Source organism: Brachyhypopomus gauderio, chromosome 6, assembly GCF_052324685.1.
Source record: "Brachyhypopomus gauderio isolate BG-103 chromosome 6, BGAUD_0.2, whole genome shotgun sequence".
NCBI lineage: Eukaryota > Metazoa > Chordata > Actinopteri > Gymnotiformes > Hypopomidae > Brachyhypopomus > Brachyhypopomus gauderio.
The window spans coordinates 17,693,432-17,798,431 of NC_135216.1; the positions used below are offsets into that span (position 1 = coordinate 17,693,432).

At 46.0% G+C, this 105,000-nt stretch overlaps 1 protein-coding gene across 1 annotated transcript; it reads right to left on the minus strand.

Moving 5' to 3' along the window:
• Nucleotides 1–8,415: 8,415 nt before the first annotated feature.
• On the minus strand, nt 8,416–73,944 carry hs3st4 (heparan sulfate (glucosamine) 3-O-sulfotransferase 4). The gene is made up of 2 exons (XM_077009261.1): nt 72,751–73,944; nt 8,416–12,205 (listed from the first exon to the last, which is right to left on the minus strand). Exons 1-2 carry the CDS (start codon nt 73,368–73,370, stop codon nt 11,551–11,553), a joined length of 1,275 nt encoding a protein of 424 aa, XP_076865376.1. The 5' UTR covers nt 73,371–73,944; the 3' UTR covers nt 8,416–11,550.
• Between the last annotated feature and the right edge of the window lie 31,056 nt (nt 73,945–105,000).

The following is a 105,000-nucleotide window of genomic DNA, read 5'->3' on the forward strand; positions in this document are numbered from 1 at the left end:
TGTTTGTTGCATTTCCATATCTTAGACTTTCTGATAACATTCCATCAAGGCGGAAAACTTTGAAAGATAATCCCACAGAGACTCATTATAATAACAGGAGCCGCCTGTAGCAACCTTAAACAAATGAGACAAAAGTCCAGCCCCCACCCCCTCAACTCATCTGGGTAATACTGCACTGCCTCTGAGGCCAGCGGTTATATCAGCCCATACCACCAACAACACATTTCTACTGCTTTATTGGCAACCATGGAGTTACGTCTCTGCGTGTTCAATCAATTAATAAAGAAATGAACGAATGATAGTACTTCACTAATACTTAATACATACTTGTGTTAAACTCTGCAGCTGTGTCAGAAAGGTCTGAGTTTAGTAGAGACACCTGAAAAGCGCAAACCCCCTCAAAAATATCCCACTTAACTCATTCTAGGGAGTTCCCAAGAAAAACATATGCAATTGCACAAACATTCTTCATAAGAAAGGTAATTTCGGAAGCAACATACTGTTCTTTGCTTTGTCTTGACTCTTTGGTCTTAGCTTATTTAAAATGGATCAGAACACGGCTCAAGCCTCTGAATAGGAAGGATGAGTAGTATTCTCAGTGTGGACACCCCCAGTCAGTGTCGCTCCTTGGGTTGTTTCTGTAATAAAATATTAAACATTCTCCCCATGAGCACAACAGCACATATAAATCAGATCTGGCCTATCTTCGCCTTGCATCACTAATGCTGAGGCAGAGAAAGGCGTGAGACTCAGCCAAGAGCCGAGCGCTGGAGACCTCTACCACGGCTCCTGGAGCTGGTGCAGCCCTGGGCCTCCTGCCTATTTAATCAGGGTGGGATCAGTCTTTGGCACCAGAGGTGGAATACATTTGCATGAAGAAGCGTCCCTGTGTAACCGGCTCCTCTTGCAAATGCGCTGGCTCTCCAGAGCTGGAGCGGGAGTCTTCCTTCGCATCGCTGTCACTTCAGAGCCCTTCGGAGGAGCCGCGGGGGGCGCGGAGGGAGTCGCGGCAGGGAGACGGCACAGGGGACCTGGGAACTGTGGGACAGAAAGGAAAAGTCCCCAATTTACATAGTGATAAACACTTGACTTTTATCAGTCTCTACTCACGACGAGCTCCTTAATCACTCTAACGGCGATTAGTTCCCGTCGTTAAAGTTGAAACGCAAACATGCTTCTGGAGGCAGCGTCACAGGCAGCAAACTCAGAAGCAGGAACTCAGAGCACACGAACGCGCTGCTGAGAGAGACAGAGGACAGCACGACGGCGCACTTCCCACATGATGAAATGCTTCTCCCTCGGCCTGCGAGCGGGGACAAAAGCAACGATGTGCTGTAGAGGACTCAGTGTGCAGTGTTAACACGGGGATCCATTTCCACTACAATCCTCTGAACAATAAAGAAACAGATGAACTAAAAGGTGCATTAGTAAATACAGCCAATGAACAGCTGCTCATTGATTCAACACAACGGTAAACAAAAGATCAGGAAAATCAACTGGTTAAATATTAAAGTTTTGCTCTTGGCAAATTAAAGTGTTAGGTAACTACACAAAGCATTTTTTAGTTCCAGTCTTCACTGCACTTACAAAAACAGGCCAGGATGCTATTGAATAATTGAGACCTTCCAAATTAATTTAAAATGCATTAACAATGCTTAGCAAGTATTTATTGTATTCTTTCAAGTACAAAACCTGAGCAAAGGTTTTGTACTCTAAGCAAATCGACACGGAGGCAGATTCTGGCTGTAATATTCAGGTGATTTGTGGCTTAAAAATGATACTGCGTCATGTCACGTGTGGGCGCGTGGCAGCTGAACGAGGTGGTGAATGAAAGGCAGTGAAGAGAACCCGCAGGCGAGAGGCCGCGTTCACGTGTGACGCAGGACATTGTGTCAGCACATTCACACGCTTGTGTGAGCCAAAGGCCAAGAAAGAAAGAAAGAAAAATAAAGAAGAGGAATATGGAAAAGGAAAAAACATAAAGAAAGAAATGAAAGCAAAAGAAAGATGCACTGAAGCGGAGCGCTAGGAAGACGAGTGTGCAGGTGGCCCGTGTGTCTGTGTGTACATCAGGAACATGACACTAGTTCATTCCACCCCAGCCAAGGGCACCGTGCTCACAGAGGGCTCAAGATCTGGCCTGCTGAATGATAACTTCCAATGCACTGTGTCTTTGCCAAAATCTATAGTTAAAAGACAGTTGTCTTTGTTCATAGTCAAGTGGAAAATTGTGGAAATAATTACTTTGAAGGTCGCTGGAAGCCAGTCTTAATGCAAATGTGAAGCGATAAAGATGTAGAGAAAAATGTATTGCATTAGTAATACCGCTGAGGAAACATATTCCCCAAGTACTATAAAATAAGGCTCTTTACATTTTTTCTTTTGTTCTTAAAATTAGCTGCAAATGAACAGTAGAGTGAAACAAGGGTCTTACTTTTTAAATTATATTTTGAATTCAAATAATCTGTGCCCACTGATTGTTTATGCTGCCTGGGAAATTGATTAGACAAATCTGTATGTTTCATTGTATTCTTGCTGATAAAGACTTGACCCTTGGCTGAGTTGTTGCTAGGAGACTTCCTGAAAGAATCAGAGCTCTGACACTTTCTCAGGATTTCTCACATTTTCCAAAGGATCGTTTAGTATTTTGGTATTCAGCTCTCCCGAAGCCCACCTTTCACAAACATAACAAATCTTTACTGGCAAAAGGTTAACATTCACTCAGTGGAAAATGACTCAACAGGGTATTAATGAGACCATTACCAGCAATGATTGATACAGAAATGAGTCTCCTTTAGAACAAGGACTATTGGGTTGGTATTGATTGGTGGGACTGTGCATCCTTTAGACGTGACTTTGTCTTGCCGCCTTATGGGCATTCAAATTATTGAAGCCCTTCACAAACATACGAACGGTGTCATAATTGACATGCAATGAAGAAATGAAGCACTAATTCATCTTCTCCTCTGCAGGGTTAATACGGTTCACTTAGGCGCATGAAACTTGACTAAGACATTTTGGCAGCTCTGTTTCACATTGAAGAAAGAAACTTTTTTTTTCCACCTGTATATTTTTTGGGGGTATACTGACTTTATATTTGAACCTTGTAGGTGGGAATAGTGTAGGTGCCAGGTTGCACTTTGCGTATCAGTGGGCAGGGTACAGAATGTCCTAAGGGACCATGGATGTAATGCAATGCATGAGAAGTGTCTCTAAAGTTGTTGTGTCATGGCTGATCTATTAGCGAGCTTGCAAGCCTCATGACAATGTTTCACCAAGGTTAAACTGCTGTTAATGGAACACTGTTGAAAACTCTGTTCAAAGTGGTTCGTCAAATACATATATACATTATTCATCCAAGTTCAATAAATAATGCCATTGAAGATAAAATAAAAAATCACTTCAGCAAGTAACCAAAACCTACTGCAGTGATCTTTTACCAGAATTTTTAAATCTAATAATAATTTGTATTTTAATAAGTTTGGTACAGTAAATTATACTGATCATTATTTGGCATCACCATTTCCTCCCCTAAATCCCTATGTTGTTGAGCACAGGATATGCAGCAATGGCGTGTGTCCATGAACACTTCCTGGCCCACTTCCCTTCCTAGCTTTCCCTGGAGTTCTTATGTTTCACACCACACACTCACTCCACACACAACTTTGAGCAGCAGTATGTCGGAGCTCTTCACTAACGATTCTCTGGGGGTTTGGGTGCCATTGAGAAAACCTTTGCACTACAATACCGCTTGAATGAATCATAAAGGGTTTTATCCCATTAATATCAAGGCAGTTTGCAATAAAAACTGTCACAGACAAATTTATGCTTTTCCTCGTTACAGGGAACATGAGGTTATACATGCCCAGCAGGTCTAAATCACAGGGAGCTTAGTAAGGTTCACGTGGTACAACAGCTAAACCCTTTTATTTCCCACCATGTACTAAAGAGGCAACGTCATTGCAGAGACGTAACGTTTGTACACTTCATTGACAAAACTAGATAGGTACAGGAATGCTATGCAAAGCTAATACAGTGAATATATAATCTGTATATATATATTATTATAATATTCTAACAATATATATAATCTGAATATACTCTATTTATATATACATATATTTATATATATATGTATAAATATACAGTGTGTGGACTGAAGGACCTCTGTCTGAAATATTCTGTTTCTGTGGACTTGTGCACTAAAATATCTCTCTATTTTTTGTATGTAATATCACTGTATTAACTTTGTATCCTGTCTGTTTCTCCATTTGACCACATTTCTATTTTAAAATGTTACTTTAAATTATTGTATTTCTTTTTATTTTATCTTTTGAGAGTGAACTATGTGAATAACAATCTAATGAATTTGTGTTCTCAACATAAGCTTATGTGTTAACTTGCGGTGTATCCAACATAGTGCTGTGAGTCTTTTGCTTGGTGTATGTTTTCCTTGTTTGCTAGCCACTTTTAGGGCTGTGTTGCAGGGCTGTGTTGTACTGGCAGGGCTGTGTTGCAGGGCTGTGTTGTACTGGCAGGGCTGTGTTACAGGGCAGTGTTACAGGGCTGTGTTGCAAGGCTGTGTTGCAGGGCTGTGTTACAGGGCTGTGTTGCAGGGCTTTGTTACAGGGCTGTGTTGTAGGGCTGGGTTGTACTGGCAGGGCTGTGTTACAGGGCTGTGTTACAAGGGCTGTGTTGCAGGGCTTTGTTACAGGGCTGTGTTGTAGGGCTGTGTTGGCCTGGCTGTGTTGGCCCGGCTGTGTTGGCAGGCCTGTGTTAAAGGGATGTGTTGGCAGGGCTGTGTTGGCAGGCCTGTGTTGCAAGGCTGTGTTCTCAGATGACAAAAAATCAGAGTAAAAAACAAAATACTTTTGATAAATATTTACAAAGTGCAGCTGAGAAAAGACAACTGTGTTCGCGCCTTATTATGTTCATGTGTGTGTGTGTGTGTGTGTGTGTGTGTGTGTGTGTGTGTGTGTGTGTGTGTGTGTGTGTGTGTGTGTGTGTGTGTGTGTGTGCATGCAACCCTAGTGGGCTTGTGGGTACACACAACCTTCAGAGTTATATTCAGACTACATGGCCCCAGTGATGGCTTATTGCAGGGTTTTAAGAGATCAGGCCCTTTCCTGCCATGGTCCAAAATTGTTATTTTCCATTCAGGGGAGTGAATCAGGAATTGATGCACTGTAGGCAAATGTAGACAAGCCTAAATGTTTCACTGTAATGTTTCACTCATATAGCTATTACACTAGAGAAGTTTATGAGTAAAAACAGTGTGATCGTGTCATTAAAAGCCTGCTGTGTTTGTGTGAAGCGCTGGGTTGTGTTTAATAAACTACCGGTATGTACTGACTCACCTGTTCTAGGTGAGCAGACCTTCTGGTTCTTCTCCTGTAGTTTCACCCGATTTAGCCTCTTCACCTCCAAATACTTCTCCTCCAGTGTGATCCACTTCTCCTTCAGTGTGATCCACTTCTCCGCCAGTGTGATCTACCTCTACTCCAGTGTGATCCACTTCTCCGCCAGTGTGATCTACCTCTACTCCAGTGTGATCCACTTCTCCGCCAGTGTGATCCACTTCTCCGCCAGTGTGATCTACCTCTACTCCAGTGTGATCCACTTCTCCTCCAGTGTGATCCACTTCTCCGCCAGTGTGATCCACTTCTCCTCCAGTGTGATCTACCTCTCCTCCAGTGTGATCCACTTCTCCGCCAGTGTGATCCACTTCTCCGCCAGTGTGATTCACTTCTCTGCACTAGCACAGTGGCACCATAGCACACTAGCACAGTAGCACCCTAGCGCACTAGCACAGTGGCACCCTTGCGCACTAGCACAGTGGCACCCTAGCGCACTGGCACCCTGGCGCACTAGCACAGCAGCACCCTAGCACAGTGGCACCCTAGCACAGTGTCACCCTAGCACGCTAGCAGAGTGGCACCCTGGCACACTAGCACAGCAGCACCCTAGTGCACTAGCACAGTGGCACCATAGCACTCTAGCACCCTAGCACACTGCCACGCTAGCACATTGGCACAAGTTAATGTGTTAAGTGCTTTGCCATGACTCTCTTAAATTCATGATTTGGCCTATGTCAAGAGCAAACACACCAACACAAACACTGAAAGACTTGGATGTGCAGAGCAGTCAAGAATAACCAAAACAATGGACAACCTGTGATTCCTGAGTGAGCTGCACCTGAAGCTGATGTAGTCCACTTGTTTGCATTCTCCGTGTCGCTTCTGTCCACGTAATCTGTCTAGGGAGTGTATCATAGTGACAACGTTTTATCGGACAATGTCATAAACGCCACTTAGGGGAAACAGTCTGGACTGATTGCCTGTTTTTTTTTCCTTCCACCTAAGTACAAAGTGACAAACATTGATTTCCACGGCTCAGGAGAGCGATGTGGGGTAGATACCACCTTTCCGATAAGAGAGAGAAGCTCGCTTTAGCAGTCTTGGAGAGATCCGTACGGTTCCGAACCACACGCTACGAGAGCGCCCACAGGGACAGGCAAGCAGAGGACAGCTTTGCATGTCTTTCATGTAATAGATCTCTTGTAGGCTGCATCATGCCATTACTCCGCTCAAAGCAGGCAGTGCATGTCTGAACAGCACCGCGGGCCTACAGAAGAGGGGGGCGGGGCCTTGATCTTGCTGCTGAAAGACTGAAAGGAAACAGAAAAAGAAGTTATTTATCATTTTACAGACACAAAGGGAAACATGAAGCCTTGTTTATCGGTAGGTTATGTGTAATTTACAAATCCGAGCATTGAAATCACGTTTATTGTAGTTGTTTATGAGAACACACCACTTACCATTGTGTGAATTTTGAGTCATGTTGAAGACAGCGCAGGCTGCCTGTCTTTGATGTATTTATCCGAGCGTAGACTCATTCAGAGCGGACTGAGTGATGCGCTACTGTGTTTCACAGAGCCTTTCACCCTCTGAATAGCTGCAGTTCCCCCTCCACACACCACAGTATCAGGAACGAATTTCAATGTAAACCCTGTGGTTTAACTTAAAAATAACCATGTCAAAGGTGGCTAGGATTTATATTATCTTTTAATCCTTTAATTTTCATAAAAGACACCAAAAGAAACTTCTCGAATGAAAGATTGAAATAATAAATTATTATTTTAATTTTCTCCCCCTCCCAGCAGTTTGAGATGTTGTTTTTATTTTTTTCCCTTCTCAGCAATGGAATCCACTCATTTGGTTCTCTGAGAAGGTGTGTTTTCCAGTACAGTGCAAAGCACAACAGCTCTCACAGACGAGGCTCAAACCTCAACAACAGTCTTCCCAGATGTGATCCTCAAACCTCAAATACAACAGTCCTCACAGGCATGATCTTCAAATCTCAATAACACAGCAGTCCTCACAGGCATGATCCTTAAACCTCAAACATAACAGTCCTCACAGACGTGATCCTCAAACCTCAATAACACAGCAGTCCTCACAGGCATCATCTTCAAACCTCAAACACAACAGTCCACACAGACGTGATCCTCAAACCTCAATAACACAGTAGTCCTCACAGACATGATCCTCAAACCTCAAACACAGCAGTCACCACAGATGTGATCCTCAAACCTCAAACATGACAGTTCTCACAGGCGTGATCTTCAAACCTCAATAACACAGCAGTCCTCACAGACATGATCCTCAAACCTCAAATACAAAAGTCCTCACAGGCATGATCTTCAAACCTCAATAACACAGCAGTCCTCACAGGCATGACCCTCAATCCTCAAACATAACAGTCCTCACAGACGTGATCCTGAAACCTCAATAACACAGCAGTCCTCACAGGCATCATCCTCAAACCTCAAACACAACAGTCCACACAGACGTGATCCTCAAACCTCAATAACACAGTAGTCCTCACAGACATGATCCTCAAACCTCAAACACAGCAGTCCTCACAGATGTGATCCTCAAACCTCAAACATGACAGTTCTCACAGGCGTGATCTTCAAACTTCAATAACACAGCAGTCCTCACAGACATGATCCTCAAACCTCAAATACAACAGTCCTCACAGGCATGATCTTCAAACCTCAATAACACAGCAGTCCTCACAGGCATGACCCTCAATCCTCAAACATAACAGTCCTCACAGACGTGATCCTCAAACCTCAATAACACAGCAGTCCTCACAGGCATCATCCTCAAACCTCAAACACAACAGTCCACACAGACGTGATCCTCAAACCTCAATAACACAGTAGTCCTCACAGACATGATCCTCAAACCTCAAACACAGCAGTTCTCACAGGCGTGATCTTCAAACCTCAATAACACAGCAGTCCTCACAGATGTGATCCTCAAACCTCAAACACAGCAGTTCTCACAGGCGTGATCTTCAAACCTCAATAACACAACAGCTCAAACCTCTACTGCTCTCGTTCTCTTTTCAATTTTATTGTCTCTATTTAAAAAGACTCATATATACATCAAACAATATATACACTACAGAAAAAGGTTTTCAGTAAATGTGTATATCAAAGCGCAAATACCACATATATAAAACCATAACCAAGTGTTGCATCTTCTCTCGTGTCATTTTTTTTCCTCACAGTGTTTTCGATTTTAGGTTTACTAGGATCTTGTTAAAAGCGCAATCAGCAAGGCAAATAACAAGCAGCATTTTGTGGAGACCCCGTTTAACGCTCCGATTAGTTTGTGCAGTTTCTTGCCAGAGCCTTACTGTAGCGACATCTCCTACTACCTCCTCCACACTCCCTCTGTCAGAGACACAAATGCAGGGCTGATGCAGAGAATAGAGAAACAGGAGATCATAGTGCACTGGCAGTGTGTTAGCAACGGGATCACCGTACATCTGAGGCTCGGAGCAGAGGCGGGGTGCCAGGGAGACAGCTGCTCCCAGACCGTCGTGCAGCGGAGGCCTGGAAAGGGCACAGTGCCGCTTGCTCTGACTGAACCAATTGCTCTGTGCAACTGTCTTGCAACCCTAGAACTCCCCCAGGCAATGAGAACGCCAGGCCGGCCTACAGTGTAGTCGGTGCTGTGCTGCTTACCCACGGACCTACAGGACTTGGGGGATGAGTCAGTAGATCAGCGCATGGCAAACGAAGCTGTGCTGTAAGACTGTGTTTATTGATTCATTGAATGTATTGATTGTCGAGGTTGTTGAAGAGCACACAGACAGGCGTGAGAGAGCAGAGGCAAAAAACTGGGGCCAAAAAGAGAAATGAATGTTACTCCCAGCTGATGGGAAGGTTAAAACAATGTCAGGAGTTTATGAAAAGCAGGAAATGACACCCTGTTATCACAATCACGACCATGTTGGCCAATGAGAATCACTCGAGCTCCTGAATAAAAAAAAAAAATCCTCCTCACAATTCAAGGAAATATTCAGTAAAAAGATGCATGCGTCTGAATTGAATTTCTCATTATCTAGTGCTTTGCTGAGAAAGCTATAGTAATTGTCATTAATAATGAACTGAATATGTGCAATAAATAATGGATAAAAGTCAATTATGAACAGTAACCCAATAAAACAGGAAATAAAGCTGCTGGGGTCTGAGCTTCCTTGTTTTGTTAAAACCGGACGGCTCACTTTAGGTGATTTAGGAAACAATCAGATTTCCCGGAACACACAAATAAAAAAGTGGTAAAAAGATCATGTTCAGTCCCAGGATAGCTGATGCTTTTATAAAATGTAGCCCTGTGTGAACCTGTGCTTGACAACATTCGGCTGAACGCGTTTTTTCTTTAAATGTCATCTTATGGCTTGCATTGACAAAGCTTGGCCAGAGTTATCAATTTATGACCAAATTAAATATACTTAATTTGTAATATACAGAAGATGCTCAAAACACTAAATACCAGTGTTAGACCACCTGAAGTTATCCTGATGTCCCCTTCATTACATTAATATTATATAAATCTTATAAATGTTTGATCAAATTGATCTGCCAGCATAGCTTCAACAAGTGGATGGACTCCAACACGGGCTAAAATGGGAAAGCTAAAATGCTCAATTTTCTTAGTCATATAGTCTTTGAACTAATTAGATATTAAGACAGCTTTCTCGCATTTCACTCAAGTCCTATAAAAAAATCCATACTGAGGAAACACAATATGTGCCTCACAATACGTGAGATAACCCAACATGTGCTTTCTGTGAACAGAATAATTGTCAGAATGAGTGTCAGCACCTGAGTGCATTTGCAACCAGGGTCCCACGCCAGCTCAGCCCTGATATCTCCCCTCCAACACCGTGTGTGCTGGGGCTCCTGTCTGAACCTGCACTAAACTCACTGGCAAGTGATAAACAAGTGAAAATCTTCTTTTTGACATTGACAGTGTTCCAGAGGCCCTTTTTCTTTAATAACCAATTTATCTGGGGTGTCAGAAGACTGTAGCACAGCAGATGTTCAGCAACACCCTACTGCTTGGTCCTTCTGCATTGTTGCTACACTCATTATCATGTTGTTCTATGACTACGGCAGCCGCCGATTTCAGCAGGGCGGGGTGGTTTGAAGCCACTTCTGCAGCATATGTACATCACTTTGGAGATTTTCTAATGAATCTCATCCACAATAATGTAGCTTGGAAAGGAGACGCCAAGATCACATCAGCTTTGGCTACGCTGTTGAAAAGAGGAATTAGCCAATTAGTTGATAGGGAAGCATGAGCTATGACAGTGATGGGTTTGATAATGACACCAGGGGTTCCGGACAGAACCACCCAGTGCTGTGCACACTTTGACATTAGAGGAGATTACATTTGGTGCCAAGTCATTAAGGTAAGCTGTCAGTGGTTACTGCCAAACATATTAATCAACTGAAAGAAAAATAAACATGTGAACATCCCTGGTACATGGTAAAATGGCACTTTTGCTGGTTCCAGAGTTGATGTTGGATATTCCACGTAGGAGGAGAGCCCAGTCAGTGGAAACAGAACCAGAATGAAGTAGATGTCTTCACAGTGACACAGAGGCACCACTGTGTCACATCACGAGGCCGCTAGTTTGGTAACTCATTTTAATCGTATTGATCTTTGACCTCTTTTGACCAGCTGATCTCAATGGCCACCACTGCCCAGACACTAAATCTGATTAGCAGGAGTGACACTACTGCACCATCTGTTGGTATGCAGCAGATAGGGATTAAACAGAAAGAGTAAATTATGAATAAAAATAAATATCCAAAAAAAGCCTTATGGTTGAAAGGGTAAGGACACTTAAATCATTGCATGCATCATCATAGTAGACATGATTTATATAGCAACTTTATGTTCCAAATCAAAATGAATAAAATCATCTCATTTTCACAAATATAAATATATTTATGTACTGTATAATATATACAATAATTTGCCACCATGAACACCATTGGCTTTTGGGGAGGTTTGGGGGTGGGGTCAGAGAGCAGATCAGTAAAACTGTTGCTATGAATACAGACACTTTTGCATGGACAGCCACGTGTGATTGGCTGTGCTGTGGGTCCATGAGGAAGCTGCATGGCTTCTCTGTCAGAGAAGGTGCACAGCCCATGTGTGGACCGCCCGTCCATCGTCACCGTCAGTCCCTAGAAGCAGGGGACTCCCCTCCCTCCTCCAACTCCCACTGGAAGTTCTGCCCTGTCATTTGGTAGAACATGTTGTTGAAGGGTCTGTAGAACCGGTGCAGTCTGCGGATTACGTCCGGGTCTATTTTGGGGTGAGTTCTGCCCTTGGACTTGCCGAGGCACCGCGGTGTGCTGCTGTCTTCCGGTTTCTTCAGGCAGGGGAAGCCCTTGGTCTTGTTAAAGTAGAAGTGTTTGTCCGTGACGATGCGCTTGAGGCCCAGGAAGTCCTGCACCTTGGCCATCTCTCCGGCCGGGTCGGCGATGAGCCGCTCGCCGCTCACGAAGTGGATCTGCGAGAGCGGGAAGTACTGGAGCCAGCTCTCCAGGTGGAGCGCGTAGATTCCGATGCGCAGGGCGCTCCACGAGGCGTCGATCAGGCCCAGCGTCCGGTTCTTGAAGGCGAGGACCTCGAAAGCGGGGATCTCGGGCTTCTTGGAGAGAGTCTGCGTGTAGTCGGAGATGGCACGCGTCACGGGGTTGCGCACCACTATGATGAGTTTGATGTCCTTCGCCATAGAGTGGATGCGCTTCGGGGCGGCGTTGGTGACGAAGTAGCTAGGGGTTTTTTCCATGGTGATCTGGCCGTCCAGCGTCGAAGGCATCAGGTCCCTGCGAGTACAAGCCCAAAAACAGAGAGTTAGCGTGCGCCACGTGAGACGCCGCACCTGCACTACCATGATCCCAGCACGGCATAAGCAACTACCCAAAGACAGATTACATGCAAAACGAATTAGCATTTATTAAGTGGATTACAAGTGAAATAATTGTTTTTATCACTGGGCATTATGGTCGCAAAAAGGAATATACAGCTAATTACACCCGCAGAGTAACGCGGAAGATAAAAGCAGGAGATGAAACACCACGTGATCGAGCATGCTCAATGCTTAATTGACACCATCTGTGTTACTCCAGGAGCTGTTCTGAAACTTTAATAACGAGTTCACTGCATATCATTAATAGTCTGGTGCTCGGGGGGGTTGTTTCGGCATGTGTCTGTTCTAAGAGACCCCCCCCCCGTCCCCGTGCGGATGCGTGAGGGTGTTCTCCAACGTGAGCTCCGCTTGTCACTGGCTTCCCTGTCATCCTGCCTTTAGGGTGAACGGGTCCTTGCTGTGGGCCAACGAGCGATTAATTGCAACACCCTCTCTGATCACTTGTAGCTGGGGAGAAGCGTCCCGGCTTTCAGAGGCTCAGCGGTAGGGGTGGTGGGGGGTGGGGCACGGTGGGAGGGGCAACAGGGGGCACGTCGGTTATGTTCAACATTGACTCATGGTTCAGTGGTGTGGAGGCAGAAGTGGTTCATAAGTTAAAGGCCTGTGTAGAACACTGATTACTCACTCAATCTGTCTTGTGGTAAACAAGCTACATTACAGAAGGGTAAAAATTCTGTGTTTAATTTTAAAAAGTGTCTTACTCACTAAAAGTAACCAGTATTATATTATAATAGTATTCTATCCTTTACAATGTCAAACTTCAGCATGTTAACGGTATACCAGTGCAGGGTGATTTAAGTGTAAAACACACCGAATATTTCAGACGTCTCCAACATCGGCGTTCCCATTCTGGCACTCCTGCGCTCCAAGTCAAAACAGGTGCATGATCATTGATGAAGCCACATGCATATCACAGTTTCTCCATTAATGCTATGGGTGGACTAGCCTGGCTAGATGAAACACAGCATGTTCTGGGTCTGCAAAGTTCAGACACATCTTCAAACTTCAACGACTCAATAAAATCGCCAAGAATACACCATTATTTTAGCTCTGGCTACGCGTTTTCTATCTATTTTTGCGTGAAATTAGATTCAGACGCTTCTCAAAACATGCAGAGAACACTGCGGAGGGCAAGAAGACAACACTGTATGGTTTAGTGAACAATCTGGAAGAATTGCGTGTGCCCCAAACAAGGCTCCATGCATGCAGAATGACCTGATATTAGTAAATGGATGAAACAGCTACATTGGGAAATCAATATATTTATGATATAGAAAATAATTTTTCATTTGACATCTGTCAGTACCACACCAAAGTGGTAGTAACACAAACAAATCAATCACTGGGATGTTGGACACATTCTAAATGCTCTCCTCTCCTGGCCACACACACACACACACACACACACACACACACACACACACACACACACACAAACCCCAATCCACAGACCTCTCAGCACATACGGACACTTGCTCACAAGTGGCTTTGTAATTTCAGTTCTGTACCAGCGTTGCACTCCTGATGGGTAATTTCCCAGTGGATTACTCTTGGCTCTACGTGGTATAGAGCTGGGCCTACTTGGGCTGTAATGGGATATAAACCATATCTGTAGCTAGCATAGGGACTGGGAGTCGTAGCAGGCTACGTTCTCCTCCATCAGTGCTGCACCATTCCTCATTGTGGTAATGAACAGTTAAAGGTGTTTCACTCTCCTTTCAAGGGCTGTTTAAATTCAGTTGGCTGTTTAAATTCAGCAGTAAAGATCGGAAGATATCCACGGCTCCACTTGTACCTCGGACTGTGCAAGAAAGAACGTTTTAAGTAATAAAAGATAGAAATGAAAACTGAAATAATAAAGCCCCAACAAAGTGTCTTGGGACAACCTATGGACACTGCGCTGATGCCCACCGTCACCAGAAGCGTTCGGCCTCTCCAGACGGCATCTCCAGACAGACGGTTGGTGCGTGAGACGGTTCTCCTCGTGTACACACACAGCCTTTTGTTTCCGTCGTGCTGCAGTGACGCCGTGCCACTCATTACACGTGTAATTACTAAAATATGGAGATTACGGAGGCGATACCTTCGTTTGTGATTGAGGTTGAGCTCATTTTCACAGACAGAGTCAGTCATGGGTGGCGTACGTTTAAAATGTCAGAGGGACGGAGGAAGGCAGAACAGGAAACACAACCACGCGTCGCCCAATCAACGAGCTCGTTTTCTCCAGCTTCCTTGAGCTTTGCACTCAAGACAGAGAAAGAAGGCAGTGACCCCGCAGAGCAGGAGCGTGCACCTACGGGTCCTTCAGGTGGGCAGGTAAATAACGCACACGCGTCTGCAAAAGCTCTTCACCATCTGCTGTTTACATACTCACACGAACCACGTAACAGCCCATGGCCTTTCATTCCCTAGACCTGCCCGAGCTTGCATAACGCCTGCATACATAACTTAAGCACAATAACCCACTCCATTCCTCTTTAGTAAAAGTATTTTTTTGAAGGTACATTGTCAAATGAGACAAGCAAGAACATCTGTGCCCTAAGAAGTTTTATTATTGACCCAGAAAATCTTTAAAATGTCCACACACTCAAGATTGTGAACCCCCGGTCAGCAATAGTTTTTTAGAAATCAGCAAAACTATTTTTTACGTTCATATTGCTTTGAAGTAATTTAATTGCCACTCACAAAACTATGACCAAGATGTGAAAGGACAAGGTAAAATCTACACTCTAGTTTATTAATTTTTTTCAAATGAATCTACTCCCTGGATACTTTGCCAAGAGAGACTTTTTTAATCAGGGAAAACCTAAGTGCATCTTCAGATCCAGTGAACCTAAAGGTAACTACAGGCAGTCATTTGTCAGATAGGTGCAGCAGTTAAATAGCTGAACCGACGCTAATGCTGAGGACAAGGCGCTGGGAGGCTTCTTTATGAAGCAGCACATGCTGCCATTTTAAAAGCTTCATCAAGGAAACACGGTTCCATGTCACAAGTGCTGGTCTTATTCCTGCTGCTGTATTACAGCGAGGATAATCTCACACAGTGTCCCCTAATTCAAGCTCAGTGGGATTGAGCAGGGAATGTTTTACCATCAACTAACATATTCTTAATCCAAGTGCATGTGATTACTGAGGATTACGGTTTACAGCTATTAAGCTTTGTGACTTAAGAGTCGAAAATGTTGACGTGGCTTGGTCGCACTTTCACAACGTTATCTACTTTAGTATTTAGATATGACAGAATTCACTTAGACAGTTTATCTCCCCCAACACTGTCAACTAAATCAGAGGAAAAGACTCTTCTTCAATGGCAGAATGCAGCAGATTCTCATATCAACTGTCTTGATGCGTGGCAGCTGTGTGAAGGGAGGCAAGCAAACCCGTTCTCAGTCTGGCTACAAGAACACCCCTCCCCCCCCCCCCCCCCCCGTAACACTGCGAAAATTGTTTTTCTTTTCAGCTGTTCGCAAGCCATGAACAATGTGAGGAGACTTGGAATAGCACAACACCTGTAGCAGCCTGTCATGCAGTCTCTATCTCCAACCAAATCCCCTCTGAGTCCTGCTGGCCTGACTGACGCCTGCCAACACAGCCGTCTGGAGAGAGCACGAGGTGCGGGCGCCCGGCCCCCTGCGGGAAGGGCCCGATCCGCTACGCCGCAGCCAAACTGTCTGCTTCAACAGAAGAGTTAGGGAGGAGAGCCGAGAGCTGGTCCAGATCAGACCCTCCATTCCTCTCCTCTCCTCTCCTCCACCACCTCCACCACCTCCACCACCACCACCACCACCACTACACTTCAGATTCACAGAAATGTTTATCTCCCTCTTGGATGTGGAACATGATGAAACAAAACGGGCGAAGAAAAGGAGGGGGGGGGGAGCATTTATGGATCTCTGGAAGAATCACTATAACCCTGGTAACTGCTGCGTGAAACCACCCTGTATATCACCTAGTAAATTAGCTTGTTTTCGCTTCCAGTGTGTTAAAATTATGAAAGAAGAGGTTATTGGCGCCGAGACACACCTGTTTATGAATGCAGGAATCCTGAAGGGGCTATGCGTAAAGTGGGAGGGGTTACCTCCTGTTTAATCACTCACTGGACTCCAGCAATCCGACACTCATTTGAATATTTCTACAGCTTCATCCCAACATTCCACCCATATGTTGTTTACGTCCCCCTGGACGGGCAGCTGAGTGGACTTCAGGAGGACTTCAGGCTGCACACATACTATTTGCTCACAACAGCTCTTGACAACCCATGATTACAAAAACAAGTAGCCGCACGGCGTGGAGCAGCGCAGAGCAACGCGGTTGAGTGTGGAGGCAGAGTTATCCCTGCACCTCTCCACCTGTTCACTCTCACTGGAGACACTTTATTGGCATTAAAAATAAAGCAGTGGCCGTAATTGCCAGTCATACCTGTAGACCTGAAGCTGCAGCCACATTTTACATCCCGAGATTCGCACGCATCTGCTTCCCTTAAGCAGAACCGATTAATTCGACAGATCAGATGTGATAGATTTTATAGCTCCAGAGGAAAAAAAAAACACAGGGGTGAGCAATCATCCAGCTGAGGAGATTTGACTGGTAGTGGCGGCCGATTCAGCGCTATCTGCTTCCTCACCACAGGCCTGGGTGTAAGTGACAGCAAACGAGGGCAGCCATTAGCGCATGGGAGAGTGCGGAGGTGCAGACACTACATCCTGCTGGAGCACAGAGCACAGGCACCGCCGCCCCATCAACAAGCTCCAGGAGGTTGGCATCAAGCGAGATGCCTATCAGGCTAACCTTAACCTTGCCTTTCAGGCTAGCCTCGCCTATCAGGCTAACCTTAACCTTGCCTATCAGGCTAGCCTCGCCTAGCAGGCTAACCTTGCCTATCAGGCTAATCTTAACCTTGCCTATCAGCTAGCCTCACCTATCAGGCTAGCCTCACCTATCAGGCTAACCTTGCCAATCAGGCTAACTTCGCCTGCCGACACCCTGAGCTTGTAACGATAAATGACAGCAACTGTGCTACAATGTTGCACAGGCTCAGCAGCTCTTTGTTTTGAAACAGAGGTTTTTAAGATTTTTTAAAAGTGTGCACAGCTGAAAACCAGATTAAAACCAAACCTATGGGGATTTTGATAAAATGAGAAGGTATTTTTCTTCACATTAATGATTACTACTCAAGTACTCCATTCAATCATGCGCATGAGGTATTTTTCTAAAGACCTCCATTACCAAGGAAATCTACCATATGCCTAGTATCACTTCCTGGGTTGCAGCTGGTTGATTGGAGGAGAGCAGAGGTGTTAGACCAGCAGGTCCTGACATTCGCTTGAGTCAGCATCCTGGGACCCAATTTGTCCACAGCACGAATAACAGCCCAGCACAACAGGAGGGGCGGGGTCAACCGCGGCACCGCTCACTCATTGGCTGTCAGCTTGCTACCAGATAACAGCACCACATGGCAAGCCTGATCACCACCATCAATAAGCACTTTGCTGTGACTGTCACAGGAAGCAACAGCGATACCACCATCATTGTGCTTTGTGTCTTTCAGTTGAGATTTCAGCTTTTTTGGATATAAAGCTGAGACATCGGGGGAGGGTATCAGATGTGTAGAAGGTCCCGTTCTCCACCAGCGAGACGAGCACTGGCCTGTAGCGTCTCTGGAGTTTTTACACATCCCTGTGGCACTTCATCCTTCACACTCATCGTGGTGATCCACTTTTAAGGTCAGCGTGGAGCTTGAACATTTTTACTTAAGTGCAGGTTTAGCAAGCGATTGATTTTTACTCCACTGTTTATAGAGTCGGCCGCGGGAGTAGACGTCACTTATGAAGAGACTCCACAGCTATGAGGGAGAAGTGGTTGTTGGCCTGTGTTTCTCCTCCCTTTCTGTTCCCTGATTACTTCCTCACACAGAGGTTCTGTGAACTCCCAAAGCACCACCACCTCACACTACGCAGTGTCAACAGCTTGGCTCTATCATAGACAGGTATGAAAAGAACGTACCTAAAATAGGTGAAGCTCTTCTGCAGTTGTACTGACTCTGCTGTGCATTTTGGTTTTTCGTGTACAAATTTGCTGAAAAATATTCTAAAGTAGTACTTTTACAGAAGAGTGAACATTTATAAACAGGGCTGCACAAATAGTTGAACTACTCAAATAAAAAAAGGCGAAATTTACAATTAGGGATGGAATTATATTTTGAAATGTTTTGATCTCTCTGGATTTTGCAGTTTTATGGTTTTTTTTACTTGATATTATTAGACTATAGAAACTCCATATTATTAGACTATAGAAACTCCATACGGATTGATAAATTAGCACAAATGTTAATGTAATTACATAAGAATAATTGACTGAATTTGGAAACAGTAAACACTTGACATCTGCATTTTAACAGCTACGGTGTTCAACATTACACAGACCCAGATCTACCGGCTTCATGTCACTAATGCTTTAAGAGATGGGATTCTAGCCCTAACCCAGCCACGGGAGCAGGCCAGAGAAAGGCCTTAATCCACGGATTAACTTGAGAAAAAGACATTACTGTGGAGAACGGCACTGAAGACGAAAAATAAATGCTTACCAACTCATCCGTCAAACAAAGCTCGCGTGTTCCCCGCCACCCCTCGCCGGTGTGCTGTCCTCAGATACGTTTTAAGGGCAAAAACTATTAAAGCACGGGAAATGGAGTGAGGCGTCGGCGCTTGGGGCTAATGTGCATACACTGTTGTCGTTCGTCTTTTAAATGTCAGAGCCTCTTTTATAATCTGGTGTGCGCTACATCTTTAAGAGAGCGTCGGCGGCGTACAGGGTGACCCCGTGCGCGCAGTAAGGCGCGGACACGCTGTTTTGTATGCAGTACCAGTGTCTTGCTCTCCTCGCTACTGTCAAAATGATGCGTTTCAAATGGAAGAGGATATCTCCACAAGCCAGCCAGCATCAGGGCTGGAGCGTGGCAGAATGAAACGCGTTTAGTATACAAACTCTCTAGACCATATTAACGCCTATATGCCCGTTCATCAAAACAAACGGTGAATTTTAATTCCTAAAATTTCTATTCTTTATGGTGTTAGTAATTACAGCGTCTCTTCACTGAGTAATCCTTGATTTAATACAACTATTATGTAGGGTCGCTAAAAGCTTGACTACGGCAACGTTAGACACTGTGGAGCGCTGACCCCACTGTGCTGTTTGCTTCGGAACATCTGGCGTGATAAAACGACACTGCTGAGAATGTTCTAATCACGTACAGAGGAGTCTAAACTGCTCCATTAAGGACTAAGCCGACCTGTTACTGGTACCGCTGCTATTCCACACTGCGCATTTGTGCGCGCAGATAATGCAACATTAAAAAGCGCAACACAAAAAGCATTAAACACAGACGCGGCGTGTCCGCATATAATACACCGTAAGGATTTATGTTTTGTGTTTTTCACGAAGAACGCATCGAAAACGTTCACCGTAAGCGTCTAAAAAGAAGCGCGAGCCGTGCGCGAGGCGGTTGTTTGCAGCTCTACAGAACCAGAACCCGTCTATAGGGATCGGGCTGTAGGAGGCGCGCGGCGTGGAGTGCGATTGGTTCCACTGTGCGCTGCCAAATTGCGCAGTTCAAAAGCGCCAGACTGGTAGTTAAAAAAATCCGTCACACGTTCAAATGCCGGATGTTTGTCAATCGGATATTCCCCACAGCAAAGCTGCTATCATAAAAGAATGTTCACTACGTTCTGATAAAAAAAGTGCTGGCGTTTAAGGTGTGTTTCAGTTTATCAGCGACTTCTTTTGAACTAGCGTCTGTGAAAGTCATCCAACTTGTATTTGAAATAAACTCCTCCCCTGAAGGGCAGTGTTATTGTGGTGAGGACCATCCAGCTTTTAATTACAAACTTCAGCAGTTACGCAAACGTAGGATACGCTCATGCTCATTTTAAGCCACTCATTTGTCATAAAATCTCCAGCAACATATGGAGAATAACTACTGTTTACTTCCGCTGGCCACTTTGTAAACGTGCATCATTAATCTCTGTCTCCTGTGAGCCTCGTATGCATAATCCGCATAAGCACGACAACTCGGATGATGGAGTGTCTAAGAACGGACTGCGCCAAATGATGACATTAGTGCCGTGGTAACACTAAAGCCACGCCATCAGATCAGGGCACCACATCACCAAGAGCCCAGGCTGATGAAGAGCTAACCCTGATGGTAGAACAGGAGACCAGTGAGGTTAACAGCGCTGTCAAAACAAGAGGCCTGAAGAGAAATGGCCTTAACTAGCTCTCTCAAATGACCAGACAAGCCCTCTCCTCGTCCTCCGAGGTCCGTGTCTCACTAATAGTGCTCTGCCTCCCATTCACGGAGCGCTTTCATGCATTTTTCATGATCGCAAACATCAAAGAGCACAAGATGTGCAGTCCAATTTCACTACACAGACAAAGGCTGTTTATCAGACCCAGGACCCTGAATCAAATGGTCAACAGAATCAAAACAAGTGAGTTGCAGTAGGCAGTTGAGCTGTTGATTGTAGGAGGTTTGTTAAGGTTTTAACCACTCAAAATAGCTGAAGTTAAGCACTCCATCAAATATTTTGAGATGGGTCTCTGCATGGTTTTCTCCTCTTGGAATTAGTCACATTTTGAAAGGTGACTGCTGATCCCAAATTACACTAATCCACATACAATCTCTTTATGTCACTCATATTCCAACGTGAAATTCCCCCAGACTCGATCCGCTGGTGCGGTGGAGAACAGGTGTAGTGGCAACTCTGGACTTGGCTTCATGTTTGGCGTTTGCTTCTGACCACCAGTCCAAATCAGGAGCACCAGATGCCATGGAAGAGCCACCAGCTATGTTTGGGATAAACTCGTCCACAATAATGAAAAGTCCAATATGAAACAACACTTTAAATGACTGGGAGGTCCGGCACCGATCCTGCATGATGTGCCCAGTTTCGTACTGTAAGGGACACGCCGCAGTGCGCAGGTTAGTGCCGAATGCCAGTTTGAAGTGGCCACATGAGAAGCACATGCATTCAATGACCGTGCTGTTGTTTGCATGCTCCAACCTGCTGTGTACTTTCTAGTCAAACTTTATTATATCTGTATTATATCTGCATTATATCTGTCCAAGCAGCATGTGGTGTCAGCTCAATAACAGGAGATAGAAGACGGAGAGTGAGACAGACAGAGAAAGGGAGAGAGAGAGCCAGAAGGAGTGAGACAGAGAGATACAGATGGAAAGATAGGAAGAAGAAGAGAGACAGAAAGGGGGAGAGAGAGACAGAGGGAATGAGAGATACAGATGGAGAGATAGAAAGAACAAGAGAGAGACAGAGAAAGGGAGTGAGAGACAGATAGGAAGAGAAAAAAAATCATTCTTTATCTTTAGAGAGTGCGACACAGAACATGCCGACTGTGAAATGACTGTCCCAAGTCATTGAACAGTTCACTGGATCACAGTGCTGGTGATGGATCTAGATATATTGTGTAATCCTAGGATGGATCTCAATGCAGCCCTCAGATGGTCTAGGGCCAATGAACAGCTTGTTTAAGCACTTCCAATAAATCACTGTACACATCTTTAATCTCCCAGGCAGAGGTAGTCCGCCATTGTGTGCGATTCCACCATAAACACACACCACAAAGTGCAAGATAATGATTTATACATACACAGATTAACTTGTGTAATGTACACTGCCAAAGGGCAAGTTCAAAAGAAAGCATGCCAGCATTTATGAGTGAAATAGAGCCCAAATATTAAATCATCTTCCATGGTGAATTTCCTGTATCGGTTTTAGCAGTAATGTTAAATATTGCACTATTCTTGAAGTATCTCTTTAATCAAGACAACTTTTCTGAATGAACTCAAATTGCACCTCGACATCCGGCAGGAGCTCAAGCTGCCGTGGCGAGTTATAACTACACAACGGCAACGCTGGGCCTGTGATGAAAAATGACCAGTAGCTCAGGGTTAAAGCACTACTCAGTATAAATGGTAGTTTCTAACTAGAGCTCAAATAACCTATTCCTATCATTGTTGAATGGGGAAAATTACACCCAATGGCAAAGCTACAAACACTAGCCATGTCTGATTTTTAAAGCACCGTATTTTAATGTACTATTCACAAAGCTAGATTAATATTCAATGTATTTATTCAGACACAAAATAGTAATTTCCACAGTAAAAAAATAAAAGCCTACATTTCCAGGTGTCACAGGTATTATTTGCAGGTAGTTTTATTTTGCCACCATCCAATACCTTCACATGTAAGAATGTTGGGTTTTTTTTCCACATGCAATTTGAACACAGGAGGGAGCAGCTGTGGCCGGCTGCATTTGGCTATGGGATGTGGAGTGAGGCTGGAACCACAGCGCCGAAAGGGAGCAACATCACACAGCACCGCCTAACCAGAAATAAGATACTTCTCCAGGCACTGATGGAAGAGCCTGTCCTTCCATCCCCAGCTGCACAGCTAACCTTGAAAAAGCTTAATTTAGGCAGCCTGACAGAAGGGGATGAAAAATTGTACTTTCAAGCAAGTTTGCCATTATCACCTAACACTACATGTAAACAGGGGCCAGGGCCCTGGAGAAAGTTTCACAGCAGCAGGATTTACCTCTGTAAGCTTTGTCCTGTTTGTAAGTGAAGTCCTGAATTTGTCTATGTAATGAGCCAATTCATGTGGGTTCGTTTGCCAATTAAGATTGCCATTAATTAAATTAATAAAACTATGTGTTTAATGAGATTTGGTTATTATTTGAACACCATTTATCATAAGTTCTACAAAAATCAATGAGTGCTTTCTGTGCAATAACAGTGATAGGGACAATTTTTCAAAATTATAGATTTACATAAAGAATACTTCCATTCAATTCTTTTAAGAAAGTACTTTTGAGTTTATTGTCTGTTTGACGTGCCTTTGGTTACCGTGCCATTGGTTAGCGTGCTTTTCTCTTGCTAATTCTGCATGAAGGAATGTGAAAAACACAAGAGCCCTTGTGCCGACTGACAAACAATTTTTTTCCCCCTGCACATACACAAGTCCTGATTAACCCATGGCGGAAGTACTTAAATGTCAAAGTGTTTACAGAAAAGCTTTCATGATTATTCTATCCTTCATTGTGCTGATGCTTAAACTATGTTGTGTTGCATTATTTTTTTATAAAAAGTGTTTTATACATAATTATCAGACAATTATAAATGAGCTTAACCTGTAGCCTCGCCACTACCCCTCTGCAGTGTGTGAGGACTGACAGACGTACACCCATTTAGTTGTCCTTGTCTGGTTTCATTTCAAGGCTGGTGTTTCATTCAGTGTGATGAAGCCAATGTTGCTGAACCAGCAACAGATAACACCAGAGTTTGCATACTTACCATATTCGACTCACCAATAGACAGAAACTGATGCAGAGAAAACAGGCAGATTGCAGAGTAGCAGACATCATCGTTTAGCTCATCGAACCTCACAACCCACATCACGGTCAGGTCACTTAACCATGACTCAATTTACCCACACCTTCTGCTTAGTAGATGTATATATCACATGGTCTGATTTCTACCTCTTAGCTAGATCATTTAACCTTTGTGGAGGGTGGAGGTGCCATAGCAAAAAAAAAAAAAAAAAGATGTACCTCAAGTTTCAGTGCTTGGTCCATTCCTGTCTTCAATATGCACTCTTGGCCTAATCATCTTGCTGTATAAACTGTCTTACTCCTGCTTTGTTCATACACTGTCATCTCACTCAATTGGCTCCCTGTTGCTGCTTGCATCACACTCAAGTCACTGGCTTTAAGAGCATACAGTGGTGTAGCTTCTACCTGCAGGTCCTGCCTGCTAACTGTCTGGAGAAACATTCACCGTGAAGCAGGAAGTCTGTGGGTGGGACCAGAACCCATGTCTGCTTTAAGGATGAAAGTTCCCCTGTTCAAACACAAGGAATGATGAGCCAATGAGGAGTTCAGGCTGCAGTTCTGGGCAGACAGATAAAAGCAGAGAAACGGAAGACGTTTGCGTGATTATTCAAGCTTTTCATTATTTGAAACCCATTTTATGACTGTCCGAGTACTTCCTGAGTCATGACTTCAATATATTAATTTAAGTTAGGGGTTGAGAGATGTGTGTGTGTGTGTACATGGACTAAGAAGACAGACAGAAAACACTCCAATAGGTCATACACTTATAGGGCAGACAAGCTCCAGTGAAGCCCAAGTTTGTACTGACATGTGGTCATGATGGTCAAGACAAAAGCTTCTAGCAGACTTAACAATGAGTTAACAGCATCTGAATGACTGGGGTATTTGCGGTAGAGGACATGAGGGCCTTAACATGCAGCTAATCCTTTAGACATCAATTTGTGTGTCCCAGTGGCCTGTCCTGTTGTGGCATCTTGTAGTCTTACGGCGGGCAACTGAAGATTAAAAAGCAATAAGCACGATGGGGAAGTTACAGGTGTCAGTAACAACGACCCAGGTATACACTGCATATTGTACCTTTATGGTAGTGTGTGTCACACCTTGACTGAGGGTGACCAAGGCACCTGGTAGCTAAGCCATGTTCTAAAAACACTTCCTGTCTTTCACTTAGATCTCAGGGAGCAGAGATGATTTACCTGAACTTTTACAGCAGTTTATCTGACTCCTAGCAGATGTTTGAATATACTGACCTGTTCCTCTTCGTCATGTCACTTTGAATAAAAGCCAAATGAATACACGTATACATAAAATGTAAATTCTGGGTGCCTTAATAAGCAGGCACACATGAAAGGTGATGATTATCTCATAGGTATGTAGCTATAAAACTCAGGGCTGGTTTCCAGAACACCAATTCAGTGTAGCCATAGTCTAAAATATACTTTCAGCCTCTCAACACGCAAAGGGAACAAAGTTAGCCGAAAAACATAGTTATTATTTTTGATTGTCATCATTAGTTATGATATTCCACAGAGCAGCTCGAGAGGTTTCAGCTGCAGTCATAAAGGACTTTTTTGTTGAATTCTCCCTCCCAGCATACCTGAGCCAGCTGAAGAATGTTATGAGCAGATATTTTTGTCTTATCTGACAGAAACATCATATCTCTAACCGCATTTAAGACAGAAGCTGTATATAAAGGAAGTGCAATATTTCTTTAGCATAGTCATAGTTGATAGTCTCTGCATGTTAGCATCACGTGTTTTCAATTATCATGTATTTACATGTAATTATTTTTAAAATTATTTATTTGTATGTAATGTGTGAAGAAAAAGAGAAACCCTGGTTGATCTTACTGGACTTTGTTTTCCTCGACAGATTTTCACATTTAATAAACCATTTCACAAAATCATAGGAATATATAAACATTAAATGTTTTATATAAGAAAACTAAATTAATATAAGAATAAAAATATAAAGGTGAATACATGCATATATTCCATATCATCACAGACCCTCCTTCTGACAGACCTTCCTCACAGACCAGTTTTAACTCGTCTCTCCCACGACGTCACCATAACACTAAACATAACATTCAAGCAACTTCAGTGTCATTGAGGTGTTGTTTTTTTTTTCGTTTTATGTGCAAGATTTCTAAAGTGGCAGAATGAGATTCATCTGAATGGCAGAACCAGCGAATGTGAATTAATGTCGCACTCCAGGAGGGTATGATTGATTTTTGTTTGTTTTTCGTCTGGGTTACACGTTTCTAACTGCATAAGCTGTTGCATGCCTTATTCAACCTTTCATTTGTTTTGTGAAACAGGACTTCATTTTCCACCACCTTTTTTAACACCTGTTCTCTGACTCTGCTGTCTTGACAGGTGCTGCTCCATGGCTGCTGGTTTGAGATAAACCCTTTTTGGGGACATTAAAATGATGAGATTAAAGTGGGGTTAATGGTGTCTCTCCTTTGCACACTACCTGAAAGGTGGAACAGCCCGTGTCATCACATTAACGGAGGAAAACATCTCATCGTCAGTTTCAATGCTGACACACCACTCACCCCAGCTGTAGAATGCTTATGGGAGTTTGCACTAATCCTCAGACCTGCTTATCAGAAGGGAACATTTATGACCCCGTTTGTCATGATACCTGAACAGATACGTCTATCAGTCCCAGGGCCGAGTCATTCCCTTCCCATGATGCTCTCCTTTGAATGTGAGAATCCTGGGTAAGTTGTCATAGTGCATATTGAGGTGAAAGTTCAGGGGGGGGTCCTCCACGTCCGAAATTTGAGCTCATAATGTCCTCCTGATTTATAAAGTTCTTCCTTCTTCTCTAATGAGCCAAGACTAATTTAACCAATTTCTTCCTTCAGGCTTCAGACACTGCGTTGAGAAATTAGCCCAGTGATTAGAGATCCATTGTGCAAAACACCATTTTTTATTTTATTTTTTAAGAAAATTCATCTGTCTCATTCTGTCATTTCATCAGCATTCAGTTAAACCTGATCAAATATTTTCATATGCCTGACTATGTTGAATTATTTTAGTTATTTTAATTATTTAGTGTCCCATACTGTTGCTACTTCAAAGCTATTAAGCAAAGCTTTTTTTAATGGGGGGGGGGGGGGGGGGGGGGGGGGGGGGGGGGAGGCTTAACACACTGTAGACCAGACATTTCTGTCCTATATCCCAAAATGGAGGGGTATTTTTGTAAGGTCAGCACTAAGCAGGCAGGTACAGCTTTGATTGATTGATCTGACACTGATTGGACATACAGCAAATGCATCTGACTGATCTACAGCCAGTGCGTCCCGAGATGAATCAGGACACTCGGGACTGAAGAACTCCTCAGCCTCCTGGTCTGGAGGAGAGCCATCAGCATCACTCCGTCATCCACACAGATGACAACCTGTTCTGGAAGACATGCACTAACCTGTTCTTGAACCTAGGACCATCTGGCACAAGTGGTACTCTGTGGAGGCAAGCTCTGCGAGATGAATGCCCTCCATTGATTGCCAAGTTTCACAATGCCCCCTTTTGCTATTACAGATAACTGTTTCTAAGAAAAGAGAGGAATTATAAGTTAGCCAGAAGAGAGGGTTCTTCTGTGTTATTCATAGTTTCCTTTCTGAGCATGCTTGAATGGACAAAACATCATTACATTTAACCGCCAATTAATGTGAAATGAAAGAAACAGAATCACAATGCTTGGGCAAACACTCAGTGGTATATTTAACACTGCTGGCTTTTTCTTAAACCCATGGATTGGTGTGAGATGTTCACGGGGACATTGGGGAGATCCTGAATTCTGAATTGAGGAATCCTGAAAGCCTCTAATGGACTTCTTAGTCTCAGCATAGCATGTTGACTCCTGACTGGTAAGAAGCTAGTTACCACTTTGATGACAAGCCTCGGTCTCCGCACTGCACACTCATATTGTGGTCAGTAGTCTACAAAGGAGGATTCACATGTAAAAATCCTTACCTTACTCCTTTCTTTATTTTAAGTCAGAGGGAAAAGTTTATTTGCTAAGATGAAAATAAAAGTATTTAAGCATTTGTATTTAACTAATTGGCTAAGGGGCAGAATGAAACGAATATTTTTTTCATTAAAAAATGAATTAAAAATGCTTTATTAAAAGTTTTTATATCTTCAAAAGATGGCCTTCCACATGGAAATCCAAAAACATTGAATTTTTCTCCTGTCTGTTTGGCGAACTTTGCTGGATTTTAACTGCTATATTAAACCTCTGGCTTCACAAATAACTACAAAGCCTAGTTCAACCTATTAGTCATTATCTGCTGAATATGACTACAGTCTACAGAGTGGATATGCCTGAATATTCCTCTGACATTTGTAAAAAGTCAATTGGCTGAGCATATAAATAGCAAAGAAATAAGGAGGAGAAGAAGCCATTCACTGGCAGACCTGTCTCCATTAAGAAGCCAATCACAGGCAGACCTGTCTCCATTAAGAAGCCAATCACAGGCAGACCTGTCTCCATTAAGAAGCCAATCACGGGCAGACCTGTCTCCATTAAGAACATTCTTGCACCCAGACTTCACCAGTGAAAGATCAAACGCTGATGTATTTGCCAATTTCATTACAGATCCCAACGTGAACACTGCAATCATACACTTAAGTGCAGCTGTCTATTAGAGACCCTGCCTGCTGGCATACTACACATTTTTATTTGTACTTTTTACCTTTTTTTGTTTTACTGTGAGTAGTCGAATTCTGATACTGGGTAGATTTGCTAGCAAGTTGCAGCTACTGAAGTTAAAATGACAAATTCAATAAATAATAATAATAATAATAATAATACATTTTTGGAATGCTCTTTACATTTGAACAAATCCCAAAGTGCTACAGAGTAAATGTGAATCGTATTCATTCATATGATTTATATACATATGGATCTGTACATTTAGTGCAAATGTGGTTGACAAACAGAACTGAGGTCATTAGCTACAGTGTAAGGTTGCAGTCTTTTTTATTTCATTCAACCCACAATTATAATAACTCCTATTAATTACTCACAGGACCTATTAAAGCTTGTTTGTTTGTGTAATTATGATGATGTATGTGTATGTATTATGTGAGACACTAGTCCATGTTCACAAATATATCATATTTGGATTTCTAGATAGTAATTACAAAGGAAACCATTTTAATAATGACCATAGATTGGTGCTTTAACCTCAGTCAGCTGGTAATAATGACTGATCAAATGACTGATCTAAATCTATTATAGGAAGGGTTCTTCCATCGTAATGTAAACAGAAAACTCAGAGAAAATGACTTTTACAAAATAGTATGTCAAAAACAACTGATTGACAATTGTTCCTGCATGCTAAATGCCTGCAATGATCTCTTCCTTACAACTGATCTGATGAAAAATGTCTCACTTCATATCTGTGCTCAAAAGACCCAGAGATGGCTGTTATCTTTGCAGATCAGAGTGAGATATTCAGTCTTTTAATCCAGCAGAAAGACTGCAATAATCTGTTATTGTTGGTTTGTTTGGTTATAGAATGAGGTGGACCATATGAGCATGTGGTGCTGCTGAATGCTGGATGTCGTGTTGAGTTTTGCACACTACAGTAACTGAGAAGGACAGCACTAGTGTGTTTGTTATTTCCTACTGGCGCAGAACTAATATGTTGTGATTCTACCCCCTAAAAGGTTAATTATTTTTGAGCAAATAATGACGATACCTTCCACGATCCCTTCCATGAGTCAACCGAGCCTCCAGTTCCTCCTACGAAACAGTTGGTTTAAGCAAACTCAAAATAGACCAGCAACCGTGGCCAGCACTGCCATAGCCTTCCGGAAAGAGACGAGCACACATGCACCACACGATACATCGACTGTAAGCAAATGTCTGTATGAAGCGCTCGACGCAGAAGGACACCGCCACTTCAAACGCTCGGCCTGCAGCGGACACCGTCATGGTAGAGCAGCTGGAGCTTAGGGAGAGCGAGGACAGTCGGGTGGGGAGGAAGGAGGAGGGGAGGGGGGGGAGGGGGGGCTCTCACAATGTCATTCATTATTAACAAAGATATGACAAGAGTCCCAGCGCGACAGCCCCAGAGCTGCACACAAATCCACAACGTGCAGCTGGCGTTAGGCCTATAGCGCCAGCACCCACACACGCTTGCAAAACCATTCTGTTGTCTCACTTACACACACACACACACACACACACACACACACACACACACACACACCATCTTGCCACAGCCCACAATTATTCATGGCGCTTTAAGTGCTCCCAGCCTGATACTGGGGTCCCGTTTATTAGGTGAATCTAGCTGTAGAAAGAGAGTGAGAGAGCAGGATGGGGGAAATGTTGAAGGAAGTGCACCCTCCACCCTCACCCCCAGCCCTCCACCCTCACACCCTCCACCCTCACCCCACCACAGCCCACCCTCTTCCTCCCCACCCAGCACTGGGGTCCTGAGTGATTTAAAATTGCTACTTCAGACGCCAAACAGAGGCAGATGGACTGAAATGCTACTTTTAAACATCTAGTCTCTGGTCCTTTCAAAGCCTCGAGGTTTTCTTAAACATGCCACTTAGAGAAGAGTGCACCAGTGACTCGGGGTTGAACCGCAAGCCCTGTGAGTTTGTCATCCATCCTGTTCTTTTACATCACATGCTCCCTCTCAATTACCCCATCAACACACAACCCCCAACTACGCACCACCTCCGTCTACGCACCACCTCCGTCTACGCACCACCTCCGTCTACACACTTTCAGCAATTAATGCCTCTTGTAAAAGTTGACATCAATACCCACATCACTAGCCACTTTATGAGAAGCAATGAGAATGACCTTCCCTCTCTGATGTTTGCAATAACTTAATTATGTTGATATTTTTCTAGGTTCACAGTTGCAGACTGCAGGGCCTCTGTCAGCCGGCCTGTGCCCTGTACAGGAGCAGTCCCGGTGTCACCTCCCCTCCACGGCTGGGCCAGCAGAACCACTGACGTGGTAGTGATGTGCTGGAGGGTGTCGTAAGGGCACGGCTGGATGGCTGTTCAGAGCACGGCAGTGTTGCTCAAGTTTTTACACGTGTCAGTGTCACTACTGCATTGAGAGAGAGATCTGACACCCAACAACATCCAGCCAGGAGGTACCAAACCAACCGGGATGGCCATCACACATGTGACATAACATAAATGTGAATAAAATGTAAAAGAGCTAATAAACACCCTTATTAAGCATACTAAGACAATATATATGAAAGAATATGAAGTATGTGAAATTAATCACATTCTAGGCAGTTAACACAAATGCAACATTGTAAAGGTTCTAAAAGAAAGTACATTTTTGTGATCAAATATACTTCCAATTATTTAAAAAATATTTATTTACCTTCATTCTTAGGAAATGACAATATTTGACTCTCTGTTGTCCAAAGGTAGAAGACAGGATGAGATTGCTAGAAGTTAGCAGATTAACGCTGAGAATAAGGCTGGGGTGAAAGTTTTTCATAACTTGTATTTGATCACATATAATCAGATTTCGCATAAATTCTGGTAGCTTTAGTACAGAGATGTTTAGCACTGCAGCTACTCAATGAGCTCAAACACGTTTCACTGGAGTCATCATTTAAGCCCTCAGACAACTTTCATTCTTCTAATCCATTAAAAAGAATTTTGAAAAACAGTATTAAAATGTAGATTTTCATGCACAATGTCGGCACAAACATTGGATGTCAAAGATTATATATATATATTTTGCAGTAAACTCATCAAGGACACTCACTGGTCATGTGAGGTCATTCCTAGGTGTCTGTATATGTGAGCTCAGTCACAAAAAGCCAGTGCCTGTCAGACTGTCACATTTACTGATAATGACAGATAGGTATGGTTTCAGGCCTGTCACACACACACACCACACACACACACACACACACACACACACACACACACACACACACACACACACACACACACACACACACACACACACACTCACAAACACATTCGATCTGCCACGGTGTCTTAAAATCTAGGGTGGTGTGTGTGTGTGTGAAGGGGGGTTCAGCCAGGCATCCATTACAGCAGTCAAACGCTGACACTCCCCAGCTCACATGGGGATTAGTTATGTCTGAAAGCCCAGCGACTTCCTCATGGCTGTGTCAATTGGGCCAGACTTCTGCATAACTGTCAGAGCAGACGCTGCCGACTGAGCTGACAATTTAACAGTTGCAATAAATGAAATTCAATGAACTTTGACATGAATGTGCACACACATCTATACCTGTGCTATATGCTAGAAACACATAAACTATGGCTATGTTCAAGAAACACATACCTTAGCTATGTGCTAGATATACAGACACTCCTGTGCTATGTGCTAGATTCAGATACACCTTTGCTATGTGCTAGACACCCACACACACCCCACACACACACACACCTTGCTTGTGCATGTGCACATACCCGCACCTTTTGAGATAACAAGAGAGACGATCCAAGCAAAAATGACGAAACCTGGGCGTCCGACACCTGCTGCTAACACTGGTAGAGGAATCATTATCCGTTCTGCACTGCTCCACGCTGTTCATGCGAATCCAAATTTCACCCTGTGTAATCTTCACATGTCAGCCAGTGACATCATTGCTCGAGGCAGAACAGGAGTGCGGCAGGTCCCGCACCCTTGCTTCCACAGCTGGGGCTTCCCACCACATCTGGATAAACGCCTTGACACATCCCGCACAATGTCTGGACTGATTACAGGGAGGCCTGCCCAGCTGGGCCACGAGGCAGCGGGGCTCACCCGGGGCCTGGTGTCCCGAGTCATTCCAACACGGCGCACACACCTGTAGCTAAACAGAAGCGTTTATTAAAACAGCTTCACTCACAGGGGGATTTAAGAGAAAAGGAGCAGATAGCAGCAACATCTGACACGGTTTCTCTCAAACCATCCAGATCCTTTTTTAAAGACGCCGTTATCGTTAAACCCAAAACCTTTGATAGCTTACTATCAGTGCAATTACAGTTTCAAGCCACTGAGGCTTTTTCTCATGGAGTGTTTTGATACAGCCGTATAACATCTAGCCTACAGCATGGGATAAATGATAAAAGAATGTAGAAATAAATGTTAAGAATGTACGTCTTCACCTTTGTCATTGTGAGAGATGGAAATGTTTCTCATCCATTATGGATAAATAATACATTTATGGTAATATAAAATGTCATTTGATTTTTGATCATTTTTCCCCCTTATGAGGTATCACAAACACCACAGAAGGAACACTTGCTCTGGGAGGAAAGGGAGGAAACTTGCTCCGCTTTTAGCATCTGATGCTCACTAGCAGCTCTCTCTGTGTGACGTGCTACAGGAAATGACCATCATTACACTCAAACACAAGCACTTCAAAAGGTTGCACAGCACATGGGGATGGGGGGGGGGGGGTGTCGGCGTTGGGGTCTTGCCACATATGTAGAAGCGTTTGATGGCTCTCTCAATATGGTGGACTTGAAAAATTCACATATAAAATTATTTTTTTAAAACCACACAAAAACCATCAATGCCAGCAAAGACAGCAAAATGTCATTTGGGGAAATGTAGATCTGAAACACAAAAAAGAGCCCCAGACCAATTAAAGATGAATATGCCCAGGACTGACATGAAAGGCATGGGGTTATCAGAGCTGATGGGCAGCAGGACGTCGTCCTGACCGGAGAGACGCCATGAGGCCGCAGGACAGACCCGAGACCTGGAACATGACATCATTTGCTTGCAATCAATGTGAGTGACCTTTGCTGTCTGAAAGATTGCTGGGTTTTTATTTTGCTTCTTCGGCGGACCACTTGATAGAATTACAGCGGGCTCCAGGCACGGGCGGCACGGGCGGGGCCGTGAACCGCCGACCTTCCGGGAGAGGGTGCCAGTCCTGATCAGCCACGCTTGCCACCCTGCCTTCCTGCTCCACGACAAGTGCCCTTTCTGAGCCTCGGGAAAATAAAGCAACAGCACAGGTGACCTTTCGTGAGCTCCACGACGTCAGCCCGGGAAACGCTGACCTGCAGACGCAGGAAGGTCTGATTTCTTTGGCTCTGGTTTCGTAACAGGCCCGTGCGTGGCGGCCGTGGAGCAGCTCAGGATCGCGCTTGTGTCCCAGGAAAGAAGCACAGGCAGGGGGAGAGAGAGGAACCCGCTAACTCGCAAAAGAATCCCACAAATTTCCCCATGAAAAATGCACTAAAAGCTGCCAGGGAAGCTGGACGGGCAACGGTAGCACTGCAACGGCACTCTGGAGAACAAAAGCCCAGGCAAACAAACAGTGTGATCAAATATGGATGATTGTCTTGTCTCCCAAAACACTGTGTTTTGTCCGAGTAAATGCTTTCCTTTTTACTGTAGTCCAGGGAGACCATGGTTTAAAGGCAAACAAATAGGGCCGTCTACCAGCATCATCTCCTACAATCCACAGAGAACCAAAAAATTATGTGGCAATAATAACATTTTGGCACACCACTATTTTTTTTTACCACACTCTGCGGTTAATATTTCATGCACTACACATTTAATTAGTCTATTTATTAAATGTTACAGGAATATAACGTGCCCTGAGGATTAAGATAACGGTGGATGTGTTCTAAACCATAAAACATTATGAAATCCAAATAAAAATCCTAAATCCAACATTGCGAACGCACACGTGCTTAGGTCACGCACAAACACACACCACCACTGCCAATCAGAGGGCCCCCTTTCAAAGACACTCACGTTGGGCCTTTTATATTTAAAACGCTGCATTATAAGGGTCAGAATTCAATTTTCCCGCTTTGAGTAAAGGAACGCATGAGCGGTTAATCAATTACAGTGACCTCACGGTTTAACTGGCTCAGCGCGACGCTTGAGCAGACTGGCCACTGCGTCCCACACTAACAGGAGGGGCCACGCACATCCATCAATATCAGCAGCCAAGCAGATCTCATGTTTATGCAGAAACGCCATCCTCACCCCCCCCCCCCCACCCCCCCTCTTTCACCCGCAGTAAGATTGAACTGAAGCAATTATGCTGACCACTGGCGCGGGCATCGGCACGCAAACAAGATGGCCCCACGTCACACCCAGATGCTTAGCCTGGAAAGACTGGAGCGTTGGGGTGTAATCGTGAATGGGATTGACCAGCATTCCCTGCTAAGAGTGGAGAAGCAACACTTCAGCAGAGAGAGGCGGCCATGCCATCAAGCCAAAGGAGAGAATCTAAAAAAATCAACATCATCGCAGTGCAGTACATCCACTACCAACCTGATCAATACAAGAAGTTTGGAGTTTATAAAGTGACAGGAATCACCTGCCACGCCTCTCATCTCCAGAGGAGCCGTAACCCCTCCGCAGGAAGCGGGCCGAGCCACGTTACTTCTTTGCGCCTCTCGTCTGTCGCCTGCGTGTCAGAACCACACCTCCGAAGCCGCATCTTGGGATCATCACGGTGCCGTGGACGTCCTCACACAGCACGAGCCTGACAAAGACTGACCCTGAACCCGGGGGACGTGTGCAAAGCAACAATGCGTGCGGGAGACTATTTCTTTATTTCATCTCTCATTTGGAGCCGAGGAGACAGACCTAAGTGGGAGACATGTTTGCAGCAAACTTTCATCTGCTCCAAACGGTTTCCATGGCAACTGCGAGGGAGGCTTACATCAGAGAACTCTGTGTATTGGTGGGGGGAGGGGGGGGGGGAACAGGGAAAAAAATGCAGCTAGCTAGTATATTGGAGGAAGTCAATAAAGAGGACTCGCATGTAATCAATGAATCCATGGGAAAACACACTGAAGCTTTTCAAGAAATCAATGCTTACGTGTCGTTGAAAGGACCAAATGTTGTCAAACACACCAAGTCACAATCTGTAGCTCTAATTTTGAAGGCAGTGCCCAATACAAGTGATTACACTTATTGTTCTCCAATATCACCACGGCGATTTATAGGTTACAGCAAAGCTCTTCGTTACAATCCTTTGATCCAGTCAGAATTGAGGGCAACACACGCATGCACCTGGCCGAATCAGACCGAAAACACACGGCCCCACATGGCCCAAAAGCCTGTCCAATAGAAGTGTTAAATAGATCTGTTAAATGGAACTGTCAAATGAAGTCAAACAGAACGAAGGACAGATTAGACTCGGACCCAAATACAAACACAACGTAAAGCTCTCTGGCAGACCTGCTAATACACCTGTAAACACCACGGGAGCGTGCCACTTTGATTATTTGATTACTGCAGTTTACATTCGAAACCTGCCTTTAGGATACAGACTTTTGATTACAGGTAATGACAGAACATTCTTTTTTAGCTGATTCTGAAAATGCATCACTGCACAGAAGATTTCACATACAGCTTTGAATGACGGAACATATCACCATATCTTTATATTCTTATTATTGAATGCAAGGTTTATACAATCAACATCACAAAAAAAATGGAAAAACTTCATGACTTCTGAAAAGAAGTGAGCTGGGTTTGAATTCTCCCCTCACTTCTGAGGAAATCACTGCATATGTCAAGACCACCTGCATGGTCCAGGGAACACTGGATCCATATTTTCTAAACAAATGAGAAAGATCTTCCGGATTTTGATAAATATGTAGGGTTTTGTTTTGAGAAATATCAAACCAAACACCAAAACTTCATTCCAACAGTGAAGCACGGTGGTAGGAACATGCCAGGAACATACTGCCCCTTCCCTCGGGAGCTTCTGATCACAGTGGGACCAATGAATTCAGCTGCAGCAGGACACCGTGCCAGTGTCACAAGGTCTGTAATCTAAAATTCAAATAAGGTGTGGTCATGGACCATGGCCTTAATCCAAAACACAGGAGAAAATCAATAGAGAAGTGTGTGATATTTTGGGCCAGTCAAGGAAGAATTCACACACAAGTCTGATGCAGCAATAGAAGCTCATTCAAGCAAGGCATCCAAAAAATACCCACAAATTGAAACAGGCCATAAACAGACGCGAAAACAGACCTATTGGTGCAGAATACCCAGATCATCCGAATGGGTTCACGAACCTCTTCTCCTCACTGCTGCTGTGCCTGTGGTTTAGGACAGCCAGGCTTGGGAAGCAGTGCTTTTTACTCGCAAAAAAACAACAACAGTGTCTGCTGGACAAAAGCGTGCTGCTGATTTTAAAGCGACGGGAGCGGTGAGGTGCCCAACAGTTTGCTTTCTTCCCCAATGCCGTTCCTGCGCTCTGCGTATCAGTGCAGCTTCGTGTGGGACCGTTTACTCACTAATTGTAACAGTCTCATGAACAGAGCATCTGGCCGCTTGGGCTAAACGCGAGGCAGCGAATGCAAATACGCGTACTTATCGGCTCTGCCTCGCTCTGTTTCGTTATCAGGGCTCCGCAAAGCAAATGACGAACGTGTCAAAAAGGCGAACGGCTCACAGAAACCGCAGAAGCGCTTCTCCCAACACTCGTTCTCCTGTTTTCACACATGGCTGACGGCAGGCTGAGGCGGCCAGGGTGGGGTAAGGCCGCCGCGTCCGCTGGCTCTCTTCTTATTGGTCACGAACAGACACAGCCGCGGGGGAGTGGAGCGTCTGCACGAGCTTTGTAAATAAATAGAGTCGGAGCATAATTAAGCACAGCGTGTAATGCTGGTTTGTTTAGCTCATTCTGCAGAGCCAGCACTGGCTGGGAAGCACTACAGCAGATAAGCAAGCAGCCCACCGTGCTGACCTTCCATACAGGACAGATTTCTGACACAGAGATTTCCCAGGGTGGAGACAGGGCTGATTTTAATGTTGCCATTTCTTGTTGACATTGCCGCCGTCGACGATGGTCTATGCGAGTTTGTTTATTTTTCTCCTGGAACTCTGAAATGTCTTGGTAAACATCACAAAGAAATGTAATGTAATAAAGACATATGACATTTCTCTTCAGGAGTCACACAGGAATCTGTGATGTCGATGTGTGTCTTCTCTGCAGTTTTCTTTTTTGTCGTTTCTGTCTTTGCTCTCTAGAGGACTTTGGTTTTAATTGACTTCTTTGATTATGGGAAATGGATTGTAAATAATAGCGAGCTGAATAATAGGTTAAAGATGGAACTGCGAGGCTTGTTGCTGCTTCGTTGTTTGTTCCAGTGTTTTTTCCTCTTTCTCTGCCAGATTCCTGAGGGTTACATCCTGGATATGTGTTTATCTGGCACCTAGATGGCACCCTGTCGAACATCTCATCTTCGTCTAAGTTCAAAAACTTTTTGTTATTTTACTGAACTGCACGGAGCAGCTTTTGTTTGCGTCTTGTCTATGTCTCCGTGTTCATGTAGGTACGCTTGTGGGACTGCGGTACAGCTCGTTTTTATTCTGATGCATTCACTCTGAAGCATATGGGTAGAAAAGAGTCCCCAATCTCCACCAGATAGTGTCTCAGCTCAAAAACGTCCCCCCCCAAAATGTCTCGTCAGTGAAGACAGAGAGTGCAAAAGGACACGCAGGCAGGTCAGCAGACTCACACCAACGCTTGTCCAGCCTTCTGTGATGGATGGTCTCCTCAGTCTGAGGCTGAAGTTAAATCTACCCACGGGCGAGTAAACAGTAAAACATCAGTCAGGGCGGTGGCAACATCTGGAGCAGGCGGAGCTCCGAAGCACAAGGCACGCCCGTTAACCCCTCGTGTCCCCTCCGCCTTCGAGCCTTTGGGGTGAAACCATGGGCTCTCCTCTCCACAGTGATGGTGCGGCTGTGTGTTTGTCCAGCTGCGCCAGGCTGCTACCCTGAGCAGCAGACGGCTCCTCCATGCCTGCAGCTTAGATCAGCGTGAGGCAGCAGGTGATGTGTGGGTACAAACACCCAACACAGCCACGGGCGACAGCTCATGGGCATACACGCCGAGCGGTGCGTGAGGGAGCTTCAGCCCAGGCAGGGAGCACTTCATCCGAGTGAAAAAAAAGAAAGAAAATAACAAAAACAAACAAAACAAAAAAAAAAAAAACAGGCGCAATAATTGTTATTAAAAAGGACGACAGGAAAAACACACCGACTAATTGAGCGTGATGAGTATCCTCAGAGCAAATGAGGTATGACTAAATGTCTCCTTGGAAAAGTGCTGTACACGCCGCCGCTAGCAGCAGGAAGAAGCAGCAAACTAAACCCAGAAGCATGACATTGTGTGGCGGGTCCTGAGGACCACACCGGCATGCTCCTGCGTGCCAGCCACACAAACACACCAATCAGGGAAGGAAGAAACGAGGGGGTGGGTTTGGGTTTGGGTGTGGGGGGGTTGGCAGAGAAAATCCATGATGCTTTAACATGCTGTGACTAAAATGGGAATCCTAAATGAGGAGTGTGTTTCATACGCATATCCACCTCATCACAGCGAATTAAGGCAGCTGGTTGACTTCAAACAACCATTGCCAAACTGTGTGCAAATCAATCCCAATGTAACTGTGCATAATGGAAATAAATTTACCACTAATTTAGAGCAGCTCGCCCCTCGCCCGTGTCACTGGAAAGGTATGAGGCGCGAGGCTGAGCTGAGAATTGTGATGCAGAGAGTGGTGTGGTGCGTTTGCGCCATGAGACACTCTCCTCCGCCACAACAAAAAGCTAAAATAGACACGTGCGATCAAAGGCACATCTGGATGTGGCGACAGCAGAAAGGGTTCTGGAGACAGGAGAAAGGGATCTGCATCGGTCCGGTTTGCAAAATAAGGAAAATAACAGGGGTGATTTGGGTTCTGGTGAGAGACATGGCACTGATTCTAATGTAATACGGAGGTGCTCGACCTCGCCTGGGGTCACTGACCGGCCTGCCACATTTACCTTGATTGTCAAGATTCCATCAATGTTTCAACGTGTTTGGCTTGTAGACCAGAGACAGAAAGAGAGAGAGGGACAGAAATCACAGAAGAACAGAGACAGAGGAGGACTCAGAGAGAGAGAGCGCAGGACTCAGAGAGAGAGAGCGCAGGACTCAGAGAGAGAGTGAGAGAGCAGGACTCAGAGAGAAAGAGAGAGCAGGACTCAGACAGAAAGAGAGAGCAGGACTCAGAGAGAGAGAGAGAGAGAGAGAGCAGGACTCAGAGAGAGAGAGTAGGACTCAGAGAGAGAGCAGGGCTCGGAGAGAGAGAGCAGGACTCAGAGAGAGAGAGGAGGACTCAGAGAGAGAGAGCAGGACTCAGAGAGAGAGAGGAGGACTCAGAGAGAGAGCAGGGCTCGGAGAGAGAGAGCAGGACTCAGAGAGAGAGAGCAGGACTCAGAGAGAGAGCAGGGCTCGGAGAGAGAGAGCAGGACTCAGAGAGAGAGAGCAGGACTCAGAGAGAAAGAGAGAGCAGGACTCAGACAGAAAGAGAGAGCAGGACTCAGAGAGAGAGAGAGAGAGAGAGAGCAGGACTCAGAGAGAGAGAGTAGGACTCAGAGAGAGAGCAGGGCTCGGAGAGAGAGAGCAGGACTCAGAGAGAGAGAGGAGGACTCAGAGAGAGAGAGCAGGACTCAGAGAGAGAGAGGAGGACTCAGAGAGAGAGCAGGGCTCGGAGAGAGAGAGCAGGACTCAGAGAGAGAGAGCAGGACTCAGAGAGAGAGCAGGGCTCGGAGAGAGAGAGCAGGACTCAGAGAGAGAGAGGAGGACTCAGAGAGAGAGCAGGGCTCGGAGAGAGAGAGCAGGACTCAGAGAGAGAGAGAGGAGGACTCAGAGAGAGAGAGCAGGACTCAGAGAGAGAGAGTAGGACTCAGAGAGAGAGAGCAGGACTCAGAGAGAGAGCAGGACTCGGAGAGAGAGAGCAGGACTCAGAGAGAGAGAGTAGGACTCAGAGAGAGAGCAGGGCTCGGAGAGAGAGAGCAGGACTCAGAGAGAAAGAGTAGGACTCAGAGAGAGAGCAGGGCTCGGAGAGAGAGAGCAGGACTCAGAGAGAGAGAGCAGGACTCAGAGAGAGAGAGTAGGACTCAGAGAGAGAGAGCAGGACTCGGAGAGAGAGAGGAGGACTCAGAGAGAGAGAAGAGGACTCAGAGAGAGAGAGGAGGACTCAGAGAGAGAGGAGGACTCAGAGAGAGAGAGGATGACTCAGAGAGAGAGGAGGACTCAGAGAGAGAGCAGGAGGACTCAGAGAGAGAGAGGAGGACTCAGAGAGAGAGAGGAGGACTCAGAGAGAGAGCAGGACTCAGAGAGAGAGGAGGACTCAGAGAGAGAGCAGGGCTCGGAGAGAGAGGAGCCACTCATACGGACCCTGACCACTTCCACCCAGTCACTCTGCCATTTAAAGTAGGTCATACATTTTCCACATTTTTGCTTGAGAAATCTAACAAAATCAGCTTGCAACTCTCTCTCTGTTAAAAGCGGATGACGCAGGTATTAAAAATGAATGGGCAATATAGTGTTCCCTGAATGTCAATTACATCTTGGGAGGTCTGTCCTTGCAGTCCTTAAAATACACAAAAACCAATGAAATGGCATGGCTAAAATAAAGATTTTAATTACATATCCAACCACTCAGTGGCTCAGTTTTACAGTCAAGTCGTTTCCCTCACAACGAGAGCAATATAATCAAATATTCAATAACAGTGCATGGACTTGGAGCAGATCCCCCAAAGCTCTGTTTCTGTACAGCATCCGTGTGCTGGTTTGGGGGGAAGCGTATTTCTCTGTCCGGCTTTGATCGACGTCCCGACACGGCGCAGGACGTGGGGAGTTCATCGACACGCAAGCTTCGCGGAGAGACTGTGGCTAGTGCTGCAAATGAGATCCTGAGCCTCGATACGTTTGTCATGCCAATCACAGCCTGTGCTGGAAGCCAGCTGAGAGGGACAGCCATTACTGCGGACACTTGTGCAAATCACACAGCCCTCCCCGGCCTTGCATAGCCGGCCGCGTGGGGGGGGGGCATGACCACCAGCCTGACAGCTCCATGCAGTATCACAGAACAACATGAGCACCCTTAGAAAGGTCTGCATCCTTCGACAGTATATATATATATATATATATATATATATATATATACTGTATATATCTCCTCATGCACCACAGCAGGAGTTGTCTACTGCATTACTTACAAGAGATGTAATCTGCTTTATATTGGAGAAACCAAGAGACTTGCTGATCAGTTTGTTAAACACCTTCAGACCATCAGGATTAAGGATTTGTTATTTCCCGTGCCAAGGCATTTTAATACTAACGGACATTGTATTAACAACATATCTGTTTGTATATTCAGTTGTTGCTATGGCAGCAATAAAATTAGGAATTTCAAAAGCTGAAAAAAAAGCTGATCTCACTCTTGGAACTATAGAGCCCCATGAATGAATGAGATGATTTTTTCACATATAAACTGGTTCCTCCTCCTTTGTGTGTGTGTGTGTGTGTGTGCCACCTACATAGAAAAAAATGCAACAAAAAATGCAAATTGAATGAATAAAAGAGAAATCTAAATCAAATCAATATTGAGTATTTGGTGTGAACACCCTCTGACCATAAAACAACATCATTTATTTGAGCTTCATTTGCCAGTGGGGGATTTGATAGGATTATATTCAGGTGTATTAACCATTTATTCCATGTGATAAATGATCATCATTTTCATATGTAGGTTGGTAACAGTCATTATCTAAAACAGAAATAACTGTAGAAGACTTCAAACTAGGGGAAGAACAGCCACCCGCTGATACAAAAGTTCATGTCACAGGTCAAACAACATGGCAAGACAGCAACAAGACAGAAGGTAGTTATACTGTATCAGCAAGATCTCACATCTCTCCCAGGAACATATTTCAATGCCGACTGGGGCTTCAAAATGTGCTGCACAAGCTCTTTTGAAGAAGCACAAAGAAACAGGGGACGGGGACCATGGACACTGTGGTCAACCAGGCAAGCTTAGCGCAGCAGATGAACGACACATCACGGTCGCTTCCCTTCCAAACCAGAAGATGCCCAGCTGTGCCAACAGCTCAGAACTGGCAGAACCCAGTGAGACCCAGATACACCCATCTACTGTTCAGAGATGTCTGGCCAGAAGTGGACTGCATGGAAGAATCTTGGCCAAAAAGCCAAACCTTTGACGTGGACACATGGACAAGTGACTCAACTGCACACAGATACAGGAACTGTGCAGGACAAGGGCAGCAGGTGATGAGGCAAAATCTGAAATGTTTGTCTGTAACAGAAGGCAGTTTGTGTGCCGAAGGGCTGGAGATCGGTACAATAACGAATGTCTCTAGGCAACAGTGATGCATGGTGGTGACTCCCTGCAAGTTTGGGGCTGCATTTCAGCAAATGGAGTTGAGGATTTGGTCAGGATTAGTGGTGTCCTCAATGCTGAGAAATACAGGCTGATACCTAGCCATCAGGGAGATGTCTGATTGGATCCCATTTTTTTTTCTGCAGCAGGACTATGACCCCAAACACAATCTCTTTAAAAAGATCTTCTGCATAAAGAAGAACAAGAAGTCCTGGAAGTGATAATCTGGCCCTGATCTCAACATCATGAAACCTGTCTGGGATTGCAGGAGGAGACAATTCTTCACAAAACATTTATTTGATTTAATTTTCACTTTTGTTAATTCAACATGCATAGTTTTAATTGACAAAAAAATATAAACACTTCTTTTTGAAAGTATTACTTTGCAGCATATTTTTATATTTGTGTGTATGTATATTATAATATATATATATATATATATATATATATATATATATATATATATATATATATATATATATATATATATATATATATATGTTATGGCAAGCTAATTAAAAAAATGGCTAAACATTTTCTCAGCCTTGCATGCATCTCCTCAGCTAGAGCAGTGATATGTGACGCTGGCTAATCACAAATGAACATCTCAAAGCGTGTCTTTCCTCCCCTCCTCACTCACTTTGGCGTTTAAAGTCAGGGAGGGGAGCAGGGATGCTGCCTGGCTCCCCTGATTGGAGAGCCACCGCAGTGCTGGGGACGAGACGTGGCGAGACGGTCCTGCAATCTGTCCCGCACAGCGCCCCGCTCACCTTGCGACGACAGAGCACAATAATAAACACCATGGCCGTGACACTAGAAAATGCAGCTCTTGTAGAAAAATGAAAAAGAAGGGGGAAAAATCAATTGGAGGAAGAGAGGTTTCGGACGCAGATTAAGAATTTTAAAGGTAAGAGGAACAATTCCATTTTCACCTTAGCAAAGCTGATAATTAAGTTTTATACGCACTGGGGGAGGGTTGAGCCTCCTGTCAAAATCACTTGAAAGCCCCGAGTCCCACAGGCCTCTCAGGGTTTCCCACCCATCTCCCCTCTCCCCCTCTCCCTCTCTCCCCCTCTCCCTCTCTCCCTCTCTCCCTCTCTCCCTCTCCTTCACTATGGCTTTATAGATAAACTCCTCACTGTTTCTGCTCCCCTCTGTACTCCATATCTGAATGAACCAGTATGCCCAAGACTTCAGAAGTATCGTGGGGCTAATACCTTGCTCTCAGCTGTATGCAGGCTGACACATTATCTCTTACTACTGGTACTTCTGATTCCAGTAGCAATAAAGCAAGCATAGGCCTTTTGTGTGTGTTTGTGTGTGTGTGTGTGTGTGTGTGTGTGTGTGTGTGTGTGTGTGTGTGTGTGTGTGTGTGTGTGTGTGTGTTTTCTTTACTAATTCTTGCTAATGTTTAGCTGCTAAAGGACGTGTGTGCTCCTGGGTAGGGTCTACCAGGAGGAGCTCGAACCCCAGTCTGGAGAGAGCATGGCTTCTGTACGCCTGTGTATTCCAGCGTGTCAGTAACCCGTCCTGTGGGGGAAGGTGCTAAAAGTGAAGATCTGCTCAGAGATACTGCTGTGCCCCAGAATAACGCTAATGGCATTGAAATATGGTAAGCAGTGATGCGTTGTGTGTTGTGTGTGTGTGTGTGTGTGTGTGTGTGTGTGTGTGTGTGTGTGTGTGTGTGTGTGTGTGTGTGCGCGCGCATGCATTTTTGGGACTGCCCTTTGCTGGTTATAAAGCTCTATAAATACCAGGAAAAATCATACTAGCAAAAGTAGATACATTTCATGACTTTGGAGATGTATCATAACTTCATCAACTGCTCAAGCCAGTTAACGATTGAAAACAGCCCCACATAGCTAAGCAGGTGTTAGCCTGATGTTTCTTGACAGATACATGAAAGGCCATCTTTTCTTCCCATACATCACATGGCCAACATCGGTGTTTGTAGCTCTGTGCTTCCTTGCACTGTGACCACATGGTCGTGATGAATAGCTCAGGGGGGCGGAGCCTTATACGTCTCTTTGATCAATGCTAACTGCTGTTGTTTTGGGTTCTTTTTCTTCTCGGGATACTGACTGTCCCCACTACACCACATTACACTGTTCTTTTTCTTCATCTTTGTTTGGTGTTTGGTGTGTGTGTGTGTGTGTGTGTGTGTGTGTGTGTGGTACTTGAGATAATGTCACCAGAAGGGCACGACGGGCCCTCTGGATCCTGTGTTCTCTCCCTCAGTCCCCAGTCCTTTAAATCAGGTGCCAGTCCAGAGATGGGAACACGTGTTCAAAGGTTATCAGCAGCCTTCACCGATCACTATCAAACACAACACCTTAAACGTTCTGCCAAATGAAACAGAAACAGAAAAGCAGCCCTGATGTGGAAGCACGCTGACAAAAGAGTGTCGAAATAAAGCGGAACTGGGAGGGACCGACGAGCCGCTGTTTCTAAACACATCAGAGATGTTTCTGAGGGCTGTTGCTAAGGCAGTAAACAACACCCCCGAAACCTTGACTAAACCGTGTGATTTCCTGAACCCCGAAAACAAAAGGCCTCTCAGGAGAAGGAGGAAGAAAGGAAGTGGTACACATTTGATTTAGAGCGGCAGAGTACCCAGCTAGGGCCTGGAACACACACACTTTACCAGAGCACAGCAGGGCTTCCTCCCAACACACTGTAAACAACCTCCTACCGAAGGAGGTTCAGATAGTGGGGGGAGTTCGAGGGGGAGAAAAACATCTTTAAGAGGTTGAGCGGCACGATGCAGATGAGGAGAGGGACGCAGAATCTGAATGTAGCCAAAATAAAGGAGGGCAGCCTATGAGGAGGTGAAGATGTGTTGGTGTGAGGTTAATCCACCTCCCGGGCGGCTTTGATTACCGCACAAAGAGCAGCAGTCACAGGAGCAGCAAGTAGCCAGGAGTTGGCCTGAGGAAGAGTGTGCGGCAGACAAACGGACCTCAGCAACCGACTGCCCAAGCAGTTACAATCTTAAACTTTTTTACATATCTTGTCTTATAAAACTAATACTATAAACTATAAAAAAGATATTTTAATACTAATACAAATTTCATGGTTATTTTTAAAAGTATCAAAAGTCACAATGACACCAGTTCCCACAACGAAGTTCACCGGTTTCCTACTTGTGTAAAATCTCGGATATCAGAATGAAGATAACATAAATTTTCTATAAGCTAGCTGCATTCATCTACAAACATGCTCTTTCCTTTTTCCTTATCCTCTTTTATTTATGAGGTTTCCTGATGGAGCAAAAGTGGGAATGTGTGGGTCAGCCAAACATTTAAATAAAGAGAGCAGCACACGCAGGACCACGGTAGCGCACGCAGGATCACGGAAGTGCACGCAGGATCATGGTAGCACACGCAGGACCACATTAAGCACACGCAGGACCACATTAAGCACACGCAGGGCCCCGCGGTATAGAGGCTACATGCAAGCACAGCACCATAGGTAGAGTGTATGGGAGCACACACAGCACCATAGGTAGAGTGTATGGGAGCACACACAGCACCATAGGTAGAGTGTATGGGAGCACACACAGCACCATAGGTAGAGTGTATGGGAGCACACACAGCACCATAGGTAGGGCAGCTGTCCAAAATACATCAAATGCACTTCATCAATCACCAACATTTGCCCAACACTTGTGAAACCACTAACAAGAATGAATGATAAAAAGAATGAGATAAAAAACTGTTCCCTACATACACAAGCACTCTTTATACAGATGCTTGATACAGGGCTGGTAATGTAATTATGAGGATTACTGAAACTCACTATAGAAAACACTTTCTTGGGGCAAATACGAAGGTAAACCGACTGGCACTAATTTGTGCTTCTGTCATGCTTTATGGTTCATGTGATTTAATGAGTGCCATGTGCATACAATTACTCTAATTGGTAACCTCTTCCGAAAGGATTTAAATGTATTAACATTTGTTATACATATTCAGCACTTGCAAATCTACTAGATGCAATTAGTAGATGGGGTGTAGTGCTTCACTGCTTTTTTTTTGCTTTCAAGAACATTCCACTGATTTCAAGAACATTCCACTGATTTCAAGAACATACCACTGATTTCAGGAACATTTCACTGATTTCATCAATGTTTGTTGACACAAGGAGGAACTTAAAAAACATTTTCAACATACAATACCATTCAAAAGACTGCACACACCTTCTCTTAACATGAAGATATCTAAATTATGATCAAAAATAATTTTGTTTCTAGGATTGTGGGAAAAATGCCATTCCTAACTGCATAAGAGCACTTAAGGTCTTCCACATTTCTCATCCAGGAAAAGTTGCATCTGCTATTTTCCTGATATTATCTGGAAAGTTGCCCTTCTGTGAAGTTTAATCTAGAAAACAAGTCTGACCTATACTCCAGATGGCATCTTTTATAATCCTTACACCATAATATTTTGCTACCCCTAATCCAGAAACGTATTGATTAACTGGTGTCATTTTCTTTCTTCTCATTCCCTCTGCAGCCAGCGAGGCAGTCCTACACCTAACATATTATAACAGATTATGCAAAACAGGAAAAAGAAAATAAAAATAATAAACAACAAAACTCATAAAAATGTCTCGATCACCAAACTGTGTTTCTGCTGTCAATTTTGGCAGTGACTACACTAGAAAGTACAGCTTGTTCTGTCGCCGTGGGCAAAGGATTTAAAACTGAACACTGGCAAACTGGAGACAGTACGGGTTTGTGTCCCCTCTGAACACACGCAGAGACGGACACGCAGGAGGGACTACAGCTGTCCACGCTCTGTGGACGGAGACCGAAAAATACATCCAGGTATAGGAAGCAAGGGAATCAAATAAATATAACTAATCTTCCCACAATGCCGAGAGGCAATATATGAGATGGCCTATCAGCCAGGACTTAATTAATTGTCTTAGAGCTTGGACCAGACGACAAAACGATGAGACAGAGAGAGAGAGCGAGAGCGAGAGAGCGAGAGAGAGAGAGAGAGAGAGAGAGAGAGAGAGAGAGAGAGAGAGAGAGAGAGAGAGACAGAAAGAGAGACAGACAGTGTCAGTTGTCGCCAATATTGAATATTGCGATTTACGCCCCAGGAATTTCTAATGAACTCCATCCAATTTCATTTGAATGGTTAACAGAGGCCAATTTGATTTTGCCATCCTTTGTGTGTGATTATCGATTGTCCGAAGAAAGGTTGGAGTAAACAGCAAGTAATTAGTATTCTCAGACACTTTGCTGGATTACTCTCAATACTGCTTTTATTAGTCGGAGAGTGCGGAAGGGGCAGGGGTGTCTTCACGAGCCAGGATAAGGGTCAGACGCGTGTCTCCAGCCAGACTGCTTTCACACTCCTTGTATTTAAAATGATTGCACTTAATGGAAGCAGTGAAGCTCTGTATGACACGACCACCTTTCTTTGTGTCTTAAAAAAATCACACAGAACCCACAGAGCATCCTTGTCTGGCTGTCCATTAAGAGGGAGAGAAAGAGTCGTGTCAGGCGACCCACGTGTTACGCAACTCTACGCAGGCGACGTGAGCAGCGGGGTGCTGGCGGAGAGCACGTGTGACGACGCTGTGGATTAAGCTGGAGGATTAAATCCTGCTCAGTGTGCTGACAGGATGAGGGATTCTCCGTTTAGGAGCCTAAACACGACCTCCTTCACTCGCAGTGACACCTGCAGTGTGGGAGGGGGTCGGGGTTCTCACAAACACGCAGCCTTCGCCACATTAGCGCACCGCTACGAGACACACTGATGCCACTGGCACATTAGTGATGTCACCTGAGGTCCATCGCACTCACTTAATGCTGATTGGCTCACCAGAAAGCAGCTGGGTTCTGTTGCGTCCTATTATGGAATCTCGTTTTTTCCACTTGCGGAGGCGAGGAGTCCCTTCATGAGCTGAAACGATGCCACCAGAGTAATGAGGGTCTTGCAGTTCACGCTGCTAAAAGGTCTGATGGCTTTGTATGACCATAGCGGTTTTGGGGCCTCCTGGGTGAAACACTCTGCGCTGGGGGGGAGGATTACCCCGGAAGTCATGAGAGAATACAGGAGGGGTCAGAGGGCAGGCGTTGTCCCTGCACCTTTGTCTCTGGATGCTGGAAATGCAACATTCTCTCCTGCTCACGCTGACTCTCCCTCCAACACAGGGCGGAGGAAAAGAAAACACAAACAAACAAAAAACTAATTAAAAAACACTGTTTTTAGTAGTATGAATACCAGTATGAAAAGCAGTAGGAATACCAGTGCAAATACCAGTGACAGATATGAGGGGGAAAAGAGCTGTTCACATAATGCACCTGAAATGAATGATGGCGACTGTACATTTAGAGAGAAGGATGGTAGTCTATTTTTCTTTATGCAGCCAATGCATTATTTAACCATCTCTTAACGGCACTTAGGAGAGAGAGACATCCAGCACGCTTCAGGAGCGGAGCACCTAATTAAAACAAACCTTTTTATTTATGCACGTCTCCCTGGCTCTCCGGACTGCTCCGGGCACAGCGCCGGGCCTGTTGGGGTTCTGATGGATGGCCAGACCTGAGGCTCAGCTGTCTCTCCCGTTGACAAGGGATGGTCATATCGATTACACCTACTGCCAGTCTTCCCAGATCTGCCAATAGGTCCATCAGGAGAGGGAGGAGGAAGGGCCTTTGCCAGAAGAAGGGTGTCTGGCATGGGTCTAGAATGAGCAAGCTGCGCCCCCCGGGCCCTGAGCCCCTCCCCACAGGACCAGTCCACGGGTGTGTCCGCAGAGTGATGGCGAGGGCCACGCCCCCACTGCCTGTCATCCTCGCGAGACCCAACCGCTCACTGATCCAACTGGGTGTCGCTTAAATATGCACCTCGTTCCTGGAGATTAAAGTCATCAGCGGCTCGATGGGGCTTTTAGGCGATTTAAAAGGGAGGAGGAGATAAGCCGTTCAAGTGACCGAGTGATAAGGCGCTGTCCACGGAGCAGAGAGGGGCCTCTGGAGGCAGCGGATAATTACTCATGACCACTTTGTCCTCGGCCTCGTCTGAAATCAGCTCCGACACAGCGGTGAGACTGAGGCTGCCCGTATATCACCGGAGGATAAACAAAGGTCGCAAAACATCCGTTGGCACACGGGCGGCGTTTTCCCAAAGATGACGACTTGTTTCAGACACAGGAAAATGGAAAAGCGTTAATCCAGATTGCTCACAGGTCCAGGCTATAATTAATTCCACAAAAGTCTTACCATACAATCGAAGATTATGGTGTTTAAATGGCTGTATAATTATACTCTAAAAGTTAGACAATTACAGCCTTGCACTCTCCTTCCAGCCACACAACTGCAGAAATGCATGAAAATGAGCCTGAAGCCAGTAATCGAGAACCTGTTTCAATGGCACTGAGAATTCACAGCTGAGCAGTTTTAGTCTCATATTACTTTTTTTCCTGCAACAAGAATGACAAAAACATCAGGTACAAATAAAAAAATTAAATTAAATGTACCGCATACATGCCTTAGAAGATAAAGCACCTCTTGTGGGTAGAAAAACAAACTGTCTGGCAATACATTGTTCTCCTGAAATTCGGTTATGAAAGGTAACTGCCTTCTTGCCTTTTCCTGCAGTGGTATTATAGAGGTGTCATGGTGTCCTGTCACACTTTGGAAAGGGCACTGTGTTACCAGGTTAAGCTCTGTTGTGTAGCCATGTCCTATTCTATTACCAGACTAAGCCCTGTTGCGTAGACACATCCTGTTGTGTTACCAGGTTACAGTCTGTTGTGTAGCCACATCCTGTTGTGTTACCAGGCTAGTCTGTTGTGTAGCCATGTCCTGTTGTGTTACCAGGCTAGTCTGTTGTGTAGCCATGTTCTGTTGTGTTACCAGGTTACAGTCTGTTGGGTAGTCATGTCCTGTTGTATTACCAGGTTACAGTCTATTGTGTAGTCATGTCCTGTTGTGTTACTAGGCTGCAGTCTGTTGTGTAGCTATGTCCTGTTGTGTTACCAGGCTATAGTCTGTTGTGAAGCCACATCCTGTTGTGTTACCAGGCCACAGTCTGTTGTGTAGCCACATCCTGTTGTGTTACCAGGCCACAGTCTGTTGTGTAGCCACATCCTGTTGTGTTACCAGGCCACAGTCTGTTGTGTAGCCATGTCCTGTTGTGTTACAAGGCTACAGTCTGTTGTGTTACCAGGCTATAGTCTGTTGTGTAGCCATGTCCTGTTGTGTTACTAGGCTGCAGTCTGTTGTGTAGCCACATCCTGTTGTGTTACCAGGCTACATTCTGTTGTGTAACCATGTCCTGTTGTGTTACCAGGCTACATTCTGTTGTGTAGCCATGTCTTGTTGTGTTACTAGGCTACAGTCTGTTGTGTAGCCACATCCTGTTGTGTTACCAGGCTAGTCTGTTGTGTAGCCATGTCCTGTTGTGTTACCAGGTTAAGCTCTGTTGTGTACCCATGTCCTGTTGTGTTACCAGGTTACAGTCTGTTGTGTAGCCATGTCCTGTTGTGTTACTAGGCTACAGTCTGTTGTGTAGCCACATCCTGTTGTGTTACCAGGTTACAATCTGTTGTGTAGCCATGTCCTGTTGTGTTACCAGGCTACAGTCTGTTGTGTAGCCACGTCCTGTTGTGTTACCAGGCTACAGTCTGTTGTGTAGCCATGTCCTGTTGTGTTACTAGGCTACAGTCTGTTGTGTAGCCACATCCTGTTGTGTTACCAGGTTACAATCTGTTGTGTAGCCATGTCCTGTTGTGTTACCAGGCTACAGTCTGTTGGGTATACAAATCCTGACCTGGTACGCTAGACTCGGCCCAACGAGGAGCTGTGTTGGGCCTGAAGACGAGTTCCTTTCTGCACGTGGACGTACAGGCAGTGCCGGCTTATCAGTAGGCAGATCAATATGGTCATTGACCTGCGTGCACTCCAGCACCCGTTAAGCTCAGTGCTGACAGTGACAGAGGAGTGAGCTCCTCCCTCAGCCGGAGCCTGGTGGGTGGGCGGAGCGCTGCAGGAGGAGGCGGTCTGGGTAGGACGGTGGGGGCGGGGTGTAGGTCAAAGCTGGTAGGTGAGGAGATTAGCGAGAGTCAATGAGAGTGCCCTCTGTGGTGCGGCCCCCGCCGGGCCGAGCTCTGGCGGCGTGAGCCACTAGCTCCTCGCCTTCCCCCCCCGGCACTCACAGAGCTCACGCAGTCAGACTGGGTGGAAGAGGAGGGGCCCGTGCGCGCGGCTTGGCCACCCCGGCCTCTGCCAGAGTGGAAGAGGAGAGGGACACGTCTGCGGATTTATGGAGAGGGCTCGGGAGAGAGAGCGGATCATCCACGGCTTTCCGGCACTTTCTGAAGTAAGACTCACAGGAAATAACGCAGCGAGACAACTCCGTTCTGCACCTCAGCGCTGACAGGAATACAGTTCACATCTTACATTTGCAAGACTGAAAGATAAAAATTTCAGTAAAAACATAAATATATACTGACATTTAATGCAACCAAATTCCTCAGTAGTTTTCTTAAGATAGTACTGCTATCTGGTGAAAAACTGTTTAAAAAAAACTATGTGCAGATAATACATCTAATCCTTCTAAATGTTTTGGACATAGACTGAGGTAAAATAGAGAGCATAGCCAGTGGTATTTTAACTGGGGCCCCTGGTTTAAATACAGTTTTTGTGGGAAACTTATTTTTAGAATGCATTAAAACTAAATAGCCTCATATAAGGGAACTCACCTGACAAAACTAATTAGTGTTCTCTGTGCAAACACGTAACTGTCTTTGAGTGAGACCTCACCAGCAGAGGTGTTGAAAACCTGCTTGGTCCCATGGTGAAGCAATTATTTTCAGTTTTGCAAATTCACCTCTCCCCCTCTCTGCAGTGAAGCGCCTGGAAGCCAGAATCACAGGCCCAGCACTAGGCGCCGAAGCAGACACGTTCTGAGGATGCACCTGCCCCCAGCACGCACGTACGCACGCACACACATAAGGCCCGCCAGCACGCACGCCAGCACGCACGCACGCACGCACGCACGCACGCACGCACGCCAGTCCGCACGCACGCACGCCTGCACGTCCGGCCCGTTTCCCCGGCACAAACACTCTTTGTCATGCCTCCGTTAACTGCACTTCTAAAAATACACAGACGTGTAATGTGAACACAAAGGCTTGACGCGATGCATCCGAACACCTCACACTAAAAGAGAAGCAGAGGGAGGAGAGAGCAGGAGAGCATCCACATGGACGTCAGGAACTGTGGTCCTGTCTCCGGGGGACGGCTGGTCTATGGGGGGGGGTGCGGCTGGTCTCCGGGGGACGGCTGGTCTCCAGGGGGGCGGCTGTTCTCCAGGGGGGCGGCTGGTCTCCAGGGGGGCGGCTGTTCTCCGGGGGACAGTTAGTCTCCGGGCACGGCTGGTCTCTGGGGGACAGCTGGTCTCCGGGGGCAGCTGCGGCATGGGGATTTTTTCCTGCTCTTCCAGTGGTGGGCGTGAAGGCGGGTGTGAATGCAGCAGACCTGCTGTGGGGAGGCGCTGAGCCCTGAGGCCACGTCCCCCACACTCGCCACCACCATCACCTCAAGCAGCAAAGCACAAAAACCTTTCCTGCTTGGAATTATGGAAAAAAACAAAAGAGTCGGTGGGCAGGGAAATAAAGGCTGAATCAACCTCATCTAAACCTGCCACAATGGTTTTAATTGACCATTCAACTATTCAATTACACCATATTTCAATAGCACTTATTTCTAATATTTGACCTTCCGTTATAACGGCAGGTATGAAATCCATTATCAGAAATCAATCCTGTCACACCATACCACAGAGTAATGACGACAACCGCTGAGAAGCAGTCAGAAATCACTATAGAAACAGTGCGGTTGGGTGGAAAAGTTCATTTGCGTAGAGCTTAAATGGCCATACTGCACTGTCTTCCACATCCATTTCTGTTCCTTCAGACAAATAAAGGGTGAGTGAGGCTTCCCAGCCTGAGTCTGGATACGCCGGAGAGCTGCTCGCCTCACTGAGCACCGCTGCCTTTAAAACCTCACACATCTGTATAATACATCACAGGGCATGTATTTAAATCTCAGCTTCCAGAGCGCATGTGAGCGCTTGAGTGAAGCCTGTTTGCTCCGTGAAAGGCTGAGGGTCACCGGCCGAACTCTCGACAGCATGGAGCAGTGGAGGTGGAGGGCTGTGGTAGGTGTGGTCCAGTGGAGGTGGAGGTGTGGGGTTGTAGCAGGTGTGGTCCAGTGTAGGTGGAGGTGTGCGGTTGTAGCAGGTGTGGTCCAGTGTAGGTGGAAGTGTGGGGTTGTAGCAGGTGTGGTCCAGTGTAGGTGGAAGTGTGCGGTTGTAGCAGGTGTGGTCCAGTGGAGGTGGAGGTGTGGGGTTGTAGCAGGTGTGGTCCAGTGTAGGTGGAGGTGTGGGGTTGTAGCAGGTGTGGTCCTGTGGAGGTGGAGGTGTGGGGTTGTAGCAGGTGTGGTCCAGTGGAGGTGGAAGTGTGGGGTTGTAGCAGGTGTGGTCCAGTGTAGGTGGAGGTGTGGGGTTGTAGCAGGTGTGGTCCAGTGTAGGTGGAGGTGTGGGGTTGTAGCAGGTGTGGTCCAGTGGAGGTGGAGGTGTGGGGTTGTAGCAGGTGTGGTCCAGTGTAGGTGGAGGTGTGGGGTTGTAGCAGGTGTGGTCCAGTGGAGGTGGAGGTGTGGGGTTGTATCAGGTGTGGTCCAGTGTAGGTGGAAGCGTGGGGTTGTAGCAGGTGTGGTCCAGTGTAGGTGGAGGTGTGGGGTTGTAGCAGGTGTGGTCCAGTGTAGGTGGTGGTGTGCGGTTGTAGCAGGTGTGGTCCAGTGTAGGTGGAAGTGTGGGGTTGTAGCAGGTGTGGTCCAGTGTAGGTGGAAGTGTGGGGTTGTAGCAGGTGTGGTCCAGTGTAGGTGGAGGTGTGGGGTTGTAGCAGGTGTGGTCCAGTGGAGGTGGAGGTGTGGGGTTGTATCAGGTGTGGTCCAGTGTAGGTGGAAGCGTGGGGTTGTAGCAGGTGTGGTCCAGTGTAGGTGGAGGTGTGGGGTTGTAGCAGGTGTGGTCCAGTGTAGGTGGTGGTGTGCGGTTGTAGCAGGTGTGGTCCAGTGTAGGTGGAAGTGTGGGGTTGTAGCAGGTGTGGTCCAGTGTAGGTGGAGGTGTGGGGTTGTAGCAGGTGTGGTCCAGTGTAGGTGGAGGTGTGGGGTTGTAGCAGGTGTGGTCCAGTGGAGGTGGAGGTGTGGGGTTGTAGCAGGTGTGGTCCAGTGTAGGTGGAGGTGTGGGGTTGTAGCAGGTGTGGTCCAGTGGAGGTGGAGGTGTGGGGTTGTAGCAGGTGTGGTCCAGTGTAGGTGGAGGTGTGGGGTTGTAGCAGGTGTGGTCCAGTGGAGGTGGAGGTGTGGGGTTGTAGCAGGTGTGGTCCAGTGTAGGTGGAGGTGTGGGGTTGTAGCAGGTGTGGTCTAGTGAACATGGACCTCCACCTCCCTCCCTACACACTCACACATGTACTCAGTCATACACACACTCACACAGACACACACTCACACACACCTCTGCAGGATAATGTAGACTATACCCCCGAAGCTGTCGGAGCTTGCAGTGCTGTGACAGTCTCAGGCAGCCAGCACTAAGAGGCCATTACTGGTGGCACTCCGACAAACCAAAATATGGCTTGCAAGCTTTCAAAGGTAGCGCTACATCTGCACAGACCTGGAGAGCGAGCTCGTAACGTGAGTCCAAGCAGCCTAGCTATTAGACACCAGAACCTCTCCCAGTGCAGAAGCAGTTCCTGGGGAGTCTGCATGATGTCTCCAGAGTTTCTTTTACAAAACACACCAACGTTTGGACTATTAAAATACCGTCGTGTCGACACGCGGCTCAGAGAGAACCCAGAGAAGCCCCAACTGTCGTGAAAGCACTTAGCCAACATTAAGTCAATCTTCTTGTTAAGCTGAACATGGATGAATATTAATTGCTGTCTTTGCATTCAGTGGCAGCTCTCCGTGTTCACTGACACCCAATTAGTCAAAGTCAAGGCTCAGGTTAGCTTGGTCAGGCAAGTTTTCAAACGCCTTACTCTGCATGGAGTTGCCTACCCGCTCCTCCCTGTCACGCCTCAGTTCAGGAAGGCCCTTTCTCCCACTTGTTTTGACTTGGGGTTGAGCAACATGTAGTTGAACATAAAGAGAAAACCACAGTAGCACTAATTAGAGTGAAAATTGGCCTCTGAATGAAAGTGCATTGCAGTAGAAAAAGGACATTGTTAAAAATGTTAGCAGATGAGAGCGTGTAATTGGGGAGCATGGCTGATGGGATGATGACACAGGTAACGCACTGGCCGGTACGATTCTTTAAAGTGCGGCCTATCAGGAATTAGTCAACGGAGGCACTGAAACTGTGGCCAGGGTGAGATAAGCAATGGGCCCTTGGCGGAGTGCGTTTCTGCGTGTTTGTGAGGCGCTCCACGCTCTGGTCTCAGCCCCTCGTCCTGAAATAAGCACAAGGACGCTCACCGTAATGCGTGCTGTGTAGGTCAGCTTCCTACGAGCAAGGGTCACACACCAACGTTTACTGACCAGCTCTGGACGGAAGCCAAGGAGCTTCTCTCAACCCTGAGGACTACGTTTGTGTGTTTAATGCACTGTGAAGAAACACACTGCTGGGATAGGGGTGAAAACAGTGCCTCACTAACGTAATAAAGCATGTATGCCCTTCGTAATCAGATCATCCCGCTGTACAGTACGTGCAAATTGCATCAGAAAGTGTGGACCAGTAGGTAGTGCATGATTCAGTGTATATATTTTCTACAGTGCAAACTCTGTAAAGCAGAGAATGCGTTTTCCACAAGGGGGGAAAAAAGTCTAGCAGTTTGTTTGGCTCGTAGGTGTGTTTGTGTGCTTGCTGCCTACCCAAACACCTGAGAGTGTTTGATAGCTTAGCAACACAGCCAAATATTCAGTCAGGCATGACAAGCGAAGACCAGGTGCACACGGCAGCAGCTGCACACATGCTGGGTAATGAGGGGTGTTCTCTCCTTGGCCACCACCTGGGATTGGCTAGCTACATGTCACATGACCACTGGGTTTGTCACAGCACCATAATGGGAAGTGTCCTGTGATATCACCACAAATGGAGATTTGTTAATTTAAATTTTTTTAGAAATTATACATATCCATCTTTTACATAAAATAATCTGACATAGGTATAGAAAGTGTGTGTGTGTGTGTGTGTGTGTGTGTGTGTGTGTGTGTGTGTGTGTGTGTGTGTGTGTGTGTGTGTGTGTGTGTGTGTGTGTGTATGCCTTTGTGCTAGGCAAGCCCAAAAATTTGGACGTCTTGAATGTAAGCTGTCCTTCGCCGACCTACGCAGTTAGACAGAAGCTAAACAGAAGTTTTATATTAAATGAGAAATTTTGCAAAACAATTGTAGATTTACTATAAAATATTTATATAAACAGAAGTGGCATAACAATACAAGACACATGACAGTGGTCCAACACCATTTTCTTCATCAGGTCTTGACCAGAAAGTACGCTGGCAGGCCCGGTCAGTCGTCTGTCTGTCCGACTGCACGACCTCTCCCTGCTCTGGATCAGCAGAACGGGCTTTTTGGGAAGAGCTAATCTCCCTGCGCCCCCCCCACAACACCACGCCACCACCCCCATGAGGACATGTTGTCATGGCAGCCTGTCACTTTGAGCAATGGCTTGTCATTGTCATGTCAATGAACACGGTGATGTGAGGCACAGCTGGAGCGATGCTAAGTGTAAGGCAAAGTGACAGCAATGCTAATCAAGTATCAAAACGGACAAACGCGCCGTCATCGGGCCTCAATATTTGATTAGCTGTGAGGGAGCGTGCGTGTTGCCTCACGCTGCCGTCTCCAGGGTGACCACGCAGAGGTGAGGCGCGTAGCAGACGCACGTGTGCCAAGGACACACGAGAAAGAACAGAGACGCCAACTCGCAGTTTATATGAACCACAGGCTGTGTGTTTAAACACCATTAGGCCTACATGAATGCAGAACAGTCTGGGTTTCTGTGCACACAAATTTGTGTGTGTGTGTGTGTGTGTGTGTGTGTGTGTGTGTGTGTGTGTGTGTGTGTGTGTGTGTGTGTGTGTGTTTTTGCTAAGTAAGCTTTTCTACCACTTGCTCATGAACTCAAGATCTAAGGGAAGTCAGGAAGTCCTTCTGTACCCCAATTATTTCTGTCTTATTCAGGATTTCTCATCCAGCTCACGTGGGCACACGCACCACCCTGTTTCCATTCTCATCCAGCTCACGTTGGCATACGCACCACTCTGCTCCCACTCTCAATCTGCTCACGTGGGCACACGCACCACACCACTCACACTCCAGTCGAGAGATTCAGAGAATTTGGGGAGCAGGTGTGTGGTTACCAAGTTAAATACCAACCAGCTAACCTAAAGAGGAGGAGAAACTACAGGCCAATCTACCTGTCCCCCTCAGACCTCCTCCAGCCCTGATAGGCACGTACTCAGGGGCGCCCCCAGGTGGCAGCTGACACTTAAAGTTCAGCTTTTAGAAAGAACAGGTTTCTGAAATGGAGCATTGTTTGACGCAGCTACCACGGTGCATTATTTAGACGAGGTGGTTGTGAAGAAGAAAACAGCATTAATGAGACACTTAGCTCGCAGGTGATTAAGGTAAAACAAAATATCATGCAATACTCTGAAACCACATACTGATAAATAATTTCTTCCACAGAACCAGAGAACCATATTGAAATAATAAATTCCAAAGAAATCTAAACATATTTGTATTGTGCCTGAAAATTCTCTCGATGCCTCTATCAAACAGTGAGGTAGAGTCACTATAGTTTCTTTCTATCCATTAAAGAACACTCATAGATGGTGGTAAATATTAAAACAGCTGGTTTCTGCATTATTTATACATCTTAACATCTGAGAGAGTGCCCGCCTCCGCAAAGCTGTTTCATTGGTTCCCTGCGAATCAAGCCCAAGTCCCTGCCTGCCGGAGCCCGGTGACTTGGCGGAGCTGTTCATTTTTAATGGTGAGAGGAGAAAAATAGAATTTCTAATGATGTTGATTATTCAGTGGGGTAGACCAACATGTTGCTTTTTTCCCTTGAACAGTGTGAATCTTTGGAGGATAACAGATTGAACCTAAAATATTTTTCGACTACAGCATACCCACACACACAGAGGCGTATCTAAACGAACAAACACACACACACACACACACAGACTCAAACAGCACACAAATGAGTGTTCTCCAAGGATCCCATTCGAGTCTTCCATTAGCTTTGATGCTGATAGCTATTAAGAAGATTTCTTACTTGATGTATGTAATTAATGTGTTCTCTTTGTTCTACCTTCTGTATTTGAGAAGAAAAAACACTAAGAAGTTCACATTCGCACCACAATCAAATCCCCCCCTAGATACACACACGCACGCACGCACGCACACACACACACACACACACACACACACACACACACCCACACACACACACACACACACACACACACACACATTTTAAGGTTTTCCATTCCTTTTATGACTCTGTGACAGTGATCATCTGGCACTCTTCAGGGAGAAGGCGAGCTGAACGCTCTGTCTGCACCGCTACTTTGTCGCGGGAGAGTCGTCCAGGCACTCTGCGTAGGGGCAGGACAGGGAGGGGGCAGATTAATGGGGTACAAACAATGCGGAGGGAAAAAATGAGCAAAGGAAGCAAGTTGTGCACACTTCCTGAGCAATTCTACTTCTAGACAACGGCGTAAATCACAGCGGCCGATGGTGCGTCTGGTGGTATTCTGCGGAGCGTCCCGGGCAGCCACGCCTCCCTGCCTGCCCCGGCCGCGTACACACGGACACCTAAGTGATTCGGCAGTATCCTTCTTCGCCTCATAAAACAGCCCTTGCCGAAGTCATATGCAGGTACAGTATGATTCATTTATGATGGAAGCTACACCCAGGTACTTAGGGCTGGGAAGCAAGACAGCAGGGAAGAGGTTTGTGGGGGGTGAGCCGGACGGGACGGACAGACAGACACTCTGCCAGACAGACAGCCACAGTATACTCCAGACAGCCTTTGCCAAACATTAGCGTTGCATCACCACCAAACATTTAAGGCAAAACAAATTGTTCGTGCCAGACGTGAGCATTCACAAACCGTTATGATGCTGCACAGTTAAAGACTTATTTCCTTATTATCTGCAGACTGTGCACCAAACATCCTTTAGACCACAGACTCATTAAACACAATGAGATGGTGATTCACACCGTTCTGTTACATAGTCTAGTAGTCATGGAAACAACATAAGCTAGTTGCTAATGCTCAAAATTCTGGACTAATGAACACGTTTATTAAAAATTTGTAAACTTTTCTGGCTGAAGTGCTATTATACCACATTAAACAATGAACAACTCAGAATGGTTTGCTTTCGTCTATCTGTTTTGTTCCGTGTTGGATACTGGAACAATATGTAAAGTCTACAATATTTTTACTTTAGTGACAAATAAATGTTCATCACTTTAAGACGACGCACTGCTAAACTCGTCAAACCCCGTCGCTTTTGTAAAGTTCAGCCGACTGTTACACTACATAATCCGCATCAGCGGACGAATATAAACGCAAACTGGATCCAACCAATTCGTATTTGTCAAACTGGATTAGCCTATGTATATCCAACTGATTCGGTTTATTTCAGAGCCGTTTTGCCACCCCGAGTCTAAACTGTGAAGGAGAGCGGGGAAAGGCCGTCTCCTCGCATTATGTGTGTGAGGAGGACGGGGAGTGGAGTCATCTCCACAGCAGCGGGTCACCAGTGCGGCGTGTCACGCCATCGCCCTGGCGGCGGCTAACGCAGAGGGACAGGGCACTGATGTAGCGCCGGTGCTGTAGCGCTAGCACACATGCTACACTGCCGCCCTTCATTGCAGGTCGCCCAGCGTCCACCAGCGCTGATTGACGCTGGCAGGAAGCAGCGCGCTGCAGGCGGACCGTATGGTCGTGCTGGGCTGCTCACCTCAGAGTGCGGATACAGGACAGGCAGCAGGGGAAACGCCACTTTATAGTTAGGAATTTACAACTTTTAAAAATATATATATTTATCTTTATTTACCTCGCAGTGCAGAAATAAACATTGCTGGAATAGTGTTGTTGGAATAGAGATTTTTTTAACTTATGCTTTGATGTAGACCTATAACGAGTGAAACATAATAAACGACACCCTTTTAAATATTAGTGCATTAGTGTACATCACCTGAAAATAATCGACATAGATGATCTATTAACTGAGAATGCTGAAAGGTGTGCTGATACTATGTCACCTCTGGCAATTTGCCACCTGCCACCTTTTAAACAAGAGTGGAAGAGATGTGTGTCAGAAGTCACATGAGAGCGTGTCTTCCTACCACATCACCGATGTTCAGATATGACCCATGTCTATGTCCAGCCCACTCCGGCCATGGAGCTGCAGTATCAGCTGCATCTGATCATATCTGCACTGGGACTCCCTCTAGACCAGTGGGAATACCAACAGCAATTAGTGCTGACAGGGACCCCATGCATATGACATGTGGGTATGAGAACAAAACTCTCTCTCTCTCTCTCTCTCTCTCTCTCTCTCTCTCTATGGCTAAGGTTCTGCTGGAGTGATGCTTCCTCTCATAATAAAGACATCCACGGCTCCCACTCGGGCGGCTCTACTATGCCAGGGAGGGAAATTTACGCCCCAGCCCTGATTTGTTTGCTGTTATTAATGGGTCAGGGAGGAGGGAAGTGTTCTAGCACTCCACAGCAATATCTGACCTCTGCAAGCACATTAAATCAAGGCATTAGGGCCTGTGGTAATAAAGGGGAAATGGAGGTGGAGCGCCCAGCCAGAGCAAACATGGCCCCAGACTCAGCAAAGCGCCCTGCTCCTCACAAACACTGGAGGGAGACTTCATATCTGCTCTTAATCTGTCATCCTGGTGCAGGCCTTAAGACCGGATCAACAGTGGTGGAAGTCTTGTTGGCCCTCAAGCTCAATGCTGGTTCCTCAGGCATCAGGCAATGAACGGGTGCACAATTTCACAAATTCTACCAGTGGCATTATAAAAACGGTGCTCTCCTTAAAAAAAAAAAGACAAACAAGAAAGTGGCTTAGCTTCAAAACGAAGGTTTTGTGAAAGAGAAAGAAAGTCCCATTTGGTGTAATTTACAACGCACGACGGTACGCCGCCTGACTGTGGCTCCTATTACAGCTCTCGTGGCATGGGAGCGCCAGCAATTACATTCATTATCACAACAGGATCGCGCGGCAGCGTTTTTGTAATCGACGGAACATGTGGCGGACTTCACTGCGTCTTTCGTGTGTGCGCAATGTGGCGGGCGGCAGAATAAAAGGAGGCTGTCATGGAGGAAAGGTGTGAATGGGGTCGCAGAGCCGCCCGGCTCGGCGGGGCCCCTCCTTCCTCGGGTGGGCGGCTTCTCCTGGCCTTTCAGAGGCACGTCAGCCGTCTGCCATGCACGGGCCCTTAGCCATCAACATCACCACGTCGCCTTCAAAAAACCTTCAGAGCAAGTTTCAGAAAGAGTTGTGCATGCTGTCCAGACTTCTTCAAAGGGGTCATTTTTGTTCCAAACGGTTATTCGCTCACAATTTGCCATGCGATGAAATGATAATAGCAGTGCCCTTTTCCTGCTAAACAACATACAATAACACAGAATGGCAGGGAGCTGAAACTCGGCTTGTCAATTACTGCCTGGCATTCAGCCCTGCATAGAAAACTTGTCAAAAAGCCCCAGGAACCACGACTAAGTAACTCCAGCTGCATTTTTTTTTTACCTTCAGATTAGCATCAGAGTTTCTGAAGAGCTCTGCCTCACCACAACACTGCTAACTGCAACACTTTATTCTCTTTCCACAAACTGCTTTCCGGCCACAGCCAAAATAGCAACATTCACTTTATCAAATTGATTGACAGCGGAATTAATGAAGTCTAGCCGTTGTATAAACTTGGGTTATGACAACACCAAGTGTTAGAAAAGCAGTTTAGCGTGTAGTTTAACATGTAGGTGACAGCTTCAGAAGAGCAAACCTGATACAACACTGCATGTTCAAAATCATCAACTCTATCAGGGACTTGGAGCTGTGTATATCAAACACTTTGCTTAAATGAAAAGTTACCAAGCAACACATCAACATTCTCGATGTCTGGTGATCCTGGAGAGAAGAAGAGAGATGGGGGAGCAGATGTCGTGGAACTTCCACTGCGTCGCGACCGAGAAACGCTTCGCTGCGTAATACGAGAATAGTCGGGTTCTGCAACACCTCAGCCTGAGACAGAAAGACACCACAGCGAACTGTGAACGTAGCACAAAAGATCATTGATTGCGAAGCACCACACACTGTACACACTGCACACACAGTGACACAAGAGTCCCTGCAGCACACCGTCACCCACACGCGCTGCTCACCAACTCACCACTGCGCTGGCGGAGAAGGGAGGAAAAGGTATTCTCACGCCAACCACTTTCCCCACAACAGCTATTACAAAACACAAGCCACGCACAGCATTAACAAGCTCCATGTTCATATAATGAAGCGCTAAACTTATCACTCTGTGAACTGCTATACCTGCGTGTCCTTTGGTTTGCCCTGCTGCTAATACACATTAATTTTAGAACAGGTGTTCTTCTGTAGTCAAGCACTAATGTGCTTGCATAACAACATCATTTCTTATACTGTACAACAAAGTCTTAAATTATTCATGTACCATATATTTAGGTATTTACTGCAGTGTGTGTGTGTGTGTGTGTGTGTGTGTTTGTGTGTGTGTGTGTGTGTGTGTGTAGCATTTACTATTTGATTATGTGTAACCTATGCATTTTGTCCACAGCATGCCTTTACATGTACAATAGGAATCCTTTGTGTAATATATACTTGTACAGTGTATACAGTCTATGGTATCGAGCCATATTTCTATGACATGACTTACAAACAAGCTTTACAGTTTGGTTCAGATGATTTGAGCTTGTTTCAAAACGCATGTTTGTCCAATGGATCAGACAATAATCCCTGTGCTCCTGTGATCCATGTGATCCATATGATCCCTGCGATCCCTGTGATCTCTGTGATCCCTGTGATCTCTGTGATCCCTGTGATCTCTGTCCCCTAAGGGCCTCAGTGTTTGCCTCCAGTCCTTAACAAGCACTCACACCATGAGGAAAATTACAGGATCTTCCTCCATGAGAAGTTGAGTCTAGCGATGTGGCCGTCTAACAGACGACGCCCGGAGACCGTGCACGGCAATACGGCTCTAATAGCCCCCGCCCACGCCACCGTGGCAACGCAAAAGCCCAACAGGGAGGCGTGGCTTCAGGCTTCTACAGCCCCAGGCCATCGCTAGGCAGCGGTCGTTATGGGGCTTCGGCACTCACAGCCAAACCGCATCTCTAGCAGAGTGGCGACCCGTCTGAGCAGCAGGGAAGAGAGAGACATGGCGGAGCTGGACTGAGAGAGTAGCGTGGAGGAACACGCAGCGTCCATTACCAGCGTGGCAAATGAAATGATCTGTTATTAAATACGAGGTAGAACATTCCCTCCTCTGCTACCATTCCCTTCATTAACTAATTACCATGGCACATTAATTTTCCGAGTCCTGAAGCATGTGTTGGATTTACCCGGTGTGTGTGTGTGTGTGTGTGTGTGTGTGTGTGTTTAGTCCAGTAAAAGGCAGTGTGTGTAATACGAGTGGGCGCGGGTGGGGAAGGACGGTGGTGAGGCAGAGCCGGGGCTGCTGGGATTGCTTCATTTACACGCCACAGATTGCATCAGAAACTCCGAGACGTTGCTCTTCTTCCATCCCACCCCGATCTCTCTCTGCCTTGATAATAGGTGACATCATGATAATAGGTGACATCATGATAATAGGTTACATCATGAGAGGAAACCCATACGCACTCACACGTAAGGACAACCGCATCATGCATAACGCCCTAATTAGACACCTTGATGAGGACGCCACGCTCTTGACCACAGCCCCGATATCCGAACAGCCTGCGAACACACACTTTTATTCATCCCTGCATCTTCGCAGTTGGACAGGAACTCTTCTGTGCCCTGTGTGTGCCCCACTGACCTTACACTCGGGCGTGCATGCGTTTGCGAATCAAGAGGCGGTTGTCGTGGAGAGCGTTCCATCCATCCGAAGCTATGTTTACAAAGGTCTCATTTATGCGGCGTTCACAGTCCCGCTGAGCACGGCCCCAGCGTGATGCTGATTAGGAGGCTTGTCAGAAAGAAGCAGGCGATGCCTCCAGTCTCCCACAAACCCGTATTCATTTAGTTCTACCAATTTCCACCACACCCACACCTCAGCCAGAAAATCTGCCATGACGTGAGAGTGAATTTTCCCCTTTAAGAAGAGGGATGGAGAGGGTTAATCTGTCTTTCTCTCCCCGCTGCAATCTTGGGCTTACTGTGGCCACTGTGACCCCCAGGGCAGGCGCAGTAAATTAAATTAAATAAAGCCATTAGTCACAGAACTACTACCGCCTCACCTCTGCACAGTTGCACTTTCATGGTTTGTTGGCCCTTTAAAGGAGCCGGAGGTCTCGGCGTGGCGGCCATGGCTGCAGGGTGACCTTGGGCTGGACGGGACAGCGACCTGTCGCCTCCGTTTATCGCCCGGATCAATTAGAACAACAGCGATGTGCGGCGAAACCCAGTACGCGCCGTCAGGAGCTGCGAGTTAAATATACAATCATTTCAAAATCAATTCATGCTTACGACTCACTCTCTCCTCCCTGGACCTGCAGACAAAGGGCAAAATGAAAGTGGCAGAGGCCGCCGGTGCGGGGCCAGAGCAGGAGCAGGCGGAGGAAGCCACGCCTGCCTTCAGCAGAACACCCTCAGGCTGGGGAGGGAAACACGTCCATGGGCGTGGTGTCTCAGCACTCCTCACGCTGTTATTTCACCCTGTATATTACAGCTGTAAATCACAACCAACCTGCATTTACTTTGCAGAGATAAAAGAGCGGAAATGGTGACTCAGGCAGACGGAGAATTTAAATGAGAATTTGTTTGAGAAAAATGGCACATTTGACAGATTCCAGGATGGTTGGAATTCCCTGATTTGCTGATGTTGTTTTCTGGTCCGTTGCAGCATGTGTAGTAAAAATCTTGTTCACGGATTGTTTATTTGTTTGTTTACTAATTAAAAGGTGATTTCTTCATTTTCAATGATGCTGTTCTTAATCATATTCTGCACCATATTTGGTGAGTGGTGTGCTCATCAGATCTGGGCTCGCTGTACTCCCACAACTCTCAGTTTCAGTGAACAGAACATTTAGATTTTCTTGTTTGTCCATTGCTGAAAAAAAATGTAAAGGAGCAAATTGTGTGCTTGTGTGATCCTGCCTGTGTGATCCCTGTTTGATCCCTGCCCACGATCCCAGTGTGATCCCCGCCAGTGTGATCCTTGTGTGATCCCTGTGATCCCAGCCTGTGATCCCTGCCCATGTGATTCTTGCCTGTGTGATACCTGCCCTTGATCCCTGTGTGATCCATGTGTGATCCCTGTGTGATCCCTGCCCACATGATCCCTGCCCACATGATCCCTGTGTGATCCCTGCCCACATGATCCCTGTGTGATCCCTGCCCATATGATCCCTGCCCATGGACAGAGTGGAGGCGTTCCAACAGGTGCTTGCTGGGACATTGCACAGCGGTACAGAGCACAGTTATTTAAAGGCTGTGGATCTTGGGCACTAGCATATAAGGAAGCTCAGGGAAAGTCTAATTTCACAGATATGCAGGAACGATTCAGGAGCTTCACTGACTAATGTGACCTCATCTCTTAAGCAAGACCTATGGATCACTATGCTAGACGCTGCAGGACGCTGCAGAAGGCCATAACATTCAGTGTGCCATCCCTCTGGGGAGCAACAACACTGCCCTACCAAGTTTCACGCACCAATTATTCAAATTTTCCAGAAGAAATGTTTTGCTATCACAATTAGCATTTAGCATAATGTCAGAATGCATCATCTTTTTCATTGCGTCATCTTATTGCAGATTCCAGAGTGATTGCAGTGATTGCTAATAGTGGAGAACTCAAAGCTTTGTAGATTTTGGCACCAGAAAGTTCAAAATGAATTCAAAGCCTATGAACAAATGGAATATAAATTTTTTTTAATGTGCATTTTGGTGTAAAGACAATGTTGCAATACTATTCTATACTCCCAGTATTTGGTTGCTACGTTGTTCCGCACTGTGCTAAATGTATTCTAGTGTAATACCCCACAGCGACTTGGGGCGAGCAGGAGTATGAATAAATAAACAGCGTAAAGCAATGAGGAACTTCAAAAGCAATGGGACAATCCTAGCAAACAAGCTTACTGGAAGCCAATGAATGTGCACGTCTTTTGTGGTAGTGACTCAGGAGTGTAAACAGGAATGAGCTCACACCTCTGGAGTCTGAGCGTCATAATTGAATTAAGCCATTCACATTCTCCCTACTGGCGTATGCTGTAGGTGTGAGGTGTGTCACACCAATCACAGCCTCTGTGGATCCACAGCCTTGCAGTTTTGGCTTCACGGTCTTTACATGCTTCTGATATATATACGTATATATACGTATATATATATATATATATATATATATATATATATATATATACACTGCTCAAAAAAATAAAGGGAACACTTAAACAACACAATGTAACTCCAAGTCATCCACACTTCGTGTTCAGATAGGAAGCAACACTGATTGTGAATCAATTTCATCTGCTCTTGTGCATGAAACAGACAACAGGTAGAAATGAGAGATTTTCAACTGATTTCAAAGATTTTTATTTTAGTGTTCCCTTAATTTTTTTGAGCAGTAGATATAGTGGCCTATATAGATATATATATATACATACTCATGAAAACTGTCTCTTTCCCCCTTGCTTCCTTCTACTGCATCCTGTCTGTCTAAATCACGCTGTCTACATCTCTTCTGTCCCGAATGTCAAATGCCACAGAGGGAGTCCGGTGTCAGCCCGTGGTGGGAGTTCTGTTCTCGCTGTCCCCAGATCCCCTCGGAGGAGTAGTAAAGCCCCGCTAAAGGAAGTGTCAGGGCAGGCAAAGGAGGCAGATACACGCTGCAAACAGCCTGCCTCTCCTTGGTCTGCCGTCTCTGGCGTGTCAAATGTCCTGCCTGCACCGAGGGAGCTCACGTCAGGAGCTCACGCTCTGGAGCTCACGCTCTGGAGCTCACGCTCGTGTCTGGAGGTGCACTTGCTCATGTTGTTGGGGGGGTTCAGCACAAGGAAGGAAAAAAATGGAACCATGACAAGTATGACCGACATGCTTATTTGTTCCAGAAAAGACTTAGTCAGATAAATTTCAAGATGGCTGCAGAAGTGCCCCCGACACAAAGAGCACCATTGTTCCTCCTGACTGGAGTCACACTGTGACCATTCTTCAGAAAGTAAATAATCTCTAGGAGATGGGAATCCCTTTAAGCCCTTAATGACTTCAGCTTAGACTTTATTTTTGGTTCAGAATAAATCATTTAGCACAGCAGCATCTGTCATTTCCGAGCAATCCATCCATGACAAGAATTAAAATAACCGCTTCTAAACAGCCTTGCTGTTGATGGACACACCCATCCAGGTTCCTTCCAATGGACACAATCCAGCTCAGGACCAAGCTGTGCTGTCCTCGTCCTAAACTAAACGTCAATTCTTTTTTGTTGGGTTTTTTTTTTTTTTGGTCAGGAAATTAAATTGGCAAATTCAGTTCTCGGCTTAAGTGAATTAAACTTGTGGAGCTGAATGATGATGATGACTTTAGAATCTGGGCAGCAGGATGAAGCCCAGTGGGGGAGGGGCAAGATGGATGTTGGGGGTGCTGCATGTGTAGTGAGAAGAAAGCAAGTTGAAGAAAAGCTCACTTGATGTTGCCTAGATTTTTCTTTTCAGCCATCAAGGATACAGAGTCACGACTCCCACTATAATTCTGGTGTCACAAAGGAAATGGACTTAAATGACCCTGCCGGCTGACCCCCCCAATAAGTGGCCAGATATGAACTGACTTTTTATCTTGACTCTGGAGGCCAGAAAAAACCTTTTCCGAGCTTCATGCCACCGTGTGAACGCGTACGCCTTAAGGCGCTCTCAGATGTAATTGGACTGTCAAGACACTGTCTGGGATTGTTTCCTGGGGTCCAAATAAATGTGCACACAATAAGATGCAGATTCCAGGGCATGTCTGGATGCCACCTATACTGGGTCGAGGAAAAGGGCAATTACTTTCTTTATATCCTCCGACTGTGCCTCGGTGCTTGCAGTGGTGAAAGCACCAAGATGAGGCGGTTGTGCATCTCTGTGCCTGCTGTCCTGAAGCGAGAGCCATGATGCCTGGTTCAAAGGCGACAGAGGGAGACAAACCCACGAGGCGTGTGGTGGAGAGCAGCGGAGACGTCACGCTCTCCCGCGCTGGCGAAGCCGCCCAGGCGGGAAGCAGAGAGCTGACAGGTCCACCCTTGTGACAGACACCACAACATGCTGCTCATTAGAAAGTTTGATTCTGCAACTGCGGTTCTGGCACACACGGAGCCAGGGGTGTGCCCTCGCAAGCCTTGGCATGGAGCTTATCGGGGGTGGCCAGACCGGGCCAGACCGGGCCATCCCGCCACGGAGCGGCAATGCGGGGGAGACGCCGCCCGGCCTGGGCTTTGGAAGGGGGACCATCTCTTCTCACCGGCTTCCCCTCCACCTTATTCCCCACCTCACTCCACCCAAACTCACGTGTCTCACGTGACCAGTCAGGAGGGGAGGAGAGTGGAGCAGACTTGTTGAGACGGGGTAAACAAGGGATGAAGTCTGGATTTGGGACCTGGCCGTGCATCACGCCGCAGTGGATCAGCGTCCACCCCCACCCCTCCTGACGTAGGCTGCTGCCCCGGCTGGCCGCAGAGAGGATCAGACAGCCAGGCAGACACGGTCCTCGCTCCCTTCCCAGTCCCAGAGACACGTGGCCCACTGCCACAGTCCACGCGACCAGAACTCTACTCAGACTGAGGTGACCAAGGGAGACATTTTCAGCCTCGGAGATACAGCATTTAGCAAGAAACAAAGTGTCATGGTGGTTAAGGAGATAATGGATTGAGAGCACTTCGTTGTGTGACCTTCACCAGGGTGGAGGACCGGTGTGGGCCATGGAGCCGGCAGTCGCTCCGCCACCAGAGGACGTTTTATCACCAACAAAAGGAAAATAGCCTTGGTGTCCACTGTGCTGGTTTCACCAGCTGCTTCTGAAAGGTTCACGACCCGACACAAAATAACAAAAAAAAATCCCAAAGTGAAACAGTCTTAGGACCTTCAGATCCACGTGGAAATCACTTAATGTTCGTTCAATGCATGACTGGTACCTTAATAGTGATGATAGTCTTGGTCGTAAATGAGTAAACCAATAAAACCCACAAAAACAGGAGGCCTTGGAAAACCACAAAAGTATCATTTTACAGAAAAAAGCAAGACTACCAGACAGTAGAGAAAATGAACTCCAAGCATTTCATTAATTCTGAGCCCCTCTGTAAATGAAGCTTTAATTTGCACTCTTTTGTTCTCTGGCACCTCTTTAAACCTGTGGAGCCCCAGCAGTGCTTCGACTCGCCTAATGATGGCACAGCTATTATCACCTGACGGGGATCGCATTTACCCACTTCATAAAAAGAGGAAGTCCTCCTGAAAGTGGTGAGGTGGTTAACAAGGCATGAGGCTCCTCCCTGACAAACTTGTTAACCATTGTGTCAGGTGGTAAAATAAATGTCACAGAGGTGTAGCATCATGTCTCAAGATGGAGAATGTGAACTAACTCCTCAGGATGCATTTACCTACCAACGGAGGTAAGAAAGACCTTGAACACTTGATATTTCCCAGGTGAAGACAAGACAAGCCGGTGGGCGGGTCCTTCATCCTGGTGCCACGTGAAATGTGTGAGTGTTGTCAACCGTCTATTAAAACGTACGATATTTAACAGGGACGCCCTAATGTAATCAGCGGTTCAAATGTTAAATATGCCAACCCTCCGAGCACAAACTGAATCAGAGCATTTGATGAGATTATTGACTCAGGCTTCAGAACGAACATCAAATGAAACGAGTGCTTGCGGACCAGCCTTCAGTCATCGTATTAAGTGATTATTAGGCTGCTGCCAAAGACAGACAGGAAGATTAAATAAGATTTCTGCCTTATATGCAATGCTACCAGTTTGACTGGAAATGTTGCATATAAGAACACTATGCACAGATCACTCTCCCTGTATTTACACCACACACCGAAGCCAATACTGCCGCTACGTCAAATCCTTATGCATTAAAACCATTACATTCCAATTCATTCCATTTTTTCTTTCTATCACTGAGGGCTGTGGAAGTTTCACTTAGCTTGAGGGACATCTGCATTTGGCTGGTTCAGGGGCCCAAAGAACCACCCTGGAACTCTATAGGTGTTTTTATCAGCCTGCTGTCCTGCTCTGTAATGAGTCTGACATTACAAGCGCGGTGAAACACGGTAACACCTCCCCGGCGGGGCCCCTGGCTGGCCTCTGTTCTACCAGCTGTAGGCGTTCACGCTCCAGGAGCCCGAAGGCCAAAACACGCCGTACGGCATCGCCGACGTCCTCTTTAGCGTCCCAGCTCCTCCACCGCCATATATCACTCTCCACCAGCCTGTCAAAATTAACAGCCTACCAGGCAATTTTGCACTGTGACGTTCTGAAGAAGGAAGGGTGTAGTAGCAACGCTGGACCGTGAGTCAACCCAAACTGGGAGTGGAAGGAAACGCGTAAAGCTGTGTGACTGTGATCAGTGTGGTGCAGGTGATAAAGCCTGAACCAGAGCCAGGAGCAGCGCAGGACGTGGGGGGTGTGGGGAGGCGCACACCTGAGTAAGCACTTCATGATCCAGGCTCTCGGGGGAGCGGGACAGCGCTACACCTGACTCATCCACAGCAGCAGGATGCTGGGAGTCACCATCAGATGGAACCAGGCCACTGCAGTGTTTCTGCTACCCACAGAAACGCCACATATATTACGGTGTGGTTGTGGGGGGAGCAGGCACGGTGTCAGGATGCGAGAAGTTACGCTACAAAGGGAGCAGATTCAATCACATAAATCTGAAGGTGTATAAGCCAAGAAAGTGTAAGATGCGCAGAAGAATCACCACTGGAACGCGAGAGCGTGTAGAGCACTGGAGAGGCTCGGTGATCTCCACTACACCTGACACCGTGGAGCTGCACCTCCAATATACGTTATTTATGTGAGTTTTATGCTGTTCTTTAGTTTGTAATTTGGAAAACAGGAAGCCTATAAATTGGAGGTGTCCAAAAAACAATTCAGAATGTGAAGTGAAGAAGAATAACATCCCTTTCCATGAGCACCTGGTGTATTTTGGCAAAGATTCAAACACTGACCCTCACCCACAGTGCTATTTTTGTTATAATCTAAAACAAATTTGGCTCTCAGTAAGATATCAGAAACAAATGCCACAGGATTTGTGTGTGTTTACAGATTAAGCACAGACAGAAAAGGAGACAGAGAGAGAAAGAGGGAGAAAGACATGCTCTTTTCTAAAAATACAATAATGCCAAATTTATAGGTATTTAATCTGCAGGATAATCTAATAACCATTAAAAGAAAAAAAAATAAGAATGAACAGAGAATAAAGACTGTACTGGAGTAGAGATTTCAGGTTTACTGACTAAATATTTCCAAGCTTCTTAACTGGTAGCAGTCATCATATTTTAATGATTTTTCCCTCTTCACATAAACCAGTAACATCTGATTTCGCCGTAAAGTGGGAGAACATGTGAATGCGCGCACCTGTACCAATCAAGACCCTTCTCGTAGTTCCTGTCGAAGAAGTGAGGCTCGTTGCCAACGGCCCGAACGTCGGGGTGGACCCTCAACGCCTCGAGCAGAGCCCTGGTTCCTCCTTTCTTCACCCCTATTATAATGGCCTGGGGTAATTTTTTCTCCCCATAATCCGAAGTGCAATTCACCACTCTCCTGAGATCGCTGTCCGTGGTACTGAATTCCTGGTGCTGCCTCTCCATGGAAGCCGTGTGTGAGCCCACGACGCCGCTAGTCGTAGCTGGATCAGCTCGGTCCCATTCCGTGGTCCTTTCCTCGACCCCCACATTGTTTTTGTCGGTTGAGATAACAATCGTTTGTTCTGTAGCTGTTCTTTCTATAAACTCCTCATCGAAATAACCTCGGGAAGAGGTGGAATAAAGTTTCGCCCTCAGTGTCACAAAAGTTGTTTCCTCAGTCACCAGCCTCGCCTGATAAACGTAGTTTTCTTGCAGCGGAAACTGTAACGAGTTATAACAGCTCATTAAACTATAGAACAGGTATGTGACAGAGAGGGAAAGGGTGAACATGAATAAGATTTTCCGGGGCACCTTAGAAGTGAAAACCGAAGTGCTGGACCAAAATGCCATCTCTGATAGCAGTGATCCTCTCAGAGCAGTGCTCAGACATGTTTCCCCCCCAAGTCTCGCATGGACACTCAACAACAATAATCTGTCACTATCAGCCCCGCTACCGCTGAAACGGTGAGTAGTTGGACCACTCCAAGCGAGCCTCAATCCGCATGGTTAAAGACAAGAGGAAAATAGATCGTTAAAATTCCAGAAGAATATCGTGTCGCTTTCTTGAGTATCGATTTCTTATTCCAGCGCTGACAGCTTTTGTCACAATTTATCGGACTGAACTTGCAGATTAGAAAGACTGCGGTCTGGCGTCCTTCCAAATGACCAGCCCAGTTTGATGCAGGCAGAGGGCGATGGGCGAAGTCTTGGCATTTTACACAAAAAACGAAAGAACGAAAAGAAAACCGCCAAAGTCCTTGGAGTGATGTGCGAGGCACGTCTTTGATCACTTCGAGATCCTCTCAGCTTTTGAGTGCAATTCTGACATTCCAGTCCTTCCCGTAGCTTCACAGTTTGGGAAAAGGGGGATTAATTACGAAAATGATGAATCTTAATCCAAACGCGCGCGCGATATTCTATTACGGAGCCGTCCTCCCACTGGTAATCCACTAACTTTGAGCGGTAGAAAGTGAACAAGCTCCGCATAAATATTCATTGACTCCTCTCAGTGGCTGAGAGTGTTGCGTGCACTTCGACGCCGGGTGTTGATTGGTTCACGCGGTATGCGCATCAGCAGAGTGAGCTCATCAAACCAGCGGAATCATACTACAGTAAGAGCAGGACGAGTGTACCCAATACACCCACTGGTTTTCACTGTACAATTTGCCCTCCGGAAAGACAAAAAAATGTTATTCCTTCCACCAAACATCCGCAGCATAAAATGATACAATGTGTGATGACAGGTAGAGCACGACAATACAGACCAAAGCAGAGCAATACACTGCACAGCATTTACAACTTTAACTCAGAATAACGCAATTTAAAATATGATATGACACTGTGCATTTTCAGATAAGTCGGTGTTTTCAAATGACCTGCACAATTTTCTCAGGAGTTCATATAGTTGTGGATGCATGCAGAATCTCTCTGGACATCAGACAATAAAAAGGAGTGAAAATGACATTGTTATTTGGCGTTTACTATGGCTGGATATCACGATTCAGCAGCCGTGCTCGTGTCTGTTGCTGTACTTGCTGATAGTATGCGGCTGCTATCATGTTTCATCTTATTATCTTTATGACTACAGTTGGAAGCAGCATGCCATGACCACCTATGGCTCACAGAACGAAGCTCATGTCTGCCCTCTACTGGGAAGACTGGAGAAACACTTGGACATAAACAATGGGTAACTGCACCTTTTCAAGGGGGGGAAAACACTGTGTGGGACGAACAAATGACCCCATGTGCAAAACATTCACCTGGATGCATGGATGTTCAAATCATCTGGATCTATCCACAGTCATGCATGGTGCATCATGGCCACCTCCTGCCTGTGAAGCTACGTATAGCACACAACACAGCAACTTGGAGGGGGGGCAGTTCAAGGTGGAAAAGCATATTTAGTGCCAAAGTTCGTTTGTTACATTTGCAACCAGAGTGTGACGGAGATTAGTATTCACTATATTGACTGCATTCTCCAGATTAGATTTAGTATCTGTAGGGAAATAAATAACAGAAATCCAAGCTTGAGTGGCCGTGAACAAGGTGTTCCTCACCATTCCAACATCTAGTTTGTCACTGCTCTAAAGTTCTCCTCTCATCCTCCAGCATCTCAAAGCATCAATTAAAAGTGAAAATTATACCTCACCACTGATGATGAGGTGCAAATATATTTAACAGTGTTGTCTGTGTATCAGCGTAACATAAAACACAAACAGGGAAGAGGGCTCCCTGTATATGATAAGGATTACCTAGTCAGCACACACCTACCATAGCATTAAAGGTGATATCGCACAGTGGCAGAATTTAAGGTGCTATTGCACACTTACAATAAACACACAGTGTATGGCGGCAGTTTGCTGCCTCGTCAGGTTGGAGAAGCAGCGAGCGTGAACGAGTCGGTACGCGGGACGTGTCGGGTGAGACGAAGGAGAGATCAAGGCTGACCTGCCATGTGTCGGGACATTGTGTGAGGTTAGAGGGCAAACACTGGAAACATCTGACACAGCAGAAGTCTTGTGAAAGGTGCTCTGTCTTACACACCCCCTCGCTCTTTCACACAAAGACAACTTCATGTACTACACGAACACAGGCAGAAAAATACTGCTTGTGATATCACACAGATGACAGAAAAAAACAGTTTTGATATTATCCTACAAAGCTTTGGATATAACTGCATAAATAAAGAAACAAATCATTCATTTGAATGAAGATTAAAGCATACACTCGCCAATTGGCTTCCATCATAAAATAAACTGGAAAGATAGGAACATGGCACTTCTCTCTTCATAGATGTGGTGAAGCTTTCAGCATGCTCTTAAGGCCATGTTCAAATTTAGTGGAATCTGTCCAATGCTAAAATAGCCTTCATGAAGCAAACCTCAGCAGAACAGTAACACAAAGTTATTGCCCGTGGTCACTAGTGTTCTGCCTGGACCACAACAGTGTTGTTTAGCTGAGCGCTCCATCAGAACTGCTTCCCCAACACAAGCGTTATCATGAAGAGGATGAGCGTGTGTGCAGCTCTGTGCAGCTCAGCCAAACTTAACTGATGTGCAAAAGAAAACAATTATCACCTCCAGTAATGCAGAGTTACTTGATTTAAAAGCCCCGTCTGTGACACCACCACTAAGGCTGCCTGAAGTCTAGCTGTGTCTTTACAGCTAGGAGAGCATCATGAACATTAACCCTCAGTGAATAGGCTGTCCACAGTCATATTCATCGCAGTTTGGGCTCCGTTGTTATTTTGTTAGTCTCTGCTGGGACAACTGGCCTGACAACTGCCTCCATTCCTGATTGGTCCTTTAAATCATCGACCCTGCTGGCCAAGCTCACGGGTTTTAGTATGTCATATTGTTCTGCAGGAAGACAAGCTGCACAGCACAGTGGAGCATTTAAATAAAGTTGTAGTTCTGTCAAGAAGCTAAAACTAAGATCTGGGAGTTCTTGGCTTTGAATGTGTCATCTCAGGGAAACTGGCAGGTGAGAAGGAGGTATTAGGTGACATGCAGGTGGGGGTGAGATGGAGGTGCGATGAGATGGAGGTGTGGGGTGAGATGGAGGTGGGATGAGATGGAGGTGTGGGGTGAGATGGAGGTGATGGGTGAGATGGAGGTGTGGGGTGAGATGGAGGTGATGGGTGAGATGGAGGTAGAATGAGATGGAGGTGTGGGGTGAGATGGAGGTAGAGGTGAGATGGAGGTAGAATGAGATGGAGGTGATGGGTGAGATGGAGGTAGAATGAGATGGAGGTGATGGGTGAGATGGAGGTGATGGGTGAGATGGAGGTAGAATGAGATGGAGGTGATGGGTGAGATGGAGGTAGAATGAGATGGAGGTGTGGGGTGAGATGGAGGTGATGGGTGAGATGGAGGTAGAATGAGATGGAGGTGATGGGTGAGATGGAGGTAGAATGAGATGGAGGTGATGGGTGAGATGGAGGTGATGGGTGAGATGGAGGTAGAATGAGATGGAGGTGATGGGTGAGATGGAGGTAGAATGGGATGGAGGTGTGGGGTGAGATGGAGGTGATGGGTGAGATGGAGGTAGAATGAGGTGGAGGTGTGGGGTGAGATGGAGGTAGAATGAGATGGAGGTGTGGGGTGAGATGGAGGTAGAATGAGATGGAGGTGTGTGGTGAGATGGAGGTGTGGGGTGAGATGGAGGTGTGAGGTGAGATGGAGGTGTGAGGTGAGGTGAGGTGGGGGTGAGATGGAGGTAGAGGTGAGGTGTGGGGTGAGATGGAGGTGTGGGGTGAGATGGAGGTAGAGGTGAGGTGGGGGTGGGGGTGAGATGGAGATAGAATGAGATGGAGGTAGAGGTGAGATGGAGGTGGGGGTGAGATGGAGGTGTGGGGTGAGATGGAGGTAGAGGCGAGGTGGGGTGGGGGTGAGATGGAGGTAGAGGTGAGGTGGGGGTGAGATGGAGGTGTGGGGTGAGATGGAGGTAGAAGTGAGGTAGGGGTGGGGGTGAGATGGAGGTGGAGGTGAGGTGGGGGTGAGATGGAGGTGTGGGGTGAGATGGAGGTAGAAGTAAGATGGAGGTAGAGGTGAGATGGAGGTGTGGGGTGAGATGGAGGTGTGGGGTGAGATGGAGGTAGAGGTGAGGTGGGGTGGGGGTGAGATGGAGGTAGAGGTGAGGTGGGGGTGAGATGGAGGTGGAGGGTGAGATGGAGGTAGAAGTGAGGTGGGGGTGGGGGTGAGATGGAGGTGGAGGTAAGGTGTGGGGTGAGATGGAGGTGTGGGGTGAGATGGAGGTAGAGGTGAGGTGTGGGGTGAGATGGAGGTGTGGGGTGAGATGGAGGTGGAGGTGAGGTGGGGGTGAGATGGAGGTAGAGGTGAGGTGGGGTGGGGGTGAGATGGAGGTAGAGGTGAGGTGGGGGTGAGATGGAGGTGGAGGTGAGGTGGGGGTGAGATGGAGGTGTGGGGTGAGATGGAGGTGGAGGTGAGGTGGGGGTGAGATGGAGGTAGAGGTGAGGTGGGGTGGGGGTGAGATGGAGGTAGAGGTGAGGTGGGGGTGAGATGGAGGTGGAGGTGAGGTGGGGGTGAGATGGAGGTGTGAGGTGAGATGGAGGTGGAGGTGAGGTGTGGGGTGAGATGGAGGTGTGGGGTGAGATGGAGGTAGAGGTGAGATGGGGGTGAGATGGAGGTGGAGGGTGGCTTACCGCAGTAAATTCGCTTTGATTATTTTTCAGAACTTCTCATAATGCACAATCCAGCCTCATAATTAATATATAATCTTTTATAAGGCCTCTACCTTTCTTAGTACAACTATGAATTCATTCTATGTTAAAAATAGATTTGTCTCTAGCCTTCCTGTTCCTGGGGCCATAACCTCAACATCTTAAATTAACAGCAGATTGATTTAAGACTGACTAATTATTTCTTTAAGAGACAATACCTTTCAGATAAAGGCTAAACTCAAGTCTCTCTGAGTCAGAATTGTGATGAATTTGAACTGAAATGCAAATATATGTATGCATATACATACATATATACATGTATATATATGTACACACACACACCTTAGCAATATAAGAAGTAAATTTATTTTGCATATGTTCTCGTAGACATCACTGGGTTACAATGGCTTTAATTATTCCAATACTGGATTGAGGTTAGAGCGTGAAGATGCTCAGATGTTGGGAACAACATAAACAGCATTCAGAAAAACGCACATGTAGCACTAAACACATTTACTTTAAATGACTGCGGTTCTCTTTCTACATGTGGACCTACATGTGCTCGTGATGTGCACAGATCTCTCCGTGCAACAGCATTACTCTCTTTGTGGCGATTGTGTACAGTCCAGTAGACAGGTTGGACAAGATGTTCTCGGGGCTTGATTTTACGTGGACATGTCCTTCCCTTCCGCTGAATGGGAGAGCTGTGTGGAACAGAAAGAAAACAGAATGACATGCTGGGGGCAGTAGTGGAGATGCATCCATTGTCCAAATGAAATAGAATACAAGAATCTCCGTGTGGCCCAGAGGGAACAGCAGCTGGGGGTGTGGAAACACAGCAGGCTGAAGGAGCTCGAGTGCTGGACGTCCTCTGTCAGCAATCGATAAGCAGATGATGGGGCCAGTGCATTTCATCTTAGGAAATAATTTTACCTTTGCCCTCTAAGTTCAGCCCAGCTCATCAGTGAGGATGACCACATTACCATGGTACCATGATGACTTTGATAACATTGCCATTTTGTGCAAAATACAAAAAAAAGGGACTCTGTAGTCATTCTGCACCTTATATCTTGAATACTGTCGGGACGCGTGAAGGAGTCCTGTGGTTGCTCATGTCCTGAAAGTGCTGAAGTCCTGTGGTTGCTCATGTCCTGAAAGTGCTGAAGTCCTGTGGTTGCTCATGTCCTGAAAGTGCTGAAGTCCTGTGGTTGCTGTTGTCTTGTAGGTGCTGAAGTCCTTTGGCTGCTGATGTCCTGTGGTAGCCGATGCCGTCTTGGATCACATGCTGATGGTTTGGGATTCATGTTCTGGCAGGATGATGGAAAGTCACCATTGGGCAGAGTGGTTGCCTCACACAGGAAACTCATTCATGACATCAGACAGATGATGACAATTAGAGACGAGCTCGGACCTCTTTGCTGAAGAGCAAATTCAGAGTCAGCCCATCGGTCTGTCGATGCAATGGGGGAAATGATGGATCCCAGGGCTTTATCTGATCGATAACACCGTTTTCCCCGCCATCTCTACCAGCATGGCATCCTGGGGACTAATTAGATGATAAAAAGTGATGGATGCATATTAAACTCAGCTGGTCCTTAAATGCTCCTTAGGGCTCATGCTGCTGACCTTTTGCATTCCTGCTTTATTGTATGTGAATGCAATTAAATCAATTTTTCCAGTGTTTGTGATGTGGCGACATAAGGCCTCACAAAACCCGTGACGCTCGTGTGGAGAAATACATGAAGAAGAAAGAGCTCCAATTAAAACATTCTTTCAAAGATAAATGTCAATTAGAAAAATCCAAACAGATCGTGTTTCTTGAATGTAAGAGATGACTTATGTCCTCAGTCACACACTGAACCATACCGAGCTGCCATCTACACTCTCCACTAGTGTGATTGCAATTGCATCTGCCCCAGAGTGAGAAGGCAGAGAGGGCTGGGCACTAAACCCAAGGCTGTGGTGGGGGTTCAAAATGACCTCAACAGGGAGCAAACAGCCAGGGAGGGAGGGAGGGAGGGAGGGGAGGGGCTGCGGCGTCAGGGGCCGGAGGGAGGCTCACATCACACAAGGAGGAAGCGGAGGTCGACAGAGCCCCTTGAGCAGGGAGGCGGAGGGGTCGCACGGCGCCCCAGAGGGATCAGGCCTCTCTCAACTCCTCTTCCTCTCATTACACTTCACGCATGGACCCATCGCTGGGCCCTGCGGTAACACCGAGCACTTGGGAGGTATTGTGTTCATGCTCTTTGTTGAAATGTGACGGTAAGACCTCATTGGATGTCTTGATAAAGATCCTTGATTACACTAGGGGACAGGGCTCAGACCGATGACATGAAGGTCATACAAATCAAAACCAGGAGGAAGCCAGAGGTCTTTGAATTATAATTACAAATTCTTCAATACTTTTGAACTATTTTTACAGTGGCAATGAAACAGAAATTCTAATGTACAGAATCACATTTAGTGATGCAAAACAGATCTCTTCCCCTTGTTTGCAGAAGTACATTATTAATGCCAGTAAGTCTTCCGCTGATGCAGTACCTTCCCAGCTGAGCGTGCAATCTTCAACCATTACTCTCAGCTGCACACAGAGGCAATTGGGTTCTAGGTGAAATGGCAAAAAACGAAAAAAGAAAAAACATCTCCACAAGCAATCCAGCAAAGAAGGACCTCTCAAAGTGTTTAAAAAGTAAAAAAGACAGATCTAAAGAGGTCCAGGGCCTCTAATGACCTCTTCTTGGGATGCCTCTCAGATTGAAGACTTTGTGGGCTGTTGTGCAGTTGGCTCATTGGCCGAATGAGTTTCATACATCATCGCCTCTTGTGGCCGACCAACCCAGAAAGCGATCGCGTAGCCTCTCCCAGTGCGACTCCAACACAGTGATGCCTGGAGCCACCTGTAGGGCGGCGACACACTCCTGAGTCGGCAAGACTCACTGCTCACAGACGTCCCAGGTGTAGCACCCTCAGCATAATTAAGGCGGGATCTGCCAGGACTTCTGCTCCAGGGTCATTCATCAACTGGATCGCCGGACAAGATTAATGTAGCCTCACAGTAGTGCTGCAATGGATTCCTGCCACTTGCTGAGATCATTAGTGCTGGTCCGGCCGCCGCTGCAGAGGGGTCTCCGCACAGCGTAAGGGTGATACACAGCTTTGCATACTAAACGAATAGTCCATCATCGCCTAATTAAGGAATTACTGTAGACACTTGAGTCCAGTCATCTGGACAGCAAACCATAACAGAAGCGGCAAAAGAGACGGACGAGTTCCGGCTGTTCAACGGCAAAACAGAAAGAGGAGTAAAAAAAGAAAGAATGAACAATGGGTGGATGGGTATTAGTGGTGCTTGTTCATTTTTTAACTCGTAGGAGCAGAAACACCCAACCTAATGAAACACACACGCGCAGATATGGTTACAGATCCTAAGCACTGTGTTAGAAAGGTTTGCGTCATCCTAAAGGTTCAGGCGCTGACGACTGTCTGATGTGGCGTGGGTTTGGGGAGGGAGGGAGATTGCGCTAACAGGCTAATTATCATTCACGAGCGTGTGCAGAGGCAGCGCCCCTTACAAATAAGATCTCAGAGGCATTTGACGGCTCAGAAATGAAACAACAACAACAACAACAAAAAGGGAACGTTCGTTAACCGAGCAGGAGGCAGAGCGCTTAAAAACGATGCACGCCGTTGTTTCCGAACACCACGAGAATTCAAACGGCGTTGGGGGGAAAAAAATCAAGCCAATCTGGCACTCAGATGTGGCTGCACATGGAGCGAGTGAGGGGAGGCGGAGGGAGAGAAACCTCCCAGTGCAGGAGGCTTGTTTCTCATTGACTGTGTCAGGAATCAAGAGGGCTAATCCCTCTGAGACTTCAGATGAAAGTTTCAAAAGAAATAATGAAAGGCGCGGTGCCCGAGGGCGCGTATCGGGGGTGAACACACCGCCAGCACAGACGTGCAGCAGGGCACCACATGCATGCAGCCGCATGTTTCTCGACTCCACCTCCCCGCGCCTCCACTTCCTCCCTCCACTTCCTCCCTCCACTTCCTCCCTTCACTTCCTCCCTTCACTTCCTCCCTCCACTTCCTCCCTTCACTTCCTCCCTCCACCTTCTTCCTCCACCTTCTTCCTCCACCTTCTCCCTCCACCTTCTTCCTCCACTTCCTCCCTTCACTTCCTCCCTTCACTTCCTCCCTCCACCTTCTCCCTCCACCTTCTTCCTCCACTTCCTCCCTTCACTTCCTCCCTCCACCTTCTTCCTCCACCTTCTTCCTCCACCTTCTTCCTCCACCTTCTCCCTCCACCTTCTTCCTCCACTTCCTCCCTTCACTTCCTCCCTCCACTTCTTCCTCCACTTCCTTCCTCCACCTTCTTCCTCCACTTCCTCCCTCCACTTCCTCCCTTCACCTTCTTCCTCCACCTTCTTCCTCCACCTTCTCCCTTCAGAATGGAGCGAATGCTATGGAAAAAAAAATAATGAGAGTAATCAAAATATCATGCGCTGAGATGTCAGCTTTCTACATGTCAGGCACTCATTAAGTAGAATCTCTACATCATTCTCTGCTCACACATTCATTCATTTAGGTGTGTCTGTCAATCAGTGACTTCAGTCGCTTGGTAGAGTGCAGGATTCTGGATCCACCCCTGCAGCTCAGAGTAACATGCTGCACGCACCTTCATTATCTGTCATTTATGCATTATGGCAGAGTTGCAGGCCAATGACTCAAGCAGCTGAATACAATGTTGCTGCTTTCTGAAGGGTTTTGTTTGTTTGTTTTCATTCTTTTCGTGTGAGTATTAACTCAGTTAAATGACATTAGGCCAGACATCATGTAGACTACTGCACAGCTATGAAATAATCAGCAGTTGCTGGCTGATTGACTGTCATGATGTTAATTGGAGGACACTGAAAGCATAACATTCAACAGTTGGGGTTCAGAGATTTTGAAGATTAGCTAAAGACACATGTGCTTCCTGAAGCATGTTCAAACAGCATCATTTGTTTGTGTAATCCGTGCTAGGCATGTACAGGACGTGGACTAATCCTCGAGAGTTTCAGGCTGTGCATGTAAAGCTCTGAGCTGTCTACACAAGAGCACTCAGCAACATCAACAATGACTTATATGCCATTGTTCTCATATATATGTGTGTGTCTGTGTGTGTGTGTGTGTGTGTGTGTGTGTGTGTGTGTGTGTGTGTGTGTCTGTGTGTTCACACGTGTGAGTCTTGTTCCCTCCTTCCCTATGACACACCCACACACACATATATTGACAGAAGACCTGTGGTCACATGTGCTCAGATTCCAACCCTGTGCAGACGCACTTAAATACGTCCTCCATCAAGGAACCTGACTATACATTTATACACATTTATACAGGACGACACATTGAAACATGACTATACATATATCCAGGACTACATATTTTCATATTGCATAAAGAAAGCTTTGTTTACATTATTCAGACGTCACTGTAAAGTTCCATCCTAATGTCTGTGCTACACAAAATGACAAAATGCAGAAGTGGAGAATCTGCCCCTCCTCCCGACGTGTTCCACAAGTGCCCGAGCAGCATTTGCACAAAAACACTACTACGTCTGTCAATGGACCATGACGCCTTTGGCTTTGATCCTCTTTGAACTCCAGCAATTCATCAGAAACACACAGAGTTGGCATATCACTGCTGACTCTCTCCTCGCATTGTAAGGAAACCTTATCTACCCCCCCCAACCCACCCCCACCCCCGGTTGTGTTCTCAGAGTCTAGGCAGATATCCAGTCTTTACTGCCTTCTGAATACAGGCTCTCTGTGGAGGTGGCAGAAATCTGAGTGCGTGTGACTCACTGGGCATGTGCAGTCAGCCCCATGGCTGAGAGTGCTTTGAGGTATTTGCTGCCAGTTAATTCGTTTACCATTGTGCTTCAAGTAAAGCTGGAACAGTGGAAAAGATTTACAACCTACATGCTCCATAAGAATGAACAGGATCATAACCTTGATCAAAGTCTTGTAAGTGATTTTGTAGTGGCTGACCGTGAAACCTACAGGCCCAGACATATTTGATAAACACATGCTATTAGATCTGTTGAAGGTATGATTTCATGCTGTCCTACACTGAAATTGTTACATATATATTTGTGTGTGTGTGTGTGTGTGTGTGTGTGTGTGTGTGTGTGTGTGTGTGTGTGTGTGTGTGTGTGTGTGTGTGTGTGTGTGTGTGTGTGTGTGTGTGTGTGTGTGTGTGTGTGTGTGTGTGTGTGTGTGTGTGTGTGTGTGTGTGTGTGTGTGTGTGTGGAGACACCAGCTGAATTATCCAACATTACAACAGACCTTTTACATAACAATGTGCTAACCAATAGCAACTGTGAATATGTAAAATGCAGCTCTTCTGTAAAATTGCAGCAAGGCAAATGATGGTGATGTGAACCATGCAGCAACATTAAATGACTCTGAGCCAGTTTGAAATATCTAAGTCATCCATCCATTCACATCTGCTTATCCGGGTCTGGGTCACGGGGGCAGTAGCCTAACCAAAAAGGTCCAGGTCTCCCTCTCCCCAGCCCCCTTTTCCAGCTCTTCTGGGGGAAACTGAGGCGTTCCCAGGACAGCTGAGAGATATGAGCTCTCCACCAGGATGTGTCCAGGGTCTTCCCCAGGGTCTCCTCCCTGTTGGACATGCTCTCCACTAGGGAGACGCCCAGGGGACAGCTGCAAACTCATCCAGCGAGAGCTGTTGGTTCTGACCCGAGTGCTATATCTAAGTCAGTGTTTCTCAATTCCAGTACATTCACAAAGAGCTTGTTAATTAGCAGGTGAGTTGAATCAGGTGTGTTAGGGTTAGGGCTAGGGCTAGGGTTGGGATTAGAGTTAGGGTTAGGATTAGGGTTAGGGTTAGGGTGTGTTACGGCAAGCAAGACTCTAAGACCAGGGCTGCAGCAAGATAAAATACAAAAAACAGAGCTAGTGTTAGGGTTAGGGTTTCCTCTCTTGGAAGTGCTAATCTAGAAAGTGCCTCTGTGAAGTCCAGCCATATTGTCCTCACCGTGGTCGCCACTGAAGGGGGTGAGACCTTCACCATGTCAGCCTACTTCATCTGCTCTGTGGTTTGTTCACCACTGTGAACCAGTCAGCCTGCTTCTCTTCCCAATGCCCCAATACTGAGAAGAGACAGGGTGTGTGCCAGCTCAGCTCCTGATTAGCCCTCAGATTGCAGGACTCGGTTTTCGGCTTCTGTTGTGATATAAGTCAGAGCAAAGAAATAAATCTTTAATAGTGTGTAGGGAGTGGGGAGGTTCGTTAGTGTTATCTGGAGATCTTGATATAAACCCCATAAATAAAACAATGCCTGTCTGTCTTGTCTGTGCTGAGCTGCATATATTGATGAACTGTGTCAGATGAGAGATACAGCCTGTTCTTATCCAACACATCAAGTGCGGGTACTGCAACACCAGAATGTGTTTGACAACATGTGCTTCCTTTGTCCAACACCACACATTTGCAAAGCTCCTTTACAGGTTGCACATGACGGCTAATGCAGTTCGATTAACGAGAATCTGACTCATAATGTAACATGTTCCCATGCACACAGCTGTAACATCTTTGTGCCTGTGTTAGAGTGCTATGCGTTGCGAATCTCATTTTTCACTGTCATGTGGAAGCACAAAGAGAGTGAGTCTCCCCGACAAAGACGAAGAAATACCCCGCGAGTCCATCCAAGGTCGCACCGTGGAAGCTCGGAAACACTGAGAGGAACGCGCCTTACACACGTATTCTGGTCACGTGCTGAATGAAAAGCAACACAAGCAATATCATCCTTTCATGAGCCTCTCAACTGTCCAATTAGCCTTATCTCTCCTCTGCAAGAACAAAAATGTGTCATTTAAAAAAGAAATGTGCTAGAGGAGCTGAGGAAAGCATCCGTCCCCCGAGCCACGCTCAGAATGCATCGCCTGTTTAATGCCCCTAATTATGTAATGATTTCAATGTTCTGCTTATGTCGCCGACGTTTTATGGTGCAGAAGAAGTTTTCAAAGTGATAAATGAAGAATTCAATTAAAGGCGGCTTTTATGAATAAAAATGACCCGACCGTGTCACAATGATTCAATTCAAAGGTGCGTCCCAAATTTCACCTTGATTAAACCCTTCTCGTATTCTCTTAAGACAGCCGGCTGTCTCTCTTTCCCAGTCTGCTCACGTCAGAATCCGGTTTTAGCACATCGTGGTGCTAGCTGTCTGCCTCTCTTCCTTAATAACATAAAGAGGCATCTTTCTGCTCTTAAGACAGCAGTCATATTTAAATTTCCTCTGTCTCCTCTGCCAGTCTTTGAAAGGGGATGTTACATACAAGGACACATAAAAGATAATGCAGTTATGTGATGAAGGCAGTATTCTGCAGGCGAGCGCAGGGCCCTGCTGGAAGCTGGTAAATCACACAGCCAGAAGACTGTCAGCCATGATGACACCTCCCATAAACACTGCTGACCAGTGACCATAGCTGTCTACTTCTTCATCACCATGACACACTAAAGGGAGATGCTCACACCAGCCCAGGCAGAGAGCTGCAATGATGCTGTGATGGATACATCCAGCAATGCAGTGGAAATCTAAAAATTGCATGAAAATGGATGACAAGGACAAAAGGCGGTGACTGCAAACACAGCTAGCGGGCATTACTCCTGCAATTCCACAAGTGGCAAAGTGCCATTAAGTACTGAGTCACATTTTGATGGGGGGCACTGCACATGGGGTGGCCATGTTTCCACAACAACGGGTTCCCCAATGAGCCCAAAATGAGTTACCACACCATGCAACCTTTAGCAAATATGTCAGTTCTGAAGCTGCACAGATGCCCTTGTGGAATATGTTACGATTATGCACATATGAAGAATTGCTTACAAAAAAAAAAAACGTTTTCACTGTGGTATATGTGTATGGCTTGCAGTAACCCAATTTATTTTACTGTGAAGTAATTGCTTGTGCCGTAGTACTGGGGGAGAAATTGCTCATGCATAATTCTGCTCTACATAAATTGGAAAGAAGAATTTCCTATCCTCAATTTTTAATTTGGCTGGACCTTGTGTCATAACCCTCTCCCCTTACTGGAACTGTATTTTCAACCTGCTATTTGCTAACTATTAAGTGTAAACAGAGCTAGCTAAGAAGCTAGCTAGACAACATCAAAGCCTACATGTTGCCTTACAAATCAAACCTTTATTGTCGTCACAGCCATGTATAGTGGGTAAGATATACACACACGTGTATAACACAGACAGCACTGACAAGATATGAAGAGATGATGATGATGGCGTGTGTGTGTGTGTGTGTGTGTGTGTGTAGCAATTTCATTGACATTTGAGATGACAATAACATTACACCAAGAAAATAAGATGTTTAAACACATATAACAGGGTCCATGGGTGTGTATTGAAATGTAAAAGCCATACTAATGTCAGCTGAATTGTCTAACGCTGGGTTGTTGTCTGAAATAAATAAGAGAACCACTGTTTGTCTAAATCCAGACTACAGAGCCACCAGCATTTTGTCATTGCTCATAATATATGGGGCGACATATAAGGCAATCCAGTGATAATCCATTAGTCTTGTTTGCAAATATAGCAGAATTCATCAACATAAAACGCCAACATCCAAGATATTTTTGCAAGGTATGAATCACATTTAGCACGGCTTGAGATAATGTGTCTCCCCATCCCCCACTCAACCATACGCAGCACACCGTGTGTGGCATAAAACATTCTCCACAAGTGAATTCACAGCACCTCAAGAATCCACCATAGCTTTCTGTTTTTTGTAACCATGGCCACTGAGAAAAATCCTAAATAAAAGCCCAGTTGTCAAATTAAGTGTCTTCATTGAATGACAACATACTGCTTCTGTTTGTCTCTGGTTCTTATTACTCAACCCACGACAAGCCCAAGAAGATGTTTGAGCAGCTCAACCCAGAGCCAAGTAACATCATCACTGGAAAAGCCAAATGTGAGGCCATGTTGTTGCACATGTCTGATTGCTTGTTAGGTGGCACAAATAAGATTCATTACTCCATCGTGTTTCCACTTCTACCACCATTTGATCTCAAGTACGTAGTTTAATAACTTTTCCATAAAAATAAATGAGATGGGGATTGTGTTAGCAGTTGCAACCCTCTTCTACCCTCTCCCCACAGGGAACGGGAGACAAAAACGCTTATGATTAATAATTTATATTCTCCATTTGATCCCCCCTTACAGAAATAGTTTCCTCCATCCTCATCCTCCCTGGGTCTTAAAGCGATGGGCCCCTGAGACCAGAACTCCGCTGCTGTCCTGAAAATTAACACATTAATAATGCCGGGTTCTCCCCTAGTGACGCCTGTACGTGACGGCCTTGTGTTGTTGGGGCTAGACAATATGAACAACAAGGAAATAAAGCTTGGGCTTGAAGAAGCCACACCCCCATCTGCTGGGTGCACCAGCGAGAGTGCACAGGTGTGTGAGGTGCTCTGAATATGCCAGGAACACACACACACACACACACACACACACACACACACACACACACACACACACACACACACACATCTCCTCTGCCTCGTGCTCTCCTGTGGCTTTGGGGGTGGGTGGTGGAGGTGGTTGTCCTCTGCTCACACTTCTCAAGACGCAGTGATCCAGAATCATAAAGGTTAGCTGAGATACAGTTTGCAATGAAAAGCAAAGTTACATTACAAGACAAGTGTGGTGAACACTACAACCTTCTACCTCTGCCTGTTTGATGAATGGTGTTGAAGTGGGCAGTGCCTGCTGTGACCCCGCCCACCTTACACGCTCAAGTTCCTCACGCAGAGCTGCCTCTCAGCAAGGCGCCTGATGTAGAAGATCGTACAGCCACCACACTCTTCCTCAGCTTGTGAGGAATGCCGGGAGACACACTGAAGAAAACAGTGCTCTACATTGGTTTCAAATGTCAGACGTGATTTTGCTTACAGCAACACATTGAGCCTATTGGAAGTGAATTGGAACATGAAATGTCAAAGAACACTGGAACACTGGTCTCATGTCATGTGTGGACATTGTCTCACGTCATGTGTGGACATTGTCTCAAATCATGTGTGACACTATCTCACATCATGTGTGGACTTTGTCTCAGATCATGTGTGGGTGTTATGAGGTTTTGAAAGGGTGCGTCAAGGATACATTCACAGTCAGACTAGTGGTTATGGACAACAGTTACCTTATCCTTAAATGAGACTCCTTATTAGTGCTGGGTCCCCCCACACACCCCATCAACTCCTGCCAGCTAAAGGAAAAACTTAAAAAGTAGATGAAAGAGCTGTGTGTGTAAGATTTGTTTCAGTTTCACTGCCTCGGGTTATTTCTGTTCCGGGTGACAATTAAGAGAGAGTGGTTGTGCTTCTCAAGGTCATAGGGCAAAATTCCAAATTCACTGAAAACTGTGACAAACCTGAGCAGAAAATAGCAATAAAGAGTTTATACAAAAATACAATCATAAACAACATAAATGCTAATTATACCCATTAATAGGAGAAGTGCTTGGCACAGTTTCAAAACTAGTTTATGTAGCACATTTACCCAATGTCAAAAATCCATTAACTGTCTTGTTTTTGACTGACCTTCTGCCTGGACAGTAATAAGTCTGCCTTGGCCAACCTAATTCTGCTTACAATGATCATCTAAGCTGCAAGCATACAGAAAGAAGGAAGACAGAGAGAGAGAAGGAGAGAGACAGAGAAAGAGAGAGAGAGAGAGAGAGAGAGATGAAACGCTTCTCTCAGACTATGCTGGACTTTAAGATAGCAGTGCAGTGCTGTTTGATGGCAAAGGATGGATACTCAATCTCTTCAATTTCACATGATCAAAGGTGTGAAATGTATTACATATTCCCATTATGTACAGATTCAGACTGGCAAGATTTTGAGTATTCAAATAGTAACGATAGAGCGTTGCATGACACTGAGTGAGGAGGTGAATATTTGGGGTTGAGATAAAATGATGCATTCAGACAGCATTGTACTGAGGCTGCACTGGTAAAATGGCTGGGTCTGATGGAGCATTTATATTCTGGGCATGAAGAAACCGCACTCAAAGGTTTGACAAACATTCCTTGCCGCATTCCAGATAGCTAGATGAACCTTAGCATCAGTGAAGGGTAGCATGTTTGGGGTTATTATGCAGTGAATTAAGTCCTGCTGTTGGGTGTGATGACTCAACCACAGCGTTGTCTGGCATCCTCAAAGGAAATGTCGGCCACGCCCAAATGGAAATTACTACTACTACAACACAAAAAATAAAATAAACGGTAACTTGTCTATGCAAATCTCAGGTTTCACATCAAACACACGGCCCTCTTTCTTCTGGCCACATGCAAGTTTTTCTGCTTGTCCTTCCAAGAACCACATGGCTTTGAATGAGAAATGACTAACCACCCACACGCCTACACGCTGGTGCTCAGAAAGGGACCTGCATGTGAGCTTCTGCACCCGACTGGGGACTTTTTTTATGTTGCAATTGAAAAGCACCGGGCTGTGGAAGCCGAGAGGTAGTTAACCCGAATAAAGCGCACACACCGCAGTCATATTACAGTAATGGCACGAGGAAAACACGAGGCAGGAAAGGGTTCGGTCTTTCAGACGGGATTAATTCGAGATCCCCCCTGAGCAAGCAAGCCGATTGGGGATTTGCCACACAATAAGCTCAGGCCTATATAATTGCCTTCTGCAACCCAGAGAAGACCATGACTGAACGGAGACTGAACGGAGACTGAACGGAGGTTCGGAAAGGAGAAAAAAAGAGGAGGCTGGTGGATTTTAGCAGCAGCTGGGGCACAGAGGCCTCGGAGAAAAAAAGGAAAAGGAGAAAGAGAAGAGTGAAAGAGAGAGAGAGGAAGAAAGATTGAGCTCAGAGGCTTACGGTGCTGTGGTCGTGCGCGGGCTTGGCTGCAGGTGAACTCAAACACAGAGTGCATGCACCGGCCGGGCCTCTGGGTGGATTTCTGCAGGGATTGGACTCAGTTGAGCGGCAGAGGGGAGCTGACATGCACCTTTATCACAGGGCTTAGCCAGACGAAGGCTGTGTGCAGACAGGGCCTAGTGATGGATGGTCTGCAGGCCAGTCTCTCTCTCTTTCTCTCTCCTCCTCTATCATTCTCTCTGTTTCTCTCCCTTTCTACCTCTCTGTCTCCCTCACTCTCTCTCTCTTTCTTCCTGTTTCTCTCCTTCTGTGAATCTCTTCCCCTCTCACACACTGTGTGTGTGTGTGTGTGTGTGTGTGTGTGTGTGTGTGTGTGTGTGTGTGTTACTCTCTATGTCTCTCTCCTCTCTCTCTACGGCCGTGACACAGAGCCGCTGTAATCTGTTACCGAGCTGCCACCGCAGCTTCAATCGGCTCCCAGCATGCAATGCGGCCCTGGTTGCAGTCTCTGACCTCCCCCATGTGGGCGGTGCCTGATGCAAACCCCTCCTCCGCCACGTTGCAGTGCCAGCCTCATCAGCCTAATTAAACCCCCGTTAGTTCTCCCCAAACATCACCAGGTCTTTAGAGCTGCACAGAGCTGGTGATCACATGCTTTACTGAAAGCATCTTCAACAGGTTGGTACTCGTCTCATCGTCATTCAGGGATTTATCTGCGTTTTCTAGCCAACACCTCTAATTGATAAAAATCCACGCAGGAAGTGATGTGATGAGTTTCTCAGTGCAGGGTGAGACAAGATTGAAGTTTCTAGAAGCATAGATGGAAATGATGAGGATTTAAACTTCAATTCAACGTTACATTCTTCAGCTAAAGAACAGAATACCTATTAAAAAGCTAGATTATCAGACTAAAACACAGATGTGCTGAGATATGTAGCACCTATTGTGAATCCTATTGTAGCACACCTGATCCAGCTAATCAAACGCTTCAGTAGCATCTTAATATCAGAGCCTGGTGTGTTAGATTATGATGGCTGGAACTAAACTAGAACTGGAATAAGATACCATCACTCTAATATGCTCAGGAAAGTCGATGGCCATGTATGAATCACTGCCCTAATTACCAAACAGTGCACTGTTTGACATGTTAGGCATTTTGTGAAGTGGTCCAAAATCCCAGTGGACCTTCACAATCATTCCATTTGACAGGTCCGCAGTGACATCACACTAAAGAAATATGAAGTAATCTCTGATGTGTTCCAGAATTATCTCGTCTGCTCCAGAATGGTCTCGGGTAAATAAAATACCCTTAAGTAGTAATAAGGTTCATACAGCAAGTTTTGGTGAGTGTAGATTCTATCACACTTTCCCCATTAATGTTTTTATGTGCAATTAAATACAAGACAGACACAAATGTCCAGTTTGCCCTGTGTCCTCTGCTGAAATGTCCACACTCTTTATGTCCCTATGTCATATAGTGTGTATTAAACAGGTGCAGAAGTTATGTTGAAAGGCAGGTGTGGTTTTAGCTTGTGCAGTCATAATTTAGATTTTTCATGCGTTGCATGTCATTAATGTCATCCGCCTGGAAATGTATAGGTAACACATATGTAACGAAATTAGAGTTGTCAGTAAGCACAATATGTTTACACGAATGTGAGCCGTTACAGTGTGACAGAGACGTACTGTGATTACAGCAGTGTCCTGCTGTGTGTCTTTCTATCTCCCAGCACTGCATTTGATAATGATGTCAAGATTATGAAAAGGTTACACTAGCAAATGCCACAGCAGTGGTGGATAACCTTATAGACAGGCGAGAGCACACCCAAGAGCGCCAGGCCACAGCTCACGCCAGACATGCAATTACTCGAACGCACTCTAGCACAACAAGAGGACAGAGACAAAAACAGCACCAAACCACTGCAATCCTGCACATGGGCGCTGAAGCGTGCAGCATCCAGGCCTAAACGCTGCTCCTGCCCCGGCCAGGACAAAACAGAGTTACAGCTGCATCCATCCGCCCTTCAGTTTTATCTACGCGAGGTCTGTTTAACGCTGAACACTCCCTCTAATCCGTCCCAGGGCAACCCCCCCCCCCCCCCCCCCCACTACATCTCCACCCTCCAGCAGTCCGCCCTGGCTTCCAGGCACACGTCACGCCGCTCCCAGATAAAGGATTGATAACTACTCATTTATGTATGCAAACCAAGACGATTTACTTACACCCCGGGTCAACTTAATCCTCAGAGCCAATAATTGAAGTCAATCATGGGCAGAGATGGCAAGAGGCCAGGTATGTGCAGGACACTGCTCACATTTATCTGAAGACACAAACTCAATTAGCTTGAATATGAGCTTGAATTCTTATGAACTATCACATGCAGAAAGGCTTTCAAAGACTTATTTTACTCCTTAATTTAAAGTCCAGAGCAGAAGAACACAAAGGTTATTTTCATTAAATTCGACCCAAATCAGGGATGAAGGTATTTATGTCTTCTATCTGCTGGCAGTCTTTTAATAAGGCATGCTAAGCACATCTGAATTAAAAGTCCTGGAATATGAAAAGGTCACCTTTATTTCCTTCTGTCACAGCAACACATTTCATGGTCATATCCCATATCCAAATGTCCATCCATCCATTCATCCATCCATAGATCCATCCCTCTATCCATCCATCCATCCATAGATCCATCCCTCAATCCATCTTTTCATCTATGCTGTGAGCGTATAGAAAATCTGCCTGAAAACCTGATTGGTAGAGACACCATATTATTCCTCAGCAAAATTACGTTTTAATCATTCCTGTAAAGCCTGCCTTATTGCTGCCATTTGAGGAAGTTTGTCTAATGCTCATAAAGACTACGTCATGCCTTGCTCTCCGGGACGCAGAGTGAGTCAACAGTCTTGTTGTAATCAGAGTTGGCCTGTGTAGTTGACCCGTGTAACTGGCCAGTGTAGGTAGCCTGTGTAACTGATCTGTGTAGCTGACTTGTGTAGTTGACCTGTGTTGTGGAAATTTGAACCTTAATGGTGAGCAAGAACAGTCAACAGCAGTTGGGTATGGTATCAAAGTAAAATACAAAGTTTATTAAAGATAAGAGATAGAAAAATAGAAAGATGGATTGATCCAGAGATCTTCGTTACACACACTCAAGAGCGTCTGCAAGAGAGAGCCGCCCCTCTCTCACAGACCATAGTTCTTGTACTATTCTGCTACATGATTACATCATACTTCCGTGACTACAGGCCTGCTGAGCATACACTGATCAATGTGTCATAGGCCTGACATATGTTTAATATACCTTAATAAAATGATTTCCTTTCCACTTATTACTAAGAGTGGTCAATAAATATATGAATACTGATGAATGTGATTACAGAAAGACCAAATATAAATTTTGCCCCGACACCTGTGCAACTGGCCTGTGTATCTGGCCTGTGTAACTGGCCTGTGTAACTGGCCTGTGTATCTGGCCTGTGTAGGTGGCCTGTGTAACTGGCCTGTGTATCTGGCCTGTGTAGGTGGCCTGTGTAGGTGGCCTGTGTAACTGGCCTGTGTATCTGGCCTGTGTAGGTGGCCAGTGTAGCTGACTTGTGTAGTTGACCTGAGTGGTTGACCTGTGTAACTGGCCTGTGTAGGTGGCCTGTGTAGGTGGCCTGTGTAGGTGGCCTCCTGACTGACCCAGCTTTGTGGCACCACGGTGGCAGGTAAAAACAGCACAGGGAAGACTGAGTTAGAGATGGGGCAGTGCTGCTTAGCCCTGGGCGTCACACACATTAACACAGATAGCTGGGTGTGCAACAACTTTGGTTTTTATGGCTCCATCTCAGCAGGACTGCTGACACAGCAGATGACCTGGTCCCTGGGTCCGCTCTCAAAGTCTCTGGAGTGCATCCACAACACCCCTGGGCAAATGCAAACTCTGATGGCCAATAACATTTCACACAACCATTCTTCCGGCCCAGCCATTTCTTCCAAACCGCTTCAAATTTGTTTTTTTTTTCAGGAAAGCCCATATTCTAATGTACCATTTCCCCCCGTACTCGATAAAAACCTTCGCCACAGATAAATGGGGGTCGCCGATACACACTCCCCTTCCGTTCCAACAAAGGTGAGAGTTGGTTGGTTTTGATGAAGTGTGTTGAGTGGAACAGGAAACCAGACAGACGTCTCCCGGGGAGATGGATGTTGTCTGCGTGCCAGTGTGTTGCTGCCTCCGCTCCAGTGGGGTCCCGGCGCTGGCATCATGTTCCAGACGGAGACGCCACCCAGGCAGGGCTATCAAGTGCTGCCCACACCATCAAAATATAAATACTGCGCGCTGCATAAGTGCTTCTCCGCTTTCACCGTAATGAAAATCCAAAACATGCCACCACTAATTATAAGCATGAGGGGACTCTCCACCCATCTGGCACACAGCGTCAGAACGGCGTCGGTTTAGTCAGGTGGACAAAAGAAGAGCAGAGATTGGTCGATTTGGCAGTGCTTGACAACACGAGCTGGATCATCTGCATGGGACCAGAAGCATGTTGTTTACCTCTTAAAATGTCGTTAAGAAAGCATGCTCTGAAATTCAGATTCCTCAGCAAATTGCCCACTCTTCAGAATAAAGAGAACAGAGACTGGGGCCTAGGCAAGAATCCTATATTTCACCTACCACATGAAACAGAAGATCTGTCAGAGACCAGTCATTTGTCACAGGGATTCCCGCTGTGCAAAAATACTCTGAAAGCTTTCCACGGCTTTTCATGAAGAACATTCACATTCTCATTTGGTGATGAAAAACATTCAGGAGCTTGTCTTTAAGGCTTTCATTGTTTTACTGTGGAGTCCCTCTAGGGAGCCTTTTGGTATAATGGATGTGAAAACAAAAAGGAAATCCTTAGGAAATTAGACCTGATTTCTACAGTACACCACCAAGCATATGGTCTCGTCTCAGGATCACCGGTGCACTTGAGGATGGGTGAAAGATGTATTAGATGTATTAGAGCCCTTAAGTGTGGGTAGCAAGCAATGGAAACAGGTTTATATACAAGCTTATTAGTACCTCATCATCACCTGAAGGTTGTGACAGATGTCATGGCAGAGTGGTCCTATCATTAAGGCTCTTGTTTCCTTGTGTAAACAGCACTCTGTCCTTAACACTAGTGATCTGTGACTCAATTAGCAGAGGCAGCAATTTAAGGTAATTGAATTAGGAACCAACTGACCCAGGCGAGTTGAATATCAGTTTATCCCTGATTGACAGAGAAGGTACACATTGTTGTAGATTTGCCTCAATGTCAAATGTATTTCCTCTGATTGGCAATCAGCAATCACCAATCACAAATAGTCCAGCCTCACTGAATAGAGCATCCTTACTGGAGGACGTCCTCGCACCTCTGTACTGCTATACCAGACGCTATATTGCTGGCTGGGGTGGCGTGTGTACTGTTTATGTTCTGACCTCAGACACCACACACACAGCACTGTGGCTCATACTAGTGCAATGTGCAGTTTGACAGAATAAGAGCAGAGCTGCAGTTGGGTTACCCAGATGGGACCACACTGCCTCCTTCAGGTGAGCTCAAAGAACTGCTGAATGATATAGTTGTCACTAGTTCAAAAAGGATGATGCAAAAGCCAGATCTGTGAATGAGAACAGGTCTCCTGCTGTACTCGCATTACTCACAACCTGATAGACTGTGCAAGAATCTGCTCTATCTGTGCTCATAATAGTAGGAAACTGATAATGGGAGGAACCTTTTTATTATTTAGGTCTCGTCACTGTCAAGAAAAAGAAAAAAAAAAAAAAAACATTTGAGCCAACATCGAGACAGCGAGATGATGGGAGAAAAAAGAACCATTGCACAAAACCCAAGACACATGTCTGCCCTACACCATCCACTCCCACTTCACTGCGAAAGACACGGAGACGGAGACGACTTTGGAACTTCAGGCAGTAGTGGAACAGGGTCAACGCAAAAGTAGAGGAGTGTAATCAGATTAGTCCACAGCAACACACACAGACGATGAAGTGCTGAGTGACAGCCCTGCACTCAAATAGCTCTTGGTCATATAAATTGGGAGATGCCAGTATGGGTCATTCATTTTCATTATTTGGCAAAGGGGCTTATGCAATATCACTTAAACATACTTATTAGTGTGACCTTATTAGTATATGTGTGCCCTGGCAGCTGAACCCATGACCTTGGGCCAATGCCTAATGCTGGCACTGAGACCTTGAGGACTAATTTTAATATGAACTACTCAAATTAACTAACAAGTATTTGAGTGCATAAGCCAGGGCTGAGTCTAGAATCAAGGGCCAGAGTTGCATGCTTCTAGAATGCCTCCAGACTCTAATTGTAGTCGTCATGGTTGCCAGTGAGTTTAACCTAAAACCAAAGCATTTCAAAGGGTGTAAATGCAGGAGCAGAACCACAGTTTGTGTAAATATTTACAAGTGGTTTGTATGTGATATTCCACAGATGAGCTCTTAGAGCTGCAAACTGCACACAGCTCCATCCAGCTGCGGCGGCTGGGAGTCGAGCTTCATGTCGTCTCCTCTGTCACATGAAGGCAGAGGAGTTTTATGGAAATGAGGAAACCTGCCACAGGGGATCTGCAGTGAACCAAGTGCTAGATACAGTCAGTCTATATTTGCTATTCATCATTCTTTCTCTCTCTCTCTCTCTCTCTCCCTCCCTCCCTCTCACTCTCTCTCTCTCTCTCTTTCTCTCTCTCTCTCTCTCTCCCTCCCTCTCACTCTCTCTCTCTCTTTCTCTCTCTCTCTCTCTCTCTCCCTCCCTCTCTCTCTCTTTCCCTCCCTCTCTCTCTCCCTCCCTCTCTTTTTCTCTCTCTCCCAACTGCAAGTTCCAGTTTCGAATCTCTCCATTCCCGCCTTTCATCTCGTGTGAAGATGTTGTGATGTAAACTTGGTTCTTGTGTTCATTCTGGTGTGGTTATTTCAGCAGGTTAATGTCACTCACTGAAGTCTCTAGCTCTGCAAATTTAAGGCAGAGAAGCCTTTTGCCTTTTTTGAACACATCCGTCTGAATCCACATTTGATTTTGTCGAACACAAGACGTAAAAGGGACCTTTATCCCTCTGACATCATCAGTCTGGACCGAGGGGTGGTGGTTCAGCCTGTCCTTCGCCTCAGCGTGGGTGATATGCTATTTTGGCTCCAGCAGAGGGAGAGATGTGCACTCACATTCAGCGCTGTGCTTACACTGCCCTCTGCTGGACGCCATGTGCTCCAGCACCACGAGACCCAGGCCTGCCCCTACCTCATGCACCACGCAACACCTGGAGCCTCCCTTATTGCCCTATAGGGATGCTAATTAGCATGCATGAAAAACAACTGGACAGTGTTATGCATACAACACTCACACGGCTATAACTGATCAACTTTCTCATTTGCTATAACAAAGCACAACAGGCACAGACACTTCTAATGGGATTAGAAGGGGAGACTTAATGGGCTGTGTGTGTTGGGCTGGGGTAGAAGAGTGCTGCACTAGTGCCCCATGCTGGTTCCCAGTCTCATGCCTGGACTGGTTCCACTGAGCACTGAAACACAAGCAAACCCCAGAGCTTTAAATTCCAAACAAGACCCGATTCGCCTGCATTTCTGACAAACAGCACAGGAGTTTTATATCTTTCCTGCACTGAAGAGGGAGACAATGTAAATTTTCAATTTATATTCTGTCTGTCACAAAAACAGAAGCTGAAATGTGCATTAGCAGGAAATGGAAGTTGGAGAAATGCTGTTGTCAAAGTGTTTGGGCAGTTTGTTTTTGAGGGTATTTTTTCATAGGTGAAAGTAATCTCTGAATGGGGAATGTCTTAACATTCATCCTTACAGCGCTAAACAACTAGCTAATGTGTTTAAGATTCTGCAGGTGCTCAAACTACCCAGTGAGGTGAATTAGTTAGAATGAGATAAAGTAGTAAGAGTTTCAAAGACTCCCTAATCTATCATTACCACCTACTTTATATGGAAGAGGATTCCCAAGGTGAAGCTAGACTAGCCTTTGAATCAAGGCTCCCGTTCTGAGAACTTTTCCACTAAGACTGTAGCGTGCGGCCGACACTAATCACTGCCAGGGCTCAGTCCCCTGGCTGCACTCGCGCCCTGAACGGCGGGGCAGCAGGAATCAGCGAGCCCTCGTTGTCCTTTGATCTCCAACAAGCAACAGCTTGCTGGACATCTTAGCATTCAGCACCTTGGAGAGCGGTCTCGCTGGGATGGGAGCTCGGGGCTGGAGTTAATTAAGACCTTCCTCTCTACACGATGACTCGGTTCTTCCTAAAGTCGGGCGAGGTGAAGGGTCACGTTAGATCATATGCATAAGCAGGAAATAATGAAGTTGGTGTCCTGGAAGTTCCTGGAGGGGGAGAAAGGCGGGTCACTTTTGCCCAGGTAATTGCTCGTGCTCAGATAACATTGCCTAAATGATTCACTTTATGGAGCTGCTTTGACTGATCACGCATCAGACCTTTGGCTCGGCTTCCAAAATGTTCCAAAATAAAAATATTTTTGAAATTTTCTAATATTTTAAATTAATTTTTTTTCTAAACTTTACATTGATGGGATTTAAATGCAGAAATATATATAAATATATATATAAAGAATATTTGACAGCTGCCCTCCAATCAGTTGGTCTTGATTCTCATGTGGTCAGGGTGAAATTTCCGGAAAGACTGCAGTCTGTGACCCACTCAGCACACCTCCAGTACCATACGTCCCATAATGAGACTGCACTGGTCAGGTTGACCTGACCACCACAGCAGACAGACCATCAACATATGGGTCATTGTCAGCGCTTCTCGGCTGATTTAAGCCCAGAGCACAAATCCATTCTGTGGGAGGGCTGTGCATTTTAAATTCAAACGTCCACTATGTTTGCAAGAACAGCGTGTAACTCACTTCATGTAAATGTAACAAAATGTAATCCCAACAAATACATTGCAAAAACATCAGTTTCTGACAGCCCTTGTGCTAAGGAACCCTTTGCTTATTCTAGAGCAAACAGCTCATTTTGTCCAAGCAGCTTAGTTCGTATACCACAGCGTCCCAGGTGCTGCAGTCATTCAGTGCCACTGGGACCTTCGTCATTGTTGATTACAGGTTGTGCCCAACGCTGGGACACAGCACGCCATTCCTCTGAACCTGGACTCCCAATTAGAGCACCAGACTGAAGTATTTAGTCCTAATACACCACCACCCCAGTCCTGGCCCTAATACACCACCACCCCAGTCCTGGCCCTAATACACCACCACCCCAGTCTTGGCGGTTCGGAGCGGTGTCCTAGTGAACATCTCCGACACCACAGGTTGAATCAAATTGGGTGGCACGTGCCAGCCGTGCCAGGCTGGAGGGCCAAGCATCTGTGCTGATGCTCCAGGAAGGGGACACGGCTGGCAGGAAGCAGATTAAATACAGTAATCTCATACAGGCCAAGGCAAAGGCTTTCTGCACACAGGCTAAGTGAAATACCAGTGTGTGTCACTTCCTGCTTTGAATTCATTTCATAAGAAAGCTATCAAATGCATTAAAAGGAAAAACTATATATACAGTGGGTTGCAAAAGTATTCATACCCCTTGAACTTTTCCATATTTTGTCACATTACAACCACAAACATAAATATATTTCACTGGAATTTAATGTGAAAGACCAACACAAAGTGGTATACAATTGTGAAGTGGAAGGAAAATTATACATGAATCAAAACATTTTTTACAAATAAAAAACTAATAAGTGCGACGTGCAAAAGTATTCAGCCCCATTTTCCCTGAGTGCAACCAATTGCTTTCAGAAGTTGCCTGATGACTGCTAATGACTCAAAAGGGTCCACCTGTGTGTAATCTAATCTCAGTACAAATACAGCTGCTCCGTGATGGCCTCAGATGTTGGTTAAGAGAATATTGGGGAGCAAGCAGCATCATGAAGTTCAAAGAACACACCAAACAGGTTAGGAATATGGTTTTGGTGAAGTTTAAAGCAGGCTTAGGTTATAAAAAGATTTCCCAAGCTTTGAACATCTCACGGAGCACTGTTCAATCCATCATCCGGAAATGGAAAGAGTATGGCACCACAGTAAACCTGCCAAGACGAGGCCGTCCACCTAAACTTACAGGCCGAACAAGGAGATCACTGATCAGAGAGGCAGCCAAGGGGCCCATGGTGACTTTGGATGAAATGCAGAGAGCCACAGCTCAGGTGGGGGAAACTGTCCACAGGACAACAATTAGTCGTGCACTACACAAATGCGGTCTTTATGGAAGAGTGGCAAGGAGAAAGCCATTGTTAAAAGAAAACCATAAGAAGTCCCGTTTGCAGTTTGCCAGAAGCCATGTTGAGGACACAGCAAACATGTGGAAGAAGGTGCTTTGGTCAGACAAGACCAAAATTGAACTTTTTGGCCACAATGCAAAACGCTATGTGTGACGGAGAAATAACACTGCACATCACTCTGAAAACACCATCCCCACTGTCAAATATGGTGGTGGCAGCATCATGCTCTGGGGGTGCTTCTCTTCAGCAGGGACCGGGAAGTTGGTCAAAGTTGATGGGAAGATGGATGGAGCCAAATACAGGGCAATCTTGGAAGAAAACCTGTTGGAGTCAGCAAAAGATTTGAGACTGGGGCGGAGGTTCACCTTCCAGCAGGACAACGGCCCTAAACATAAAGCCAGAGCTACAATGGAGTGGTTAAAAAAAAAAGAATATTCATGTGTTAGAATGGCCCAGTCAAAGTCCAGACCTAAACCCAATTGAGAATTTGTGGCAAGATCTCAAAACTGCTGTTCACAAATGCTCTCCATCCAATCTGACTGAGCTTGAGCTGTTTTGCAAGGAGGAATGGGCAAGAATTTCAGTCACTAGATGTGCAAAGCTGGTGGAGACATACCCTAAAAGACTTGCAGCTGTAATTGCAGCAAAAGGTGGCTCCACAAAGTATTGACTCAGGGGGGCTGAATAATTTTGCACATCGCACTTTTCAGTTTTTTATTTGTAAAAAAAATGTTGATTCATGTATAATTTTCCTTCCACTTCACAATTGTATACCACTTTGTGTTGGTCTTTCACATTAAATTCCAGTGAAATATATTTATGTTTGTGGTTGTAATGTGACAAAATATGGAAAAGTTCAAGGGGTATGAATACTTTTGCAACCCACTGTATATATATATATATAGTATTTAATTGGTAGAATTGGGTGGAGATTTGTTTAGTCCAGGGGTGTGGGTCCTGCTACACTCTCTACCAGGGCCGGAGTGGGCCACTTTTTCAGTCCGGGAGTTTCATGCCCAAATCCGGCCCAAAATTATTTTTCCCTCCCAATTGGCCCAAACTAGAGATTGACATGAGCCGGCCCATCGGGAATCCTCCCGAATCTCCCGATTAGCCCCTCCGGCTCTCCACCCTCTCCACCCTCTCCTCCCTCTCCTCCCTCTCCACCCTCTCCACCCTCTCCTCCCTCTCCTCCCTCTCCTCCCTCTCCACTCTCTCCACCCTCTCCTCCCTCTCCACCCTCTCCACCCTCTCCTCCCTCTCCTCCCTCTCCTCCCTCTCCTCCCTCTCCTCCCTCTCCTCCCTCTCCACTCTCTCCACCCTCTCCTCCCTCTCCACCCTCTCCACCCTCTCCTCCCTCTCCTCCCTCTCCACCCTCTCCTCCCTCTCCTCCCTCTCCTCCCTCTCCACCCTCTCCTCCCTCTCCTCCCTCTCCACCCTCTCCACCCTCTCCTCCCTCTCCTCCCTCTCCTCCCTCTCCACTCTCTCCACCCTCTCCTCCCTCTCCACCCTCTCCACCCTCTCCTCCCTCTCCTCCCTCTCCTCCCTCTCCTCCCTCTCCACCCTCTCCTCCCTCTCCACCCTCTCCTCCCTCTCCTCCCTCTCCACCCTCTCCTCCCTCTCCACCCTCTCCACCCTCTCCACCCTCTCCACCCTGCTGCCTCCACCTTGCCTGGGTTGCACCTGTTTCTCAGGTGAATGTGCGGTGCACGTGAAGGCTGCAGCACCATGTGTGAAATATGATCGTAGCAGTATCAGGTGATCTCTGCAAGCCCGGTTCAGTCTCTCTGAACTAGTTCGGTTCTATATCACTGTCATGGTTTAAGGTTCAGTGTGAAAGGACGAGCAAACTAGAGAAAGAAGCAGTTCGGCGGAGACACGCGGGGAGAGAAGTGACATCTGCTTTTGATGTTCTAAAGCAGCCCAAGGACACTCAATCAATGATCGATGGCATCAAGAAATTTTGTGCATTACTCATGTTGACTGGTTTGCTCGCGGTTATTGATTAATGAACAGTGTGGTCAAACCAACAGTTTTTTGTCTTTTTCAGGTGTTGATGCATCTTTAAATCCTTGCAGTGTTACCATGTTGTCTGTGAGCAAGAGACTTCCTGCATTGCTAAAATCCAATTACTGCCAAGCACAATGTGGTGTGAATTAAACCTATCCACACGAGTCAGAAACACTCTATTCAATGGCATAAATCTTTACTGAACTCCTTATTGCTAATTTGGGTGAAACGCTGGTACAGAGATGCTGATTGATATTATCGATCGTAGCTGAAGTCTAGTCATTTGGGACTGGTGCATGTGTGCGGGCATCAATAAATGTCTGTTCAAGGCAAGGGCGCGCTTCCAATCGCAAAGAAACGCAGTTTGCCATTGTTCATCCCAACTTCAGCTGCCTCCGTGGTGCTTCCCATCAAACTAAAGATGAATGGTGAGGACGCAGCCATGGCAACGAGTAAGGGAGGGCTTTTATGTATGTTGTTCCGCCCTCAGGTGCCTATTCCCACAGGTCACAGCCTCAGTAGGTATCTACTGTAAGATGGAGCATGAATGCCCTGAAGCACAGAGTGATCCGCTTCAGACGCCATCAGACCAGCAGGGAGCCACTGGTTTTACTGGGAATAGTGGGACTCGCACTTGTGCTGCCGCAGTTCATCACTTGTTCTATGAGATGTTCTGCTCCAGCTTGTAATTTATGAAGTGAGAAGGTGTTACCAGCATCATCAACAATGTCCTCCTAGAAACCTCCTCCCTCTCACCAGCTGTACCTCACCTCAATCTCTCTCTCCGTCTCTCTCTCATCATCTTTCTCTCTCTCTCCGTCTCTCTCTCTCTCTCTCTCTCTGTCTCTCTCTCTCCCACTCATACCCTCTTGTTTTTTCCTTTCTGAATCTCTGCCATTTGAGAGTAAACGTCCCCTAAGGATGCACTCCCAGTCTGTATTTCAGCCATCCCCTCTAACACCCCCATCCATCACTGGCAGGAAAAGTGCTCACTGTCTCCACTTCTGTGGTGGCGATGAGGGCCGCCCTGCCATTAAACGCCTGCTCCTCATCCCGGGTCACACACCTTGGGAGTGCCACAGTGCTGGGAGTGCTACAGCATTAGGAGTGCTACAGCATTGGGAGTGCTACAGCATTAGGAGTGCTACAGCATTGGGAGTGCTACAGCATTGAGAGTGTTACAGTATTGGGAGTGTTACAGCATTGGGAGTGCTACAGCACTGGGAGTGCCACAGCATTAAAAGTGCCACAGCATTAAGAGTGCCACAGCACTGGGAGTGCCACAGCATTAAGAGTGCAACATCTTTTACTCAGTGATTAAAACACTTCTTCCTTATGCAGCCTGTATATGGTCCAAGTGTTTACTGTTAATGCTTTCAGATGGCATTTCGGCATTGCAGAGTAGTTGGAGTCATTACATTACAGATTATAAGTCTTCTTCCAAAAGCATAAAAATACCCTTTGAACATGTGCACACATGATAACACTGGTCAACAGGGATTTCACCTGAAGCCAAATATAGACAAAACTCTACATTCCAGAAGTACATGTATACACATTATAAATGTAACAGCCTTTATGATGAAC

Coding starts and splice junctions, on each gene's coding strand:
- hs3st4 (XM_077009261.1), bottom strand. CDS start 73,370: ATGGCATTTTGGTCCAGCACTTCGGTTTTCACTTCTAAGGTGCCCCGG. Junction 12,206..72,750: donor AAGGGTCTTGATTGGTACAG/GTGCGCGCATTC, acceptor TTGTACTCGCAG/GGACCTGATGCCTTCGACGC.